Raw genomic sequence first — 144,179 nt, 5'->3', positions numbered from 1 at the left:
GCCTAGGGATGGGCAGGTAAGCTAGGTCCTGCTAATATGATAAGACAAAGTCCTTTGGAAACTTCTTGGCCAGTTTTTCCTCCTTAATAGCAGAGAGGACAATGTAAGGAAAAGTCCCCACTCTGGGCCCTTTCACTTCTGCTTGGGCTCTTCCATGTGAGTACATAATGCTTTGAACTGTGGCATTTGTTATGACCTGTGACAGGAGACATGGCCAACACATGAAAGATGGTGGAGTATAAAGAAGGAAGGTCCCGGTACTTCATGACTTCACTGGGGCAGGAACCAACCCTGGAACCCAAACCTCTCTACCCCGATGTCAGGCTTCCTCTGATGTGATAGTAACAAGCCCTTATGAACCTATTAGTCAGGCAGTCATTACTTGCAGCATATCAACTCTTAACCTTTGATCTAGCAATTTCACTCTCAAGACTGTAACTTAAGGATATGATTAAGCATTTGCTCAATGATTCATCTATGATTATAAACAGCATAGGTGGTGTTCCTCATAGGAAAAATAAGTTTAAAACAAACTTAAGTATCCATGAATAAAATGTGGGTTAATTATAATGCAATCATATGGAGCAATACTAGTTAGCTATTAAATATAATAATGTAAAGAGTATATAATACCATGAAAAGATTCTGATAATGAATAATCATGTGGGAAAAAATTAGGTCACACAACAGGATGTATACTATGGTTTCCTTTGTGTAGAATACACATACATATATACCTGGAAACACTGAGAGAGAGACAAATAAAAGATAGAAACCAAAGTCCAAATGGCAATTATCTGTGGGTGATGGGCTATGGACATTTTTTCTTAACTTATTTCCACCTATTTGTATTTTCTATTTTTTCTACAGTGAATATATGCTTCTTTTCCTGTATTTTCCATACTGCCTAGAATAGTGTTAGACCACAGTAAGTATTCAACTAATACAAAGTTAATGGAAAGGGGTTGCTAGGAGAGGTCATTCTGCCTTTTTTCCTTTTCACAAACTACTTAAACTCATCCTAAGTTTAAGTTCTCAAGAAAAAGAGTGATTGTGCCTCACACAGAGTTTTTAGGTACTCTATTTAATTTCTGGAAGCCTGGATTGTAGAACCCCACTCTTCTCTCCCCTCACCCATATCTGCCTCACACCTATTACAACCTACCCATCACTTTAGGGAAGGGCTGTATGTGGCAGAGTTGGGGAAGGAATTAGATGGGAGAGAGAGGGGTGGAGATTGAGGTGCTGTGCTCATGGGACAGAAAAAAAATTGCATAAAGATACAGTCTCCAAGCCAAGTCCAATTTAATAGCTACCAAGAGCCATGTCTTTCTTTCTCTTCCTCCTTTCCTCATTCCAACAGTGATTATTTAGCACCTACCATATATTGGGGATTAGACTAGAAACCGGGGATATTAAGATGAAAATCCACAATCCCTGCTCTTAATTATCTCACCATCTAGTAGCAGAGACATTTACAAATAAACCATAACAATTCAGGACTTTAAATGCAAGAATAAAATAGTTTACAAAGAGTAGTAAAGGCAAACAAGAGAGAATGAATGATCATTTGAGTACCATTGAATCAGAAAAGTTTCACAGAGGAGGTGATACAGGAACTGGGTCTGGAGTTTGCAGGACAGGAAAGGCATTCCATGCAAGGAATAACAAGGAGGCATGAGAGAGCCATCACACAGGGTTTGGATCGAGGAGTCATAAACAGTGGATATCTCAAATATTTGGTATCTGGAACATTTTTAACAACTCCCTCTATACACTTATTTTTAGTGATAATCATGAAATTAAATGAATAATTAAAACCAGAGTAAAAATACAAAACATGACAGTTTCCCTGTATTGAACTTTGTGTATATAATCATACAGTTATAAAAACAATCAGCAAATTTTAACAAAATCAGAACATTTGCAAAAGGAATAATTTAGGCAAATACTAAATCAGACCACTAACATTTCATTTTTATTCATTCTTTAGTTTTAAAAGAGATAATTAACAATCAAAAAAGTTTTAATTTTAAGCATATTATCAAATTCAGTAAAAGATTTCCCATGAGTTAAAATTTGCCCCTGCCAAACAAAAATATTATACATCCCAGTTGACATAATCTCACTGGTTTAAATTTCAAACACTTATTAAAAATTCCAGGTGGTCACATAGAATGGCATAGAGTTCTGCTTCTCTGCCTTTGTAATCACCAGCAATCATTGTTTATTTGAATCAACTAAAGGAATATAGGAATATATAGTGCTATAGTGGTTGGAGACAGTAACTGTGTCCAAAGTGAGCCAGAAAGATTCCAAACTATTACAAGCTTACTCTTGAAACTAAGTGCACATGGATTGAAGGCTGACTGTACACCTGGGAGTTCTCCAAATGACCTTGCGTGTGAAAAACAATATTTGCTATTAATGAACTACTCAGATGAAACTTCCATTATTAAAACTCAGCTATAACCACAGCAATTGTTTAGAAGTTATATCAGCAAAAGATTTTTCTCTGGGAGGTATATTTTCTCACTGACATTTGTTTAGCATTGCTGATACATGCTGATAATAAATAGCAGGTGCAATTTTCATTCATTTAGTATTGTTTTTTGAAGTCTCCATAGGCAACGTACCCATAATTGCTAGCACCCAGGGCCAATGGCCCCCCACTGCACCATCCTATCAATGTATCATCCTGTGAGAGATGATAACAGGTGGATAGAGGCCAAGCAAAAAGCAGCTTTGAAAGAATTTGTGTTTTGTGTCAAGAGATCAATCATCCTGACACACGGAGAAGAGGGATACTTCCACCTCACTCTATGTTCTCTATGGAGAAGTTTAGCTAATGCTTTCCAGCCATGCAGAAGTCACCAAAACCTTTCGCTACATCCCCAGGATCCAGGGTATAACAAGAGACACAAATGCAAAACAAAGTGAAACAAACCCCAACTAGTTGCACCCAGGATCCAGCCACTCCGCACTTTTCTACAACCTGGTAATTTGGCTACTTTGTCACTTTCTTTCATTGTTTGGAATTTTTTTCCCTGCCACCTTTTCTTAGATAAGGCCTTGCCTCTTCTTGCAGGGACATGTAATTCTGGGAGCGATTTCACCAACCTGACTTTACCTAGAGACTCTAACCCTTTAGAAGGACAATGCAGAGAAAGGTCACATTTCCCAGCCCTGACAAAGAGGCTCTAACTCTCGAGAAGAACAATGCAGAGAAAGGTCTGTTTCCCAGCCCTAGAGACTCCGATGATGTTAACACTGCACACTACAGTGCATGCACACAACAAAGCATTCCCATATATCTGTAGCATCTCCCTGGTGGAGGTTCCTTCGAGAATTTTTGTTAAACAAAGAGGGATTATAGAAACATGCCCTGAGTTAGGGAAAAACAAAAGGGCAGGAGCAAAACACTGGGATGCTCTGCATGATAGGAGGTAAATTACCTTTTATAGTGGCCGGTGCAGGGAGAAACATGAAAGTGGACAATTGAAAATATTGTCCATTGATAGAGTGTTTTCCTTTGCTACCCAGGGCAGTGTAAAAAGACTTCACGATATAACTAGAGAGGTTAGATGCTGTCACGTCACAGATATATGCTTACACTCATGTCACCATTTACTAGCTTTGTAGCCTTAGCCAGAGAACTTAACTTTTTGGGAATGTTAATTTCAACATCTGTTTTTAAGAAGGTGAAATTAAATGAAAAAACTTATTGCCTGGCATGCTGAAGCTGTTCAAAATATGTTAGTTTACTTTTACTAAAGTGAAGTAAGTCATATAGAATAATCCATTTCATGCATTAGATTATGAGAACTGGTTATGAACATTTTAAAAATCTCTTATTAAGGCAAGTTTTAAGCACTCATAAAAACAGAATACAGTATTCCCTCACTTATCGCAGGTATTACATTCTAGACCACCCTGCGATAGGTGAAAATCCACGAAGTAGAAACCTTATATTTATTTTAGTATTTATATATATTTCAAGGCTTTATAAACCCTTCCCACACACTTATAAACCATTCCCAGTCCTTTATTAACCTTTCCTACTCCCTTATTAACCTTTTCCACACTTTTTAAACACTACTTATGTTCGCAAACATATTCTACACTCTTAAACCTATGTAACTTTAATAACATATGTATACAGTACCACAAAATCCCGCGATATAGCAGAAAGTCCGCTATAAATAATTAAATATAATATTTTTTAATCCCACGATACAGTGAGGCCACAATAAGTGAACCACAATATAGAGAAGGACTACTGTAGTACAATGAATGCTCATGTACCCATCACTCAGTTCCAACAATTATCATCTTTTAACTAATTTTGCTTCATCTACACCCTAACCTCTTCCCTCTTCTGGATTATTTTGAAGCAAATGATCTCAGACACCATATCACTTAATGCATAAATGTTTTGATTTATCTTAAAAATAATTTTTATAAAACAATCATAATACCCTTAATATACCTTTAAAATTACCAAAAATTCATTTATATCAGCAAAAACCCAATTGGTGCTCAAATTTATAATTCTTTCATGTATGTCATAAATGCTTGGGGGTTCTTTTGTTACAATTTGTTTGATTCTATCTCTAAATGAGTTTCTCACATTGCGATCGAGGAGCTGTCTCCTAAGTCTCTCTCTAGAATCTACATCCCCATCTTCACCCACATCTTTCATTTTCACGTGAAATATTTTGTTGCACAAATTAGGTGGCTTGTCCTTTAGAGTTTCCCAAGTCTGTATTTTGCTGATACATTCCCCTATGTCTTTAACTTGTTCCTCTATTCTCTGTATGTCTTGTAAATAGGGGTGGTTGACCAGCATCTTTTAAATGCTGTTTATAAAACGATTTTCAAGGAGATTTCAGGAACAAGAAAAATTTACATTGATCAGAGAGGCAAAGACATAGTCCTGACTGGATGTACAGTGGTGATTAAATAACGTATCTTACTCTCATGGGTAAGTGTTAATAGATTTACTTACAACACAATAAATAGGAAGTTTAGAACTAAGTCAAATTGTAGGCAGCAAACTTTTTAAAAGGTGATCACACCTTCAGGACCTGTTCTTACTACCTAAGTAAATTAAAAGATTAAAATTATATTTCCTGATATTTTCTTAATTATAATGAGGTATATCACAAAGTTGTGTTATTTTCTGAAAGTCTTAGGGAGATGTGCACCAAGGATGTTGAGGAGGCTCTATTTGGAGTCAGTGGCATCCAAAACAAAATGTCATGCTATCTCCTCAGTAACTGTTCCACTGAAAAGCTATTGAAAGGGTTTCATCACCTGGCAGGCTGTGGCTCCAGTCTGTGGACACTCAGATTCCCAGTCTAGATGATGCAAGCTTCTGTCATGGACAAGGCAGTACAAGTACATAATTGTCACAGAAGGAAGAGAGGGCAGGAGAGAAAGAGGGAGAGGGTGAGGAAAGGAAGGGAAGAGGGAGGCAGGGAGAGAGACATCCTGGGTGTGTTAGTCAGGGTTCTCCAGAGAATAGAACAAATAGGATACAGATAGATTAGAGGGAGAGAAAGAATAAGAAATTGAGTCACATAATTATTGTAGTAGAGAATTGGTGTGTTAGAATACAGTCCTAAAGAAATGATGTGGGATGCAGCAAAGGGGTATGCTAAGTTGACCCCAAATACACAATGTCTAGCCCTGATTGGGTAGCCCAGTTGGTTAGAGCATCGTCCTGATAACCCAAGGTTGTGGGTTCAATAGCTGGTCAGGGCACATACAAGAATCAACCAATGAATGCATAAATAAGTGGAACAACAAATCTCCCCCCGCCCTTCCTTCTCTCTCTCTCTCAAATCAATTTTAAAAAGGCATAATATCTCCAATGTAACACAGGTATCCTTTTTTTTATAAACCTGATCAAAGCAAATGCTCTTTGTTCATAGCTTCTCTATGAGATAATTCAGGGATCCAAACCCCTTCCATCTTGTGGTTTTGCCATCCTCTGGAACCTCATTTTCATTCAAGTCAGCCAGCAGCGGGTGAAAACAGAACAGGAAGTGCACCTCTCCTACAAGCCTCAGCCAGAGGCTATTCCCTTGGCTAGACCCCACTATAATCACTTATTTCTCATTTTCTTTATTTCTAAATTTTAATCAAGAGCTTTTTGTATTGGATACATCTGTGTGATATCTTAATTAATAAAAGTTTAAATATTAAACCATGTATGGTGGAACATTGCTGTATTGTATATTTGTTCATATTTTTATTAGAATTTTTACTTCTCTAGTTATAAAGGAAACCAATCTATGCTTTGATTTTTCTCCTTCTCCTTTTCCTTCTCCACCTCCTCATTGTCCTTCTTCTTCTTTTGCATTAGTTTTCTGGCAGCTTTGTAAATGAATCAATGTACTGCCTGCACGACATATAACATTTATAACTCATAAGATTATAGTGGTCCATAAATTCTTATAGACATTAAACTTCATTTTTTAAAAAAGGCTATGACTAAATAGTTGTTGTTGTTTAAAAAAAAAAAAGAATATCTGTGCTTTACAAACCCATTCATGTGCCTGGTTTTTCAACATGTGCTGGACCAGGCATTAGTAGAACCATTCTAGTCTTTGCTCTGTTCTACATGTCACTGGGCATGTGGCAATTCCATATTAGCTTCAACTTCCTTTTTACACATAAAGAAGGATAGATGTGATATCCAAAATCTCTTCTAACAATCCAAGGTTTCTTCTGAATTCCACATATGACTTCTTCAGAAGCCAAGAAAAGAGCACTTGAAAACCAAGATTTGTTTGTTGTTTGTTTGGCTTCCTACCTGAATGGAAGACAGGTGTGGAAAAATCTCGAGTATGTTAGCTTTATATAAATAATCAACAAGCTTCTCTGTCTCTCTCTCCCACAAGGAAATAGAGAAAGCAAAGTGACAATTCAGTCATGAAACCACCTCATGAGGATCTTGTGAGCTTGATTAATCATTAACCATTTACCAGAGCAGATAGCAAAGCAAGTGACCCTCAGCCCAGCTCTTTGCACTGGAATAATGTGATCTCTCATTTCCTGGCATTTAATAATAACAAAAAGACTGACTAGCAGTGTGGCTTTCCTTATCAAGATAGAGTAAATGGTATTAGAATTCTACTTCCTCTTTGGCTTGGCCCCATTTCTCATGACCATTCCCACACAAGATCTTTGAGCAGAGCTGCTCTTTACAGCAGATTCTGTGCCCAAATGGGTCACTCACAGATCAACCAGTGCTTTTCAAAAAAATTAAAAGTAACAGAAGAGGGAACTTTCCTTAATCTATTAGTTATTGCATTAAATAAACTACCTGAAAATTCAAATTAGCATAATTTTGTTTAAATAAGAATTCTTCACTTTAAGAAATGACATGTTTCCCTAGTGCATTTAAAGCAAGTCAATTACTGCCCTCCCCCCCCCAAAAAAAACATGGTCAACACTCAATATTTCTTAAGGATGTATCTCAAATGATCAAAGGGTATACACCGACCATTACCCACAAGTAAGGGTGAAAGAAAATAATCTTTATCAAGTCCCTTAAGCATCTAAGAACCATGTTAGATGTCTTACATATGTCCTAGGAATAAATCTTCATCTTGCAATCTAGGTGTGCATGAATCATCGCATTACTTTATTTCCTTAAATCAAAGTCAACTCCAACTCACTGAGATAATGAAAAGTACAATTATGGATGCTTCTTCCTGTTCAACATTTCTCCAAGGTTATAAAAAGTCACATGGGGCAAAACAGTCATCTCCTGTTTACACTCACATGGCCCACTGAAGTTTGGCAGCCTGTGGCTTTCATGCCAAACTTGGACAGAAGGACCTGCAACAGATGATCACTTCAGGTGCAAGGGCCCAGGCTCCATGGTGCACCACACAGCCATTCCTCTCAATGGTCTTCCCACCTTTTGGATGATGCCAGAGAGAATATTAGGGTTTCCCTATTCACTGGACCCACAAATTCATGTTGCATTGCTAATCCTAAGTAATTACCCTTCTCTAAATGGCAATAACTTCTCTTTATTACTTATGGCGTAATCCCTTCAAGAAGCCAAGGCTTCTAGAACTCAAATCCAGGAAGGCATCAGGAAGGAATCCAGAACTCAGATCCAGGGAGAAATCATATTTAATAGTTAGAACTTCTGACTTCTACTTTGCATCACAAGACTGATTTGCTGATGTGTAGACTTCTGGGTGGCAGTAAATAATATTGTAAAAGAGCATGAGATGTGATGCTTAGTTTCCTTCTAGTGTCAGAGCTGTCTTGACCCCAGGAGAGTATTGGGGAATTCCCTTCTGGAAATGCCAGATTTGACATTTCAAATTAGCATGTGCTAATACACACTTCATATGTACAGAGACAGCAACACTGTACAAGACTTCACTTCTAAGACTGATCTCATGAGCTCGTCATGACTCTAGAATCTACTGCTTATTCAGTAAATACAAGCATTTATTGTACATCAATTGTGTGCCAGACACTATGTCAAATGATGGAGGAAGAAGGGTGCATAAGACCCAGTATCACCTTTGAGGATTTCAGAGTCTTGAAGACAAAAACAGATTCATCATGTGGTTTGTATGGAAGTCCCTCAAAAAAATTGGAAAAAAAAAACAAAAAAATATCACTTGATCCAGCATCCCACTTTTATGTATATATCCAAAAGAACTGAAAACAGGATCTCAAAGAGATATTTGCACACTGTTCATAGTAGCAGCATTGACAATAGCCAAAATGTAGAAGCAACCTGAATGTCCAATAAAGAATGAATGGATTTTTTAAATGTGGTATATACATACAATGCAATATTATTCAGCCTTAAAAAAGGAAATCCTGTCATATGCCATAACATGTATTCATCTTGAACACATTATGCTAAGTGAAATAAGCCAGTCACAAAAAGACAAATACTTAATATGAGATATGTGGAATAGTCCAACTCACAGGAACAGAAACTAGAGTGGTGGTTTCCAGAGCCTGGGGGTAGGCAAAAAGGGGAAATTGTTACTGTTCAGAAATACAGACTGTTAGCCATGCAAGATAAATTTCTAGGGATAGGTTATACAACAATGTGCATATAGTTTGTACTATTGTACTGTACACTTAAAATTGTTAAGAGGAAAAATTTATATGTTTTTTACCACACACACACACACACACCCATATCTTCAGGTTTTAACCTTGCCTATGAATCATGGAAGTTTTCAGAAAGGAGGTGCTATCTCTGCCAAGATTTACAGGAAGGATAGAAGTTAGCCATGGAAACAATGTTGGGGAAGGGGGTATAAGCTAAGGAAACAACCAGAACAGATAAAATCAGGCAAATGCTTGGGAAGCCAAGGCTGAGCAATTCCTGCTAAAGGAGCAGTAGTGGCATCAAAAAGAAGAGAACTTGAGGCCAATAAGTTATTATCCTATATCTGCCCCAACAGATTGGAAAAACAGTATAACCCTGCGAGAAATCAATGCTGGATAGAGACTCAAGTTCACTTCCAACAGTCCTTGACTGCACAAGACTCAACTACACCATCTCCATGGGGGCATATTAGCATCATGAGGTGACCCCATGCATGCCAGCCAATCTCTCTCAGTCCTGACATGGAAGTGCTGCCCTCTGTGGTCAGGTGACTGATACCTGCCTATGAGTTCTAGCTGGGGAGAAGGGGGCAGGGTGTGGCTGCACAAGTATAAATCCTATCTGCCTCTGAATAAAGACAAAAGCAAGAACAAAAGCTGGTTCTTTATAACAGCAACACAGCCATCAGGATAAAAGCACATACCATTCCTGAAAATTACAGGCAGAATGCATCCCTGTAGGCTATCAACCCACATGTCTCCCCTCGTGGTGTGAGCTACCCCCAGTATTAGCAAGATCATCATTTTCAGTCCTACAAAAGAGAGCACTGGGAAAAACAGAATTTAAAAGTCACATGTGTCAAGAGAATGAGAAGTCAATAGATACAATTTAGATTATTTTGTCATATTTGAAAAAACTGAAATCAGTATGCATCAGCACAGGCCACAAGGCAAATAGAGATGAATAAGACATGTCCTCAGGAGCTTAGAACACGCAAAGTAAAACATTATACAGATTACACACACACACACACACACAGTTGGTATAGCACAATAAGCTCTTCAAAGTTATCAGCATCACTCACAGCCACCAAATGCTAGCTTCTTTTTTGGCACAGACAGATTCAGGAAGCCTCAGGGAGTATTAACTTTGGGGTGCACTGCAGAGATCCATCTGGAAGAACCCCTAAGTCATTTGGGGCCATTCACCACTGGCATGTGCCTGAGCAGCTGCCTGAGATTACGAATGCCCCTGGGGATGCAGGATGCACTGAACAATGAATAATGGACTGTGGTAGGACTATAGAGGCTTCCTCTCCCCCATACCTCACCACCTCATCCATAGGGCTCCTGCATAATAATGGGATTATAGAAGAAGAAAAAAAAATAGCTGTGAGTCTTAGATCCTGTTTAGGGAGTCTCTAGGAAAATTTAAGATAACAGGGGAGACAAAAACAAGAAGATTGGAGGAAATTTTAGACTCTGACACCATAGCCACAGCAAAGAGTAAACACAGCATAACTTCCAGCCTGACAAACCTAAAACTTCGCACCAACATCTTATCTACCACAGTTCCTTTTCCTGATACATCATATCTGACTTTCAACAAACAGTTAAGGGGCATAATGAAAGACAAACATCACAATCTGAAGAAACAAAGCCCATTATCAGAACCAGAGATAGGGAAGAGATTTTGGAATTATCTGGAATTTAAAATAGCTATGATTATTATGCTAAGGGTATATTAATAACCTTCCAAAACAGAAAGAATCAGGCCCACATAGTTTCACTGATTAATTTTACCAAACGTTTAAGGAGCTATTCATATCAATTATCTGCCATCTGTCCTAGAAAAGAGAAGCAGAAGGAACACTTTCTAGCTCATTCTAACAACATTCCCCTAGTACCAAAACCAGACAAAGACATTCTGAGAAAAGAAATATATAGACCAATACTTCTCATGAACATAGATGCAAAACTCCTCAACAAAATAATAGCAAATTGACTCCAACAATGTACAAAAAGAATTTTTCACCATGACCAAGTGGAATTTATTCCAGGTATGCAAGGCTGGTTCAACATTCAAAATTCAATTCATATATCCCATTTCATCAACAGTCTATCTATATATAGCACATAATCTTACATATAAATATCTTATAATATACAGGCATACCTCACTTTATTGTGCTTCACACATATGCTTTCTGATAAATTGAAAGTTTGTGACAACTCTGCATCCAGTAAGTCTGTCGGTGCCATTTTTCCAACAGGCTCAGATGAAGCATTCTTTTTTTAGCAATAAAGTATTTTTAATTAAGGTATGTACTTTTTAGACATACTGCTATTGTACACTTAACAGACTCTAGTGTAAGCATAGCTCTTATAGGCTCTGGGAAACCAAACATTTGATGTGACTCGTTTTATTGCAATATTTGCTCTATTGGGGTGATCTGGAACTAAACCTGAAACATCTCCAAGGTATGCCTGTTTATTTTAATATTATATACATTTAATGTTATATATTTCATACTATATAACATATACATATTATAATATGTATATTTTAATATTTTATATATATTTCATATCTATTATAATAAAGATCTGTCACCACAGAGGGAAAAGACCAAATAATTCTGTCTGGTAGAGGGAAGAAAGGCAACATAGAGGAAATGACACTGAAAGTGGGTCTTGAGAGATGAGTAGAATTTCTCCAAGAAAGGGTGTTTTAGGTAGAGAGGCAGCTGAGCAAAGATACCACAGCAGGAAGGTAACTGGTAACGTGAGACTAGCGTGAGATTGGGACAGTGTGGATAAGCTCTAGAATTCTTTGTCTCCCAAATTTGTCCATTCTGTTCACCTGCAGAGCCCAGATTCCTCCAAGAAACATCCCTAAATAACCTTTCCTTCACACACCCCATCCTGCCAGGGTCAAGCACAAAGATTAGCTAATCTGTATAAACCCAACATCACCTAGCACGACACTTCCCTTGCAGAAGGGCCTTCATATATCAAGGCCAATTGACTCCAACTCCATTTATGCAATGGTAAATATCCCTGCTGTTTATTTGTCAAACAGCTGCAAATTCTACTTGCTTCTTCCTGCCCCTGCAGTCAGTTAACGGTTAGTTTCTCATTGCTGCCTCATGCTGTGCAGTGGGAGGTGCTGTGTGACTCAGGGCTTTCCTGACCTCCCCGGAGGTCACTGAAGAGAGACGCTCCCCTCAAGCCTGACACACAGACACACAGACACACAGGATGCTCTCCCCTCAAAGTGCTTAGACAGCAACCAGATTTCTGAAAAAGAAAAGAAAAAATAAAAGAAACAAGTCACTTGCTTATTCAAATGAATTTATAACAGCAAATTTCAATAGGTGTGCCACAAGAATTTTTAAAACATGCACTGCCTGACTATTTAGTCAGGAGCACTGACCTCTTTTCCTTTAAACTGTCAAATAAAAAATTTTAAAAAGTGACAAGAACAAACACAACAATATCCATCCAGTGTGAATAAATCAAAATTATACCTATTATTTTTGTCAGGTCAGCCACAGATTTTTGGTGTGCCACAGATTTTTGTAATTAATTCATGTGTGCCATGAGATGAAAAATGTTGAAAATCGCTGACTTATAGCATGATGAAGAGGGAAAAAATCACTGACTTATAGCATGATGAAGAGGGAAAAATAAAATCTACTCAGCCCATTTTTATAAGAGCAGCTACCATTTCCCAAGGATGATAGAAACCCCTGACCAGCTACATAGAAAAGAATATTTCAATCTTTCCTAATGTCTAAAATTTTCATATGAATGTTAAGATATTTAACTATTAATGTTCATAAGATAACATTATAATGTTAAGCAAGTATTGCCATTTAAAAAAGGAAGTACTTAGCTATTTTAAGTGTTTGCCTACCCGTGAACACTAAATTTAAATATGCATGACTATTGACTATATAATCATATGGCTTTATTTAAAGGATAAAGCATTTCACAATAAAAGCATTAAAAAGTTACTAGTTATTGCATTATTATGACCTTACATAGATTCATACTCTACTAATGAATAGCAGTAACAGCTGAAATTTATTATGCACTTACTGTATAACGAGATTGCTTCATGCATTTCCTCACTTAATTCCCACAACAGTCTTACAACAGCAGTGCTCTTATCACCCCGTTTTACAGTTGAGGAACGGAGATCTGCATTAGATCAGCCTGAATTTATCAAGTGATACAGTCAAGCACTGAATCCTAGTCTGTCTGAGTCTAAATCTTTGGTTTTAACTACCCCCACCATACTGTCACCTTGAAATGGGTGCTACACATCTATCCATTCACTACACAAGCATTTACTGAACATCTGTGTGCAACACCATGCTAAATACCAGAGGATTAAAATGTGATAAAATGCAGTCTGCCCTCAGCAAACCCCTTGCCCAGTAGTATCATTTTTACCTTTAAAATCACTATGCAGATAGCAGTTTTATTCATAAGAGCCAAAAACAAGAAACATCCCAAATTTTTGTCAGTGGATAAATGGCTTTTAAAAAACTGTGACACACCCATGTTATGGAACACTATTCTTTGATTTAAAAGAAGTGAATTATTAATAAACCCAACATCTTAGATGGATCTCAGAGGAATTATGCCAAGTGATAAAAGTCAACCAAAATGATACACTCCATGTAATACCATTTATGCAACATTCTTGAAATATCAAAACTATAGAGGTGAAGAAGGTTAGTGCTTGCCAGGGATTAGGGATGGGAAGGGGAGGGGATGTGCAGCTGTGAATGGGGTACCATGAAGGAGCCTTGTGGGGATGGAACTGTTCTGTATATTGATTTTGGTGGCAGTTATAAGAATCTATACATATGATAATATTGCATAGAACTATTCACACACACGTGAATGCATATAAAACAGGGACATCTGGATAAGCTCTGTGGACCTCTGTCAACACCCTGGTGGTGATACTGTATAAGAGTTATACGAGATGGTAGCATTGGGGGAAGCTAGGGAGGAGTACAAGAACTTCCCTATACTTTTTTTTCTTTGCTAATTCCTTGAATCTATAATTTGTATTTCAAAAAATTTTACATTATAACTACTACACAAGTATTCTCCTTTTTCAATACTATTTAACCCCAGTAGCTGAAACATCACTGCTGTTGCCTTGAAGCCACTGCCCTGAGAAAACAAAGATTTCCCTGGTCCTTGGCAGAATTCAAATGGAGCTTAGCATAGCTGATCGTTAAATAAAGTTAGCAGTCCAGATGCAACTGCCTTGCCAGCAGTCAAATAGCAATGTCCTATACAGAGTTGTTTTTTTGTTTTTATTTTTGGGGGGACTTTTTTTTTCTGAAGCGTTTTTTAAATTAAATAACTCCACAAGCATAAACTTTGCACTTTTACACACTTCCTAAATTATGATCTAAAACATATTTGATATAGGAGGCAGTTAGGCAGGTGTGAGTAGAGTAGGAATGATAAGCCAGGTATAGAGGGTCGCCAGGGCTGAAGGCAATGGGCAAACTGGCAAGGCAAGTATTGTAGGTGGGACCTTGCCCCCAGGGTGACCTTTCCTCCCCTAGCATATCACCAGTCATGCAGTTTAGACCCCTGTCCTTTCACATATCTGGCCATGCAATCAGACCCTCCCCTGACCTTCCTTCCCCTAGCATGTCCCTAGTAATGAGGTAGACCCCCTTAGAGGAAGAATAAGAGAACCAGAGAAGAGCCTCATAACTCCTTTGCAATTCCACTCCCTAAGCGTTAGCCCTCAGGACAATGAGGTGCTGACCCACATCAAACAACCTTAGGAACAAAGCCTCAGATCTGTTGATCACAGAGACAAAGTTGGTCAAACTAGAGATAACATCTAGGTCTCACTTGTGTTTCAGCTCCAGGCCCAGATCCTCCAACTCTCTAGAAGGCTCCCTTCATGCATCCTATTCTGTCAAATACAAGACACCAGGAATTGTAAAGCGGGTATTCAGAGGTATTCAAGCATGAAAAAAGTATCTTTTAGAATAGATGAAATCCTGTAATATTCGATCCAAATAGCTCCAACTTGAGATAATGTAACCTCTGCATTTATTTGAAGAACAGGATCCTCCCTTGTGCCATAAAGAGAATGTTTCCATTATGGTTTAATGTCTGCATTCAAAACACAAGATCTGAATAAAGGTTTCCTTTCTGTGACATAAGAAGCTGTGGGGGTGGGTTGGGGGGAGTGTGGGAGTCTTCCTGGGGAGGTGGAGTTGGGAGATGGCCATGTATGAGTGGAGACCAGCTGACTGGAAGTCCATGATTCATGGACAGCTGGCTCTTTCACAATGATAGGTAGGGATGGAGTGTCTGAGATAAAAAAAAATTCAGCTACTTCCTGCCTGTGTGGGACCCCAGGAAGGGCTCAGCTGAGTCATACAGCAGCAATGGAGGTGGCTTTTCTGGAGAAACTGAGTTGCGACTCCTTAACACACCTCCTTCGCTGAGTTACAGACCAGCTATGCAGAGAAATCTTCCACAGCAGTGACATCACTCTGGTGCCTTTGACTGAGAAGGGAGCAACTTCCAGAAACCAAGTAAGCCTGTGTGCCATGACAACAGAGGCCCAGAGAAGAGGAGGGCGTGGCCAAGACCACCAGCCCCAGGCACCTAGTCCCAAAGGCACAAACTGGGGGATTAGTGAGACCCAGGCAGGCAGCCACAGACAGAGTGGAACCAATCCAGAGTCACCTAATCACAGATCTCAAAAGGCCTCTAGACATCATCCAGTCTAAGAGTGAATAGAAATCAGGAAGATGTACACTTGACAGAAAAAAAAAAAATCTTTGCTTCTGCAAATCAACAACAGGTATTTAGCATTTTAACTAGGAATGTGGGCAACATAGCACATTAGTGGCATCTGTGTCGGCGACCAATAAAAATTGTACTTCCATCACACATTATGGTTGTTGCAGGTTATTTTGAAATATAATTCTAATTTACCCTTCATCTGTACTTGGAATTTACAGTTGTATTTAGACTTGTCACTACATCTTGTTAAGTAACCCATTACTAAAGTGCACATATGAACTATATCAGAAATGTTTTATGTTTGGTATTTTGATAACTGCATTTCAATAAATGTTCATTCCTTTGTAATCCAATGTATTTTATTTTTTACATTTAAGTGATCCTGAGAAGCAGCCCAGAGTCAGTCTTAGACCGCCTTGGTGGTCCATGGCAGGGAAGTTTAAGGATATCATATTAGTTTTCTAGGGTTACTGTGACAAAGGGCCACAGACTAGGCAGCTTAAGCAACAGAAATTTACTGTCTCACAGTTCTGGAGGCTAAAAATCCAAAATCAAAGTGTTCTGAGGCCAATCTCCTTGGCATGTAGATGGCCACCTTCTCCTTGGGTCTGTTCACACTGCCTACCTTCTGTGCATGTCTCTTTGTCCAAATTTCCCTTTTTTATAAGGACATCAGTCATATAGAATTAGAGCCCACTCTAAAAAGACATCATCTCCAAATAAGGTCACATTCTGAAACACTGGTATTAGGACTCCAACATATTTGTGAGGGAGACAGAATTCAGCTACCAACAGACAGATACTCTAGTCCAACCTCCATGTTTTCCCCATGAGGCCCCAAGCAATGGAGCGACTGACAGAACTGCTAATAGAACACAGGTTTCCTGGTGCCTCTTTCAGGATTTGAAGGGCATTGTACAAGGTAGAGTTCCACACAATCGTAGGTTAAATGGTGGCTGAAACCCCTCAGAAAGTGGGGAGCGATCTCTCCACATGCACTCACTCTCAGAAGTTGAGAGGCCCAATCAGAATGCAAAGTTTTCACCCACTGGGCAGCTAGTTCGTAGGCCCCAAAGGGAAGGAGGGAACTCTTCCAGCATCATTATTTTTACTTTCAGTTAGAAGCTGCTTCCATTCTCATCTTTAACTTCTATAGCAGCCATGATCATCTGCATCATACATGTAGGAGGGCAGGTGAGGGGGCACAGGGAATCCACTTGTGGTCACTAAGAAAACACCTGCAACCTTGGCTGCACTTACTAGTAGAAGACATTTAAACACTTCAGGAGAGCAGGAAGTATTTTCTCACCACTATTCTCTCTCTGAGAATCTCTTAAGTCCTCAGGCCTGTTACCCAAATTTGAAGTCCTGTCTCTTCCATCTGACCCTGTTATCAGGAAAGCGCACATGAAATCTGTCCACACAGCAGCTGGCATGCACAAATCTATGGAATATATCCTGATGTTGACAGACATCAGTCGAAGCAGAGAGTTGTCAGGGCCCCAGTAGACCTATTTTAATACATTGGCCATAAATCTGATGTATCCTTCAGGCTTTATAAGAAACACAGCACCCCATGCCCTAATGGATTAATCAGAATGATCCCCTCCTATAGATAGCGTGACATCAAGGGAGGGAATAGGGAAACTCCTACCTGCAAGTCCTGAATTGACATCAGGGACATTTGTCATCTCTGAGCAGCCATCATCCCCACTAGCTATTCACCAAAACACACTGGCCTTGTTACAGCCCCCATGTGGCATGAACTCAGGGCACTTTGCCCTTCTTTGTAACATACTGAGTGCATACACAATGATAGTTAAGCACATAATTACTGCTTCACATCTGTCTGCCCTGCTAGATCATAAGCAATGTGAGTGTAAGACAGTGGATAGAAGCCTCAGAATTTGGGGGATGGGACTCAGTGGAGCACAGCCACTTTCCTGAGAGATGCCTCTGCATATCTAAGGCTGGTAGCTAATGCCTTAGTTATGCAAATGGCTATGGCCAGTCCACAGCACCAAGGAGATGGGAGGGGTTTTGACCATAGAATGGTGATGAAACAGTTTATGGGGCCTGCATGAGATTCTGCAAGTGGCCAGGACCAGTCACCACACTGACTGTGTCACAGGCCATGGTCAGGGTTTAAAAATAAGGCAGCAGCCATGTGAGGAGGAAAGTCACACGGTTTGAAAGAATATAGAGGGACCCCACCAGCCCGCCAGGAAGTCTGGTGTGTAAGAAGGTGCAGCGCGATTCTGGGTTAAGAACTGGAGAACACTGCGACATGGGCGGGACCTCCCCAACCAGGCACAGATGGACGGGAGCTACTTGGAATGCTGACAGAGAGGGCACTATCTTAGGACCTGTGCCTTTCCTGGACTTCACCATGATCCAGCGTAACACAGCACATGCTTTCCTAGACTATTATACAGAAGCTGATGACATTGTATGCCAGATCCTGAAGGAGAAAGCTGACTGATAAGGAATGGGGAACTATTGGGTTTGGTTTTGGCTTATATCCTTTTTGGGGAACAAGGGAAGTGCTGGGTCTCGGGGAAAAGCAGGGCTCTGAAAAGGAGTGCTCCCAGCAACCCCCTCCCACCTCCAAGGGTGCAATATTGTAAATAAAGACCCATTTTTCTCAACACTAATTGTTGGGTCTTACACCAGGGTGCCACGTGAACGAGCCCCCCTTTGCTCGGTAACATGAGGGCAGGAGTCATTGTGTGTCTTGCTCATCACTGCATTCTCAGTGCTAAACACAGATTCCCACAGGTGGCAGACACTGGTCAATATGTCCTCCACAAATAGACAAACGCCTCTCCCACTTCCAAACCCACCTCTCTGATAACCTATTGCCTGGTTGCAACACTTCCTCCCCTCCAAGGTTGCCCAAGTTCATCTAAATTTAGCTTTAAAAATAGAAAAGCGTGCCCAAAGTGTGGGAGCAGGAAGCACATTCCACCTGTCCCCAGACCACCCCACCCCCCACTTCTTTCCCTACCCCTCCTGCCCCCGGGGCCTGTGGCTATTTGGGATAATAGTGTCCCGACTGCCTTTATTGAACGTTCACTTTCTATTAAGGGTTGTGCTGTATACTGCCTCATTCATTCCACACAATGATCTTATTTAGAGACTCATACGTTAAGGTGTTGAACATCTTGCTTGATGTCACAAAGCTACAGGGTATTTGTGGAATAAAAAAATATATGTATTTGGCCTTTGTCTCTATTCCTGGGATGGAGACCCTTGGAAATGCCTGAATAATAGGAGTGTCGTTTGTTATTCATAAGGAGCCCCTTTTGATCACACCAGAGTTTACACTAATGGTGACTCGGGTGGGGTCCCTAGAGAGCCTCAGACTGGAGATGGTCCCCAGAAACACCAGGCGATTAGAGGGTTGGAACTTTCAGCCCCACTCACTGACCTCTGAGAAGGGGAGTAGGGGGTGTTTATTGAGCTCTATGAAAACTCTTAAACAAGGAGATTTGATGAACTTCCAGATTGATAAACACCTGGAGGTGCTGGGAGGGTGGTGCACCCACAGGGGGCGTAGAAGTGCCACGCCCCTTCCCACAAGCCTTGCCCTTTGCATCTCTTCTATCTGGGTGTTCTTGAGATGTATCCTCTACAATAAACCCATAATAGCAAGTAAACTCTTTTCCTGAGTTCTGTGAGCCATTTTAGCAAATTATCAAATCTGAGGAGACAGACTCCCGAACTTTATAGCCAGTGGGTCAGAAGGACAGGTGACAACCTGAACTTGCTGCTAGTGTCTGAAGGGGAACGTCTTCTGGGACTAAGCGCTTAACCTGTGGGGCCTGCGTTAACCCCAGGTAGATAGTGTCAGAACTGAATTGAATCGTTGGACACCAGCTGGTGTCAGAGAATAGACTGATGTGGGGAAAATCCTTGCACATTTGATGTCAGAAGTGTTCTCTGGATAGAAACAGATCAGTATTAAACTCGGATTGGAGCTCAGATATGGTCGATTCAAACATTGTGCTTACTCAGTTGGTTGTGCAACCTGCCCAGAAGTGGCTTCATTACTGTCAGAGAACTTCTGGATTCACAGCCCCTCCCTGAACAGTGTTAATCCATGGTCACGCTTGAAGTCTGACTTTTGGCCTCCTTGCCTCCAGGCTCCCAGCAGACTTTCTTCAGAGTATTTCAGTGGCTTAAAGGGCTTCCCAGCTGTCATACATGCACTAGAAAATAAACTAAAAGGCAAAACATTTTTTCAGTTCTCAGCCATAATTTATCTGTGGTGTTAGAGACAATGCCAACACTTAGGAGTGCACCAGCTCCAAAAACAGCAGCCATCAGGGCTAGTCTGTCTTTTTCCTTGGCTAATTAGCAAGTGACAGAAGAGGTCTCCTCATTTCCTGAAAATACCAGTGTCCCTTCCCCTCTCTGCTAAATCTTCACTACAATGCCTGCAGTTTAAAAAAAAAAAAAAAAAAAAAAGTGAACAAATAAAGAACAGAGATTCCTTACCCACACAGCCTACTTTGGATATTTTAGGTATTGTGTTGATTGCCTCTGATGTTTCTAGGAGAATAAGTTTAAATTCTAAACATGTGTTCTCTTGGCACTTGAAACCAGGTTCCAGACGGTGGAAGTGGTTGAATACTAATTACTTGTAGCCAAGGACATCTGAAGACCATTTTTCAATTTTGTCACAGTTTAAATCATCTGTTCCTAATGCTTCTCGCCCCAACCCACTTTCAGAAAACAAGTTAATAAGTTGGAAAATTCTATAGTTAGAATGAAATTAACAAGAATTCTTTCCTTCATTTATATATTTATTTGGCAAATACTTATTGGGCACTTACTATCCCCAGACAGGGGACTAGATGCTGAGATGTGAGTGATGAGCAAAAACCAGCATGGTTCCTACCCCCAGGTGCATAAGTCTAGTGAGAGAGCAGGCAGGAAGCAAATAATTACACCAACAAATGTAAACTACAATTGGGAGTCCTGTGGAAGAGAGGCATGTGGTTCAATGAGTGCATCTCACAGGTATTTGAGCTAATCACAAGGTTGGGAAGAATCCCCTGAGAATGTGACTTACTGGGCTAGGAAGGAAGAAGACACTTCTAGCCAGAAGCCATAGTAAGTACAAAGGTCTTGCAAGGGAAGGAAGCTACAGAAAGTCAATATGACTGAAGGAGCGTGGTGTAAGGTGAAGCCAGGGAGGTGGGTAAGGTCCAGGCCACCCAGTTCATGGTGAGCTGTGTGATTGCAGCGTTTGTCCTTAAGCCCCAAAACAATAGGAAACCACTGAAGGGCTGTAATCATTGGGATGACATGATTAAAAACACTGTTCTAGTTTTATGGTAGAGTAATAAATAATTTCAGCCATATTGTACTTTTCATATGAAATGGGGAAAAGAATGACTTATTATCTCCTCTAGAGATGACAATATTGACACATAAAGAAGGAAAGCAGCTTGCCCAAGTCATAGCACACTTAGGCTAAAACACGGGACTCTTGTCTCATGTTCCCATGTCTCTCAGCATCCATTTTCAAAAAAATAGATTAAAAATTTGTCAGTAGTCACTTTAGTTGCCCCTTCTCGCTTATGCATCTGACATGCTGACTTCTGAAGTTGTCTGGGTATAAATGGCTCAGCCAGGAGCCAGAAATACAAACCACCTAATGTCTCCCCCTAGGAATGGCTAATTTTACTACCTCCTCTCTCTACAAAGGCTATGTTCCCTGCACTTTCAGCATGACATCATCACCATGGATAAAACAAACACTGAGTCTTGAAAAGAAAAAGAAAATGTTGTGCGTTACTTTCTAAAACAAGTCTAAATCATCCTAGACCATTGAGTCTGTAATTCAGCCTCAATTTATTTAAAGAAAGTTATTTATGCTCTCTCAGTACCTTCATCTATAAAATGGAATAATAAGACTTCCACTCCTAATAATAGAAAACAGGTTATTCCAAACAAAGGTCCTCATCTGAACAATTAGTTCAGCTGAAAAATAAAAATAAAAATCTACTTGGAGCTAAAAAATATAGTGAAGAAATGCCATCCAGGAACAATAAAAGGCACAGGGAGATGAGCCTGTGCGTGTTGAGAACTGCTTTCCTCCTGGAGGTGTTTGCTCATTTGAGAGGGGTTGGCCCAGAAGCTGAGCAATGATTCTGACAGCCTCACCTGGTGAGGGGGTTGTGGATTGGAGCCCAGGAAAAGACATGAGTGCGACATGGTGAATGTCCCTCACTTTGGATTGGAACCTCACAGGACTACACAATAAAAGTAAGGGTAACCCTATGGAACTGCTGCTCAAATTAAAATGAGCTCAACAACTGAAATTGAATTGAAGGAATCACAGATTGTTAGTGCCCTCAAACACCCAGCAGGGAAAAATGTAAATCTTTTCTTTAAAAAAGATAGCATCTATGACTTATCTCTACAAATAGTTTTATAAGAATAAGGTCCATACTTCTGGCCAAGATGGAAGCCTAGACAGACACACTGGGTCTCCCTCCACAACTAAGAAGGAATATAACTACCTCAAAACCAGAGACAACCAGAAATTCCAGAAAACTGAGCTGCATGGAAGTCCAACAAACAAAGATTTAAAAAAGAAATACTCATCCAGACAAGTAGGAGGGGTGGAGCCGGGACAGAGAGGACACAGTGTGGTGGTGGCAGCAGTGGCAGTAGCAGTGGCAGACTGGTGGAAGCACAGTTACACATTTTTAAAAGTCGGAAGGGACACCTGGGGAGCACTCCCAGGTCCTGACCAGACCACGCAGATCATGATCCCAGTGCCTGGGAAAATCAAGGCTCATTGTTTCTGACTGTGCAGACCAGTGGGGGTTTGGGCAGAGGAGGAAACTGCTGGTCTCTCAGCAGAGTCTGCTTTGTTTAAAAGGCCCCCTCGGTCCTAGAATGTCTGCAGAGCCACCCACTCTAGGAACAACAGCCAAGGCAACAGCTAGAGGGGTGCCACTCCCATACGGAAGTGGGAGAAGGGCCTGGAAAAGGAGTGAGTGCTAAGCAAGTGGCATTGTGCCCTCTCAGACCCCTCCCCCACATACAGCGCCACAACATGGTGAAACAGGTCCCCTGTATTGACGAATTCCTAAGGTTCTACCCCTTAAAACCTAATAGGAGTAATAGCTCTACCTAAGACTCAGAGGCAAACAAACACAGGAGCCTGTCAAGATGAGGAGACAGAAGTATGGCCCAAAAGGGGGAATGAATCAAGGCTCCAGTGGGAGAACTAAGTGATGAGGAGATAGCCAACCTAACAAATGCAGAATTCAAAACACTGGTGATAAAGATGCTCACAGGATTGACAGATACACTTAAGTATGGCAGACGCATAAGGGAAGGAGTGAAGGCTATGCTAAGTGAAACGAAGGAAAATCCACATGAAACCAGTGGTGAAGGGAAGGAAACTAGGGTTCAAATCAATGATTTGGAACATAAGGAAGAAAAAAAACAGTCAACCAGTACAGAACGAGGAAACAAGAATTAAAAAATATGAGGAGAGGCTTAGGAACCTCTGGGACAACTTTAAACGTGCCAACATCCGAAACACAGGGGTGCCAAAAGGAGAAAAGGAAGAGCAAGAAATTGAGAGCTTATGTGAAAAAATAAAGGGAAAGTTCCCAAATTTGGCAAAGGAAATAAACATAACAAGTCCAAGAAGCACAGAGAGTCCCAAACAAGATAGACCCAAGGAGGACCACACCAAAACACATCATAATTAAAATGTCAAAGGTTCAAGATAAAGAGAGAATCTTAAAAGCAGCAAGAGAAAAGAAGAGAGTTACCTACAAAGGGGTACCTATAAGAATATCAGCTGATTTCTCAAAAGAAACTTTGCAGGCAAGAAGGGGCTGGCAAGAAGTATTCAATGTGATGAAAAGCCAGGATCTACAACCAAGATTACTCTATCCAGCAAAGCTATCATTTAGAATGGAAGGGCAGATGAAATGCTTTCCAGACAAGGTAAAGCTAAAAAAGTTCATCATCACAAGCTATTATTATATGAAATGTTAAAGGGACTTATTTAAAACAAAGAAGATCAAAACTATGAACACCTAAATGACAACAAACTCACAACTATCAACAACTGAATCTAAAAAATAAAAACAAAATCCAACTAAGCAAACCAGAATAGGAACAGAAACATAGGTATAGGAATCATTTGGAGGGTTATTAGCTGGGAGGAGGGAAGGGGGAGAAATGGGGAAATGGTGCAAGAATTAAGAAGCATACTTGGTTGGTACAAAATAGACAGGGGGAAGTTATAGGTAAGTGTGAAGCCAAAGAACGTATATGCATGATCCATGGACATGAACTAAGTGTGGTTGCGATTTTTGGGGGAGGCTGGGTACTGCGCAGAAGGAAGCAAAGGGGAAAAAAATTGGGACTACTGTAACAACATAATCAGTAAAATATACTTAAAAAAAAAAAAAAAAGAATAAGGTCCTGCACACAACCAAAACTAACAAGGCACATGAGGAGACAAAACAACATAATTGAAAATCTGCAGAAACAATAAACAATAGAAATAGACTCAGGGGTACCAGTTAACAAACACAAACTATTAAATGCTTACTATGTCCAAGAAAATAAAAAAAGAAGACTAAAAATATCAGTGGAGAAATGGAAATTATATCTTCAAAAAAGAATGAGTGGGAATTTTAGAACTGAAATTACAATAACCAAAATTAAGAATTCAATGAATAGGTCTAAGAGAATATTAGAAAACTAAAAATAGAGGGAAAAATAAAGCATAAAAAAATGGAAAACAAACCAAGCAAGAAATATATAGAGTATACATCAAGAATGTCTAGCATATATGCATATGAAGGAGAGAGGAGGGAATGGGGGAAATGCAATATTTAAGGAAATAATGACTGATGAATTTCCCAAAACGAAGAACATAAAATATCAAATTTAAAAAACCTTAAGAACTCCAGGATGATAAACAAACAAAAAGAAACTCACTGAAAGTTAAAGACAAAGGGAACATCTTGAACATAGCAACAACAACAACAAAAAGCATATAATTTTAAGAGACCTAAAATAAAATGACAACTGACACTTCAACAGGGGACAATAGAATGATATCTTTAAAGTGCTATGAGAATCCCATTTATAATAGCAACAAGAAAAATTAAGTACCTAGGACTAAATTTAACCAAGGATGTAAAAGACCTGTACTCAGAAAACTACAGAACACTGAAGAAAGAAATTGAGGCAGATCCAAATAAATGGAAGAATATACCATGTTCATGGATTGGAAGAATTAACATAATTAAAATGTCCATACTATCCAGAGCAATCCATAGATTCAATGCAATTCCTACTAAAATACTAATGGCATATTTCACAGATCTAGAACAAATATTCCAAAAATTTATATGGAACCAAAAAAGACCTTGAATAGCCTCAGCAATCCTGAGAAAGAAGAACAAAATTGGAGGGATCATAATACCTGATATTAAATTATGCTACAAGGCCACTATAATCAAGACAGTCTGGTACTGGCATAAGAACAGACACATAGATCAATGGAACAGAATATAGAGCCCAGAAATTAACCCATCCCTCTACGGTCAATTAATATTTGACAAAGAGGGCAGAAGCATAAAATGGAGTAAAAACAGTCTCTTCAATTAATGGTGTTGGAAGAAGTGGACTGGTACATGTAAAAAAATGAAACTAGACCACTGACTTCTACCATACACCAAAATAAATTCAAATGGATAAAGGACTTAAATATGTCATGATACCATAAAAGTCCTAGCAGAAAATATAGGCAGAAAATTTTCAGACATCCCACATAGCAATATTTTTGCCAATATATCTCCTAGGGCAAGGGAAATAAAAGAAAAAATAAACAAATGGGACCACATCAAATTTAAAAGTTTCTTCATGGCTAAAGAAACCATTATCAAAATGAAAAGGGAACTGACTACATGGGAGAATATATTTGCCAATGAAACATCAGACAAAGGTTTAATCTCCAAAACATAAAGAACTCATATGACTCAACACCACAAAGACAAACAACCAAATTAAAAAATGGGCAAAAGACCTGAATAGACACTTCTCCAAGGAAGACATACAGAGGGCCCACAGACATATGAAAAATGCTCAACATCACTAGCCATCAGAGACATGTAAATTAAAGCCACAATGAGATATCACCACACACCTGTTAGAATGGCCATCATCAATAAATCAACAAATAAGTGCTGGCGAGGATGTGGAGAAAAGGGAACCCTATTGCTCTTTTGGTGGGAATGCAGACTGGTGCAGCCACTATGGAAAACAGTTTGGAATTTCCTCAAAAAATTAAAAATGGAACTGCCTTTTGAACCAGCAATTCCATTGCTAGGATTATATCCAAAAAATCCTAAAACACCATTTCAAAAGAACCTATGCACCCCTATGTTCATAACAGCACTATTTACCATAGCCAAATGCTGGAAACAGCCTAAGTGCCATCTGTAGATGAGTGGATCAAAAAACTGTGATACATTTACACAATGGAGTACTATGTAGCAAACGAAAGAAGGAATGTCTACCATTTGCAACAACATGGATGGAACTAGAGAGAATTATGCTTAGTGAAATAAGCCAGGCAGTGAAAGACAAATATCATATGAGACTAATGGACAACACAAACAAACAAACAAGTAAAATTGAACCCAAGGGCATAAGCCTATGATCTCATTACCTGAGTGATTGTCTAATACTACAAGAATGCCAATCTGTTAAACCAAGCATGGCATTGTCCAGGGACAGCCAACTGACCTGGAATCTGCAAGATCCTTCCTCATGTGGGAAGACCATCCTCCCCCCTACACCCCCACTCTTATTAGTGATTTCTGCACCCAAGGGTAGGTAGGACGATGACCATGTCCAGCTTGAAGCGGCTAGAGGAGCACAAGACCTTCACCCATTGTCCTTTATAAGATTATAAAGGGTCTTAAGTCTGAGAGGGGGGAATTACTATTTTTTATTTTTATAAAAAATTAATTAATTAAAAAATAATAATATAGGAAAGGGTGAAGCCAAGGAACTTATATGCACAACCCATGGACATGAACTGAGGTGGGTGGGATTGCTGGGGGAAGGAGGGTACTGGGCGGAGGGGAGCAAAGGGGAAAAAAGTTAGAACTATTGTAACAACATAATCATTAAAATATATTTAAAAAAATTAAAAATGGAACTGCCTTATGACCCAGTGATTATACTGCTGGGATATACCCTAAGAATCCTGAAACACCAATTCAAAAGAACTTATGCACCCCTATGTTTATAGCAGCAGTATTTACAATAGCCAAGTGCTGGAAACAGCATAAGTGCCCATCAGTGGGTCAAAAAACTGTGGTATGTTTACACAATGGAATACTACACAGCAGAAAGAAAGAAGGATGTCCTACCTTTTGTGACAGAAGAAATGGAATTGGAGAGTATTATGATAACTGAGATAAGCCAGTCAGCAAAAGACAAATACCAAATGACCTCACTTATAACTGGAATCTAATGAACAAAATAAACTAATGAAAAAAATAGAACCAGAGACATGGAAACATGAAACAGACTTATAGCTGTAGGAAGGGAAGAGGGAAGGGGAAGAATGGAGGAAGAAAGGGGAAGGGATTAGTCAAAAAGCACATATGAATGACCCATGGACATGGACAACAATGAGGGAACTGACTGTGGGAGAGAGGGGTATGCAGGGTGGAGGGGGCAAAAAGGGAAAAATTGGGACAACTGTAATAGAATAAACAATAGAAATAAAAACTTTAAAAAATTAAAGTGCTATGAGAGAAAATCCTACAGACATTAAAAATATAATAAGAAGATATTGTGAACAAGTCTATGAAAATTTGGATGTATGGTCAAATTCCAGAAAAATAAAATTTATCAAACCTAGCATGATAAAGCAGAAAATATGAAAAGTGAATTAAATCCATAACTTAAAACCTGTCCCCTTCCCCCAGGAAAAGCTCCTGGTACAGAAAACTCACTGGGAATTCTACCAAACACTCAGAGAAGAAATAATGCTACTCTTACGCAAACTTTTTCCAAGAAGAGAAAAAAGCAATCATGTCTGAAGAGAGTCTAAGATCCAAAACTTCTGAAGAATATTACAAAAATGGGAACTTTCAGACCCATTTTATTCCTGAGCACAGAGACACACACACACATAAAAGACTAAGTAAAATAAGCATAAACCAAACTTAACAATACATGAAGAATTTAGTACATCTCAGCCAAGTTAGGCCCATTCCAGGTATGCCAAGTTGGCGTAACATTCAAAACACAATCAGTCAGAATCACACATCTTGACAGATGCAGAAAAGGCATTTGATAAAATTAAGCATATATTCATTAATTTTTAAAAAAACTTATAGAAGATTAGAAATAAAAGGTAATTTGTTTTTCTTTTTTAAATCTACAAAAATCATAATGTTATTGGTGGACAGTTTTTCTTTCAAAATCAGGAATGAGACAAGGATACCCACCATCACCACTTCTATTCAATATTATTGAAGACCTAACAACAATAAAATGAGAGATGGATAAAAGATAAGAACTGAAAACAAAGAAATAAAACTGTCATAGTTTTTTGACACAAAATCAATTTAAGTAAAAAGAAAAAAATACTACAAATAATCTGTTAGAGCTAGTTCAATGAAGTTAACAAGATCCCAAGATAGGAGGATAATCCTTTTTTCTATTTTTATTTTATTTTTATTTTTTATTTTTAATATGCTTTATTGATTATGCTGTTACAGCTGCCCTAATTTTGTTTCCCTTTGTTCCCCTCCACCCAGTGACCCCCCCGTCTCCAGTTGTCTCCCACTTAGTCCATGCCCATTGGTTGTGCATATAGTTCTTCTCAACATCTTCCTATCTACTCCACTCCCTCCTACTATGATTCTTAAATCCTGTACCATCTCCCTCCCTTTCCCCCCTTCCCCCTCCCTGTTGACCTCCCTCCATAATGTTCCCCATACCTATAATTCTTTTCACACTCTCATTGCCTACTTAGTTTGCCTTTGTTTCAGTTCCCTAGATTCTGTTGTTGGTTGTTGGAATACAGTTTTCATTTTAATGTTCATAGTTCTGATCCTCTTTCTCCTAAACAAGTCCCTTTAACATCTCATATAACAGTGGTTTGGATCTGATGAACTTCTTCAGTTTTACTTTGTCCTAGAAGCACTTTCTCTGCCCTTCTATTCTAAATGACAGCTTCGCTGGATAGAGTAATTCTGGTTGTAGGTTTTTTGTTTTCATTACTTTGAATGTTTCTTGCCAGTCCCTTCTTGCCTGCAAAGTTTTTTTTGAGAAATCAGCTGATAGTCTTATTGGGACCCCTTTGTACATAATTCTCTTCTCTCTTGCTGTTTTTAAAATTCTCTCTTGATCCTTAATTTTTGACATTTTGATTATAATGTGTCTTGGTGTGATTCTCCCTGGATCCAGTTTTTTTTTTTTAACTCTGTGCTTCCTGAACCCGTAAGTCTATTTTCTTCCCCAAGTTACAGAAATTCTGCTTCATTATCTTTTCACATAATTTTTTAATTTCTAGTTGTTCTTCTTCACCTTCTGGCAATCCTATGATTCGGATGTTGGCCTGCTTATAGCTGTCTGATAGGTTTCTGAGCCTCTCCTCATTTTCCTCACTTTTCATTTCCTCTTTCTGCAGTGGTTGACTGTTCCTTCCATGTGTTCCGATTTGTTGATTTGATCTCTGGTTTTCTTTCCCTCACCACTAGTTTCGTATGTGTTTTCATTCATTTCAGTATGAGTAGCTTTCATTCCTTTCCTGTCTTATTCCAAATCTTATGTTAATTCTGTAAGCCACCGTATGACTATAGCTCTGAACTGTGCCTCAGAAAGATTTCCTATCTGCTGAGCCGTTAGATTAGATATTTGCTATCTGGTCAGCTGTATCACCGAGATCTCTATCATGATCTGTGGCATCCTGACAGTTTTGTGTTTACCTTTGCTTCCTGGCCGGGGCTGTCACACCTCCTATGCTATAGGGGGCAGAGCCCTGTGCACTCGTCACAACCGGGCGGCCCTTCTCAACATGCTGTGGCATTTTCTGTAGGGGTGGGGGTCCAAGATGGGTTCCTGCCATTCACTCTCCGCTGAGAGACCAAGAGCCTCCTTCTCTGTCCCCACACCTTCTGGGCCTCACAGTCCAAGGCAATGGGAGCCTGCCTTCCCTGGCATTGGAATCGCAAGCTAACGGGTCTGGTCTGCAGCCAGGAGTGCTCCCCAGGAGCTTCTTGCTTCCCCTTAAATGCAGATGTCTGTGTTTACCGCTGACCCGCCGCCATTGCTGCTGCTGCCACTGCCAACACAGATTGACCTCCCCACCCTGGCTTTGCCCCTCCTACCCATCCAGACGAGCACCACTTCTTTATAACTTAATACATTGGACTTCCATTTACTTTCTGGAACTTCTGGTTATTTCTGGTTTTGCGGTAGTTGTACTCCTTCTTAGTTGAGGAGGGAGACAGAGTGTGTCAGTCTAGGCCTCCATCTTGGCCGGAAGTCTCCCAGATAATTTTTTAAAGCAATTATTATTTCTACATAACAGCAAAAATAATTAAAAATTAAAAATATTTAGTGATACTTTTAACCTCTTTGTGCTTGACCTCTGTGAATGCATTATCCAGCCAAAGAAATATTTCTTTTTTTTTTTCAGATTTAATGTGTTTTATTGATTAAATTATTACATTTGTGCCAATTTCCCTTCCCTCTGCTCCCCTCCACCCGGTGGCCCCCCTCCCTCCAGTTGTCCCCCCCTTTTAGATTATGTCCATTAGTTGTGCATACAGTTCCTCCCAACCTCTCTCCGTCTATTCCATTCCCTCCTACCTTGATCCCCAATTCCTATATCATCTCCCTCCCTTTCCCCATTCCCCCTCCCTGTTGACCTCCCCCCAATATCCTTCCCATACCCACAGTTCCTCTTCCACTCTCGTTGCCTATTTAGTTTGCCTTTGTTTCATCTCCCTAGCTTCTGTTTTTTTTTAAACCAGTCCCTTTAACATCTCATATAACAGTGGTTTGGATCTAATGAACTCTTTCAGTTTTATTTTGTCCTGGAAACACTTTCTCTGTCCTTCTATTCTGAATGACAATTTCGCTGGATAGAGTATTCGTGGTTGTAGGTTTTGGATTTTCATTACTTTGAATATTTCTTGCCAGTCTCTTCTTGCCTGTAGGGTTTCCCTTGAGAAGTCAGCTGATAGTCTAATTGGGACCCCTTTGTACATAATTCTTTTCTTCTCTCTTGCTGCTTTTAAGATTCTCTCTTTATCTTTAATTTTTGACATTTTGATTATAATGTGTCTTGGAGTGGTTCTCCCTGGGTCCAGTCTCTTGGGAACTCTCCTTGCTTCCTGGACCTGCACGTCTATTCCCTTCCCCAAGTCTGGGAAGTTCTCCTTTATTATATTTTCACTCAATTTTTCAAGTTCTAGTTCATCTTCCTCATTCTCTGGCAAACCAATGATTCTTATGTTGGGCCTTTTATAGCTGTCCCAGAGGTTTCTGATCCTTTCATTGTTGCTTCCCATTTCCTCTCGCTGCATTGGTTGACTGCTTGTTCCTTCTCCATATTCCAGTTTGTTGAAATGAACTCTGGATTTTATTTCCTTTCCTTCTGTCTCGTATGCGGTTTTGTTCCTTTCGTTATGAAAGTTTTTCGCTTCTTTCATATCTTTTTCCTGCTCTTTTGTGAATTCTGTAAGCCACCTGATAACAATGGCCCAGAACTGAGCCTCTGACAGGTTTCTTATCTGTTCATCTGTCAGGTTCTCTATCTGCTGCCTGGTGAGTTGTGTTACCGGGATTTCTATAGTTGCCTGCCTCATTTTGACAGATGCGTTTTGTTTTCTTGGGCCGGCTGTAGGGGGCAGCGCCTGTGTACGCGTCACAAATTAGCGACCGGCGCCTGCCTGTCCGTGACCTATTTCGCAGCCCTGTGGTGCTTTCTTTGGGGGCGGGGGTCCAAGATGGATTCACACAGTTATTCAGCTAGGAGACCGGGATCCGTCCTCCCGCCCCCCTGGGCCTCACTGTTCAAGGCAATGCGGCGGCCACTCTCCCCAGCGCCGGAGTCGCGCACCGCCAGGGGCTTGGCCGCCGGGATTCCTCGCCGGGGTCGGGCACCGCCAGGGGCTTGCGCAGCCGGGATTCCTCGCCGCCCGCCGCTCCGGGTGCGACCGCAAACAGCACTGCCCTCTTTAACTCTTACCTGCCCAAATGGCACCGCTGATTTATAACTTCATATGTTGGACTTCCGTGTAGTTTTATTTTCTGGAATTTCTAGTTATCCTTTGTTTTGAAGTAGTTGTATTCCTCTATAGTTGTAGAGGGAGACCTAGCGTGTCCGTCTAAGCCTCCATCTTGGCCGGAAGTCCCAAAGAAATATTTCTGATTAAAATCTTTTGTTGTGGAAGAAAAGATAATTTTTACAATGGCATAAAAAATACACACACAGGAAATTTTTTAGTCTGAGGAATAACAGCAGCCACTAGAATTTGAACCTCTCCATACACTCTCCAAAAAGTCTAAATCACCAAGGAGTGAAAATAAACCAGATATGCCTTCAGCATTTCCAGGATGCAGAAGAACTTCAAATTATGCAGAGAACTATTCACCTAATCACAACAAATCTACCCCTGGACCTCTGCTGTGGTTTCAAAACCTTGGGAGTAAAGAGTAGAAGAGGGAAGTCTTAAGGAAATACTTGAAAAACAGGAGACCTGTGAACTATGCAGTCCACAGGGAGGGCCTTGTGCTCAGAAGGACATTGCACTTGGTTTAACACCCTGTTGACACCATCTTGAAATTCACAATAATTTTATCTTTAAACTAATGTTTTGGAAGTGAACTCTGATGCCATGATACACAGAAATTCAGTGAGGCTCAAAAAGAGTGCAAAGAAAATGTGTTATGTCTGCAACTGGGTAGATGAGAACATGCTCTAACCAAGAACTTGCTGTGATGAAAGGCAGAAGGCAATGGCATTCTAAGAAACACTAACAACCACATTATCACAACCTTTCTTACCCAACCTCTACTAGCCAACCACATATGCTGAAAATGATGACACAGAAGCAAGGGAACAGGTAGGTCAAATCAGAGTTTCTGTTCCTTTTGGTCTTTCCTTATTCATCAGCAAGAGAGTGTTGGTAAAATATGAGCACATCAAGAAGTGAAATTAAAACAGTTGAGTCCGTTTTATATAATGATTGCATTATTTTGGTATGAACAAAATGCATATGCATATACAAGCTAGGAAAAACTAATTGAGTGACCTGGGTGATTCTGTTTATGAGTTAAATGCTCTTATATTTGCATTTTAAATTGGCATTCCACAATATAAAAAGGATTGGTAGAATTCACACTAATGATTTAAACTTTTTTCTTTATTTAGAATGATATAAAATACCAAATTTAAAAACACCATAAGTCAAGAGACTATAGAAGAAAAAACTTTATGTTTTAGTACCTTTAATGACATTTTTTTTGCTTTGTGAACAAAAGCTTTTGTATTTTCATTTTGCACATGGCCCCCAAATAAGGTAATGGCTTGAGTAAATGATATAAAGCTCTGAGTAAAGCTCTGGGTCAATATTGCCAGTGAGCATTATCATTATGCAAAAAGATATGGAATGAGGAACGCAGAGCCCACTTCACGTATGTAAGACCTAAGCAGTCACATAAGGCCCCATGCTTAGAAGGGCCCCTTGCTTGTTTTAGTGCTCTCTGTTGCTGTCTTGAAATTCTGGGTACATTTTGAATAAGCAATCCTACATTTCATTTTGCACTGGACTCTGCAAATTATGTAGATAGTACTGGGAGAGATGGCAAGATAGAATCTTATGGGTTCAACTGGAATTGAGGATAGCAGTATAAACTTATATTTCAAATAATATGATTGTATATATACATATATATTATAGATATTGTATACACACACGCACGTGCATGCATATTTATCCCAGCCCTGGCCACCGAAAGAGCCCAGAAGCAATCACATCCCAGGAACAATGAATACATCTCCATCCAGATCCAGGAACAAGGCCAAATTGGAGACATGGCTGATTCCAGGACTGAGAACAGGATGGCACAGATGAGCACAGACTACCTCACTGGACCACAAAGTAAGGAAATACTCAAAACAAAAGAGGAATGTATGTCAAAGAATATAGCTTGAATATATTCCCACTACCCAAATCTGGGACAACTTAATCATCAAAAAGGATAATAATAATAATAACAAGTGCCCTGACAAGCATGGCTCAGTTGGTTGGGAGTCATCTTGAAAAATAAAATGTCACCAGTTTGATTCCTGGTCAGGGCACATGTCTGGATTGTGGGTTGGGTCCTGGTCAAGTTTGGTCCCTGGTCAGGGCATGTATGAGAGGCAACTGATCAATGTTTCTCTCTCACATCAATGTTTCTCTCCCTTTCTTTCTCCCTCCTTTCCCCTCTCTCTAAAAATAAATAAAATCTTTTTAAAAATAAGGATGGTAATGGATTATAATCCATTATAATAGGAATCTGTGAATCCATAAAATAATAAAGAGAAAACAAACAAATAAATAAATGAGGGAGAAATGAGGGCTCTTCTTGATGGTAGAATGCTGAACAATAAATGTGGAAGAAGTGGTGGAACTAAAAAATCATCCTTTTTAATCATTATAATAAATATTGGCTTGGATGCTAAAATTAAGGGGAAAGTTTGATGAGGAGCACGGTATTTTCAAGGCCTCATTGTTTTCCTACAGATTGCTTATTAGCTTCCAGAGGGGAAATAGTATGTATACAGAGGAAAGACTAAACAATACTTTGGGCAGGTGATCAAAATCATTACCAGTGAGAAGCAGGTAGGTATTGTAGGGGTACCAGATATTCCCTGTAAAAAGTTGCAGAGGTCTGCTAAATATGTAAATATGTAGGAGCTTCAGATGTTCTCTGTAAAAAGTAGCAAAGGCCTGCTAAAAAGCCTTAGAAGAAAGAAATGTTACAGCCACTTGGTGATTTACAAACTAAAAGACCCCAGCTTAGCCCCTATCTCCTTCCATTTGCTTGTAACTTGTTTATAACTCTTGTAAAGTTATGTCTTACAGAATGTCTAGCCTTTTTGCAAAATTAATTGGTTTACAAAGAATTCGAAATGACTAAGAGGCTGCAGCTGCAGATAACCTTATAGCCTTTCAAATTTCTGTTCCTGTTACTGCCAAGACATTCCTGCAGCCCTGCCCAGCCCCTGGGGCTGCTTCCTGCCAAAGGAGAAACAAAGAAGCACAGCCCCCTATATAAACCCGGCCCTAAACCCATTCTTGGTTGGAGCTTCGTTAGAGACCTGCTCAGGGTCTCTGCCCAACTGCCAGCAATTATTAAAATCCTTTGCTTGCCTTATACATTGCTTCAGAGTGTTCAGTCTCGACTTTGTAGCTGCAACAGTATCATGTGCCTTTAGATGCAATACCCTGAGAGAGACATGTTACTTATGTAATATTCCAGCCACGGATGCAAAACCTGAATCTAATCATGAGGAAATATAAGACAAATCCAAGTTGAAAAACATTCAGTAAAATAACTGGCCTGTAGTCTTCAAAATTGTAAGCATCACAAAAGACAAAGAAAGCCAAGGAACTGTGCCAAATTAAAGAAGACTAATACAAAATGACAACTAAATACAATATGTGTTCCTGAACTAGATCCTATACTGGAAGGATGTTAGTAGGACAACTGAAGAAATTGGAAGATGGACTAAATTAGATAAAAGTATTATGTCAAGACTAAGTTTTCTGAATTTGATAACTATATTGTGGTTATGTAAGAAACTCTCCTTGTTCTTAGAAATACACATGGAAATATTAGGGGTAATTTACTCTCAAATGACTTAGAAAATAAACAATAATACATATCTGTTAAGAGAATGAGAACAAAAGAGACAGAATGACAATACAAATGTGGCAAAATATTTTTCAGATGCTGAACCTGGTTATGGGAAATAAGGGATTTTTCTGTACTATCTTTGAACTTTTCTATGAATTTAAAATTACTTCAGAATTAAAGGTTAAATTAAATACTTAAGAATAAATGTGATGAAATATGACACTCTAACAGAAGAGTGCCATATATTAAGAAAAAATAAATAAAACCTATATAAGTGAAGAAAAAAACCATATTCATGGATTCAGTATTATAAATATGTCAATTCTTCCCAAAGTTATCTATAGAGTCAATGCAATCTAAATAGAAACCCAAGCAAAATATTTATGGCAACTAATAGGTGTATTCCAGGACCAAGTAGAAATGCAATGGACCAAGACTAGCCAAGACAATCCTCAATAAGAACAAAGTGCAATGATTTGCTTTATCAGATATCAAACTTTACATTAAAGCTACATTAACTAAGGTGATATTGGTGCAAGTTTAGAAAAATAAAGCAATAGACTATAATAGAGAATCTAGAAACCGACTCTCTAGATTTGTGACAAAACACTACTAGAGAACAATAGTAAAAAGTCAATTTTCCAAAAAGTTGCACTGAGTTAATAAATGTGCATGTTGTGGCGGGGATCGGGGTGAGGGTGGGGGGATGATACCAGACCCCTTACTCTTACCATTTACAAAACCCAACTTCAAGTAAATTATAGACAAATGTAGAAGGTAAGTAATAAAACTTCTAGAAGATAACTGTGCTGGTTGTTAAGCTCTTGTCTGTCAGCTCTCAATCCACCCTTCTGTTACCTGCTTTGTGATTCAGAGGCTGGAGCTCTACATTTCTCCTTTGCTAGTTGGCTTCCCACTGGATTCTGCAGCAGGGGCAGAGAGGGGGAGACAGAGAGATTAGAGGATTAAGAAGAAACTTCTTCCTCCCTGCTTTCCACGTTGTTTTGTGAACATCTCTCCAGCTACAGCCCGTACCATCCCCCATCCCTGCCCCCAGTGTGTGTTTCCAGCCTCCACCTTCTTTCAGCACTCCTGGAAACAATTTCACCAACCCTACCAGTGAGCTGTCAGCTGCAGCTGAAGCTCCTAGGTTCAAACAACACCAACCACTTCCCTTTGTTCCCTAACCTTTGAGCAGTACCTATTTTCTAAAGCTATTACTCTCCAGCCTAAGAGTCCATTTTTGTCTTTCTTCCTCTGATTCCTGTGTAACCATTTCTCCTTAATAACTTTTCTGTTGAAATACATAGTGTGATTTCTGTTCCCCTAACTTGAAAATTACTGATACAACAACACGCAAGAATATTCTTATGAACTCAGGTTTGGGAAAGGTTTTCTAAGCAGGACACAAAAAGTGCTAACCATTAAGAAAAAGTGGGTAAGTTAGATTACAATGAAAATAACAAAAGATAACTCTTAAAGGATGAAATGTCAAATGACAGAATAGGAAGAGATATTTGCTATTCGTCTAACCGAAAAAGGGGGGGGGGCTTGTATTGAGACAGAAAGAACTAGTATAAATCAAGGCAGAAAACCCAATGGATAAATGTAAACCTTAAATATAGAAAAATTTTATGTCAGTTATGCCACAATAAAGCTAAAGAAATGAGCAAAGACCTCAAAATGTACTTTACAACACATGGTATCCAAATGTCTAATAAATATGTGAAATGGCATTCAACTTTATTTGTCATAAAAAGGAATGCAAATTAAAATCAAGATGAACTATCACTACACACTATTATAATAGCTGAAATTTAAAAGACTGATAATGCCAAATGTTGAGAGAGATGAATTCTAGAAAAACTCCTGCACACTGTGGGTGGGACTATGAATTAATACAACCAGTTTGGAAAACTGTTTAGCATTAGCTACCAAAATTGAGTGCATGCCTACTTGCCAGCAATTTCACTTCAATTTACATGTCCAACTGGAATGCATACTCCTTTTCATGGAAAGACAGTGCAGGACTGGTGGTAGCAGCATTTTTTTCATAACAGCCCAAAACTGGGAAGACACCGATGTCCAAAAACAGTAGAACGGAAAGTAAATTGTGGTATATTCATATAGTACAATACTACACAGAAAAAAGAATCAATTACAACTAATGCAGAAAATAAGTATGAATCTTAAGGATTTAATCTTGAGATTTTTAAAAGTCACCAAAGAAAGCATACAATATAATGTATGTAAATTGTTTTTTTAAAAAAAGAACAGGCAGGGGGACTTCTGGTCAAGATGGCAGCATAAGCAGACATAGCTCACCGCTTTGCACAACCACATCAAAATTACAACTAAAATATAAAACAACCATAACTCAGAATTGTCAGAAACCAAGTTGAATGGAAGTCTGACAACTATGGAATTAAAGAAACCACATCCATCCAGATTGGAAGGAAGAGCGCAGACATGGAATAGGCTGGTCCCTCACCCACATGTGGTAGATAAAAATGGGAGGGATATCTTGGGAGTGAGGAATCCAGGCCCCACACCAGGCTCCCCAGCCCAGGGTTCCAGTGCCAGGAAGATAAATTCTCACAACTTCTGGCTACAAAAAGCAGTGGGAATTGAGTTGGTGGAAGAAAATGCTGGAGCCCTAAACAGTTTCTCTTAAAGAAGCCACACATAGACTCATCTACTCAGACTCATTTCCTCTGAGCTCCAGCACCAGGGTAGCAGCTTAAAAGGCACCAGTTGTACACAGGGAGAAACAAGTGTCTGGCATCAAGGCCAGCAGAAGCCATTGTCTCTTTTCTAAACCCTCCTTCCACAGAGCCAGCAAGGTGGGCCATATCTGATACTCCATCAAACTGGCTAACACTGTTTGACCTGCTTTGAATATCCCCAGAGACTCCACCCCACCCAATTTATGGGCCCACTCAAGCTGCTTTTCCATATGAATGGCTAGTCTTGGCTCATGCTTCACAACTTCATAAATCTTATCAAACAAGCACCAGCTGGCTTTAGTGAGCCCAAGGTCCCACACTAGAAGCAGCCAGCCTAGATTCACAGCTTGGCTTTGCCTGGGAGTCTCCAAGCCCAGTACAAGTAGCAGCCATCTCATGTTGCTTTATAGCTCAGGCAGGGTGGCCCAGGGAAAAACACAGGTGGGGGCTGACCTTAGCCTGCACCACCGAAGAAACTCCAGGGCCAGTGCACCCAGTGGACACCTACAGACCACGTTGGAGCACCACCACCGTGATCCTCCACAGAGGATGGAAATTGATGGTCACTGGTCACAGCCAATCCTTGCAGCTGACTGGCCTGGGTAAATTCCTTCCATTGATCTACCAACAGCAAGCAAGGCTCAACTACAAGAGGGAGGTATACTCAGCCCACACGAAGGGTGCATCTCAAGTACCCAGCTTGGGTGGCAGGGGAAGCTGTGCCACTGGACTCTACAGGGCACCTACTATATTAGGCCACACTACCAAGATATAGAATCAAAGCAGCTCTACCTAATACATAGAAACAAACACAGGGAGGATGCCAAAACAAGGAGACAAAGAAACATGACCCAAATAGAATAACAGATCAAAATTCCAGAAAAAGTGCTAAACAAAATGGAGATAAGCAATCTATCAGATGCAGAGTTCAAAACACTGTTTATAAGGATGCTCAGGGAACTTAGTGAGGACCTTAGCAGCATAAAAAAGATACAGTCATAAATGAAGTATGCACTAATAGAAATAAAGGACTATTTACAGGGAAACAACAAGAGAATGGATGAAGCCAAGAATCAAACCAATGATTTGGAACATAAGGAATCAAAAAACACCCAATCAGAACAACAAGAAGAAAAAGAATCCAAAAAGATGAGGGTTGTAAGCAGCTTCTGGGACAACTTCAAGGGGTCCAACATTCACATCTTAGGAGTGCCAGAAGGAGAAGAGGAAGAACAAGAAATAGGAACTCTATTTGAAAAAATAGTGAAAGAAAACTTTCCTAATTTGGTGAAGGAAATAGACATACAAGTTTAGGAAACACAGAGAGTCACAAACAAGATGGATGCAAGGAGACCCACTCCAAGATACATCATACTTAAAATGCCAAAGATTAAAGATAAAGAGAGAATCTTAAAAGCGGCAGGAGAAAAGAAGTTATTTACCTACAAGGGAGTTCCCATAAGACTGTCAACTGATTTCTCAAAAGAAACTTGGCAGGCAAGAAGGGACTGGCAAGAAATATTCAAAGTCATGAAAACCAGGGACCTATAGCCAAGATTTATCTACTCAGCAAAGCTATCATTTAGAATCAAAGTGTAGATAAAGAGCTTCCCAGATAAGAAAAAACTAAAGGAGTTCATCATCACCAAACTATTATTATATGAAATGTTAAAGGGACTTACTTAAAAAAAGATCAAAACTATGAATAATAAAATGGCAATAAGTCCATACCTGTCAATAATTGAATCTAAAAAACAAACTAAGCAAACAAGAAGAACAGAGACAACCATGGGTACAGAGAATATTTGATGGTTGCCAGATGGAAGGGAAAATGGGTGAATAGGTGAGGGGATTAAGAAGTACAAATAGGTAGTTAGAGAATAGCCATGGGGATGTATATTCAGTATAGGAGATGGAGTAGTCAAAAAACTTACACACATGACCCATGGACATGAACAATGGTGGAGGGATTGCCTGAGGGAGTGAGGGGTCCTGGGTGGAGGGGGGCATAGAGGGAAAAAGTCAGGACAACTGCAATAACATAATAATCAATAAATATAATGTAAACAAAGAATAAAAATAAATATTTTTAAAAATAGGACTGGGCCTTCTGGCCAAGATGGAGGCTTAGACAGACATGCTGCATCTCCCTCCACAACTAAGAAGGAATACAACTACCTCAAAACTAGAGACAACCAGAAGTTCCAGAAAAATCAAGCTGCATGGAAGTCCACTCAACAAAGATATAAAGAAGAAATACTCATCCAGACAGGTAGGAGGGGGCATAGCCAGGGTGGAGAGGAATGGTGTGGTGGTGGCAGCAGTGGTGGCAACAGCAGGCTGCCGGAAAGCGCAGTCACAGATTTTAAAAAGTCAGGAAGAACACCTGGGGAGCACTTTCACCACCAGACCAGACCACGCAGCACATGGTCCCAGCGCCAGGGAAAATAAAGCCTCAGTGCTTCTGACTGTGAAAACCAGTGGGGGTTGGGGCGGAGGAAGAAACTGCTGGTCTCTCAAAAGTGTCTGCTTGTTGAAAGAGCCCCCCCACAGTCCTAGACCATTCGCAGACCCACCCACTCTGGGAACAACAGCTAGAGCAACAACTAGAGAGGCGCCAGTCCCATACGAAGTGGGATTAGTGCCTGGAAAAGGGGCAAGTGCTAAGCAAGTGGCCTTGTTCCCTCTCAGACCCCTCCCCCACATATAGCGCCATAACGTAGTGAAACAGGTCGCCCTCTACTGACGAGAAAACCTAAGGCTCTGTCCCTTACAATGTAACAGGTACCACAGTTCTACCTAAGACTCAGAGGCAAACAAACACAGGAGCCTGTCAAGATGAGGAGACAGAGAAGTATGGCAGAAATGGGGGAACGGATCAAGGTTCCCATGGGAGAACTAAGCGACAAAAAGATAACCAACCTGCCAGACAGAGTTCAAAAAACTGGTAATAAAGATGCTCACAGGCTTGACAGATATACCTAAGTATGGCAAATGCATAAAGGAAGAAGTGAAGTCTATGCTAAATGAAACGAAGGAAAATCCACACAAAACCAATGGTGAAGGGAAGAAAACCGGGGTTCAAATCAGTTATTTGGAACTTAAGGAGGAAAACAACAGTCAACTAGTACAGAATGAGGAAACAAGAATTTAAAAAAATATGAGGAGAGGCTTAGGAACCTCTGGGACAACTTTAAACATGCCCACATCCAAACCATAGGGGTGCCAGAAGGAGAAGAGGAAGAGCAAGAAATTGAAAACTGGCCCTGGCTGCTGTAGCTCAGTGGATTGAGCGTCGGCCTGCGAGCCAAGTGTCGCTGGTTCGATTCCCAGTCAGGGCACATGACTAGGTTGCACATCAGGTCCCCAGTTGGGGGGCACGAGTGAGAGGCAACCACACAGTGATGTTTCTTATCTCCCTTTCTTTCTCCTTTCCCCTCTCTTTACAAATAAATAAATAAACAAGCAAACAAACAAATAAAAAAGTTTAAAAAGAAAAAAAAAGAAATTGAAAACTTATGTGAAAAAATAATGAAGGAAAACTCTTCATATTTGGCGAAAGAAATAGACATACAAGTCCGGGAAGCACAGAGAGTCCCAAACAAGCTAGATCCAAAAAGGACCACACCAAGACACATCATAATTAAAATGCCAAAGGTTCAAGATAAAGAGCGTATCTTAAAAGCAGCAAGAGAAAAGCAGAGTTACCTACAAAGGAGTGCCTATAAGACTATCAGCTGATTTCTCAAAAGAAACTTTGCAGGCAAGAAGGGGCTGGCAAGAAGTATTCAAGATGATGAAAAGCAAGGACTTACAATCAATATTACTCTATCCAGCAAAGCTATCATTTAGAATGGAAGGACAGATGAAATGCTTTCCAGACAAGGTAAAGCTAAAAAAGTTCATCATCACAAGCTATTATTATATGAAATGTCAAAGGCACTTACTTAAGAAAAAGAAGACCAAAATGATGAACATTAAAATGACAACAAACTCACAACTATCAACAACTGAATCTAAAACATAAAAACAAAATCCAATTAAGCAAACCAGAATAGGGACAGAATCATAGGTATGGGGATCATTTGGAGGTTTATTAGCTGGGAAAGGGAAGTGGGGAGAAATGGGGAAATGGTGCAGGAATTAATAAGCATAATTGTTTGGTACAAAATAGACAGGGGGAAGTTAAGAATAATATAGGAAAGTGTGAAGCCAAAGAACATATATGCATGACCCATGGACATGAACTAAGAGCGGTGGGATTGCTGGAGGGAAGAGGGGTACTGGGCAGAGGGGAGCAAAGGGAAAAAACTCCGTCGGCAGCCGTCCGTCTGGAGAGACGATGGTGTAGCTTCTTAAGAGTCTATCTGCACCGCCGAGAATGGCTGTGCAGTCCAACTCAGGAGTGACACGGTATCTGTCTCCTCCCCTGTTAAATCGACATCTTGCGATGACGCTGGAGTGTCCTCTCCAGTGAAGCTGAAGCTACAGAGCCTGGGCAGGGTGATATGGAGGGTCTGCTGTTGCCCATGCAGCAGACCCCCCCTCTCTTCGCAGCTGAAGGGTCCAAGGGAAAGACGGAGTCAATACAGCTTGGCTTCAGGTGCGCCGCAGGAGTTGCCGGTGTTGACTACAACGTCAAACCGCCTTAGGGACTCCGGCTCCGGATTTTCTGTTGGGGTTTACTCCCTTAGCCTTTCCCCTGAAGAGGTATGCCGCAAGGCAGCGGAGGTTTTTTGGAGTCAGAGTTTTCCTTCTCTGATGTGCCCTGACTGGAAGATCGAACCAGCGACACTTAGCTCGCAGGCCGACGCTCAATCCACTGAGCCAAACCAGCCAGGGGGTATTTATTTTAGTATTTATATATATTTTAAGGCTTTATAAACCCTTCCCACACACTTATAAACCATTCCCAGTCCCTTAGTAACCTTTCCCATTCCCTTATTAACCTTTTCCACACTTTTATAAACACTACTTATGTTCTTAAACATATTCTACACTCTTAAACCTACATAAACTTAACAACATACGTATACAGTACTGCAAAATCCCGCAATATAGCGAAAAGTCTGCGAAAAGAGTTAAATATTATATTTTTAAAAATCCCGCAATATAGTGAGGTTGCAATAAGTGAACCGCTATATAGAGAGGGACTACTTTATATCAGGATGGTGGTTACTTCTAGGAAGTAAAGAAAGGGTGGCAATTAAAAGGGGACATATCCCTGACTAGTGTGACTTCATTGGTTGGGCATTGTCCCCAAAATTGAAAGGTCATAGATTTGATTCTGGTTGTGGCACATGCCCAGGTTGTGGGCCTGGTTCCCAGATGGGGTGTGTTCAAGTGGCAACCAATCGATGTTTCTCTCACACATCAATGTTTCTCTCCTTCTCTTTATTGCTTCTTTACCCACTCACTATAAATAAATAAATAAATAAAAATTTTAAGAAGACTTATAGGGACTGGCAATGTTCTGTTTTTTTAAATCTCATTATATCATGCTTTTTGATAAATTTCAGAACCATACTTTATTTTTGTGCAATTTTTTATGTATGTTGTATATCTCAATAAAAAATTAAAATGTAGATAATACTACACATTTTTTAGGATTATTTTAAGGTTTAAGTGAAATGGGGTGTATAGATGGCTTTGCAACTATATAATATTATAAGCACTCAATACATGGTAGTTATTATTATCTGATATATTCTACTGAGAGATGAAAATAACTCTAAACCCTGGGCTAGGAGAAAACAAAGACAAGAAACAAGAAGTAATCAGAGGGCCTACTGTGATTTCTAACATACACTACAGTCTGAAGGTGACTTTTAAGTGTGTTTTCTACAGATAGATGCCAGAAGACGAGGAATTGTGCCTGCCACAATCCCTGGCTCATGAGAGTCTCTCAATAATAATGAGAAATATGGATGAATAGATGGATGGATGAATGGATGGAGGGATGGATGGATGAATGGAGGGATGGATGGATAAATTGGAACAAAAGTTAGTCTGATGCAAATCTTGCACCTCCAAGAGTGTAGACAGTCTCCATCCAGCTCCCTTTGCTGAGAGGTTAATGCAACCCCATATACAATAAGGTTTTAGGCTTTGTGATAGCAGGGAAGACCGTTTTTGCAGAACTTTCTGTTTATAGGCCAAGGGAAGGGATTGTATCAACCTGGATCTATAGTATCTACCAAAGTTGGTAATTTATTTTGCCTACAAATTAAGTGTTCTGCCAGGGCTACCAATAGGCTGAAGGCAGAGTATGAGAGTCATTTCTCCGCCCAGACAGTCTCCCACTGAGGGTGGAGGCTAAATTAATGCATATCCAATGGACAGGGATTCAAGCATGACCAGGAGGCACTCAACTAAAAACATGTTTTCCTAAGACAGACTAAAATGACAAGCAGGCACTGGAATGGAAACCACTGAAGCCACAGTTTTCAGTCCAGTATTGAACGTAATTGTAGATTTCCAACTTCTATTCACTTCAGGGAAACATCACATACTCACCAAGTAGCTACTGTGCTCCTTTCACTGAGTATGGCCTGTCTGGTTCTCAGACCTGCAGACCAAAGAGCCCATCAACTACAAAGGCACATGCTCTAGTCACAGGGTGGAGGCCTCGTACATTGTGTTTTTGTTTTATTCCTATTATAAAGTATAATATGCTTGCTCCTAAACTCGGCATGCCTCTATCTACCCCTTCACATCTCTTCCCCACCCTCAATTCTCCCTGTGGTAATACAATTAACAGTTAGGTCTGTTTCCTTTCAGACTTTTTTCTTTACACGCACATATTTCTTTTTACTTAAAAAAAATGATATCAAAGTATATATGTATAGTATAACAAGCAATATAGTTGCTCTTTGTCCTAGTTCCTGGCACAGAGCTCCTAAAACCCTTGGAAATTCATCTTTTTGATTCATAAGGAGCCCCTTTTTTATCATTCCTGAGTTTATACTAATGAGGTAACGCAGGCCGGGCAGCTAGAGAGCCTCGGGATGGGGATGATCATCCGAAGACCAAGTGATTAGAGGGTTGGAACTTAGAGCTCCATCTACAGGCCTGGGGGGTTGGGAAGGGGGTTGAAATTAAACTCTATAAAAATTCTGGGACAATAGTGAGCTTCTAGGTTGGTGAAAATGTGGAGGTGCTGAGAGAGCGGTGCACCCAGAGAGGGCATGGAAGCTCTGCACCCCTTCCCATACACTGGGCCCTATGCATGTCCTCCATTGGCTGTTCCTGGGCTGTATCCTTTACAATAAACCTGTAAATGTAAGTAAAATGTCTTTCTGAGCTCTGTGAGCCATTCTAGCAACTTATCAAACCTGAAGAAAGGGTCTTGGAAACCCTCGATTTGTAGCTATTCTGACGGAGTACAAGTGGCAACCTGGAACTTTTGACTGGCATCTGAAGTAGGGACAGTATGAACCCTTTAACTTCTGAGATCTGACACTAAGTCCAGGTAGAACTGAGCTGAACCACTGGTGACCAAGCTGGTGTTATAGAATTGGTTGGTGTTGGGACATACCCCCGACAATATTATTTGGTAAATTGCTTTTTTTTAGTTCAATATCTATCATTAACAACCTCCAAAGGAAGGATTTGCCCTCTACAGCATTCTTTATGACAGTTGCATGACAAAGCAGACACTGACCAGAACGCCTCCAGTCCCTTTACCATTCCAGTTTGTGTCAATCCCTGGCTATGTATGCTTTTCTTTAGCTATCTGCACCAGCACGTCTCTTCTGAGGCTTGATGTTGGGCTCCTGGAGTCACGGGTCTGAAAGCACTGAGGACTAGGAGGACCTGCAGGGTTATGAAAGCCCATCTCCTGGCCCCCAGTTGGTACAATTTATACTCCAGACTTTCCCAAAGAGACCAGGCGGTTACTGGAACTTCATCTGAAAATCACTCCCTGGTTTGATTTCTTTCTCTTCATCACCCCTGCCTCCCCCGCCTCATTTACTGGGTTCTCCTGGGAACACTTCCATAATAAATGACATGCAGACTATTCCTCACTGCATGTGTGTATGGGGAAGATGACTTATGACACACAATGTTCCATGGTATGTAATGTGCCATAACCTACCTAACCAGCCTCCTATTAATGAATTTTTATGTTATTTCTGACTTTTCCTATCTCAGACCATGCTGGACACATATGTACACACGAGTTCTACAACAGTCACCCCACACAGCTATTCTCATGAGTTGCTTTGGTGGTCAAGTCAGTTGTTCTGCCCCTGCCATTATAGTTTAAAAATAAGAACATAAACATGACTGCAAGAATCCCACCACCTTTATTAGTGACCATGAAGATAAATGACTGGGCATGCTTGTTTATTTTTCCTGGAGTTAAGTTAGGATCAAAAAGCTCAGCCCACACGACTTCCGAACTGCCCGCTCTCAGATTCCTAAGTAATCAATGGTTATTATCACACACCCTACCCAGAGGCTGGGTCCAGCAGACATATTTTCAGATCAATGACTCAGAATGAGTCTTCTGTCTAAGAAATTATAGGGTCTTACCCCTCAGTGCCTAACCTCTTCTCAACACCTGGATGGCCCCAAATAAAAAAGGTGAAATCTTGATGATAGAGAAACTTCATTTATTGGGAAGTTTTCTAGGAACTTCTGAAATGAAAGGGCTCCAACTGGGTTCAATATTTCTTTCAGAAATGAGCAGCTAGGACATATGGAAATCTATTTGGAACCTTTTTGTTTAGGAAACCTCTAAAAATAAGCTAAGCTGTTTTACACTCTGGGAATCACCAGAGAAGAGACCACGTAACTCTCTTTGCACAGAACCTAACACAGCAGTAATTTAGTTTCTTTGTTTTTCCCTCCTCAAGGATGAATTTGATTTGTTAATGTTTGACAGACACCCCCCTCCTCATCTCTGACTACAAATTTCCACTCCCTGAATAGTTCCAAATGAAACTTCAGGATCACAAATCTCTATCACATTAACTATGCCTGGTAGGAGCCCCACCTCATTCTTGAAGCTTTCCAGGGCAATTAATAAAGTCAGTTCACTTACAACACACACCCATGATGTGAGAAAAACGAGGTGTGGTGGTTGCAGTCTCCAAGTTGCATGACAGCTCATCTGAGAAATGGAACACGAGACTGCATCGCAGCTGCAATTGCACTATCACAACCCTGGGACCAGGTGTGTACAGACACAGCCTTCTCCTCCCTGTGCTATCAAACCTTATCTCTTTTGTCAAAATGAGTGACAAATTTAAAACAGGTTGACTCAGCCCTGCCTGCTGTGGCTCCACAGATTGAGCACCAGTCTGCGCACCAAAGGGTCGTCAGTTCGATTCCCAGTCAGGACACAGGCCTGGGTTATGGGCCAGGTCCCCCCTGTTAGAGGCATGAGAGAGGCAACCACACAATAGTGTTTCTTTCCCTCTCTTTCTCCCTCCCTTCTCCTCTTTCTGAAAATGAATAAATAAAACCTAAAAAAAAAAAAAAAAAAAAAGAACAGGTTGACTCATCTGCACCTCTCACAGTTTTTTACTGTCCCATTTCTTACTGTACTAAAAAAAAAAACAACAACTTCAGTTCATGTCCTCTGGTTTGAGGAATACTGGATCAAACCATCCAGGAAGAGAATGAAATCTGCAGGAAAGCATCTCACTTCAGAAACCGAGAACAAAAGACACAGCAAATTCCACAGGCCTGAAAATCTTAAGAGATAAAAGAGAACCCAGAGATCAGACTACAGTGGGGCAACAATTCTTCAGAGTTTAAGTGGCAAACCAGCTCATTAAGTGGCAAGCCAGAGACAGCAGCCTGCTTAACTAAGTCCTGGCCTGGGGCTCTTTCCGCTAAAATACAGTGCTAATGTTATTAGGAACACAAAGAACACAGAACACAAGGGAAGGTAAATGTCAAGGCCTCCCAGATCACCTGCCAACACTTTCTTCTTATTATTATTGTTGCCATTATTATTTTATTATTATGGAATGCTATTGTCACATTTTTCACACACGTGAAGCCAAGGGAAGCAGCAGCACTACTTTTCCATCAGCATGAGCATTGTGCCTACCCAAGCCACCCCTCTGGGCCTAGAACTTGGAGCACTGCCAGCCAAAGTGATGTCATTCAGAACACCGGCTTCATCTCGTAAAATTTACACAGCCAACTGGCTCACGGCAAAGCCTGACCATCAAGCGCCTTTGTTTGCTTGACCCAGCGGAGTTCTGCATACTAGACAAAACTAAATTTTTAAAAAATGACTATTTCTTTCAAGTTTATATAGTGTGATAAGGGAGACACCTGTTGAAATAATCTTATCTTGCATTTTTCCATTAAAACTGATTACTTTTTTAAAAAGATGGTTAAATTTTATTTCATTTACATGGAGATTAGAAATAGAAGCCATAATGCTATAAATAGGGCCCAAGAGGACAAACAGAAAAAACGCCTGGTTAATGGAAAATACCGTTTTACTTGGTCTGGCACAAAACTACACAAGTACAGACACAAAAACTTATCTTTTATACAACTGACACTGATCTGAGAAAGTATGTGTGTTTGTCTCAGGTTAATGTGGTTTCTTTTTGCCAAGTATCATTAGGAGCTGCTCTCGAGAGAACCAGAGAAGTGAAGAGCAGTACAAGTCCTCTCTGGGCTCCAGGATGCTGCAGATGAGTGCCAGCTCTGCGTTTGGATATTGGCCACCTCTCCAGGTATACACGTACTGCCCTGCCAGTCAGGGGGTTGGACTGGGTACCCAGCGTCCCTTCTAGGGATTCCACTCTTTTACTCCTAAGTAGAAAGAAGTGCATTTATATTGATTTCCTTGAGTGGATAAAAGGGGATAAAGAAGAAAAACTAACCATCTGAAAGTACACGAATGAAAGACGCTATTCCTTTCCCAAGTGAAATGTACCCTTTCTCCTGTCTTGGTGGAGCACCAGCTGCCCTCTGCTTGACCCCCACCCTCAAGTCCAGGCTGCGGCATCACCTTCTCTTCCCCTTCCTATGCCAACGACTAAGGTTGAAGAATGTTGGGACCAAGGATAGGGGAGCTCATTCTGAGCTAACAATTCACATCACAGAACGTACCTTACCCACCTGGCTGTTGGATGATGACACTGTCACTCTTGTTAGAGCAAATGCAGCTTCATTAGGGGACGACATCCTGCCCCTCCCCAGACATTGACCTCCCCTGGGAGGCAGTTCAACTCGGAGCAATTGCCCAACTAAATTTTTTGATACCACTTTAGATTTCTAGAAGAGAGGGTGATTTTTTTTTTACCTTTCAGTAGGCAGCCAAGCTTTAATAGAAGATGCATAGAAAGAAAACTAAAACTCAAGATGTTTTTAAAGGAGCAGTTAAGACTTTATTATTTTAATTATATATGTAATAGATGTAAATGTTTTTATTATAAAAGATCTAAATGTAGAAGTTCACAGACTAAAACATAAAGGTCCTGTTTTATCATTCCCACCCACTTCACCTACAAAACTAACCTCTATTAAGAGTCCTAGTCTTTTATTCTGTGAATTGGCATATAAGATATATAAATGGCATATGTACATATAAACAGGAACATACCGTACTATACAATATAGCCACGTGCTGCATAATGATGTCTGGCTCAATGGCAGACCACATATTTGAAGGTGGTCCCATGAGATTATAACAGAGCTAAAAAATTGCTGTCACCTAGAGACATCATAACATGGTAGCTGGTGTAAATTGTAGCACACAGCATTACTGTTTTTTGCTCTTCTCGGTCTATCAATAATAGTCATGCTATCAGCTAGAAATGCCTGGGATTCTCACCTGGTCCCCAGCAAGCTCCGACAAACCTCTCCCTTTTCTAAACCAAGGTTATAGCTGGACCCACCCTTGTATTTCTTATTACAGTTGCAAGATGCCCTTCAGCAATAACCATTAGGGAACTTTGAAGAAAAAAGGTTTATTACAATACTTACAGGCCCTGGGGCATATAAGAAAGGCCAAGAAGTACATAGCCAGGTCATGCATAGGGAGGGAGTGCCCATAGACCTGGGGTTCTGCTTTTTTGGGGTGGAGCCTTAGGATTTCAGGGGCTCATTCTTTATTGGTGAATTTAAAACATAAGAGCAGAAATTTAAAGCATCTAACATAAAGCTGTCCATGCAGTCGGTATTCAATTAATGTTGTTGAACTAACTGATTAAACACACTCCCATGAGAATTAGTCTTTAGGAATTCACATCAATAACAAAATGCAAATTTAAAACTACAAATTTAATGCTTCAAATAAAGGAGAGAGAATGATGTTTCCAAGCCAGCCACACCTTGTATTTTTACATTGGCCCAGGAAAGTGAAAGTGAATACTACATTTTCAGGGAAATCACATGAGTAAAAATGAAAGAAAAAGTAAATTTTCCCATCTCAAAACAATTGTTCCCGCAGGGTTTCTTTTCTTTCTGGAAACTCACTGACTTTTCCCTAATCAAGTTGGACCAGCAAAACAGCAATGACAATGGCTTCCTGGCCACCTGGTAATGACGATTACCTGCGTAACTGAGGGCAAATTGTTTAACTTCTCCAAGTATTTAACCTCTGAGCTGGAGTTTGCTCACATATATTGTTAAAAGATAAACATATTAAACACTCTAAGACTTTAGAGTAAAAATTGATTCAAATTGGTCAGCAGCAGCCAATCTAGCAGATAGAAAGGGGCTGTACAAAATGAAAGACTTTATAGGCAGAAGGAAGTGTGAATAATGAAGCTATACTAGGCAAAAGAGCAGTTGGTTTTTGCAAAGTCACTTTTCTTTAGGGGATGGCAGAGGTCTGCCAGGCAGATGACCCAAGTAGTGCTGATCAGGCGATTCTTGATTGACAAGTTTAAGGTTCTATTTCTGGGAGAGCCCACACTATGATTAAGTCTTGATTTGGTGATGTGGGACTAAACATAAGTGACTCCATTTTGGGACTGTTGATAGTTTTGAACAATATAAATGAGAAAAGATGTAACTACCTCATAAAGTTGTGGGGAAGATTCAATGCAGTGTTCTAAGAGTAAGCATCTAGCCCAAAGTAGACATTCAAAAATTACTTATATTTTCTGGGAACATTTCTTCATATGTTTCCTGGTAAGAAGATCAAGTTAAGTTTTTGTCTCTAGTCCAGAACCCCTCTAACACCTTTGACCCCTAAAGAGGTACTAGGTTTCCCTTCAAAACTAGAAAGGGTTGCCCTGGCTGGTGTGGTTTAGTGGGTTGAGCACAAGGCCGAACACCAAAAGGTCACCGGTACAAATGTCAGTCAGGGCCCTTGCATGGGTTGCAGGTCAGGTCCCCAGGTAGGGGTTGTGCCAGAGACAACTGAATGATGTTTCTCTCCTTCTCATTCTCCCTCCCTTTACTTCACTCTAAAAAAATAAGTTTCTTTTTAATCTTAAAAAGAAACAAACTAGAAAGGGTTCAGTTAGAAGGGGTCTGGAAGATAAAACATCACAGCAGTGAAATGGGAACAGAGATCTGGACTGGCCAGGGAATAGATGGATTTTTCTCTTAATGAAGGGAGAGCTGAACTTTTGAACCAACGGGATGTTTTCCTTTGTTTTGCCTTCCCCTGGATTAGCCAAAAGCAATGGGCGGATGGATGTCACTGCCTACTTCCTCCCAATTGTTTTTACAGACCTACTTTTTGAGAGGGCTAATTGTTGGAATCTTCTTCTTTCTTCCCCACAAGAAGAGAGCTTTGTTCAGCAATTAAATCAGGCTATCTAAGATGCAAAGCCTTTCCATTTTAAACAAGATCTGGCCCCCCCAAATACAAGAAATATTGCTTCTTTTTTATTTAACTGACAATGTTTCCTCCTTCCGAGACTGAACTGGAGTTTTCCATCTGACAGAAATACTGACCCAAACATGATGCAAAGCAGAACATGAAGACAATTATATAACTTGCAGTGAATAAATACAACCAAAGATTGCCTTTGGTTTATCTACATAATGGCCCCAGCCCTCTCTCTTCCTTTGTTTGGCACTTACTGCATTTAAGATTCTTTAAAAAACAGTAACCCCACCAGCCTCTGGGTGACATGTGCTAGTTATTTGCATCTCTGGAGGTTTCTTTGGCATTCAGCTTTGCAAAACTGATATATTTTCCTCTGATGTTCTAGAGAGCCCCTGAGAACTTCTCATTGTCACTGCTGAAAGTGGTTGCCTGCTCTGAGATTAAAGGATTGTGTTCTGTGATTTAATCCACATGTAAACTACTTCAGTCCTATCTTTGGGAAACACTGCCCATGTTTCCTGGTGCAAGTCACTTGGCAAAGTCACTCTCTGAACAGGAGACTCTAAGGAGAGTGGCTCTAGCAGGTTAGACAGCCAGCACCAAAAACCCTGGAGGATATTGGGGCTGTGGGAAGAAGCAGAGGATCCTGTGCATTCTTTGAAACTGGGGAAGAGAGGAGTAAGCTTTCAGGAGTGGAAGGAAGTGTCTTTTTAGCAGTTAGTAGTAGTGGTTGCATCTGGAAGCTTAGAGCTTTTTCCTTAATGGACCCAGAGCTTCAACATATCCTGTGGCCCTGTTTTCTCTCTCTCTTTCCAGGGAAGTGACTCTCACTGAAAACTAAAAAACAACAACAACAAACTAGATTAGGAATCAAGTCAGTTTAATCCCAGCTGCTATTATGCCTGAAATCCCGACTCTGTGAGCTTCAGTTTCCTCACCTGTAAAGTGGTAGAATTGAACTAGAAGACCTGAAAGATTGCAAATTTAGCAACCTAGGCTTCTAAAACTAAAAAGCACATATTATTGTTAGTGTAGGTAGCTAGATAATAATGAAGGAAGGGCACAAAAGGAATTAGGAATTATTAAGCATAACAACTAGGGACCATAAACTTGCTTTTCTAGGAATTTGCAGCATTCATAGGCACCCCAGGAGATGGCATCATTGCCCTACCAAAGGAATTAACACCCCTCAGCCCCCCTGTGTAGAGAGGAAGGACCACTTTTTAATCTCCCTGGGGTACATCTGGTGCATTCACCCAGACTATAGGGGAAAGGAATAAATAAATAATAAAGAGGACATTTTTCTGCTGGGCATATGCCAGTAGAAGCTAAAATAGCACAGGGGAAGGTGCTTCTTCGAGACACACACAGTAGAAGCCAAGATGGCAACCATAGAGGCCTGTCAGTCTAGCCTGGAAAAAAGATTGGATTGAATAAGGGACCTGAACCCTGAAAAATCTAAGAAATGGATTAGTTTGGGGGACAATCCAACACCAGTACACAAAAGCTTAGGAAGCTGATTGGTTAGTTTGAAGAAGCACCTGGTCCTTCCCCAACACGAGATAATATAATCAGCCTAACAAACAGTTCTCTCTCTCTTTCTCTCTCTGTCTCTGTCTGTCTCTTGGTAACACATACATGCCCCATCTGCTTGCACGTTCTCTGTCCAAGCAGCCATGTATGTCCAGCAGCTGTGCAGACTCCAACCATGGGCCTGGGCACAGCCGGCCAGAGTGCACCTGGGAAGGTAAACTATGCTAGCCAGATGGCAACAAAGACTGGACTGGACTGAATCAGTGGCACAGAACTTTTTGACCTTGGCCTTTGTCCTGGGCATGATAAAGACAAGACTGGACTTTTTCTATAGTGGGACTGAGGGAGATGAGACACTGGGGCTGAATCTCGGAAAGTTCTTTGTGTTTGTTTCAGCTTTTTCTTAAGTGTATTTTATTGATTATGCTATTACAGTTGTCCCAATTTTTTCCCCTTTGCCCCCTTCTGCCCAGTACCCCATTCCCTCTAGCAATCCTCCCACCCTCTTAGTTCATATCCATGGGTTGTATATATAAATTCTTTGGCTTCTGCATTTCCTATACTGCTCTTAACATCCACCTACCTATTTTGTACCCACCAATTATACTTCTTAATCCCTGTACCTTTTCGCCCATTCTCCCTCTTCTCCCACCCCACTGATAACCCTCCAAATGATCTCCATACCTGTGATTCTGTTTCTGTTTGCTTAGTTTGTTTTTGTTTTTGAGATTCATTTGTTGATAGTTGTGAGTTTGTTGTCATTATACTGTTCATAGTTTTGATTTTCTTTGTCTTAAATAAGTCCCTTTAACATTTCATATAATAATGGCTTGGTGATGATGAACTTCTTTAGCTTTATCTTGTCTGGGAAGCACTTTCTCTGCCCTTCCATTCTAAATAATAGCTTTGCTGAATAGAGTAATGTTAGCTGTAGGTCTTTGCTTTTCACCACTTTGAATACTTCTTGACTGCAAAGTTTCCTTTGAGAAATCACCTGACAGTCTTATGGGAATTCCTTTGAAGGTAACCCTCTGCTTTTCTCTTGCTGCTTTTAAGATTGTTTCTCTATCTTTAACCTTTGGCATTTTGATTATGATGTGTCTTGGTGTGGTCCTCTTTGTGTTTAACTTGTCGTTCTATGCTTCGTGGACTTGTATGTCTTTTTCCTTCACCAAATTATGGAAGTTTTCTTTCATTATTTTTTCACATAAGTGTTCAATTTATTGCTTTTTCTCTTTTCCTTCTGGCACCTCTATGATTCGGATGTTGGCACTTATGGAGATGTCCCAGAGTCTTCTTATTTTCTCCTTGTTTTTTTGAATTCTTTGTTTCTTCATTCTATTCTGGTTTAATGTTTTTCTTCCTTATGTTCCAAATTATTGGTTTGAACCCTGGCTTCCTTCCCTTCACTGTTGTTTTCCTGTGGATTTTTTTTTTCATTTAATGTAGCCTTTATTTCTTCCCTTATGCTTTTGCTGTACTCAATGAGTTCTCTGAGCATCCTGATCACCAGTGTTTTGAACTCTGCATCTCCACATTGGCTATCTCCATTTCATTTAGTTTTTTTTCTGGGATTTTGTTCTGTTCTTTCATTTTGGCCATATTTCTTTTTCTCCTCAATGTGGCAGCCTCCCTGCATTTGTTTCTGTGTATTAGGCAGAGCTGCTTTGACTCCCTGAGTTAGTACATCTGTTAAGTTATATGCAGTGAAGCCTTAGGTACTTGTCAGAGCAGGGCAACCCGTTTCATGGCTTTGTGGCTCTGTGGGGGGGTGGCGTTGGAGAGGGGACAATATCACTGCTTGGTTGCTGGAGGCTTGCTTGGCACTCTCTCCATTTTCATTCACTTCACCCCCTTTCCATATGCAACTGGCACCCTTCTAGCTGTTGCCCTGGTGGTGGTTTCCAGATTGGGTGGGTTTGCGTACATTCTAGGACCAGGTAGGCCCTTTAAGTGGACTCTCCTGAGAGACTGGCAGTTTCTTCCACTGCCCAAACCTCCACTGGCTTTTATAGCCAGAAGTTATGAGGCTTTATTTTCCTGGTGCTGGCACCCTGGGCTGTGTGGTCTGGCCTGGGGCTGGAATCACTGGCTCCCAAGGTGTCCCTCCTGATTTTTATCCACCACATATGAATGTGGAACCACCTGTTCTGCCTGCTGCTGCCATCACCACTACCTCGCCGCCACTGCACCACTGCCACATGGCATCCATCCTCTCCACCCTGGATCCCCGGCTCTGCCCCTCCTATCTGTCTGGACGAATATGGCTTCTTTAAATTCTTGGTTGTCAGACTTCCATACAGGTTGATTTTCTGGCAGCTCTGGGTGTTTTTTGTTCTGAGATTAGTTGTGATCCTTCTTATGGTTGTGCAAGAAGGCAAAGCATGTCCACCTATGCCTCCATTTTGTCTGTGCTCCAGCTTTTTCAATATGACTTACTACATCCTCCCATAGGTGGGTCTCCAAAATTTTTTCCTTGTGACCCCATGAAACAGCCCCATTTCCACCAGCAGCATTATGATGCATTTACACTTCTCTTTGATAGAAATTAATGTTTTTCTCATTACTTATAGAATTCCTCCTAGCATTTATTGCAATCTTGGAGCATAATAGGAACTCTACAAATTCTGAATGAATGAATGAATGAATAAATGAATGAATGAACAAACAAATAGAAGAAGCTGACTTAACCCAGCTCATCTCACTTCCACACAGCACCTTTTTGGTGTGGTGAGAGCCCCAATTTGTTTTTGTCCTTAATTGCCCTTATTAGCTTCTCGATCCACCCTAATCTTTTGTGAGCTGTGGATATAAAAGAAAAAAAATTCCTTGCCCAGATATAATCTGCTTGCCACAAAACAGATTTATTTTTGTGGAAGGAAGCCCAGATGCTTGACTGGGCTAAGGTGTGATTTAGGATCCAACTGACCCAGAATACCTGCTGAGTATAGCTTTTCCTGGGCACTGTGCCCACACTCTCTGGCCTGGTCAGGATTGGAATATTGTTAGTGTCTTTCTAAAACAGAGTGAGCAACACAAGCTCTCCAGAAGTTCCCTTCCACTTTGACCAAACTCATCTTCCTGTGGTTGGTGGTGGTTCAGCTACCTTGGAGGATTGAAAGCTTGAACTTCACTAAATGGGCTTCACCTCTCCCTGTGTATGGTATCTTCTTATGCTCCAAGTGATTTGGTGTCATGCTCTTTATTTGCCATCTGAGGCCCAGAAAGGCCCAAACAGCTGAGTCAAGGCCACACTGCCACCTTCATGGGCTGAGGAAACAAAGAGCTAACACATTTAACTCAAATGCCCTGAAGTTATAAAATGAGGGGTCACAATTTGTCTCACACATTCTTCCCACTCAAGCTGAGAAGGTGCAAAGTGAATTAGAAAAAGAACAGGCCCCAGGAGGAAACCATCCCAGCTCCCAGAAGAAACAGCTGCCTTTAGTTGATGGCTCAGATGTGCAAATGAGCTCAGCCAGCATGAGGGCGCCCAAAGGCCAGCTTTTCCTGAGTGGCCAGTCCTTGCTCCCTTTCAAAGGGAAGAGAGGGTTTCTCTGAAGCTGTCACAGGGAGTTTACCTCCCCTTCCTATTCTTCTCTCTATTCTTATTCCTCACTAATTTCATCCACTGATGCAGTTTGGGATTTAAAAACAAAGTAAAGTCTTGGGTTGAGTTTCCTAAAATTATGGAGCTGGACAAAAGATGCTAAATTCATTGTCCTAAGACCAGCAGCTGCTCATTTCCAGTCACTATAATGTGGTATTTTAAGTGACCTCTCTCCTTTTCTTCAACGAGACTCTCTGAAGCTCTTGCTTTCTCCACATGGCTACCTTGGCCATCTTGGAACTTTAAGAACCTGAGCATCCATACTGAATCTATTAGATTGCTTACTATGAAAGGATGTTCCAACTCTTAAACCATTTTCTATCTCTAATATTTAGAATAATGACCTGCACATAACAGGCATTCAACAGAATCTTTTCAGAGGGAATAACCCCTCTAGGCTGACAGTAACTGAATCTACTGTTTTAATAATAATGTTTTCAGGGCATTGCAGTGAGAGTACTTTATCTTGCAGACTCCACCCAAACACCTGAGAGAAATCTTCCATAATTATGTTTTCACTCTTTTTACTTTTATCAGAAACACTAAATAGAGTTCTGTTTTTCTAATCCTTGTTAGACTACTGATTTAAAGTGAGAGAAGGAAAGAAAAGGCCAACTCTGTAGACACCTTTTGAGTTTGGTTTTATAATAAGAACTGTCTCAGTAATTAAACCAGCTTTTCTCAGTCTATTGATTTAAAGATCAATCTCACACAGAAGTGCCCAGAATAATATTTGACACTGAGGACCAATCAAGGTAACAAAAAATTCACCGTCACTTAGGGACTAAGGGAAGACAGTCTGAAAGGCTGACACCAAAATTGAGTCTTAAAAGTTTAGTGGGACTTGGTTGAATTTAGAGGGAAAGACCAGTGATCCAGTCAGAGAGAGGAAAATGCAGAGAGTTTCAAGAATAGAGAATACAGCTCACTCAAAAACCACAGAGGTTCAGATGGTAGGGACTGGGGTGGAAAAGCCTGAAGGTCATGAAAGAGCGATTGGAAGGTAAACAGAAGGGTCCCTGGCTTAGTGGCTTTGCCTGCCAGGCTAATGTCTTGTCTTTGTGTGTGTGTATGTCTGTGTGTGTGAAATGAATGACCATTGAAAGGACTTATGCATAGGGCCAATCAGATTTCCACTCTTTTAAAAAAGGCTTTAAGTGTGTGTTCCCCAGAACTTTTCTTCCCTTTCAGGCACACATCTTCTAAACTCTAAGGTACCCCCCAAAACTTGCATCCAGAGGAGCAATGAGCGGTGACAGCTTGTCCTGGGATAACTCCCTAAACCTGTCTCCAAGAACCTCTTTTCTCTGACTTTCAGTGAGCTAAAGCAGACCTACTTAGGCTCTCTCCTGTTGCTTCTTCTATGCTAAGCTCTTCCTTGTTTTGCTGTCCCCAGCTTTAATAGACATACTCTCAAAATAAAAAAATTAATAAAAGGCATTAAGTTATAAAAACAATACCTTTAGACAATGTCTCAAAAATCAATTAAGCTACTTCTGGCCAAGATGGAGGCCTAGACACACATGCTGTGTCTTCCTCCACAATTAAGAAGGCATTCAACTACCTCAAAACTAGAGACAATGAGAGGTTCCAGAAAAATCAAGCTGCATGGAAGTCCAACAAACAAAGATATAAAGAAGAAATACTCATCCAGACAGGTAGGAGGGGTGGAGCTGGGACAGAGAGGATGCGGTGTGGTGGTGGCAGCAGCAGCAGGCTGGTGGAAAGCGCAGTCACATGTTTTAAAAAGTAGAGAGGGACACCTAGGGAGCCCTCCCAGCACCACACCAGACTACACAGCTCACAATTCCAGCGCTGGGGAAAATCAAGCCTCATTGCTTCTGACTGTGCAAACCAGTGGGGGTTAAGGTGAAGGAAGAAACTGCTGGTCTCTCAGCAGAGTCTGCTTGTTTAAAGGGCCCCCGCGGTCCTAGAATGTCTGCAGACCCACCCACTCTGGGAACGACGGTCAGGGCAACAGCTAGAGAGGTGCCAGTCCCATATGGAAGTGGGAGAAGTGCCTGGAAAAGGGACGAGTGCTGAGCAAGTGGCATTAATCCACCTCAGACCCCTCCCCCACATACAGTGCCACAACGTGGTAAAATAGGTCACCCGTACTGATGAATACATAAGGCTCCGCCCCTTACAACATAACAGGTACCACGGCTCCACCTAAGACGCAGAGGCAAACAAACACAGGAGCCTGTCAAGATGAGGAAACAGAAAAGTATGGCCCAAAAGAGGGAATGAATCAATATTCCAGTGGGAGAACTAAGCGATGATGTTAGCCAATCTAGTAGACACAGAGTTCAAAATACTGGTGATAAAGATGTTCACAGGCTTGACAGATACGCTTAAGTATGGCAGACGCATAAGGGAAGAAGTGAAGGCTATGCTAATGAAATGAAGGAAAATCCATCCAATACCAATAGTGAAGGGAAGGAAACTGGGGTTCAAATCAATGATTTGGAACATAAGAAGGAAAAAAACAGTCAACAAGTGCAGAATGAGGAAACAAGAACTGGAAAAAATGAGGAGAGGCTTAGGAACCTCTGGGACAACGTTAAACATGCCAATATTCTAATTATAGGGGTGCCAGAAGGAGAAGAGGAAGAGCAAGAAATTGAAAACTTATGTGAAAAAATAATGAAGGAAAACTTCCCAAATTTGGCAAAGGAAATAGACATACAAGTCCAGGAAGCATTGAGAGTCCCAAACAAGCTACACCCAAAGAGGACCACACCAAGACATATCATAATTAAAACGCCAAAGATTCAAGATAAAGAGAGAATCTTAAAAGTAGCAAGAGAAAAACAGAGAGTTAACTACAAAAGGGTGCCTGTAAGACTATCAGCTGATTTCTCAAAAGAAGCTTTGCAGGCAAGAAAGGACTGGCAAGAAGTATTCAAAGTGGTGAAAAGCAAGGACCTACAACCTAGATTACTCTAGCAAATGATAGCAAAGCTATTATTTACAATGGAAGGGCAGAGAAAGTGCTTCCCAGACAAGGAGTTCATCATCACCAAGCCATTATTATATGAAATGTTAAAGGGACTTATTTAAGACAAAGAAGATCAAATCTATGAACACTAAAATGACAACAAACTCACAACTATCAACAACTGAATCTAAAAAATAAAAACAAAATCCAACTAAGCAAACCAGAATAGGGACAGAATCATAGCTTTGGGGATCATGTGGAGGGTTATCAGCTGGGAGGGGGAAGAGGGAGAAATGGGGAAATGGTGCAGGAATTAAGAAGCATAATTGGTTGGTACAAAATAGACAGGGGAAGTTAAGAATAATATAGGAAAGGATGAAGCCAAAGAACTTATATGCATGACCCATGGACATGAACTAAGGGGGGTGGGATTGCTGGAAGGAAGGGGGGTACTGGGTGGAGGGGAGCAAAGGAAATAAAAAATTGGGACTACTGTAACAATATAATCAATAAAATATACTTTAAAAAAATCAATTAAGTGACCTTATCACTCTAAGGAAAACAACCAACAGTATTTGTTGGCAATTTCAAGTTTCCACTTAAAAATTAGAATTGTAGGCCCTGGCTGCATAGCTCAGTTGATTAGAGCAGCATCCCAAACTCCAAGGTTGTGGGTCAATCCCCAGTGAAGGCACATAAAGGAGTCAACCAATGAATGCATAAAGAAGTAGAATGCATAAATAAATGGAATGCATAAATAGTGGATGTTTCTCTCTGTTTCTAAAAGTCAATCAATAAAAAAAATTTTTAAACCAATTTTAAAAATTAGAATTGTAGAAAACTTGTAGCTACCATTATAAGATTGATAGTTTTCCAATACTTTAAGAATTTTTTTATGAGATCAGATTGATAGTAAGCAATATGATTTTTAAATATTGTGTTATAAAATGTGTCAGTATTTGGAAGATCTTCACAAATCAGTGAATTAATAGTCTCCAAATGACCTATGTTGTAAGTTACAAAATGATGTCTTAGTGAAAAGTCAGTTCAAAGACAAGATTGACCAAATGTATTTTAATGTAACAAAGTACAAATATTTTATTGATATGGTTTCAGATTTTACACCACAACTAATCTTTAAGAAACTATAATTCGTCCAGTTTGGGTAGAGAATCAAAGAAAAGTATTCGGAATTATCTAAAAAAGATATTAACATACCTTCTCTTTTCAACTACATACCTATAAGGTTGGTGCAAAAATAATGTCCGATTTCGAGGTCTATTTTAAAAATGAAAAAGCCCATGGTTATGAAAATATTTACTCATTAACATAACCTCCTTTGCTTTCTAGTACCTCATCCCATCTGTCAACTAGCTTATAAATGCCACGCTTGTAAAATTCTTTAGGTTTTGAAGCTAAATATGAATCCAACTCATTTTCAACCTCCTCTTGGTGTCAACCTAAGACCATCAAGATGGTTCTGTAGTCCGCTAAACAAGTGATAATCAGAAGGAGGAAGGTCAAGAGAATATGGAGGATGAAGCAATATTTCTCAACCAAGCTCTTTCAAGAAATTTTTGGTGACTCGAGCTCTGTGAAGATGAGCATTATCATGATGGAAGATGACACCCTTTCTATTGACTAAGGAGGGTTGCTTTAGGTTCAAGCTGCTTTCAGATGACAAAGTTGTTCACAGTAAAGATTAGCAGTAATTGTTTGATTGTTGTCTAACAGTTCGTAATGGACAATTCCTTCCATATCCCACCATACACTCAACATGATCTCCTTTGAATGAAGTCCTCCTCTTGGTTGTTGAACTCTTCTTCCTCCTCAACTGATCCACAATCGGTGGCGTTTAACGTTATGGTAAAGGATCCACTTCTTAGCACCTGTAACAAGCCTACCTAGAAATGGTGCCTGAAGGTGTCATGAAAGCAATGATTCACAACTAGCAACAAGCTGTTGCAGATTCTCTGGAGACAGTTTGTGTGGGATCCATTTTCCAACTACTGAAACCTCTCTGATCCTTTTCAATTGGCATAGCACAGTTGTATGGGCTATATTAAATTGTTCTGCAAGTTCCCTAGGGGTCATGGTGGGGTTTTCTGTGACAACAGCTTCCAACACTTCAGAATCAAGTTTTTTTGGACGAGCCTCTTTTGGCTCATTTTTCAAACTGAAATCCCCTCTTCAGAAATGGGAAAACCACGTCCTACAACTTCTTTCAGTCACTGCACCATCCCCCAAAGCGCTCTGAATAGACTTTGCTGCTGTACTTGCATTGGCACCTTTACGAAACTCATAGAATAAAACATTTCTAATGTGGTCTTTAGATGGGACAGACATGGATGCAAATATGGCGGATGATTATGAACAAAACTTCGATAATCTAAAAAAATAAGGTATAAATTAGTCATTGTGACATCAAAAAATTATAAGAGGTGGCATAAATTTAATACATACTATCTAAAACTTTCTTTTAAAAAAGTCGGACATTACTTTTGCATCAACCTGATATATGAGACCGAATTTCTTTCATATACTTCAACCCAAGCAATATATCACAGTAGGTTGAAGATAAAATCAGGTACAAGAATCTGCCACTGGAGAGACTTATACAAGGTATGAATGCTATTCTTCTAACTAAATATTTTTAATTTTGAAAAGTATAATTATTTTGCATAAAACATGTTTATAACACAGAATGAGTTTATTTAAAAACAAACTGTTAAATAATTTGTCGTTTTTGCAGTTTCCATTTCAAATACACTAAATATGGAATAGATCAATATAGCACACATAAGCAAGTGCTGTTTAGAGTCCTTAATAGTTTTTAAGAGAATAAGAGTCTTATATACAAATATCAAGTCATCATTTTGTACATCTGAAACTAATATAATGTTATGTGTCGATTATACCTCAATTTAAAAAAAAGAATCTAAATTGTCAGATTTGTATTTGACTTGGGGGGAAAAGAAGTATAAAAGAGTTGTGAAGTCAAAAATTTGGGAGCTGCTGCACTAACTTATACTGCTTCAATTGTTCTAAATTCAAAACATTACACCCTTTAACAGAAAGATAGAGGAGAAAAGAAATTCCTAGGGTTATAGTGGCTGGGTGTGAGAAACGCTCACAATAAAAACCGGGACACAGGACTTGAGCAGTAAAGCAAGGCCTTTATTCACGAGTCTGCAGAGCCGGGCGCACCCTCATAGCCAGGAGAATGTGCGCCCCAAGTAGACAGAGGAACCTGGTTTTAAGTCTTAGCTTCCCCACCCTAACGCAACTAGTTTCCCCTCCCCTCTCCTCCTTCCCCATTTCTTCATGACTGGATACTCCGGAGGTACAATCTAACGCGTTCATCTAAATGCCCCTATTGTGATTTGTGAATATGCTAATGTTATCCACTCCCTTCTCAGAGATCCTTTAATTACATTTGCCCTTAAGACCCTTCAATTACATTTGCCTTTTGTTACCAATGACTTTGCTACTGGTTTGGGAGTCACTATGACCTTGTTTCTAACATGGGTTAATCATTAAAGGAGCTTCTCTTTGTTGGTGGCCTGAAGATGTTTCCATCCTGGGGGATAAGGGCTTTGGGGTGGGTGAAGTGGTTGCCTTCTGTTTGCAAAGCAGGGAAACTATTTATTGTGCCTATAAGCAAACTTCCCAAACTGTTTTAGAAAGGGTGAGTGTAGATGCTGAGGATCTAGAAACCTATTCCTCTAAAAGTATCTATTCAGGTGTACCTGTTACCTAGCAAAGGGGGGCCCCTTCCTGTGACCCGTTGGTGTATAACCCAACAGTTAGTGTTGAGAAAAACAGGTCTTTATTTACAATATTCCAACGTGGGAGGGGTCGTGAGCACTCCTGCTTAGAGTCCTGTTTTCCCCCCAAGGCCCAACACTTTCCTTGCTCCCCAAAAGGCTATAAACCAAAACCAATAGTTCCCCATCCCTTATCTGTCAGCTCTCTCCTTCAGGGTCTGGGGTATGTTGTCATCAGTCTCTGTATAACATCCAACATAGGTCATTTGGAAAATATTAGTTCACTGAGTTACGAAGAGCTTCCAAATATTGACACGGCATGTGCCGTGTTGCACTGTATCACGGTGAAGTCAGGAAAGACTCAAGTCCTACCTAAGAGAGTCCTCTCTGCATCTCCCAAGTTCCAAGAGTCCAGAGAGAGTCCAGGTCTTGTAAGGGGGCAAGGAAACTGGTGACTCCCAAACCAATAGAAAATAATTAGCAGCAAAAGACAAATGTAATCAAAGGGTCTCTGAGCCAGAGTTAACAGTATTAGCATATTTACAAGTCAGGAAGGGGGCATTCTGCAGCTCAGCACAAATGCCTCTGAGGTTCATCACCGAACCCTGGGAAATGGGACAATGTAGCTTGACAGCCCAGCAAACAAGATAGGGAAATTTCAAAGGAGAGCTGGAGACAGACCTATAACCAGATCGCCCTCAATTAATTTAGTTAATCACGTTAGATTGTAACTCCAGAGTATCCAGCATAGAAGAACAGAGAAGTTACTCACGTTAGGTTAAAAACAGCCAGCTCCATTTTTGTCAGGCACGCATGCCACTGGCTGGCTGTATGCCCGACTCTGAAGACTCGTGAATTAACGCCTCGCTTTGCTGCTGAAGTCCTGTATCCCGGTGTATTATTGTGAGCATTTCTCACAGTCTGCAAGGTAAAGTCCTTGGTGGCTTCGGAGTCAGCTGGAGCTGGTGCGATCAAAGCAGCAGCATGTCTGCTGTTTTACTAGCCCAGGTCGCATGGCCAAATCCTGACTACAAACTGCAGAGCTACTTCTTCCTTCTCACTGTGAACCAGCTTCAGTACAAACTGCATAGCTGCTACATCATGGCTCTCTCTCTTACACACCAGACCTCGTGGTGAGCTGGTGGGGTCCCTCTGCAGTCCTTCAAACCCGTGGCCCAGTGTGCCAAATGGCTACCACCTTTCATTTAAATCCTAACCGGGGCCTGTGATGCAGTGGGGACAGCGACCTGTCATGACCATCTACAGGAATCTTGTGCAGGCCCCGTGAGCCTCTCGTGCAGGGTCTCTGCCGCCACTCTATGGTCAAAGTTCCTCCCATTTCCCTGATGCCAGGCAGCAGCCACAACTATCTACATAACTAAGAAACCAACTACCAGCCATAGACATGCAAAGTACCTTAAAAGCTACATTATCTTCTTCCCCCATCCTCCAAACCGTGGGCTGTGGGGACTTTGTGGACCCTGATCTGTAACATTCCCATGGGAAGGTTTTTTATGTACTCTAAGAAAAGCGTATCTGAGAGCTTGCTGCTCTCCAGGCCCTACTTGGGAACAGTAGGAAGGGGGAAAGCACAGGACCCTGGAGACTGGACATTTGGTAAAGAAAAGCTGTTACTCATTTGGACTCAGAGACCTCTCCCTATAGCCTCAGGAACACAAACACCTATGAACAATGTGACTCAGTCCCATTCCTGTGGTTGAGGATCCATCCAGCAGGGCCCTGTGCACCTGTGTGGCTCTCTGGCTGTGTGATTAACAGTCTGACAGGCCTGGGGCTTTTCCCCAGGGATGGTTGGGAAAAATTAAGCAGGATTCTTAAGTTCTCCTAGTCTCCACACCTGCAAAGTAGGGATAACAAGACCTACTTTGCATTTAAAGCATCTGGCATACGTTATTAGTTTAGCAACAACTATTTGGGTGCTTATTCTGTGCCAGGAACTGACAAGGGATCTTCATTTATAAGATCTAGCCCCCCACAAAAAGCCTGAAAAGTAATTATGGTATTTTTTTAAAAATAAGTTATTTATTTATTTGTTTGTTTATTTTTAGAGAGAGGGGAAAGGAGAAAGAGAGGGAGAGAAACATCACTGTGTGGTTGCCTCTCACTCGCGCCCCCAACTGGGGGCCTGACATGCAACCTAGTCATGTGTCCTGACTGGGAATTGAACCAGCAACACATGGCTTGCAGGCCGACACTCAATCCATTGAGCCACAGCAGCCAGGTTATTTTTTTACTTTTAAAGAGTATTTTTGTCTACATTCAACACATCCGAAATTGAATTTTGTCTTGTATTCAATGTGCATATCGTTTGCCCTGTTTTGGTCAAAAGCTAATAAACTGATGGTGCATCTTATAATAAAAAATACAGTTTGGAGGCCCTGGCCAAGTAGCTCAGTTGGTTAGAGTGTCATCCCAATATGCCAAGATTGTGGATTCCATCCCGTCAGGGCACATACAAGAATCAACCAATGAATGCATAACTAAATGGAACAACAAATTGATTTCTCTCTCTCTCAAAAACAAATAAGTAAAATACAGTATGAAATTTCACCATTTTATGAATGGAGAACAATTAAAAAATATCAAGTAACGTGTCTAGTTCACACACTTGGAATGAGGTAGGACAGAAAGGTGAACCACGGACTGTCCACCTCCACAGCCTGGGGTTGACTCACTAATTCCTCACAACAGCTGGCGTCTCCCCTCTCTCCAGCCCCTGGATTCCACTACGCAGCCGGGACTTACGGAGCAGAACGCAGTCACACCCAGACCTTGAGCGCCTCTTCCTTCTGCTCCCTTGCCCACCAAATGTGTGTCGGAATATCCCACTGAGACACCTTTTGCTCAGTTAATCCAATGTATCTGAGACAGGGTTCCTCTGACACCTGCGGCTTAAGTTTAGACCTCAAAGAACCGGAAATGGACAGCTTGCACTGTGCATTTGCGCGCAACGCAATATTACAAAGATCTTTCCTGTGCGGGAAACACTTCTCCACTGTGCCCACCCTCATCCCCACCACCGCCACGTTTCTTTCTAACAGTCCACGAGCGAGCCCGCTCCTAACCTTCCTTTTGTTCTACAAGTGGATTCTTACGTGGCTAATGACCCCTGTGTGTGCGTAAGAGATGAGGCTTCTGCCACTGACACCCAACTATTAAATATGCCCAGACGTCTCTCAGAGAGTGAGCAAAGGGTCCTCTGTAGTCCTAAGTGGCCAAAGTACCATGTTTCGAGTATCATCTTAAAAGTATGTCAGAACCTGTGTGAAATCAGTGTCTTTATAGATTACCTAGGCCATCAACACATTGACTGTGAAGACCTGCTCACACTCAGAGAAAAACTAAAGCCAAAGCCACTCACATTGTATGGAAGAATGTGAGCTCAAAACTAAGTTTATAAAACCACCTTTAGAACTCAACTCCACCAGACTTCAGTTGATTTGTCTTCATTCCTTAAAGCATTGAAAGTTTGTGCTAAGGATGAAATAAAAGCCTTTGTTCAGGTATCTAGAAGAATGTTTTTCTTACTGCTTTGGATGTGTTTCCAATGTATATTTTAGGATAATGGTGGGGAGGGGTGTCAGATTTGCTGCAAATATTTCGAAGTATATTTTTTTCCTTTTGTTTACGATGCTTTCGATTACCTTGAACTTAAAATATTTACATTGCGGAATCTCAGTATTTCCTCTGTAGTTTATTTTATTGCTTTTAAGCTTGGTCTCTGTCCATCAGAAAATTATATATCAATAATATTTTCTCCTTTTTAATTAACAGTTTGGTTTAAACAAACACACACACACATAGGTCAAGATGGATGGTGCAATACTATGATCTCATTAGCTTTTTCTTCCCAAATAGTTCATCGATTCTTGTGGTGGTACTGTTTTTTAAATAATTCCAAGTTAAAATATTCTTGCCTGAGCTGGTGTTGCTCAATGGGTTGAGCACTGGCCTGCAAACCAAAAAGTTGCTGGTTCAATTCCCAGTCGGGGCACACGTCTGGCTTGCAGGCCAGATCCCCAGTTGGGGACACGTGAGAGGCAACTGACCGGTTTCTTTCACACAGTGATGTTTCTCCTTCTTTTGCCCTCCTTTTCCTTCTCTCTAAAAAAACAAAATTAAAAACATATTTAACTGTGCTAGTGAGAAAAGTGGAGGGTGAGTCCAGGGCAAAGACGAGAATCAATTGGCTGGACGCTCCTACCAGCCACTCTGGCCTGCAGGGAGGGAGCACATGGAGTAAGGAACACAGGCACAGCCTAGCGCCACTGCTTGTGTAAGAACTGCTGCTGTTTGAAGCGGCTGGGGAGAAAGGGTATGGAATGAAGGGAATAAAAATTGATGGGCATACTATATACTGTAATGGTGGATACATACCAGTATGTATTTGTCAAAACCCCTAGAACTATACAAAGAGTGAACCCTAGTGAAAACTATGGATTCTAATGAACAATCATGTATCAATATTGGCTCATCAATTGTTAACAAATGCACCACACTAATGAAGTACGTTAATAATAGGGGAAACTTAGTACAGGGACAAGAGGAGGGCATATGAGAACTCAATACTATCATACCTGCTATTTCCTGTAAACCTAAAACTGCTATAAAAAATAAAGTCTATTAATTTTTTTTAAAGTTGGCACATGGTATTGTTTCCCAAATGCTGGCACTAGGTGATTGTTATCTGCACGTCCTGTTTAAAGGAAGGGGGTGGAGAGGTAGATCAAGAGCAGAAGAGTGAAATTTGGTGCACTGACCCCAAGTGTCAAAGATTCTTCTTCCCCCAAAAAAGGACCAGAGGTGAATTTCGATGTATTTCAACCAGGTATTTTATTGTGCTGGCAACTGCAAAATATACAAATTTCTGAAAGGCAGCCCCTGTTTGAAAGCTGGCACAGCTTCATCTCAGGTAATTTATTCAGACAAATATACAGAATGCAGAGAAGTCGTAGGTCACACATAAAAGGCCCCAAACCAACCGATGAACAAAAGACCCAATCTAAAAAGCTTCCTGTTTTCAGGCTTCCTTATACACATTAAATAAATAAATAGCACATTTGCTATCAAAATAATAAAAAAATAAATTTCAAGTATTACAAACAAAATCGTCATTGGTGTGGTTCAAACAGTTTTTCTTCTCCCCGCAAATGAAGAGTTTCGTCCACGGTCTCACGACAGAAAAAGGAGAGGGGTACACCCATCCCAAAACAAATACGTAAAGTTTAAAAAAATTGGTCCCAGATATTTTTCAGGGGGCAGAGGGTGAGAGGCAATAAAGGGGCAGTCACTCCATGACTGCAGCTCCATCCAATGCCCCCTCAGGGCAGATCATCAGCTTTCGCCTTAGCAGCATCCTGCTCTCTCCAAGGTCACCCTCCCTATCCATATTTATGTCTGTCTCCCAGCCCAGGCCCTTACAAACCAAGTTCTGGGGTAGGCAAAGCTCCGTTCACATCTGTAACTGGCCTCAGGCTGTCAGAGGCGGGGGGCAAGCACCTTCACACAGCCCCACTCATACGGTCCATAGGAGTCCAAAACCAGTTAGTGCTCACACCCAGAGGAGTCCAGACGGTGGGAGACAATTAAGTCATTCTCAAGAGCAGAACAGGAGACCCCTCTAAAAATATGACCAACCTACAAACACACACTTGAGTCAACTAGACTCAAGATAGCGGGAAAGAGGGAAAATAACCCAAGTCTTCAGTCGCACAGAATGCCCATACAGACATCCTCTCAGGCAGGCTGCCAAATATGGGGCACAGAGGTTGAATGATTTGGTGTGAAAACCTCAAACTTGATTGTATGGTATCTGAAACGTGTCCCATTTCCCCCGTAATCCCAAACAGAGAAATGTACATTCTCTAGGAGCTCCTCTCAAACAAAACAAAAACAAAAATAGCTCCAGCCATCTAAGCCTGCCTAACCCTACTCTCAGCTATTTCGTAGGCCAAGAGGGGGTGAGGATGTCAGGCTCAAAAGCAGAGGGCAGGAAAGGAAAGAGACCTTTGGCACCAGCTTTTAGAAAGATTCTTAAAGGGTCATTTGCACAAATGCTGAGTCTCCAAATCATTTCTTCTGGGCCTCAGGATACTCCCTTCCTCCCCCAGTACTTGGAGGCAACAAGGAAAACCAGCAGGGAAAAACTACAGGTATGTAGAATCACATGGCCCCAAATCCCTGCTTTGAACAAACAGGATGTTCCCCAAGGGACTAAACACCATGCCGGGCATACAGCAGATACCCCATGACAACATGTGGGATTGAGCTGAATCCTGCCAGGACACCACCAACAGCCTCTTGGAGGAAGTGGCCTAGAGTGAGGCCTGGGTTGGGCCACTGTCCCCACCTGGGAAATATGGGAGGTGATAAACATCCTGAAGGAAGGAGGCTGGTTCCTTGTTCTCCATGCTGTCTCCCAGGGTCTGTCTGGTGACGAGCTGAGCGCTTGCTCCCCAGTCGGCTTACTGGGATTCCTCTGAGTTCCCCATCTCATGGGCATGGCCCAGCCCCTCACATCCTTTCAGCTCCCAAGTTCACAAGACCCAAACGTCTTAAGTTCCTGAAGAGAAGGTGTGACTTTCGGGTCACATGTTCTGCCAGAGAAAAGTGCAAAAGCAAGCGGCCCCAGGGAAGCCACCTCTCATGGGATTGAGAGTAGAGGGACCATATAGCTCCCCCAGCAGGTGAAGCCCTGGTGTTATTTCCTCTTGCCAACACAGCCAGATGGTCCGTCAACATCTTCAGAGGCCAAGCACAGCCCTGGGAAGACGTGTGGACATGCAGAGGGCCACTACTTAGCTAGCCAGCAAGTCCGGCTCAGGGACTTCTGTCTGCACCTCCAGACTGGCTCTCCCAGCCGGCCCCATCCCAGCACATATCCTTTCTTCACACATCAACGTCCCAGGCCAAGATGCACAAACAAGCCGTGTGAAAGTTTTCAACATCCCTGAACCTTCAGCAACTGGGATCTAGGCCCCTTTAATTTTAGAATTCTGGGACCACTGTCACCCCCCCAGCTGGGAACACTCCGGGCCAAGATCACAAAAATGAAACAAAACAAAGCAGCGCAGAGGCATCCAACGTCCACTTCTCAGGGCCTTCTCTCACCTCCGCTGCTCATTGTCCTCACCAAGCCTCGTGGAGAGTCAGGGAGACCACACATCCCTGGACAGCGGGGAGAACCCGAGGTGGGGGTGGCCGCAGCTGGATGCAGAAGCATGGACTCTGCACACACATGGGAAAGGCATGCTGGGGTCTCAGCCGCCCCAATGCTGTAGGGGGGCACAAGTTCACTCTGACCAGCAGACCCCTCTTCTATGCCACCCCACCCTATTCCAGGAGAAGTCCTTGGGATCGTTGACCTCAGGTGGATGAAAGAGCCCTACCTAAGCTGCAGGAAAGGAAATGGAATGGAACCGATGGGTCTGCCTCAGTGTGTCCCGGAGGAGTCGACGCTGCTCTGGGAGCCATTCATATTCTGTTTTCAGGAGAAAAGAGGGTGGGGAAGGGGCATTATTATTACTGTTGCCTAGGTTTCTAAAGCAAAAGATTAAAGCCATGCAATTGAGATTTCACTGTCCCTCTCCTCAGACAAAAACCACAACCCGAAAGAGCTTCATTAACCAAACTGTTAGCAGGTACCCAGGGAGGCCCCAGGAACAGGGGGAGGTTAAGGCCAGAGTTGCACAGGAGAAGGGCCTCGTGGCAGAGGCCTGACATCTGCCTGCACGAGGCAGGAAGGAGGGTGAGGACAGCAGGCGGCTCCGAAGGTCAGAGCTGTTCTGGGGAGCAGTGGGGTCAGCACCTAAGAGACCCTCAGCTCACAGCCCTTGAGAGTTCCAGGGATGCCCCTGCCCCAGCCTGGGGAAGCCTTGTTGGCCACATCAGGCAGAAGATGCTCCGGGACCCTCTAAAGGAGTACAAGGACTCTCCTCCCAACTTGGTTCATGCAGGGACCCACACCTTGCCCCTTGGGATCCAGATTCTAGAAACATGGGCCCAGCAGCTGGAACACAGGTGCCGTTGAGTTGGCTGGACGTGGTGGGGGAGGACCCAGGCAAGGGAGTCAGGCTGAGTCGGCATTGTCACTAAAGCTCTCTTCCAGTTCTAACAAAAGCAATCCTAGCCAGAGCCTCACCCACTTAAAAAAATGTCTTTCAATCAGCTGGGGACAGATGATGGCTGCCACCACATAGCAGCGGTCTCTTTACCAAACCTCTTTAATTTTCCCACAAAAAAGGGAAACATTTTTTTGGAAGTGCTTTCTGCCATCCTAAGTGTCTATAGTAAGACTGTCTTTAAGGGGTTGGGGGAGAGAGTGGAACCCAGACAGATACACAAATATCACCTCAGCCCACTCCCCTCCCATGCAGAGCCATGGGCCCTGGTGCAGAAATCCCTACAGAAGAGGATCCCAGGCTGGTGGCACTGAAGCCCAGATCTAAGCCTGCTTTCAGCCAGACTCAGCAGCCCCTGCGACCCAACTCTCCAACCACAAGTACATCAGACAGCCTCTGCGCGTGGCGGTGTGGGGTGGGGCGGTGGCATAGTCTGCTGGGGAGGGCCCTGTCATCTTGCAAAACCAGAGAGGACCCAGCCAACTTGTGGGATCAGAGTGAGGTGCTGCCATGTCCCTCTGCCCAGCTGGCTCCAACCCACCCTCATACATGTCAAGCCGAAGGCTCCGAGCACCCACAAAGGATGACAATGAGACAATGACACTAGGCGTTGCAGGCACAGGCTATGTCAAACCATTCACTCATGGTGTCCTTGGCTCAGAACACATGGAGGGAAAGGAGGAAGCAAGAGAGGGGATCTCAAGACAATGGTGCTGCTCTTAAAAATTACAAGTTCTGTGGCACGGGGTGTATGAGTCACATACTTTACAATGGGCAGTCTTCACACAGACCAAGACGCCCTGCCGGGCAGAGATGCCATGACTCAGAGAGATGCAGGGGATACAGAGAGGGGCATGCACCGAGCCATTTACCTTTCCAAGGTTAATAAGGAGAAAACTTTGAGAAAATGTGACAGACAGTTCGTCTTTCAAGCATAGTGGGGGCAAAGGAAGAAACATGTTGGAAAAGAAAAACAAAACAAACATCTTTAGTAGTATTTTGTTTTTAGTGTGCATTTGAAATTTCAAAATCAAGGATGCACAGTGAATGGTTGGCCCGAGCACTGACAGAGCCCCAGGAAGGGACCGCAGGGCACCACATCTGGCTAGGCTGTCATGCCCGCTTTACTGGGAGACCACTCACTGGCATCCTCAAGCCACAATCCTTAAGATCCCAGGGGCTCCCCCACTTCCCATTCTCTTGGTGCTCCTGCTCCTCATGAGAGGAAATCCCACTGGGCTGTGCAGAAGGGACAGGAGGGCAGCAATGTGCAGAATAGAGTGCAAAGCAGAGAACTCAGGACGTACCCACCAAAGCACAGGGCACCATCTCTCCCATGAGAACAGCTATCAGCCACTGGGCACTGACCACATGCCAGAGAGTCCATAAGCACTACGTTATCAAAACACCTCGCAACATTCCTATCGCCATTTTACAGATGAGGAAGTTGGAGTCCTAGAATTACACTACCTTGCCCAGAGTTCCAAAGATAGAGGGTAGTAGAGCCAAGATCCAAACCCGACTCATTGTGACTTTAATAATACTTTTTAGGACCTGCAGCCCCAGACATGGGCTCATTCTCCCAGGCTGGGCTGGACATTGAGGCCCCAGAGAATGGCTCCCTCCCAGCAGGAAGATTTCTTTCCTGGCAACACCTGGCCCTGCATCAAAAGGACGGGAGATGCACGGATACAGGGGACTGTTACCCCTAAAGACTCAGTCTTATGGACACGCCCACATTAAGTAAACACACCTCAGCCATGAGAAGCTGCTGCACCAGAGAGGCTGCAAGAGCTAAAAGGAAATCAAGCAACTCTGTGAAGCCCCACAGGCTGCAAAGGGTCATTGCCCAGGACAGGGGCAGATAAACAGTAGTATCTTGGCTTTTTCCAAAATCTAGCCCAGAGAAAGCAGCCAACCTTCAGGACTGGGAGACCTGGTTAAGTCATGGTTCTCCCACTGACTGGTAGGAAAAGCACAGTGAGTGACTTAACTTCAGCCCTCATCTGGTAAATGGGGACAGTGTCTGCCTTGCAAATGGTCCTGGGTTATTTTAAGGTTCAAAGCCATGAGACACGTGCAACCACGTTTTGCATGAGCTGTAGAGCATGACAAAATATATTTCACTACAGGTGGTGTCACCTAATCTACACTTGATGTTGAATAACTGTTTTCCCAGAACAAGCCAAGCTTTGAAGCTTACCAGTCTTAACTCTCAAGCCCTTTCCTCATCTGCATGAATTAGTCACAGTGCCCTAGTCAGCAAAAGGGAACAAGGGTAGGCGTGATTTGTGTGGTTGAGGAGGGTGGTATTTCGTGGTGGCTGTTTCTAAGACTAACATAAAGGCCTGTTTCTTCTGTGGTTGGAACCACCGGAGCAACAGAAACACTGGCTGAAGCCTAACCAGAACTCTCTGCATCAGGCTCTGGCTACAGGAAAGGGGAAACCAAGAGGGTCCGATTCAGAAGCTGCTCCCAATCCTGAGCATGGCTATTAAGGCTAAGCAGGTCCCCATACAGAACAACTCGATCCAGCTATGGTTTCCAAACAGACCTCTCCGGAGTGGAGGGCGGGGCTCCCTTCTAAGACAAGACAGAGAGGAGAGTCTGCAGGGTCTATTTGTTTTGCAGATTAGGCTCTGGGTAAACTTTCCTCTCAAAATGAAAGGGCTCTCCTAGGAAGACAAAGAACTTAAAAGACAATGGTAGCAGGCAAAAGACCTAGCCCACCACCAAAACCTGAGGCTAAGAGAAACAAGTGAGATTTAGAACTAACAGTAACTCAGCACCCTTCGAAGGAGTGAGGAGGAGCCAGCTGTGGCAGTGGCAGCATCGGGACGCACAGAAAGCAGCGGGGCCGTAATTATTTCTCATGTCCTTGGCTAACAATTCATGAATTCCCTTCTGCCTCCTCCCATGCCCATCTTCCTCTCTCAGATTCCACAACTGTCATTATCCTCAACATGTTAACAGGCAGGAGGCCAAACTGGCAAGCAAGGAGAAAGAGGTGCTAGCAGCAAAAGTATTCAGAGAAAAATACTTACAAACAGGTTTTCCCTAGCAAAGGCTGCAGAGAGAAAAGGTGGAGAGAGAGAGGTCAGTAGAGGGACAGGGTACAAGGTCTGAATCATGTGAAATCAGGACATCCTCTGCTGGGACCCTCCCAGCCTAGCCCAGCTTCCAGACTCGCTGAGGATTCAGCTCAGCAACCCAAAGGACTGTCCTGTCAAAGTTGTGGGGAGGCCCAGCTATGCACCCTCTGTGACCCAGGACAGTGAAGCCCCGCACCCCACTGAATCCAGCCCAGGCCAGTCCCCCCAGCTGTTGTTGACAGAGCTCTCTAAACCTCCAACTATGACCCCAGAGTTTATGCCAAAACAACGTCATAGACTTCAGTTCTCAGTTTTCATTTTAAAAATCTCTAATTTTAGATCTGAAAGGAGTATTAATTACACATCTCCAAGCCCTACCCCTTTATTTTAAAAGATAAGGAGACTGAAGGCTTGAGAGAAATGTAACCTGACAATAAAATCCTACAGTTAGTGCGAGAGGCAGACACCACTGTGCTCGATGCTCCGCACTTATTCCCTCATTTGATCTGCTTTGCCAGTGTGTGCTACTCTCGCATTCCACAGACGAGAAAACTGAGGCCTGAAGAGGTTCAGTGACCTGCCCAAGGCTGCACAGCACTCACCCCCACATCACATTTTCAGACACCATGGGATTTAAATGAGCTTCAGGCAAAATGCGGGAAGAGTTGGAGCTCATAAAGAAATCCAATTCAAAATTTAGCTGTGAGTTATTTGTAAGAAACCAGGCCAGGTGGATGGAGGTTGGGGGATACCCCTGGTGGAACCCAAACTGGCTCCTCCTCACTCCCTCTCGGGGTCCTGGGTTACTGTTAGTTTGAAATCTCACTTGTCTCAGAGATTCTTAGCTGTCTTTGAAGAGAAAAATGTTTTTCTAAAAACAAATCTTAATGCCCAATAGCCAAGATCTTTCAGCCTTTAAACTTCGTAGCGAATAAAGTAAAACTTAGTTGGTTTTTAGTTTTTTTACTACCTGTTAAAGTAACTACACTATGTGAGAAAGTGGCTCTTTCCAGATCGTCCAGCTCTATGAGGCAGGCGGCCTGGGTTCTCGCCAGGCCATGCAGGCTCTGGGTGAGGACACTCTCCACGGGCCTCCTTCGACTACAGCTTTTCTGCAATGGGGAGCCATGGCAAGAAAGGAAGGACGAATACTCAGCCATGGACCTGGGACAGAAAGACATCCTCGGGCCACACAGAGGCCAACAGCCCAGAACTGCACGGAGACTGACTTCCAAACCAGGGGCTGCCTTCAACTACTCTTTAGAAAAACCTATTGACGAGTGTGAATGGGACACAGACGCAGTTTGCCATTTGTTCTGCTCTGCCCGGTTCTGCGCAGTGAACATCGCCGCTTCAGAGAGCAAGTGTGCACGTTCACAGCCACGGTCAGGAAGGACCTGACTATGGCCTTCTAGGATGTCACAAACTACCGAGGCCATCCCCATGCTCTCTCCCGCCACCACCCACCCTGACAGGAGACACACGGCAAGGAAGAAAAAGGGGGGTAACGCACTTGTCCGGGCAGCTGTGCGGGCACCTCCGGGGGCAGGCAGTTGGGCAGGGCAGCGGAGGCAGAGGCCACATGCTCCTCAAAGCTGTTGATGCGAGGCTTTTTGGTGGGCTCGGGGCTGGCTAGTGGGGTGACACTATTGCGTCTCATGAGTGGGTTAGGTCCCTTCTTTGCGTCCTAAGCAAGACAAAGACAAAAGAGAGAAGGCGACAGTTATGTGGAGAAGAAAGATAAATAAGCCAAAAAAAAAAAAAAAAAAAAATCAAAACCAAATAAAACACCTTTCTCTGCTCCTGGATTTTACTGACAAGACAAGAGCGACCAAAGTGAATGGCCCTGGGACCACAGGGTTGCCTCTTTGTCTTGCATCTCCCAGTCGGCAAGATAAAGGGATGGTCTCCACGCAAGGCCCTTTTCCGGATCATTCCAAGACACCCACCCTGATGAACACAACATTCACAAGGCAGGTGAAGGAAGAACAGCAGGACCAGTTCTGCACGGTAAGTCATTCATTTACAGCAGACACCAAGGTGGGAGAAAAGAACCTTGATGCCATCCTCCAAGGAAGGAAGCGGAGGGGAGAGAGGCCTGGGTGTGAGGCTCGGGGAGCCACCAAGGGGACAGGAGAGCAGGAGGGCAGGGGGAGAAGGTGTCAGTTCTGGACTCCTGTGTGCTGACCATGAGCCAGGGTCTGCAGAGCAGACCTGGAACAGCTCCTGCATCTCATAATTATATCCTGGCTCAGGGCCGGAAAGGCAGGTTTCAAAGCCAGCCAGGAGACTGAAGACACAGACGACCTGAGGGAGGCAGAAATGGCCAGCCAGGGCCAAACACCAGTCTTCTGACCAAGTGCCAATGCAATGGGAACAATCCCATGGCCTGTTACTGTAGCTCGTGACCCAGGAGCCTGAGTTGGGCATCTGCTCCACCAAGAACCTGCCCGGTTTTGCACAACAGTGCTCAGGGACCATCAGAGCCCAGTTCAGCTAAACTCTACTGCAGGGGGTCAGACTGGGAGAATGTTCCTCACAGAGCTAGAGGAAATGCAGCCTCTGCCAACCACACACGTTCAGAAGGGGGTGTCACAGAGCCAAGGGACACCCCACCATCCTCTTGCATTTCCGTCAACCAGCCAGGCACCTGCCAGTGGAAGCCAGGATTTTTAATGCCAAAATCTTCTGGCCAAGCTCCCTAGGAACAGGAAAGTCCCCCGCACAAATGGGAATGTCATACTCGGTACACATGGAAGTGTCAGTCTGATGCTGGCAAAGCACTGTATTTCGACAGTTGGTACCAAGTAAATTTCCACTTTCTTCCACAACATCCGCCTGGGAGGAAATCGGCTGCGCAGAAACCGGCCCTGCCCTTGGAGAGTCCACCAGGCTGACCACCAAATCTCAGACCTCCCAGGGGAAATCAGATGCCACCAGGCACTGGACTCTCCTGAAAAACTTCCATCTACCATCTCTATGCCTCTCATTTCCCCAGTTTCCCTTCCTTTTGCACTTTTACCATTTCTTGGTAATTCTGTACTTAAGCGTAAGCACATAGAGATGACTGAGTGGATTTGCTGATCCTGTTGTAACCGGTAACTCTGGAACTGGAAAGTAGTTTTAGTGGCCCCAAAGGAAAAGGCAACAATGTTTGTGCTGTGGTCACATTTAAGAGCAGAGTGTGTCTCTCTCTTTAATACTTACTTCTCAGGTCAAGTAGAAATGGGGGAAGAAAGCAAGGAAAGAGAGAAAAGAAGACACCAAGAAGCCATAAAAAAGACAGGGCAGGAGCACACAGATGCTAAGAAAAGAGAGGGGAGAAAGTCACCCAGGCCCTCCGAGTTCCAAAAAACTCCCTCAGTGGGAACCCATGGAAGACAAACGTTGCCTGCTTTACAGGCAACACAATACTGGGGGCTTCCCAAGAGTTCACACACATTGGTCCCGCCACTCAGGGACCTCAGGATGGAGGACGGAGTGGGGCTGAAGGGCGGGAAGCAGGAAACTTCCACTCACCTCTGACCTCTCCCGGTGTGTATTCACTGACTCCACATTCAGGTAGATGGATTCTACACGGCAGCCTGGGCAGGGGAGAGAGAGCAGCTTCTGGTTAAAGGAGACAGACAGCATACAGCCCCACAGTCACCAGGAGCCACTGCCCCAGGGAGCAGGTCTTGCATGGCATGGGCTGTGTCACTATACTCACCATAAGCAACTGGAGTCAGTTTCAGGACAGTGTGAAGGGGGCATTTCAGGTAAGGCATCTCCTCTGAAAAAAAGAGAAACGGCCCCGTGATTCAATATGAGACTTGAGAATGGACATTCCCAGGTCCTCACTGAGAGCTCCACCAGGTCGGAACTCGGGACCTGGCCAGATAGGGGTGTCTCCCCACCTCCTACCCCTCACATGCAGGCCCTTACTCAGGCAGATGGTCCTAGAAAAAACACCTAGCCCAAAAAACAAAATCAAAACAAACCCTAAACCTGCTCTCACAGAATGAGTTACAGTCAAAAAAGAAAGTCATTCCCCAAACAACTTAGGTGTGTCAAGATTCAGCTGAACCTCATGCAGACTCAAGACATAAATTTTCAGTTAAGAGTTTTCTGAGCAGTTGTTCCATAGAGGTGGGCTGAAGAGAAGAGCTGCTCCTCCCACCCAGCCCGAAGCCCCTGAGGAGTGAGTGGATGAGGACTCTCAAGAGGCCCGCTGTGCCTCATCCTGTGCTGTGAAGTTTCACAGGTGCTGGCAAGGAAGGGCTGGGCCTAAGGGCTCTCGGCAGCACCACAGATGACTTCTGTCGTTGGGTAAGGAAGGGTGAGGTCCAAAGCTACCTCAAACTCAGGCTGGTTTTCCCCCTCTCCTTTGAGAAACCACAATCAGCTCCCAATCACCCCTGCCCCCCAAGCAAGTTTTGGGGGAGGGTGGCACCTGCACTTTTATCCAGGAAGTAGGCCAAAAGGCAACGCATGACAGCTTGGTGGCAGATGACCAGCACGTTCTCCTGCCGCTCCAGCTCCATGATCACGGGCTCCAGGCGCTGCACCAGGTCCTGGTAGGACTGCAAGACAGAGGGACGAGCACTGTGTTGTGGCAGCCCAGACACCCCTCATTATAAACTAGAGAACACACAACCAATCAAACGATCAGTCAAGACCTAGGAGTGTTTTAGGGCCACAACCCTTGTGGGCACTGGGGACGCCACCTCGACCGGCTCCTCAGACAGGGAAGTCGTTGTGTGTTGATAAGGATGTGGAGAAGTAATCCTGAGAGGACATCATCTGCATCCTCCTTCTCTCACTACTCCTTCCCTTTCCCAACTCTCTATGCAAGGGAGTGAGGAAAGGAAGTCAGGACAGGCAGCAATGTGATGAACCTCAAAAACATTAAACTAAGTGACGAGCCAGACACAGAAGTCCACATATTGTACAGTTCCATGTATATAAAATGTCCAAAATAGGAGACTCCACAGAAAGTAGATTCGTGGTTGCCAGGTGCGGGAGAATTGGGACTGATAGCTAAAAGGTTGGGGTTTCTTTCTGGATTGATGGAATGTTCTAAAATTAGTGGTAATGTTTGAACGGTATTGTGAATATACTAAAAAACACTGGATTATACACTTTAAAATGGTTAAAACAATGAACTTATATTATATAATAAAACTTATTGACATAAAACTGTCAATAAAAATAAACTGAAAAAGAAGGGGTAAGCCTATGACTCTTAACACCATCAAAACTCCCATTGACAACATTCTCTCTGCTGGCCCCCTTCCTTCCCTTACTAATCAGGTCCCAGGGAACAGAGGCCAGGGTGATACAAAAGGACATCACCTTGGGCTATAGGGGAACTGAAATGTGACAAGCCACAGACAGAAAGGCTTTCTACTGTCACCATGCTGAGGCCCGCAGTGAACCCCAGAGTACCAGCTGCATTCCAGACTCTGTCTAGAGCTCTAAGCAGCTGCTTACTCAGCCAAAGAGAGTTATAAAACAGCCTTTGGGGAATGCCCTCCATCAGTGTCCATTCAGTCAGCACAAGTGGCTTGAGATGACGTGTCTGTCATCTCTTATGTAGTCAAGGGGAAAACCCTCACAGTGGGTGAATAATCACCCATGATTGCTGTTTTTTTCCCACACTGTTCTGTATGTTATTAGAGAAACACATCCCTCACTGGTGCCACTAGGAAATACAACTGTACTTCTCTTGGAGCTGTTCACAAGGTTCAGTTTGGGAAGGCCCGATTCGAAAGTGAAAGTGCCGGGAACAAGCATCAGAACCAGTGCAGGGCTCACTGTGCGTAATCTGTTACCAGTACCTGTCCACCTGGGTGCACAGTAGCCTTCTCCTGACACCCCGGCCTCTGAACAACCGTCGTGTGCTCCCCCCCAGCTCCGGGCACACAGCAGCCACACCTGACCATCCTTTGCTGAATGGGCAACTGACCCTAGATGGAAGGGAGAGCAGTGCCAGCACACGTACCTCCCCAGTGGGGTAGCGGTAGTAGTACTTGTCCTGCTCACGCAGAGTGTACTCCTCGGGGTAGGTGTCCTTGATCTCTTCGTAGGTCATCTCCTCACAGACACCCTTGAGAAAACACCAGAGGTCACTGGAGGGAACATTCCCCAAGGGCCCGCTCAACTTGGTTAACACAGCACACGTGGTCTGAAAGGGCTCTCAGGACTTCCTGTAGATATGGCTGGAAGAGGCTTCTTTGCCCTCTTGTTCCTGCCCACCATGGCCACAGCCAGACCCAGAACTCACAGCATCGATTTCATTGAGAGCCTTCCACTGTTCGTAGGGAAGCTGAAGGGCTTCTGCTGTCTGGATGGTACTCTTCAGCTGGCTGGTCCACACCTTGAGGTCCTTCAGGTTCTGCTCCTCCACAAATTTGCTCAGGGCATTGGCAAACTGAGAGGGCATGGGACAAGAGGGACGACACTGGACTCCAGGCTCCTGGGCCTGCTGGAGAAGCAGGGCAGAGCTCCTTCCCACTCCACACTGGGAATGGTCACTCTTGTCATTAAAATGGTGAGGAGGAGACAGAACAACTGAGAAGCTACCCCCAAAACTCCTTCTCACAGCCCTGGAGACACTCCCTTCCCATCCACATAAATACAAGCACACCCACAGGGACACATACAGATACACACACAGGGACAAGAACACACACACACACACACACACACACACACACACACACACACATAGAGACACATACACATACACACACAGGGATAGAGACACATAGAAACATACACATGCATACAGGGATACACAGACACAGACATATACACAGAGACACATAGACACACACACAGGGACAGGAACACAAATGTAGACAGATGCACACAGAGACATATACAGAAACACACATACACACACACATACAGAGATGCACATATATACATATATACATAGGGACATACACACACCCCATCCTTAGTCCCCTGCTTTTCTCCCTGCTCCCCTCCTACCTTCCTGCCCCTGCTGGACAGGCCTGAGTCCCCTCCAATCTTCCCCTGGAGGTTGTGCTCACTCTCGCCATGCCGACACAGGTAGATGGTGCGGGGCTGCACGTGGATATTCATCAGGTAGTACACGATGCGGCTCTGAATGTGGTCCTGAACTCTGTTCACCAAGAACTGCCGGCCCACGTCTATCACCTTGATCAGGGACAGGTCCCTGTAGAGAAAAGTGACCAGATGATCAGAACTCCCTTCTCCCATCAGCACAGCACTGCCAGCCTGGGTCAGATGACCCCACTGGCGCCAACGGCAGAGATCAGTCCCCAAAGAACCACAGTGTCTGGTGTACACTGCTTGAGGGCACAGACTGACTATTTGATGTGAGAGTCAGTGTAAGTATGAGTGTGTGGTCGAGAAGCTGGCTAGCCTCTCTGAAGAGGGGGAGAGAAAAGCAAGAAAATGGAAGAAAATAAAGGTAATACCAAAGGGACCACAGTAAGACGGGGCTCAAATATTCATGGTCCACACTTCTACATAGTGTCTGAAATAGTTACAATGAATGTGTAATCAAGGATTTTTTTTTTTAAGATATATATTTTTTATCTTCATCCAAGGACATACATGCTTATTGATTTTAGAGAGGGAGAGAAACATTGATGTGAGAGAGATGTCAGTTACCTCTCACATGTGCCCCAACCAAAGACCAAACTCGCAACCTAGGCATGTGCCCTGATCAGGAATGAAACCTGGAACCTTTCAGTTTACAGTATGACATTCCCACCGAGCCACACCAGCCAAGGCTAAAAGATATTTTAGAGGAGTTTCTGAAAGTATCTACGAGCAACTGCATTGTGGGAACTTGAAGAAAACATTAAAAGCCCTTAAGTAAGTGACTCGGAGATGATCACCCCTTAGGAATTACCTGTCACATCTATCGGGGTCAAGGGGCTGATAGCTGGCTTCATAGCAAGTAATTCTCTTCATGAAGTCGTCCATCGCCTCTGCCGAGTTGCAGTCTCTGTAATCTGGGCTGGAGATTTTCACTTCCTGTAACACCACAAAGAGTCAGCTGATGAATCACGCTGGAGGATTTCTGCTTAGCTGAAGCAGGATTTGGGGCTGGCAAATGGGAGAGCACAGACAGACTCAGAATAATAATGATCCGACCCACTGTTTAAGAGAAAAAGAAATATGCTGGTGCTGAGTCACAACCCAATGATTACCCGGGGAGAGCATTTCGGTAGACAAAGGATCGCTGTCTAGATGAACAGAGACAGGAGACCCACAAGACATCTAATGAACACCTCTGAATGGGCCAGGATTTGGGATCAATCCAGTGGCCATGTCACCCTGACATCCCAGCCCTCAATCCAAATGACTTCCTTGTAAGCATCTGCAGTGTTTCCCACACCAAGAGCAGAGCTCCACTAGGGAGCTCTGGCGATGGCCCTGGCCCTGTGTGTCAGGTAGGATTCTTCCTCCACTACTCATAGTAGGGGCACAACACATGGTAACTGGTCCCTGATTAAGGCTTTCGACGTGGATCCCTTCCAAGGTTTGCTCTACGGGAGGGAGAGCCTGCCCTCTTCTCTGAATGAACAACAATAGGTCTGAGCAACCTGGCAGGTTTTAGGGAAACTCTGAATTTTTTAATATATGTGTTCTTTTCCTACTCAACAGCTACCACAGCCATGGAAGAGAGGCAGCTACTCTTTAAAAATCCAAGTTCAATGGGGAGTTGGTGATTCATGGTACAGAGCTTCATTCTGGGAAGAAAAAGTTCTAGAGCTTGATAGTGGTGGTGGTTGCACCGTCATGGGACTGTGCTGAAGGCCAATGGAACTGAACACTTACAAGCAAATCTTTTCTCCCTAGCACAGCCACCCACGTAAAGAGCACAGCAGAAAGGCCGAAGCTGCAAAGTCGCTTTGAGGGTTAGTCAGACAAAGAGGCTTCTGAACACAGAGGGTCAGGGCAAGTGACTCCTGGCCAAGTACATAGTGACTGCTCACTGGGGAACAAGTGACTTTGCGGCTGCTCTGCCCTTTACCACCACGTGGAACTAGTAGAACCAAAACCAAAGAAAAACAGCAAAACCCTTTGTTTAAATTACAATAACTTGTTTCCTCGGTCTTTGAGCCTCTTCCGCTGAACCAATCTGGACTGATTTTCCAGTTTGAATAGCCTTTCCTGAAATAGGAACTCATTTCTTAGAAATGCTTGCAAATATTCCCATTGCCTTGGAGAAAAGGCCCAACACCAGAAGCTAATGAGCTCTCAGTACCCTTTTAAAGATGCACACTTAACATGTAGCAATACCGCAGCATTTCCTGTAGAAATAGACCTGCTTCTCTTTATAGCTATATCTTATTCTGATGTATTTAAGTGGGGTAGAAAAGTACCTGCAGCATGAGAAGGTGACTTATGGTAAAGTCTTCCCAGTAACTTTCTATTTGTGATATGCTGCTATTAAGTGATACAATTTAAGAATTAATCAAATTATCCTGCCAATTACCCTGAAACCATTCTAGCAACCTCCCCTTGGCACAGGGAGGCAAGGAGGGTCTGTTGTAGCCAGCAGGAAGATTCTTACCTGCTAGGGACCTTAATAGTAAAAGGGCCTGCTGCCTCCTTTCCCCTCTGGAGGGATGAGCTGCCCCTTGCCCAAGCAACCCATCAAAACTGTGCCACCCACAGAAACTGTTCCCAAACCCTGCCTTACCTCTCATGTCCCACAAAGACTGCTTTCTGCTGACTGTCTGAAAGGATGCTGGATCAAGCCAGGCCAGGCCACAAAACGTGCTTCTCAATTAAATACCACTCTGCACTTCTGACCTCCCCCAGATCCCACTTCTCAGATAAAAATCAACCACCAGAGTAGAGAGCCAGCTTATTCTCAGAGTCTAGTTACTTCCTCTGGGCCAGACCTGGTTTCTGGCCCCCTGCCCTTCCCAGACTGCGCTATGAGAGCAAGGGGCCTGCGTTGTCTCACCATAATATTAGAGGCCACAACGGTAGGGTCATCGCACACCGACTCGATGAAAAACACCTGGGAAGAAGAGAGACAGCAGCGTTAGGAGGCAGTAAGTATGGTAACACAGAGGGCCAACTTTGGTATCACTGTGATGTTATGACCACATGTGAGGAGGAATGACACCACTCACAAATCCTCAAAACATAAAAAAGAACCACTTGCTCAAGCTCAAGTCCTTCCACAACAGAGATGCCTCCCCTCCCCAGTGACAGCAACCCTAAGAGCCAGCACCAGGAAGGCCCTGTCCATACACAGCAAAACCAGGGCAGCAGGAGCTGAAGGCCCCAGTATAAATCAGCTTCCTGAGGGTTTTCCTTTCTCCTGAGCATTCGAGGGCAAGACAAGAAGTTCGGCTCACCTTGAAATCATTTTCTTTGGCAAAGTGAAGGATCATGTGTCTCCTCTCTCTAGTAGTATTGGTGGCATCAAAAACCTGATAGGGAAAAAGAAGGATGGTGACGAGAACCCACGTTGGAGTTTAACAGTATTTACCAAATCACCAAGTAGGGCAGGCCTGTCACTTCTAGGTAGAAGCTGAAAAATGTGGCTCCCGGAGAAACTGTGCCCCGCCCACGGCCCTCCCTCCACGCCCTCTCCCACCACCTCCAGCTTTCACAGAGGGAGGGGGAGGGGTGGGAAGAGTCCTTAAAGCAAGCGAACAATGGTGACATGCAAGGGAAGGGACACTGGCTCCATGGCTGTAGCTGCCCCAGATCCAGTCTGCCTTGGAGTATGGTGCTGAATGCACACAAAGGAGGGGTGAGTGGAGCACCCCAGCTGGCTGTGCCCCAAAGTGCACCCCGATGACCACCTTCTTGGGTTCCTGTGCTGCCCTAGCTACCTGCTTCCCTCAGCTCTGAGGACAGGGGCACTTGTCCCTAATTTGAGGTGCTCCACAATGGCTCTCGGCCCTGCTCAGGCCAGTGTCTACACGGCACTCTCTCTAGTCACCATCCCACTACAGGACTGGACATAGAGCCAGCATATTCCTTGGACTTACTGAAATTTGGCCTCCTTCCTTCGTCAGGTAACTTTTGACATCTCTCAAGGCAGCGAGGGCACACTGCCTGCAACACACAGAAAGAGAGCACACATCAGAGCCTGCCCATCAGGGCCGAGGGACTGGAGATTCTCCGCTAAACTGCTCAGGCTGATCAGGGCTGCAAGGCCCAGGCCGGCAGGCCCAGAAGCCCATCAAAGCCTGCACAGAGGGCTATAGTTACCATGAAATCCCCATGGGAGCTTACAAGAAAACTTTACCATAGATCCTCACTAAACTGGTCTGGGGTAGGCCTGGCATCAGGATCTTTCCAAGCTCCCAGATCAATCTAAAGTGTAGCCAGGGTTGAAAATCATTGCCCTTAGGTTTCACGATCACCTTGGGCTTAGAAAAGAAATCCTTTTCAGTGTAAACAGCTGATTTTCCACGAAAACAATTTTGTTCATTCTTAATAATGAAACATTGTTGTTGACCTGTGTTGCATCAGCTGGACTGGACCATCTGGAGCAGATAAAAACAGCAAACCTCAGAGGCCAGGAAACTCCTCTTAATACCCATGGAGGTGGGGCCAGACCTGACAGCTACCTACGGAGAGCCACCCTACAGGCCAGCTTCCTCTCTCTCTTACAGAGCCTGGCTTTCCAAAGCGAAGCAAACTGAAACCCAAGGCCTGCTGCATCCCCTCAAGCCTTACTTTCGGACTCTCATGGCCTCCTCATTGTCAGGGCGGAAGAAGTTGTAGGAGCTGTACTGCTTCACAGCTTCCCGGCGGTATTCCCCAACGTTGAACACTGTGGACAGAAGAGAGATGACCCTGAGCTGACCCCCAGGTGTGGGAGCACTCTCCAAAGAAAGAAACCAAGCCAATACACACATGCACACCAACTTGAATAAGATTCAGCAAGTGGACCTCCTGGTCCAGTGCTTTCATTGACCTAGAAGACAGCCCAGCTTCCCTTAGGCCAAACATGGCTCAGAGCTGCCTGTGTTTCAGCAGGTCGTCTCCTATGGCCCAGTGCCCAGTCTGGCCCCATGGGGTCAGGGACTGGAGGCTGAGACTGAGAACAGGTGGCAGTCAAAAAGCTAGTGAAAACAGGGGCGTGGCTCCTGTCGATGGGGTCTAGGAGCACTGCTAGGCTCTAACCAGCCATTCTCCTGCTGATCCAGGCAGCCAGTGCCCGCAGGAAGCACTGAATCTTTCCCAGGCACCTACTATACAAGGCACTGCACTGGGCCCAGTGGGGGACAGCAAATGTAAAAATAAGTCCCTGTTCTTAAGACATTTTCCGTATAGTTGGGAAGACCAGGCAAAGACTCATCAAAATAACGTCAACTGATATGGAATACTTTATGACAGTCAGTGGAGGAATGTCACAACTAGATGCCTTGGGAATTGAAAGGGAAAAGGTCAGCATAGATAGCAGTGGCTAGAGAAGACTTTTTGAAGGAGGCCAGGGCTGAGCTATGTAGGATTCAGGGCAGTGGAAATAACAGAGCAGCCAGTGAGAAAAGATCCCAACACAAAGCAAGGGTGTGTAAACAATGTGGTAGGTGACACAAAAAGAGTCTCCCCTACCCTACTACAGGGACAGACCAGGCCAAGAGTGGCCCAGCATGATGAGTCCCAGTGGCCGGTGATAGGGAGGGAGGTTGGTGAGCAGGACAGCAGCACACAATGTGACTGTCAGTCTTGGGACACGGCCTCACCTTTTGTGGGGACGCCAATCCAGTTGAGGTAGCGCGTCAGCTTCTTGGAGATGTAGGTCTTACCCCGGGCTGGGAGGCCCACCATGACGATCACTGTCGGGGAGTTGGTCAGCTTTGGCCCACAGGCTGGAAGAGCAACAACGAAAGGTGCCATGGATGAAACAGGACTGGGGACGGACAAAGCCCTACGCCTCACAACAAACTTAAAAATTCCACAGAAATTCCTATTTTGGTCCCACCGGAAAGCTCTGGGCATTATACAATCCAGTGGGACTAGCAGCCCCTGGTGGCCAAAAAACCTTTAGTCACACCTTGCAGCACCATCTTGCTTTCAGGTGATGAATGACAGAGACCTTAATTCCTGGCTGGATCCTGTAGGGCCCTTAAAGCCAGATGGGAAACCAGTTACTAACCTGAGAGTAGAAGGTATTCTGGGCATGTAAGGAATGGGCACCCCCCACCCCCAAACCAAGTAGGATGAGGTTCACAGTAGGAGAAGCATTTCCAAATGCAATATGTAAATTGAGGTGGCAGGTAAGAGTGGGACATGGGGGAGGGGCCTCCACAGCCAAAATACAGAGTGGAGCCAATTATCTATTTCCCAACCTCCACACAGAAGGTCTGGATGATCTTTCTAAAAAAAATTTTTTTTAAAAGCGGACAACTTTAAAAAGTCAGAGTTCATCAAATGAAAGTTGGTCAGGTACATGGAATGCTGTCCCCACTGCCACAAAGGGTGACAGATAAATTCCTCTGTCTCCGAGACTCTCTTGCCCTTTTCTGCCAAGTTCTGACTGATGCGGAAGAAACGGAAGATCATGAAGTCCCAGATGCTCTAGGCCACTAAGCCCCACTGAGGCAGAGCCCCGGGGAAACCCCGAAGGTCTTGCCCTATGAATCTCTTTCTGACTTGGCTGCTTAACTGCTACTGTCCATGTTCCTCAAAATCTCAATAAGACAAAACACCAGGGAGAGAGCTTTTCACTGACTTAAGAAAGCAGCCCAAAGAGCCCTGTTCTGGGCATTTAATGCACTGTATTTCCTTGACAGACATCTTGCCCCCAAGACTCAGGCATCTCCAGCATCCTGGTGATGATGAATGCACATGAGCCAGGAGCTGCCCGCAGGGAGCAAGAGGCTGGCCATCTGCCCACTCCCAGCCCAGCAGCGCTGCCCGGCACTCACTGGCTGCCACAGTCAGCCCAGTTCACCTCACAGAGGAGCCATGCAGTTGCTTCCAAGGCAGCAGCCACAAGGGTGCAGGCAAAGCTATTCAAGTTACACCCCAAATCTAGGCATTAGATAGAGGCTCTGTCTCTCTTTAATAGGTGGATGCCGGATCGGGGAAGAGGGAAAGCTACCAGGCCACTGACAGGCACAGGCTTGAAGGAAGACTCCTCCTCCTAAGTTGGATGTGTCCCCATATATAGTCCCATTCTTGGCCTGGTGACCAAACTGAGGTCAGGTGTCCAAATGCCTGCCATGCTGCTGTAGGATCTGCCCCAGCACCTGTGGGCTAGGGGCAAGGAGGACGCAAGCACAACATACAGGAGCTGTTTCTTTCATGGTTTTAGGCCATCAGTGACCATGCAGAGTGAGGAGGAGGAGGACGAGGAAAAGGGCCATCAAGAGGCCAGGACACATTCAAGAGCCACAAAAGCTGTCAGCTAGGATTCTTCGGATTCCAACGGCCAGGAACAAACAAGTGCCTAGAAAACAAAGGCATTCCCCTGCCCAGTGTGAGCACATGAGTGGAGCAAAGATGTGCCAGTGGGCTTTCTTGAGTCCCAGCCGGCAAGTGGAGAAAGATGATGGGATCCCTGAAAACCAATGGGGACATAAGATACACACTACTGCATGCATTGTGGCAGCTGTAGGTGACCCAGGAAAAAAGTGTTCTAACTTGGGCTCCAAAACAATACTTATCTACTAGTTCTTCCCCCAAGCCATTAGTTTTTCCTTGGTCTTACCTTATGTCCCCACCAAGTACTGCTCCCGACAGCATCCAAATATGCACAGAGACATGGCGACACACACACACACACACACACACACACACACACACTATCTCTGAGCTGTGTACATGCATGGAACACTTGTTGGATTCAGACCAAGGAAGTGGAGACAGAGATTGATTTATCAAATCAGGAATTAGTTCTATTATCCACTAACCATAAGCAAAAATCTCCAAATCTCCTCTGGCAGGAGATGCTTTGGCAGAAAAAAAACCCACAAAGACACAGCAGGGTAAATATCTTAAGCTAAAAAATCAAGTTGAATCGCAAATCCAAATAAACCATCAGTCCCTTATCTGGCAAAGCAGAAATCATTCCTTCTACTCCTTGGGCTTCTTGCACTAAGATTCAAAGGAGCCGCAAGGGGGCTGCCAATGCGGCTGCAGTGGTCCTGGGCCCAGGTGCTCCTGGGGCTCAAACAGAGCAGGGAAACCACAAAACCTTTTGACATAGAGTCTTAGTCTCCTTCATCCCTCCCCTCTCTTTTTTAAAGTCACAGCATATCTCAAACACCTTTGTGATCCTATAATCACCTGCCTCATCCTCAGTTCCTTGCAGACCCTCAGTTTCTTCTCTGCAAATCTCTCTCTTTTTTTTAACCCATGGGAAAGAGAGCCTCTTCTCACCCTCACCTCTAGTACCAAACTCCCTGGAGCTCAGCCTTTTCTTCTTCTTCCTCAAAGCACAGGGACTAGGGAATACAAGTATGGAATTTTAACACAGGATTTTTCCAAGGAGTACTTGTGTGTTTCATCTTATACAAATATTTAATATTCTAATTTCTTTTTGATAAAAAACTTTTTATACATAGATGTATCTAGACATCAACTTAGATGTCAACATAAATGTGTATTGCGGATATATAGATGTTCACTATGTTAAAGGAGCAAAGAAGCAAATGTTTTAAAGACCATTGGAACAACAGACTATAAACACCTTGATCAAAGTTGGGGGGTTGGTGCTCAGGCTAAAAGTGTCATCGATGGTTAAGGCCATCACTTGAGTAAGAGTTCACAGAAAGTCACCAAGTTCTGGGAGTTCACCCTCAACTCTCTAATGTCATTACATTCACTCAAGGACACACGTGCTGGGTACCTTGTGAGCAAAAGCACATGTGGACACCCTCCCTGTGCTGAGATGCATCTAGTGTGGGGTGGGGGACAGATGATATACAAACAAACAAAAGCATAAGGGCATTTCGGAGCATAATAAATTCCATGAGGGCAGAGCAGACATCCCTTTAGACAGTGCAAGCAATGGGATGAGCAGTGGCCATGGGGGTGAGTTTGCATTGGGTAGCCAGGGTCAGCGTCCTCAAATAGCACCTGAGCTGAGACCTGATTGTCCACAGCCAGCCACACCATTTTCTTAGTATGTCATGCACACTGGTTTCATGGGCTAGTTCCCTGCACGTAAAGGGATACAGGAAGCAAATGATAACCAGGAGGCTGGTTGGTGAGTGCAGGGAGCAGCGCCTATGGTGACCTGAGCAGCCAATCCTGAAAGCGGTTAGCCAGAAGAGGGGCTGCAATTCCAATCCCAGCCCTACAACTCAGGTTAGGCTGCTGACCTCTCTGACAACATGTGATGCACTGACACAAGCAGGCACTCAATAGCTGTACTGACACCCACAACTTGTGCTCAGAAAATAAACCCTTGGAAGACACATTGCTGTTGCTCCCACCCCTCCTACAAGCTTTCTTCTACCCAAACACTCTCCAAAATACTAACCTCAAAAAGATGCTGAGTCATTTGTGTTCTTTCTACAAGAGGGAAAGTTATTGCTTCAATGATAAGTCCCAGGGGAACAAATGGAAGAGGATATTTAATAAGACACAGATGCAGATGGGGTCAGACCCCAGCACTGCCTAATAAAATTCTGATTACTGCATTCTACAGTAACCAATGAAACCTACTCCCACCTGGCAAGGGCACACCAAACTCTGTACAAAAAGACCTGCTGTGACCCTGCAGTTATACCATCACCTAAGAAGGGCCCCCTGGGTAACTGGCTGTATGCACTTGGCCCTGGGAGAATGAAATGCAGGCTCAGAAAGTGGTAGTGAACATTTAGCTATAGTCTACTGGACATAAACCCTCTCCTGGGATCACATCAGCCCCAAGAGTCAGCTTAGTTGATGTTAAGAACCAACATCTAAGTGAACTTGCCCAAGGGACGTATGCCTGAGGCTTTGAGGGGTAGGGGGAACCCAGCTAAGCCAACCATCTTTCAAAAGTTCTTCTGTACTATTTGGTGAATAACATACTTATTTATTATTTTGCATGCACTTTTTAATGCTTGCAGAACTAATCTTCATCCAACGAATGGCTTTTCCAACCCCACATGGTCTTTGCCAGCAACAGTGAGGGACAGGGCTTTTTAGTGAATCATTTGATGTCCTTGAGAGACAACACAATAGCATAGTAGCTTAGAGGGCAGGGCCTGGAGTCAAATAGACAGAGTTCAGTTCAGTTCCCTTGGCTTCCTTGGACCTTGGGCAAGTGACTTCACCTTTCATTGGAAGGATGTTTCATAACATTTCTTGGGAGGATTAGCTACAACATAATACATGTGAAATGCTTTCTACATCAGCCTATGTCAGTATCAGCCTTTATGGCTTTCCGAACTCCAGATGAGGAAACTAAGGCTCACAAGTGAGGAGAGGGCCCACTGCACAAGTACTAAGGGACAGGATGGGGCTCACCTAAGTCTCTCCTACCTGAAATCCTTTAGGTGCTCTTTCTCCACCGATGGCTGAACCTACGCAACTCTTAAAAATAGGATGTGAGCCCTGGCTGCTGTGGCTCAGTGGATTGAGCATCGGCCTGCGAGCTGAGTGTCGCTGGTTCGATCCCCAGTCAGGGCACATTACTAGGTTGCATGTCAGGTCCCCAGTTGGGGGTGCGTGAGAGGCAACCACACAGTGATGTTTCTCTCCCTCTCTTTCTCCTTTCCCCTCTCTCTAATAAAATAAAATAAAGAAACAAATAAATTATAAAAAATAATTTAAAAAAAAAAAAAAAAGGATGCCCAGGCCTTCCCTGACGCAATTCTAATTTGGTTTGGAGCACCCAAGTGGATTACCCCCCCCCCCAAAAATGTCCCCACAATGATTCTAATGTGCAGCCAGAGCAGAGAATCAACTATGGATAGGTAGGGATTTCTCTTAAACAATCCCCCCTACATCTTCCTTAAGTTAGAATACCATCCGTGGTTTTTAGTCCCTACTGAGATGAAAACCCTTCTATCAGTAGACAGTATGTGACCTACTTTACAGATGAGAACACTGAGGTTCTGAGTAGGTAAGCATGCAGAGGCTCTCCACTTTTACTGATGATAAACAGGATAGGCAGCCCTTACCAGTCACTAATTGATATCCTTGTTGATGAAGCTGAGTCACCCATTCAGTAAGTTTCCCTGAGTTATGGTTTGCATTTGAAGGAAGCTGCAGGTTTTGTAGGCAGCATTCAGTACCACGATGTGGGTATACTAACAGGACATCCAATGGATGTGCTTCAGAAGCAGAAACATCAACAAACTAATCCATCTAAGGCTTTCTGTTGTTTTGTTTTTTGCATAGTAATAGTAATGTTCCCCATACTCTCAGAGGAATCGGTTGTAGACCTGTAATCAGGACACTACTTAGAAATATGGTAACAGGTTTAGGAGGAAGAAAATCCATCCAATGTTCCAAATGACATTAAAGAGGGGGTGGGGTGAATGGGAAAGATGCCAAAAAGAAATACTGTTTTCTCTATTCCAATGAGAGATAAATATGGCTATATAAACCAAGAAAGTCACCACTACTTGAAGTAAAGGCATATAATAACTATTTGGGCTGCAGATATTTTTACAAGAAAGAATGCATCTGAGACTTTACCTCAGAACCACACTCAGAATTCCAGAAGTAGGTAGGGGAAGGGAATTATTCCATTAGCTTTAGCATCCCCCTAGCCTCAAGCTCTGAAGTTCTGACAGGGATTTTTAGGTAAACTTCTCATCTGCGTGTGAGATGTGCAGACTGACAGAGTCTAATGGATGGGTCTCCGACGCCTGGAGGAAAACAGCGTCACTGCACACTTCTGTCTCTCAGAATCACACGACTCAGCAAATGCAGCCAAGCTCTGCAGCCTCTGCTCGGAACCTCAGGGTTATTTCTCCCAAATCTCAGCCCACCACCATGAACCTCAGGAGACTACTAAATATGTGTGTGTACACATACATACAAATGCATGCATTTACATATATATATAACCAACCTATATTCGTATAACCAATTACAGTTTACAAAGTACTCCATAAATATGTTTTATTCCAAGTCACAAAGAGCTAGATTGTTTCTACATCTTGCCATGGCCAAATCTCCCTCAGAATTTGAGGCACTGTATTCCTCGCCACCAACAGGTTTTATAGAAATACAAGCACTCTGTGGTCAGCCCAGTTTATAAGCTCTTTAAAGAGTGTATCTAAAAGAAACTGACCTGCCAAGCCCCAGGCTATCTTGCAAAGAAACCTAGTTCTCCTTAAGGCTTCTGTGGCCCCCAGAACCCTCAGGTCCAGCAGAGGCCAGGAGCTGGTGGAGGAGTAGCCCCAGTGTCAGGAGTGCCTTGCCAGCTCTCCATCACCAGCATGACCAAGGAGCCCCACAACGCCAGCTCTCTCCACTTACTGGGGCAGATGGGGGTGGAGATTGTGATTCAGACCTGGACAAAGCCCAAGATGGTGAGCTGTGTGAGCTGTCACTGTGGCTTTGATGACCATCTCCTGCAAAACGGGACAGCAGAGAAAGCCAACAGGCCACCTCCTGCTCAACTGCCACTGATGCCTGGAAGCCACCCCTAGGGTTTGCACCTGGGATCCCATGTTTGCCTCTGAAGCAATCTAACCTGGCCTGGGGCAAAACAACCACTACAGGGTTCTACTCTATCCACCGGATGGGCTCCTGGGCAGGTTGCTTGGAGAAGCGGTGTTACCATCAAACCATTGGAACCACCCTTTTAAGAAGTGATTCTCTCCATAGTTCCGGGCAGAAACAAACATAAACAAACATAAACCTTTCCAAAGCATTTGTGGCCAACGACAGACGGGGTAGATGGGTGAACTGTCAGCAAATTCCAGGTAAAGTGGAGTGTGTGTGCATGCACGAGTGAAATGCTGCCAGGTTCCAGGGCAGGCTCGCTTGTGGCCCCCAGCACAGGAGCTGGAGGTGGGAGCAGAAAGAGAGGAGACAGAAATATAGAGAAAAAGAGAGAAGATAGATATGAAGAGAAGTAGAGAGATTAGAAATAATAGGAAAGAGGAGAGATACAGAAGATGGAAATATAGAGAGAAGGCGTAAATAAAGAGAGACAGGAAGAGGAGACAAATATATAAAGGGGTTAAGAAAGGCGAAGGAAATGGAGGTAAAGAGACAGGGGCCGAGAGAGGCGGGGAGGTAGAGATGAGTGATCCAAGGAGACAATGAGCGTATGAATGGCCGCGTCCCTTGGCTGGACTCAGCCCAGCGGGCACCCGGGATGATGGCCGAGGCTGGGGAACAAGCAGGCACCCCTTCCCAAGCGTCCCGAAGCAAAGGCTCTCTGCAGTGCTCTGCGCTTCCCACCCCGGGCGCTGCGCAGCACAGCGGTACAGCCGGCCGGGCCACTGCGCAACCGGCCAGGGGAGGCGCACCGCCCAAGCAAGAGCTCACTGCATACCCTCCCCGCCCGGCCGCCAACCCCGCCCCGCACGCTGGGGAGGAGTGGAAGGCTCCTGGCCCTAGCCAGCGGAGACAGCCCTGGAAGGAGGCGCGCTGCTCCGCACTAGCACGCGAGAGGAGTCGGCACAAAAGCATCCAGCCAGCACAAAGGCTTTGTTCTCCATGCGGCGCGCCGCTCCCATGCAGCCCGGCCCCTGCGTACATCTGCACTCACATCTGGGCAACGAGGGACGGTGGTCGACTGGGATCCAGATCTTCTGCACCCGGCTCTGAGTCAGCTCCAGGGGCATCTTCACAGCCTGGACTCTGCGGCCCTCCCCTTGCGAAGAATGCAGTCTTGGGGGAGAGAGCAGCGTATCGTCCCAGCGAAACAAAGGGAAAGAGGAGTTGTGCGCTGGAGCGCGGCCCGGGCGCTTTCCCTAGCACGGCTTTTTGGAAACTTGCTTTGTGCTAAATGACGAACACTCGCCAGGGTCTGGACGTGAGGCTCCAGGAGCGCTTCGAAGGGAGCGGGGGTCTGGGGCTGCACCCACAGCTTCCTCAAGGCCGGGCTCGTCCACTTAGGAAATCCCCGGTTGCTCGGAGAGCAGTGACAGTCCCACGGTCCCGTGTGCCAGCTCAAGTCTTCCACGTTCTTCTCCTGTTAGCCTCCTCTTCGGGTCTGCTAGGATGCCCAGAGCTCCGCCTGGGCTTTTAAGAGCCCGGCCGGCAGCGATGCACACGTCAGCCTCCGGGCGGGGACGCATTCTTTGGGTTACAGCCCCCCTCCTCTTCACGTGGGGAGGTGGCGGAGAAGGGAGGTGAACAAGCAAGGAGGCGGCCTGCTGGTGCCCCCTGCAGGCCAGCGTCAGTAGTGTGTCCTCCTGCAGATGACACCCTAAACCTGGCCTTGGCTGAAGGTCCTACACTTCATGAGCCTCCTCCTTCCATCCCCTAGACACGACGGGCACAGCTTCCCAGACTGATCACCTCAATGGTGCTGTGAGGAAAGGAGCGGAGCCAAATCATCTGGGTTAAAATGCATCCTACTGATGGCCTCTCTGGGAGTAGGACCCCAATACTCTGCATTGTCACAATCTGCGTTAGGCACAGTTAAGTTGAAGACTGATGGAGGATGCTGAGAGCGGCACAGCTCACTGGTTCACTCCTTGCCAGAGCTGCTCCCTGATAATACTTGTCTCACCCACCATGACCCCTACCACCGGTTAGGAGGCGCCTCCCCTGGTCCTTCATCCTCACCTCCTCCACTCCTGAATCCCGTTGAAACCTTGACTTATCCTGAACAATGCTCTCCCAACACCCAGTCCCAAGATCTGAAACCAGAGCAGCGCATGAGGAGGGGGCGGGAAGCCCAGGAGGCAGGACCCAAATGGACCCAGGTATCTCCCAGGAAATATTTTCAGCATGCTTTTATTTCTGATAGAAGAGTAAATAAAAATAGATCCTATTGTGACCTGCAGATGATTACTTGATTATAAGCCCCAGAATGACTGTTGGAAGGCAGCAGCACCTTGATTAGACCCCTAAAATTCGTGACATGTGTCCAGCACAGCCATACTGCATCCTCTTCCTTGCCAGTTTGGGGTGTTTATTATGTCCTTTTTGCCTCCCTGGTCCTCGCAGTTTTGCACCAATCTGCGACATGCGACAGTCGTGTAGTCAGGCCAGTGGCTGCCTGTGAAGATCTGGTGTACTTTTAGTGGGGACTGCCACCGGCACTATGGCATTACATGAATGTGCGCGATGCATCAGCACAGAAGGGCTGCTCTGCTTTGCGTAGGTGTACACCTCCCGCTCGGTTTGGGCTGTTATTGCAAGGAAGTAGGCGGCGCTCTCTGAAACACACACTGCAACGGAATAGTCTGAGCAGAGGCTGCCACACGTCGCTCACGTCCCGCATGGCTCTGCTGGGACTGTGCCCACTCCCTTGCTGCCGGCACAGCTGCGGCGGGCACAGCTGCTCCTGCCCCGCCCAGCTCGGGCCTCGGCTGTTCGCAGTACTCCAGCCAGCCCAGAGGCCAGGAGCTCCGAGCGACGCCCACCGGGCGGGGGGCAGGGGCCCTCCCCTTCCCTGTCCCCCCCCCTCCCCCTCCTACCCCTGCTTCGAGCCCAGCCCTCCCCTGCGTCCCTGCTCTCTCCAACAGTTTTGCTGTTAGGTTTCAGCACTAGGCAACTGTTGAGAAACCCGAGTGCATTTCACTGAACTTGTTTTTTCTGCGATGGGAGCAAATGCCAGAGATGACAGTCTATAACACCCCAGGAAGAGTCCGACTCCACTCTTGAAATAAGAGTGCGCTGATCCAGAGATAAGCATTCACAAGCGAGCGCCCACAACTCAGGGAGAAGTTGCTACCCGGGGTTTCGCTGGAGTGAGGAAGGGGTGCCGGCTGTGTGTGTGAGAGCGGCTGCTCACCCCACCCCCAAGATGCCTGCACACTTGCCTCCCCGGGATAAGCCAGTGTACCTGCATGCCTGCCCCTTTCCCACTGGATATTTTTACATACTTATACAAACAGGGCAAGGGGAGGCGGCGGCATTCTTACGCCCTCTAAGTATGCAAATAACTGGTGGGTTTCAGCTTAGAGGGTGAGAAGACCAAAAGCTTGGAGGCACATCTTTAATCTCCTGACATAATAATGTGTCTGCCCAAGGTCCAGCTCTGAGGGCACAAGGCAGTAGACGTTAAGTCTGAGATCCCTGCTTAAGCACTCGCACTCGCCACGTAGACCCTGCACTTTACCTGCCTGTGTGTCAGTAACGCCTTAGGCTGCCATTGCTGCCCAGCAAAGACTGGGCTCTTCCTCATCACTTCCTGCACCTGATAGGGAGCAGACCAACGGAAGTTCACTTAATCCCCGTCCAGCCTCTGCTATCTAAGTGCAAACAAACTGGGAATGCGTGGAGGGAGGAGGAGGGGCAAGGATGAATTCACACTTTAAAATAAACAAGGCGGCTAGAGTTGGTGCCAGGCTTTCAGCCTCTAAGTAAATTAGGGTAGCAACCTACCGAAGATAAAATTACTTCACTGCAAAACCGTTTATAAACAGCCCAACTCTTCCCCTAGCTCTGCTAATAGCTCCACCTTCACCCAACTGTCTAGGGCTTTTCATCAACTTTCTGGTCTCCAGGCTGGTGATCAGCAACTCACTCCTTAAGAAAAGGCTGCGGAGAGTACAAAATATTCTCTAATACAAAGATATTTTTAAAACCAGGACAGCTCCAAGTACTAGGGGAGAGTCTACTATACATGGCCACTGTTAAGGCTAGATAACCCAGTCAAGTTTTAAGTGAGTAAAGGAAAGTTTAGAGATTAGAGGGATTAAGGAACTAGGTCAAACGCCAAGAAACACAGCCAATTAGGAACTTTTCCCCCCTACTTGACACAAACAAGCTTCCCCAGGGGTTGCTGAGTGGAGTCCCGAAGGGGGTGACCACACTGATTCAGCCCATCTCACCCAGAACGGTTGAGCTGTTTGGCAGGAATGCACAAGGAAGGAGCTTCTTGTGCAGTCAGTTGTGCCTGGCTGAGGTGCTTATAGAGGAGAATTCTCCCCCTCACCCAAAGGACATGCTTATTTATTTAGAGAGGGGGGAGGGAGAGAGAGTGGGAGAGAAACATCAATCAGTACACTTCCCAAGCTAGGCATGTGCCTTGACCAGGAATTGAACCCTCAGCCTTTCAGTGTACGGGATGATGCTCCAACAAACTGAGCCAGACCAGCCAGGGCATAGAGGAGAATTCTTTAGCTAGCTCTAGAGGCAGAGAACGGATGGTGGAAGTAGTGTTTCTCCACCTCTCTGCCCAGTTCCCTCTGCTGACCAATCCATGACCCTTACCCTTGTTCCCTGATGCTGCCATGAAAACAGCAAAAAGCAGCCCCATTTTCATGATTCGGTGCCAGCTAGCCAGGTTGAAACAGTTAAACCATGCTAGTACCCACCTCCTCCCCAGTGAGAGAATCAGAGAAAGAACAAGATGTGGCAGGCTGTGAGCAAACAGTGCTGCTAATTAGACACAAAGTGCCATCACGTACTCCCATGAACCATCCTATGTATAAGACAGTGCAGTGAGACACCAAATAAAAGACCAAAATAAACCTTCACCTCACCACCCATCCAAAGACAGGGGAGAGGGCAGCTTAAAAAAAAAAAAAAAGTTTGTCCTTCACATATGAATGGGAACACAGACCCAGATACCCACATTGGCAGATGGAAAACCCAGTTCAAAACCCGCACAGTAAGGTTTATAGCAGCTTTATTCATAATCACCAAAATGTGAACACAGCCAAGATGCCCTTTAGCAGCAGGTGAATGGGTAAATGAATTGTGGTCCATTCAGACAAGGAACTATTATTCAGCACTATAAAGGAATGAGCCATCAAGTCATGAAAAGACATGAGGAAATTTAAACGCACATTACTAAGTAAAAGAAGTCAACCTGAAAAGGTTCTATAATGTATGATTCCAACTCTAAGACATTCTGGAAAGGGGGAAACTATGGAGATAGTAAAAATATCAGTGGTTGCCAGGGATTAGGAAAGAGGGATGATTAAGGGGAGCACTGAGGATTTTTAGGGCAGTGAAAATGTTCTGTATGACACTATAATGGTGGATACATGTCGTTATACATTTGTCCATGAGACTATAATGGTGGATACTTGTCATTATACATTTATCCACACCCATAGAGTGTACAATGCCAAGAGGGACCCTAATGTAAACTATGCACTTTGGATGATAATGATGTTTGTAACAGTATAGGTTCATCCTTTAAAAAAAAATGCATCCTTAAAAAAATGATATTGATAGCGGAGGAGATTGTGCATGTGTGCGAGCAGGGGGTATATGGGAACTCTAGCCTTTCCTCTCAATTTTGCTGTGAACCTAAAACTGCTCTAAAAAATAAAATTTATTTTTAAAAATCATTTATTTTTCTTCAAATATCATATACACTTTTCTCCAATTAAGTAGACTTACATGCTGTATCATAGGGGTGTGAGGACAATTTCTTTGTGGCCACAGCCTGGCTTTGGGTGAATCGACACAAACTATGCAACTGAAGTCCCACTGAACCATCCAGCAAGTTTCATTTTCCTCTGCCCAGTCCATGCGGCTCCACTTCCTGCAGGCCTCTCCTTTCCTCAGGGCACACCTCCGAGCTTGGGAGCATGACCTTTAAACTGCCTGTTGGTGTTCCATACCCAGCATCACTCCTGGCTACTGCTTTCAGAGTATTTACAATCTCCTCACCCAATATCAAGACATATATAATTTGTGTTTAAAAGTATTATCTTATTACTTAAAAATATTTCTGCTTTTTAAAAAGCAGATATTTTGTAATCTACTTAACAGTACTATACCAATGTTAATTTCCTGGTTTTGATATATTTTTAAAAGATTTTATTGATTTACTTTTTAGAGAGAGGGGAAGGAAATAAGAGGAGGAGAGAAACATCAAAGTGCAAGAGGTACATCTGGGGAACCCAGGCTGCAACCCAGACATGTGTTCTGACTGGGATACGAACCCATGATGTTTTGGTTTGTAGGCCAGCACTCAATCCACTGAGCCACACCAGCCAGGGCTGGTTCTGATATTTTACACCAGTCATGCAAGATGTCACCTTTAGAGGAAGCTAGGTGACGGGTTCATGGGACTCTATGTTCTATTTTGTAACTTCTTGTATTTCAAAATAAAAAGTTTAAAAAAATTAAAATCCGTGACAGCTCAGTTTGCTCAAATCCTGGGGGATGGGGAATGCATAGATTTATAGGCACTGAGGGTGAAGGGAACTGGCAGAAAGGTAGTCAAGATTTGCATGAGCTCTTTAACACTTTTGCTTCTTGCAAATGACACATATACAAACAGAATTTGCGCAAATCCTGCACTTGAGAAAAAACTGAATCAAATTCAAGCAATGTTTTAATATGTGGGAATGATTCTATTTCTGGGTTTTGAATAGATCTTGGAAGAATATCAGTGGGTTTGTAATCTTGGTCACCAATTTGCATACTTAAAACAAATTGAAGAAGAGAAAATCATGCAGACTTCAATAGAGGATTCCGAGAGGTCAAGGCTGAGCCTTTTTCTCTGATGGGAAAGGAAGCACAAAGATAAATAACTATTTGAGGTCTCTGTCCATCTTCTGGTACCTAGCATTTATTAGATGCTCACAAGCAGTAGCTGTGTGTCAGATACTGATACACTGGAGATTCCAAGCTACACTGGAATCTCAATCATCTTGGGTCCAGCCAGGGAAGAGACGTAGGTGATCAAATAGCTGTCATTATGATGTTTTGTGCTCAGCCTCATGTTGAGTGTTACAAAGAAATAGCTAGCAGGCCCAAGAGCTTGTAATTTAAGACCAGAGTGGGGAAATGTACACATGTTCGAATAAAACTAGGGAACTAAGATAGAGGTGTTAGGGGAGGCAAAAATATACCAAATGCAGGCTATGGATAAATCCATATGTCTGCCCAAAAGTGGGGCCAGTTCAATTGAGAATTTCATATTCATCTCATTGTTCTTCATTTTATCTCTCTTGAGTTCAAGAGAACACGTGGAACTAAAGGTTAAGGCCTCTCATTTCTTTCTACATTCAACACGTATTCACTGAGAGCCAGCTGTACCAGGGCTCTAAGTCAAGTAAGATGTGGTCCTTGTCAGAATTATGTATTCGCTTTTGAATTTCATAGTGTCCCTTCCTATTTTTCTCTCTTTCTCCTCTTTGTCTCTGTCTCACATACACACTCGTACCTTTTTCTTTAGAGTTAATGAAGCTGAGACACAGAAATATTTACTTATTTGCCCATGATTACATAGTGAATAAGCCAGGGAATAAAAGTCAAGATCTTTCAACTAGCCTAGTATTCCTTCAAGTTTCTCCCAGTTAAGTTACTTTCCTACTAGAATGTTCAGTGCCCCTCTCAAACAGTAATGCCAACAACAAAATTTTGTACCCAAGTTGTTTTGATGACAATCTAAATTACTTAGTATTTGGTTATAATGTGGGAATAAGAATAATCTTAAAAAACTATTACACAAATTAATAATGAAAAACTTTCAAATGACCTTACAATGAAAAGTTCTATTTAACATATGAAAACAAAGAGCTAGCCTCTCAAAGATTCACAGACCTTTACATTTTAGCAGTCATACCTGGAGAGTCTTCTGCCTTATGATGTAAGGCATGGTCACATGGTCACTACTCAAGTAGAACCAGTTTAAAAAGAACTAACAGTTTTGTGAGATGAGATGAAACTGAATCAACCTAAAAAAAAAAAAAAAAAGTGGAGCGGGCCTTGAGTTTTTTGTGTAAGATGTCCTAATTTATCAGTAAAGGAAAAGAAGAAAAAGAAGACATATTCCTATATCTCCACCATTCAAATTATTAGATAAATCTCAAATCAACATTGCTAGTAATACATTTTTACAGGATAGTAGTCTTCCCCAAGTTTTCAATAGAATGTCTTCATGAGCTCTGGGGCAGCACAGTCCTATAAGGAGTTAGTCATAGCTGAATATTTTCCAGTAGGAAGAGGAAATGGGTGAAACTAGTATCACTGAGAAGTAGAATGGATGATCTGCAGGGCAGGGAGGGACCTTTTTCATATTCATTGATGTATCCACCTGGAGTTCAGGTTTGACCCACTATACTAGAGTGGGTTTGCCCAACTATAAAACAGGGATAATACCTACATATAAAATAGTTTTCATGTGAGAAGCACATAGCAGAGTACCTGGCATGTAGTAGGCTCAACATTGATAGCCAGGAGTTCTGTGCAAACCAAGACTTCAGATTTCTATAGAATTCATATCTCTCCCCAAACTCTAAACCAGGCGGTAGCATCTAAGCTAGTAAATGGAGGGTTTCCCTGATTTCCCCTACTCTCCCACTCCATCCAACTCTGTGAAATCAATCACATATTTGGGAGGTTCCATTCCTTCCTATATTAGTCACGGTTCTCCAGAGAAACATATGTATACGTATGTACGTATAAGAGGAGACTTATTGGCAGCACTCTCCATTCTGGAAGCACGCCCACACCTTTCTTCCCTCTCAGGAACGCACCTCCTTAAATTCTAAGGGTCCCCATGAGACTTGCAACCAGGGGAACAATGGGGCAGCAGCAGCTCATCCAGGACTAACCCCATGAACCTGTCTCCAAGGCCCCCTTTTCTCTGACTTTTCAGTGTGTTAACAGCAGCCCGCTTTGGCTCACCTCTGTCACTGGGACTTACTTCTCACCGATCCAAAGCAGCCCGCCTAGGCTCTCTCCTATCCTAAGCCCTTCCTTGTTTCACTGTCTCCGGCTTTAATAAATGTACTCTCAAAATATTTAAAAAAAAAAAAAAATTTAAGAGGAGACATTATAAAAATTGGCTCGTGCAGTTATGGGAGTTCAAGAAGTCCCTGGAGAGCCAGGAAAGCCAGCGGTGTAGTTCAGTCTGAGTCCGAAGGCCTGAGAAGTCGGTATGAGTCCTGATCTGAGTCTGAGACCCAGGAACTCTTATGTCCAAAGACAGGAGGAGATGGATGTCTCAGCTGAAGCAGAGAAAGCGAACTCACTCTCTGCCTGTTTGTTCTATTCAGACTCTCCACAGCTAGGATGATGACTACCACCTTAGACTTCAGAACCATCTGCTTTCCTTAGTCCACCAAATCAAATGCTAATCTCTTCCAGAAATATCCTCACAGACACACCCAGAAATAATGTTTTACCAGCTATCCACGCATCACTTGGTCCAGTCAGATGGACACATAAGATTAACCAACACGTTTTCCACTAGCCATTCTCCCCATCTTCCTTGGCAGCAGTACTTCAGTTTTAGCTGCCCAGCTAAATGATATTTTTCAGACTTGCAGGGTAGACATGGCTGAGTGGCTAAGGTGGGCCTAGAGAAAAAGGTTCATTCCATTACTAGACAGTGTTAGTAGCCAAACAGACATTTCTTACACTGAGCCAAATGTATCTTCCTGCAACTTCCCCTGCTAGTTCTCATTCTGCTGTGGGTACATAGTAAGCCAGTGCCCTCTTCCAGCCCTCCAACACTTGTGAGCAGCTAGCATGTTCCCATTAAAACATGCAAACTTCAGGCTAAGAGGCCCACTCCTGGACTTTAAAACAGGGTAAGCACAGTTTTCACATGGCACAGAACAAAGCCAACCAAATGGGTGAATTTGCTTCATGATGTTTCTAGGGAGAGGTAATGTTGAGTGGCACCATTAGGCCTATGGCAAATAACGAAATGAGCTAGGAACTCAAAATTACTATGACAAAAAGCAACTCTAGTGAACCTAGGGATAATCTAGGTTTAGATCCTCAACTACTGAGAACCAGACTTGTCTGAGCTCCAGAGCTTATCCAGTGGTTGCGGGGGGCAATGGATGAGACAGTACGGTGTGAGGAAGGGACTGTGGGCAGCGAGCTAGGAGCTTGGACCCTACCACTGGCCCTGCCTATACCAGGTCAGAACTTCCCTCTCTCGATCCCACTTCCTTCATCTGCTGATGAGCCATCTAGATGTTCTCTAAGCATTGGTTCCACTTCTCCAGTGGTTCTAATTGGTCTCAATGAAATGTCATCATAAACTTGGCAGTAATTAGTAAGCTATAAGCAACTTAAAACAGGGACAGCTGTTCATCTTTGACTCACCAGAGCCTACTATAGTGCCAGGCACATAGGAGGTATTCAATATATGCTTGTTTGATGAAGAATGATTATATTTGCAATGACTCTGTGGTTCACATCGTGTGCTAGAAGTAGCTTCCACTACTGCTCCAGGAACCACGGGGCTTGAAGGTGGACAGATAGCCACTCACTGTTGCGATCAATTGGTTCATCTGTGAAATGAGGATAATAGCTGCCCTGCCTACCTCAAGAGGTGGTTGAGGATGAAATTAGATATGAATAAAAAAGCACTCTTGGAAACACTGTGAAATACTCAACAAATATATGAAGATTAGCATTTTGAAATTGTCCAGGTCCTCCCCGAGGTGGGTGATTGAGATATCTGCACAGACGTTCTCTCACCTTGACTGCTCTGTGATCCAGTCTCCATCCCTTGGTTTCCTCAACAAATCGACTGCTTCCCCACAAACACACACAAAGGGTAGGGGAAGAGCAGAGGACAGCTGAGGTCCCCCACCCAGGACTTCCTGAGAACAGAAACTGACAATCAAAAAAAAAAAAAAGTAAGGAAGGACACTGAAAACGAAACCGACAACGAAACCGCTTTCTGCTGAGTATGGAAAGCGCCGCACGGTGCTTCGCATGGGGAGCACGGGGTTGAGAAAGTGGGGAATAAGCACTGTGTTGCAAGGCCTGCTTACACGGTGTGCTACATACAAGTCTATGGAGTGGTGCAACTCTGGGATTGACACATCAGAATTGGCATTCTTTCCTTTCTCTGTTCCCCCTCAGACTTCTTTCTTCTCCCAGCGGAAAACATTCTAAAAATAGAACCCAATCAAGGAAAAATATTTGTTTTAAGGCAGGTTTTAGAAAACATTGCTGATTAGATGTTGGAAAACCTACCACAGCGGGTTTGTATAAATGCATAGTGTTCAAATTAGAGTGGAGCAGCCTGTAATCGCCTCTGTCAAAACCACACTGCAGTACTGTGTTCATTCCTGAGTGATATCTTTTAAAGGAACATTAACAAGTTCATATTCCTCCAGTGAAAGAAATTCTGGATGTTCAAGCCATCTGGAAGCCATGCTGTGTGAGAAATAGCTAAAGAACTAGATTTGTGATAGAGAAAAAGATTATGAGATAAAATGATAACCACTTACAAATACAAGAGGAGCTGGCTTGCATTGTGTTGCTCCCATGAGCAGAAAGCAACTTGCTTACTGGAAGACACAGAGAGGGAGCCTCAACTGGACCACAACAAACAGCAAAATAGCAACTGCCTGCCCCCTTATAGTCCCCAGCAGCAGCTACATGTCCTGTGGTCAAAAACTTTGTAGATAGTTCACATGAGAGCTGGCAATCAAACAATTGGCCTCTGGCTAGCCCTGCAGATGAGGGATCCTATGATTCTATGGGGGCCTCAGCCCCAGCCCAACTCACCAACTTGATGACTTTGAGCAGGACACTTCTCTGCACATCAAGTCTGGAACAATCTCATGGCCTCAATGGTCCTTTTCTGTTGTAAAGTCTTTAAGTCTAGGACTGCAATATTAAGTGAATCTGGGTATAAAGATGCTGATCTAGTATTTAGTCATACATTTAATCAACCTGGGTAGTCAAGGGCCTTGAGGCCATGGATTGGGTGAGACATTCCTTTGACAAGCCCCTTGGAGTGCAACCTACCAGCATCGCAATATGAATGGTGCTACAGCTTCTTTCCATCCACATCTTATGGTAGTTGGAGATTATTATGGCCCCTCTCAAGCAAATCAAAGACTCTAGCTTAAAACTCCAGACTAGAAGTTTGACATCTACCTCAGTATTCCCTATCTAGTGACCACGGAAACCTCAGGGAGTTACAAAAGTGTGTGATATCAGGGTCCACATTCCAAGTAGAAACAGTTTTGTTCCAATATTTAATTTTTCAATCAATAAAAACAATCTTTAAATATTTTTCCTATGGCAGTCTTAGAGGTATGCCAGTCTGATTTCCCTTTATGAAAAACTCGCTTATTAGCTGCAAGGAGTGTGGTTAAATGAGTCTCCAGCTACGGCACCTCGGGATCTGAGGCAGCATCTGAACTGAGGCCACGCTCTTCCTGGCTGCTCCCAGGCAGTGACTGAGCTCAGGAGTGCAGCAGAGCCTGGCCATTTCTGTCTACAACGGGAGCTTTGCACTGAGCCCCCCGACCAGGGCCAGCTGAGATTTGTCAGAGCAACTGTGAAGTCTGAAGCTCACCCTCTGCTCCCACTTCCTTCCCCCTCACCTTCCGCAGGTATCAGACCAGCAACGCGCCCCCTTTCTTTTTCACAAGCATTACCCCAATACATCTGTTGCACTTCCAACCCTATCTTAATGTCTGCTTGCCAGAGAACCCAACCAGTACATTATCTATTAAAATAAAACAGCTTAAGAGCATCTGAATGCGTATCAAGTGTGCAGAACTTAAGAAGCACGGTGAGTGTACTCCTGACATTTGGCTGGCTTACCACTCAGATGAGCTATCATAGGCCACTGTGATGGGTTTGGCCATTGTACAGATTCAGATGGATTTAATTTCAGTTATTTAGTATTTAATTTATACCCATAATTGATCATTGTTTAAAGATGGGAAGCATAGGAAACACTGATGTTGAAATACAAACCATAACCAAATGATAAAAACATGTCAAAAAAGACCCACGAACCTACCTTAAAGGGTTCCATTGGCCAAGGCTGGTGCATTCTGAGCAACAAAATGAATAATAATAGTAATAAGTTGCAATCTTGAGAAAAATTAGAATCCCCAAATCTATTCAACTATAAATAAAATGAATGAATGAATGAATGAATGAGTGCAAGAGATGAGCTAGCTTTTCCTTACAGGAGAATGCTAACAAATAAATGGAGAAGAAATGATGGAATTTCTAAGTCACCATAGTAATAATTATTTCAGACAGAAACATCAAGTGGGTGAAAGTTTGACAAGAAACAGGATATATGCAGTCTCAGAATACCCCCCCAAACAGTTATTAATTACAAAGAAAAAAATAGAAACTTTACAGTAGAGAAAGCTGGCTGACATCACCCTATGCAAGGGATCAAAGCTAACACCGTCAGGAATGGGACAGAGATATCATGTGTCTCCCAATATGATGCACTGAAGACACTTTACTACTTTTCAGAGACTCCTGCCAAAAATGCAGAACCTGAATCTAATCATAAAGAAGCAACAAAAAGCCCAAACCAGGGATATTCTAAGAAAGATATGGCCTGGTTCCCAAGGAAATGATTTGTACACCCATCCATATTATAACAGCATTATTCCCAGTGCCAAGAGGTAGAAGCAACCCAAAGCATCCACAGATGAATGGATAAACAAACCAAATGCAGTCTCTACATACAATGAAATATTATTCAGCCTTTAAAAGGAATAAAATCCTGTTATATGGGTCCCTGAGTCCATCGTGCTAAATAAAATAAGGCAATCACAAAAAAAGACAGATACTGTTATTACTCCACTTATATGAGGTACCTAGGGTAGGTGGGGGGATAGATAGATGACAGATAGGTAGATAGATGGATAGATAATAAATAGGCAGAAGAGTGAGGGAAAGATTGAAAGAGAGAAAATACCATGTTTTTCACACTATGACCATAAGACACACCTAGGTTTAGGGGAGGAAAACAAGAAAAAAAATATTCTGAACCAAATGGTGTACTAAAATATTTCATAAAATGTAACAGAATAATATTTCAGCCATGTAAAGTGAACAGCAGTCAACAATGGTATTAAGAACCATCATCACTGTCATTAACAAATGAGGAGAGACTTTAAGGTTCAAGTACTCTTCTAGTTTTCTGGGAACCCGAAGAACTCATCAACACTTAGTGTCAGAATTTATGAAGCTCAGTTGCTCACAATCACTGATATCACTTTCTTCACTATCTTCAATATCGACCAGACGCCCTGAAATTCAGCAGTAAAATGGGACATTTAAGCATCCCCAGGGGTTTCACGTGGGCCCACTGCTTTCTCTTCTAACAGCTGTTACCACAGTTGACAGGTCAGGTAATACACATCACAGTCTGTGGTACCATATTTGCTCCATAAAACGCACAGACATTTGCCCCCACTTTTTTGGGGAAAAAAAGTGCATCTTATGGAGTGAAAAATATGGTAATAAAGCAAATAGGGTAAAATGTTAACATTTGCAAAATCTGGGTGAAGGCTATCTTGGAACGCTTTGCAGTATTTTTGCAACTTTCCTAAGTCTGAAATTATTTCAAAATGAAAACTTAGTACTAACTTCAGCCATGCACATACAAAAAAAAAAAAAAAAAAAAAAATCAAACCAAAGCATTTTAGGTTCATGAGGCACATAAAATGGTAAAAATTCTGTCCATTCACCTCAAAAGGATCTTCCTCAGATTTGGAAATTGCATGCATCTGATCAAAGTTCTTATACAACAAATCAATGACGTCTCTAAAATTTCAAACCCTAATGTTGAAAGATAAAGCATAATGACAATTTTCAACAAATGCCTTTCAAGAGATATAGTCTTTTATTATAAAAAAGAGTGAGAAAAGATATTAGGCTTCACACTCAGACAAGATCAATGTTTATACTTCAATCTCCAACCCTAAAATGTACAATACTATTCTTGAATTTATTTTCCTTCCATAACTAAGTTAAATAGCATGTGTTAATTGTATAATATAAAAAGCTGAAGGTTTATTTCTGTTTACATGGAGACGCTGTTCACTGTGCCCCTGCAGCCACCCCCACGTTTTCTCCTGGCTGATTGAGCCTTGATTTGGCAGATGGGGGAGGCAGAAATCCCATTTCAAGGTAAGTTGCCTCCCATCCCATCCACAATGATGAGTTGTGATTGGGCTCATCTACCCACCCACCCCCAACGCCCTTGCAGGTGAGTTCTCTGGATGTAATCATGTGACGAGTTCTTTACAGTAAGCAATAAGTAACATCCTTTTGGTTTAAGCTACTATTGGTCAGGTATTCTGTTACCTAGATCCAAAAGCAATTCCTAACTAGTAATATAACATGAATGTCATCAAAATCTACTAATACAAACCAGGTCCTCTGCTAAACTTTTACATATATTTTCTCAACAACTCCATCAGGTAATACTGTCACCATTTATCAAATGAGAAATCCATGTTGAGAGGTAAAAATCTTTTACCAGGTCACACAACAGGGATTCTAATCCAGATGTGTCAGATTGCAAAATTGAAGTTAATCATGCTATTAACTATTGTACCCCATTGGCCTCCTGAAATCTTTTTTAAGGAATATATATATATATTCAGTTAAAGGGGAAAAGAAAAGAGGAAGATCAGCAGGTCTGAGGTAGAGAAGGTCTGCTAGGGAACCTTGGGAAGGAGGGGCTAATGGGGATACCCTATGTCACCTAGGGGAAGAGGCTCTCAGGGAGTCCCCAACCTCATATTTCTGAAGTTTAACTTCCCAGCCAGTGAGCCTGAGGTCAGCAGGCTTCTCTTTTCCTTCTCACCTACTTGCTGGTCCTGAAACCTTTGTTGAGTGGAAGACAGACGCTGTCATTTCTCAATGTGACCTCCAGTGCAAATTTGGGTTAAGTAACACTTTAACAAAAATAATAGAATACAGTAAATATGTAACTAGCCAATTAACAAGTGTAAACAAGGGTGTTGTCTGAGTCCTTTCTTTTCTTGGGAGGCAGGGGTGAGGTGGCAGTTGTACCAGAGAACTCAGGAGCCCCTCATTGGAAGTTGGAGAAAAAAGAAGAAATTCCTGGTACTCAGCATCTTAGCTTTGGTCAGCCAGAGACCAACCAAGGTTGTACCTAGATAGGGGTAATTCTTTCACTTTCTGACATATGTTCAAATGTACTGACATATTACATCATACTAAAAGGAGCCTTATTCCAAAGGATTCCATAAGTGAGAGGTCCCTTGTGTTGCCTCAGAGATGACGTACATTTGTTGAAAGAACACATGGGCCAGTTCAGCCCTTTCTATATGAACTAAATGGAACCGCTTGGCCCCTGTCATATCTGACCTCTGGGAGTACAATTTGGAGAGTTTTGCCCAAAATGATGACTCAAAATTGGTTATCACACATATATTATGTAGTAAACAGAGGCCACAGGCTCCCAACAGTGTGTGCCCAGAACTTGGGCCCAGGTTACACACACTGACCACTGGACCTAAGGCATCGGCGTAAAGTGGGTGAGTAAAGCCACCCTGCAGAAACAGCCCATCCTGGAACGCTTGGTGAATGAGTTATAGGTTAACCCAGCAGTTGTTTCTATGAACAATGAGGGATGAAATGAGGAAGTATGGAAAGAATTGGAAGGCCTTCTGGGCAGATAAGAGACTCACCAGGAAGCCCTCTGGGACATGGTCTGTTCACCTAAGTATTTCTTCCACTAGAGTCATCATGTAAAGCGAAAACCTGGCCTCCTGGCTATTTAAAATCAGGTGTTTTACATTTTGGGTTTCAATAAATTGAGATCCCAGGATGATACACTAGGTAATCTAGAGGGGAAAAAAAAGAGTGAACATGCAAATCTGAGTATTTAACCTAAACTATAATGTAGATTAACTGGTTTTCAAAATCAGTGTCACAAAGAATCATCAGAGAACTTTTAGAAAATACAATTGACCCTTGAACAATGTGGGGTTAGGGCCGCCTACTCCCACACAGTCAGAAATTCATGTGTAACTTTTGACTCCTCAAAAACTTAACTACTAATACTGTAGAGCCTATTGTCAACCAGAAGCCTTACTAATAACATAGACAGTAGATTAACACATATATTGTCTGTTACAGAATGTGTATTGTATACTGTAGCCTTACAATAAAGTAAGCTAGGGAGAAGAAAACATTATTAAGAGAATCATATGGAAGAGAAAATAATTTGTTTACTGAAGAAAACTCCACCTATAAGTGGATCCATGAAGTTCAAACCCATGTTGTTCATGGGCTACCTATACCCAATGTGTAAACCCCATGCTAGAGCAATTAAATGAGAACTGCTGGGTGAGGCTTAGGCTTTGCAACTTAAAAAAAGAACTTCTCAATTTCCAGTTGATTGTCCCCACACCTAACCACAGGGCCAGCCCCTTGCTAAGCTTCGGAATGGGCCTGCAGGAATAGGAAGACGTATATGGCACCTGACTAACAAATATTTTATATCTTGTTGAGGAAACAAGAGATATAGGCCTGGGAAACTGTTAGTAAACCAAATCATTGTGGAATTTGGAAGTGTTTTGGAGTGATCGTTGAACAAAAAATCAAGAGTCTAGAATCAGTGAGCCCCTTGGAATTGGTGTTTCTGCTGCATCTGCAGTCTTTTCTCCAGATGGCTATAACAAGCCATTTAGGAGTCTTGAAACTTTTTTTGTTTTGTTTTGTTTTGTTTTTGAGAATGAAGAACTGGGTTGACCTTCTGAAGAGAGGCTGGATAAATTTTTAGGATAATAAACTGCTAGGTAGTTTCCAGAGAACATTCCATCCACCTGCTATCATAGGATGGAAAAGTCCCATGAAACTTCATTTATCCCACCCAGTCCCTTCACCTATCAGAGACTGGAAGTCCCCAGATGAGAGCAGCAGGTGGGACATGAAAGAACTAAGCCACCTGTGTGCATACATGTGCGCATTCTCAGCTCTGGTGCTCCAGACCCTGCAGGGCTCAGCCATGTCCACCTGAGCTTGAGATCAACAGGGCGGAGCCATGGCAACAGATTGCCACCCTGGCTGACTCTGCTGTGGAGCAAGTGGGGACCTCAGGGCATTGATAAAAAATTGCACTGTCTGGCAGAAACTCAGCCCTCTGCCCTCCTGACCCTGGCCCCAGCGCCTGGACTGGTTAACAAACTTCACCCACATTTGGGCATCATCCAGCTGAGACACTGAGGGTATGAGGCGGTCTCACCTTCCTTCTCCACTGGCTCTCACTGACCTCAGAACCAAGGCTCCATACCTCAGCCTGGTGTGGCAGAGCCTGCAGGGGGCCCAAAACCTGTGGGTGCGGAGCAGGGACCTGCTACATTTCCATTTGTAGCCCCCCAGACGGAAGCTTGCAGCTCTGCCAGTCCCATTGCACTTTAGAGTGAAACACAGAACCTGGCATGGAGAGCTGGCTCATGGAGACCCTGGGGAAAGGGTCAGGCCCACAGTTCAGGGGGCTCCACTTTTGCCAGAAGTGGCATTAAGATTCAAGGTGCTCCACCTGTGTGCTTCCCATCTGCTGCTTTTCCTTCCCACTCCCCTTTTCTTGTCCATGATGCACAGACTACTCTGATGCTTGCCTTAGCCCATCTCACCATCTCACATATCTGATGCGACACTGGCAGAGTTTCCAGAGCCTTCTGCATTGTGGAAGGAAAAGAGGTTCTATGGAAAGGAACCTCACAGAGTGATCTGATCAGAAATTCCTAACTGGGCAGGTCATGGTGGGTAGTCATGTTCCAGGCATATAATATCTTTTATAAAGGGTTTATCTTTGTAATCTAAATAAGTCGTCGGCAGCCGTCCGTCTCGAGAGACGATGGTGTAGCTTCTTAAGAGTCTATCTGCATCGCCGAGAATGGCTGTGCAGTCCAACTCGGGAGTGACATGGTATCTGTCTCCTCCCGTGTTGAATCGACATCTTGCGATGACGCTGAAGCTACAGAGCCTGGGCAGGGTAATATGGAGGGTCTGCTGTTGCCCATGCAGCAGACCCCCCCTCTCTTCGCAGCTGAAGGGTCCAAGGGAAAGACGGAGTCGATACAGCTTGGGTTCAGGTGCGCCGCAGGAGTTGCCGGTGTTGACTACAACGTCAAACCGCCTTCGGGACTCCGGCTCCGGATTTTCTGTCGGGGTTTACTCCCTTAGCCTTTCCCCTGAAGAGGTATGCCGCAAGGCAGCGGAGGTTTTTTGGAGTCAGAGTTTTCCTTCTCTGAATCTAAATAAGTATACCTTAGAAATAACCACCCTCAGGAAAGCACATAATCTTGTTAACTGTCCTGTAACCCAGTCCCTGACTTGCTTATTCTCATCTCCATGTAGTCTTTGCTCCTTAATTTCAAATGCATAAAAGGAGCTGAAAAACTGTTCTTCTCTAGAGCATTTGAGACCCTGCTCCCCATCATATGATGTCAGCTTGGCTTCAAATAAATTCTTATAAAAATTCCCTATCAAAAAAGAGAGAGAGACAGAGACAGAGAAAGAAGGGGAAAAAAATTCCCTACAAGTTTAGATGTTTCTTACATTGACATAGACATGGTCTTAACTGCCTGATAAATGATCAGAAAGCTTTGAGCAAAATGTAAGGGATTTGGATAAATAGTCCCAAACTAGCACAGCGCCAGGTAAGTTCAAGCTTTTGCCTGCTTCCTCTTCATCTGTTGCCCACCCACCCCCACCCCCAGGAACCGAAATGCCTGGGTTCAAATCCAGTTTTACCACTTACCATCTGTGTGGCCTTGGACCAAAAACTTAACCTCTCTGTGCATTACTTTCTTCACCAGCGAAATGTAAGATAATAGAGCCCCAAAATGTCTCTCTTTCTCCACCAAGGTGGTGTGTGCAGTTGACTCTTTTTCACCATGTCTTCTCATAAGACTTTCAAGCTCCAGAGGTTCCTGGCCAAGGAACAAAAGCAGAATTGGCCCATTCCCCAGTCGATTTGGACGGGACTGGTGATAAAATCAGGTACAACTCCAAGAGGAGACAGTGGAGAAGAACCAAGGTGGGTCTATAGGGAATGGCACATGAGATGGCACACTTAGGCTGTATCCAGGTTGCTTTCATCTTACCATATCACTGAAAAGGTCACTACTATCTAGACAGCTTAGTGTGTTTCATTGGGAAATTATTGGAAAAATGCTTTTATGTTAATGTTTCTGCACTAGTAGGTTGGATTGGTAATAAATATGTGAGACCTTTAAAAAATAGAGCCCAAGGGGCCGGCCTTCGAGTGAAAGCGACACAAGATGGCAGCCACCACGGGCTTGGACAATTTATGAAAACCGAATATACAGCCTTAAAATACAATGTAGACCTAAATACCCAGAAGCACCCCCCCTTTGTAAGATTTGTAACAAAAATTAATATGAATGGAGTTAATGGTTCTAATGGAGTGGTGGACCCAAGAGCCATATCAGTGCTAGCAAAATGGCAGAATTCATATAGTATCAAAGTTGTCCTGCAGGAGCTTCGGCGCCTAATGATGTGTAAAGAAAATATGAAACTCCCTCAGCCACCTAAAGGACAGTGTTACAGCAATTAATCAAAAAAAAACAAAAAACAAAACCAACAACCACAGGCCTACCCTTTCCCCCATTCAATTAAAGCAGTCTTCATTTTCCACAGTAGCAAATTTTCTAGATACGTCTTGTAGACCTCAAAGTACTGGAAAGGAAGCTCGCATTCAAAGGCAATTTATCTTAAGATACTGTAAATGATACTAATTTTGTCCATTTGAAATATATAAGTTGGGCTATAACAAAAAAATAAAATAAAAAATAGAGCCCAAGAAGTACTAGCCATTTTTACTCTTGCCCGATAAATTCATAATAGCTACCTCTTACTGAATGTACCAGGCATTGCATTAGGTACTTTGAACAGATTATCTCTAGTCTTTATAACTACCCTACCAGATAGGTACTATTGCTATTCTAGAGATAAGCAAACAATCTCAGGGAGATGAAATAATTTGCCCTAGGACACTGAGTGTGGAGGTGATGGAGGCCTGTTATAGAGGTTATCCAAGGTAGGGAGGAGGAAACTGGGACTAGAAACCACTTCCCAACGCATTTCAAAGGTGGTGACAGGCAGTAACCCCCTAGGAGAATGTGCCATAAACATCTGTTCAGTGGATGAATGAAGGGAGGAATTAATGATGGCTGTAGAAGTCTGTGTACCCACAGGTTCACAGACAGGCCTAAAGCAATCGCAGCAGAGAAAGACGGGGACCTGACTAAACATGGCTCTTCCCCACAGGCTGGGTATCACTGATTTTGGATTTCTTAAATTCCCCATATGACTGAGGCTGAAACCAAATCATTCTGCAGCCTTAGGAGCTTCAATAGGTATGTTGGCCCTTCCCATAACTGGTCTTTACATCAGCACCCAACACATATAAAATTTTTACTACCACATGAGCATTCCTGTTATTCAACATCTTGGCAATACTTGGCCTTTTTCTTTTTAGGCATTCTGGCTAAAATACATATATAGTAGTATTTGATTGTGGTTTTAATTTGGATTTCCTAGATGATGAAGGAAGTAGAGAAGCTTTTCATTGCTTATTGGCCATTCAGATATTTTCTTTAATGAACGCCATAAGATGTACAACTGTGTTTTCATGTGAAGCTATTTTTGGTTTGACTGGGTTTTGTTTTTTCTTTCTCCACAGTGACTTTTCTGGATCTCTACATACAGGAACAAAACCACCTCTTGGATAAAGGTTCTGGAGCCAGGCTGCCTTGGTTAAGTTCCAGTTCGAGCAGCGACCACCTGTCATTCTGAGCTAGTCCACCCTTCTCCATACCCCAGCTATGCCATCTGTAAAACGGGGATGAGGATAACAGAACCTTATTCCACAAGCTCAAATGAGTGACCGTGGGCACACATCTAGAACAATGCTTGGCACATTGTATGTGCTCAGTATGTTGGGATTTTTACTGTTATACCTAGCGTTCTGTACCTGGAAGCACCCAAAACTGCCCAGAAAGAGGGGAAGACACAGAGCAAGACTGAGATGAAATCGCACAATTTGTTGTTAATTCAACACCACTTACACAGCAACCTCATATTTCTCCTGATTAAAAAGAGAAATATCCCTTGTGCATGGGAATCAAAGAAGGGTGAAGGTGCTGTTTGAGTAGAGTAGCTGGGGCCAATTCATCTCAGTTGGAAAGAAAAAAAATGAGAAGCTGTCTATGAGGCACACATGGACCCCACACTCACTTACAGAAGGGGAACACTGAGCCACCCAGCCAAGGAGACCCCCATGTAATTGAGCATTTTCCTCTGGCCTTGTGAGAAGCTCACCACCAAAGGAGACATGAAATGAGGAGGAAGTACCTCATTACAGGCTCACTCCTGCCAGCTACATCTCTGCAGTCCAGTGTCAACCAGCGTGGCTTCTCAGAGACAAAAATCCACCTGACTGCTAGGCCTCAGGTCTCGGCTGCCTTGGCCAGGGGACTGTGGGCAGCTGCAGGCAGCAGGCCCAGGAGGTCAGCCCAGGCTGTGGAAGCCCTCACTCTGCAGAACTTGAGCTGTGTACCAGGGTGTTTTGACTGACCACTGTGTGACATGGCCACACCAGGTGCTGGGGGCATGGTGACTTTCCTAAGAACCCCTACACTGCACTGAAAAAATAGGTTGTCTGGCCAGATAGGAAGAGCGAAGGGAGATATTGATTTCTTCTGGTAAACAGGCCTGCGTCAGTGAAATAATGCAAACAGCTGGTCTGTGCTAGGAGACCACAATGAGTCACACAGATCCAAGTCCCTTGTTTTACAGATAAGGAAGCTAAGTCTCAGAGAGGTCAGCAGAGAATGTATGGGCTTTGGAGCAAGATCCACTGTCAATTACTGATTCCTCCTTTTACTGTAACTTGCTACTTCAAGCGCCCCCAATTCCCATAGCTAATTTAGTCACCAACTCCTAAATGTTCCTCATATAAATAATCTATGCATTTCCCATTCCTCCTGTCTCCACTCAGATTTTAACCCTAAAAACCTAACCTAGACCATAGGTCATCGATTCCCATCTCCTTCCCTCTAGCCTCTTCTATTCTGAATCATCATGCACAGCACTGACAGAGTTATTTTCTAAAACAATACAGTAGTCCCTCTCTATATTGCGGTTCACTTGTTGCAGCCTCACTGTATCGCAGGATTTTTAAAAATATTATATTTAATTATTTATCACAGATTTTTTGCTAAATCGTGGGATTTTGCGGTACCATATACGTATGTTGTTAAATTTATGTAGATTTAAGAGTGTAGAATTTGTTTAAGGACACAAGTAGTGTTTATAAAAGTGTGGAAAAGGTTAATAAGGAAGTGGGAAAGGTTAATAAAGGACTGGGAATGGTTTATAAGTGTGTGGGAAGGGTTTATAAAGCCTTAATATATATATAAATACTAAAATAAATGTAAGGTTCCTACTTCATGGATTTTCACCTATCGTGTGTGTGGGGGGGTCAGTTCTAGAACATAATACCCATAATAAGTGAGGGAATACTGTACTTTGCTTCTGTTCTCCCCCTGCTCAGAAACTATCACTGGCTCCCTACTTCCTCTAAGACTACTTTCAATCTCCTCAGTCTTCATTGAAGGTCCTCTACAGTGGGCTCTCAAGCAACCTTTCTCCCTTATTGCCTGTCCACTCTGACCATTTGATCTGCTTTGTACCCCCAAACTCTCCTACCCATCTCTGCTGTTCTACAGAGCGCTCTACCAGAGACCCCTCTTTTCTCCTTTTTGTTTAATCCCTATCTGTCCTCCATGTCTGTTAGCATCTTTCCCTTGTTGTAGACATAATCTTTTATTTCCCATACTACATCAAAGACTGGCGTCTCGTCTGCACCTTTTCATGTTGTGAGTGTGTTGCCACCCACACTCTAAGCTTCTTCAGAGCATGAATATTCTACTCTGTATCCAATGCAGTGCACAGCGCAATTCCTATGAAAAGCAGGTACTAAAAACATATGTTGACTAACATGCAAGAGAAACCAACAATATGGACAGCCTTCCTCACAAGCTCTCCCCCTGTGAAGTGTGTGCTCAGTGCTCAGAACATGAAGATTACAGAACATCACTTCCACCATTTATGGGCTGCTGGTGGACACGGTTGAACACAAGCAATGACCGTGATGATAAAGTGCATAAGGCCCTGGTGGATGTACTGAAAACAACGCCCCAATTCTGTCAAAAGAAGTTGGGGAAGGCTTCTTAAAGGATGTGGTATGAGGTGAGTTCTGAAGTGACCAAGTGGGGTGAGAGTGAGGGATGTGGAGCACAGGGGTTGAGAGAGAAGAGGACACCCCAGGTCGGAGGAAGTGGGTGGGCAAAGGCATGAGGGTGGTAGCAGAGGCCATATGTAAGGAGAGCACCGGGAAGACCTGAATAACTACAGTGGGTGATGGCTAATGGGTGGGGCTTAATGAAACTGAAAGGGTTGTGGAGATTTAGAGGATTATTATAGAGGGGCCCTCTTTCTGGGAGAGACAGGGTAGATGTGTTCCAGCATTTCAGGTAGAGGTAGAAGACCTAGTTCTGTTCAGTTCTGTTCCTTCTTCCCCAAGTTGTCTGGCCTTGGGCAAGCTTGTAAATTGCTCTGGTCCTCTGTGCCCCTCTCTAAGATGGAAACAGGCATCTCTCACTTTCCAAAAGTTTGCCTTACGTCACTTCATTTTTATGGAAGCTTTACCTTAGTGTAGTAATGGCTTCTTTCATAAAAGCAAAAATCCTCTTCAGATTTCTTTCAGTTAACAAAAACAGGTCCTGATACTCTGCACTTTGGGCTATTTCAGCTTAAAAATTTCACAGGAAGGCTCTACCTCCGGGTGGGGGGTAGGGGGAAACCTGTATTTTTATCCTGTTACCTGTCTGGGTGACTTTGAAAGAATCCACCTGTGCCTGAGGCAAACCGCTCCTGCAGAAGAGACCCATCACCCTGCCAGGTGTCCCTGATTCTCAGAACCCTGGGTCTTCAGCTCCAACTTAAGGCATTCAAAACCAATGCCTCTCGTGGCTCCCAACAAGAAAGAAACCCGTTCCCATTGATCACTGGGTCTCCTCAGGGATCAGAGAACTTAATGGCTGAACTGTAAGGTCACTGAGCAAGAACACATCAACAGGGCATTGGGAAGTTTACCTGGAGGATGACCTTCCACTTGGATGGTATAGACACGGCAGTGGATGTTCACCTTTCCTGTGCCCAGAGCCAACCCCGTCTGCTATGGGATATCTGAACCTGGCCCGGCCATTGCATTTTAGGCTTGAGATAAAGGGTTAGAAATTCAATTTTCAAAGAGATTTTTCTCAAGCTGGGTCAGGGCTGCTCACCACACCCCAAGACCACCATAAGAATTACATTGAGGTAGTATGCCTTCCATAAGTATATTGTACATTATTTAGCTCTTCATTCTTTTGTACTTTGATCAGCTCTTCATCATCCTGAGGTGTCATCATGAGGCCAGTGAGCTTCTCAGGCCAGAAAGGGATTAGAGGGGAAAGGTTGGAGGCCCTCAATGACGAGATGTGGGCGTGAGAGGGGGGATTCCTAAGCTGATGGCTCACCAGCAGTTCCTTTCTCAAACACACTCCAAACCTGAAGACTTGAGCTCCACCACATCCACACCCGGGTCACTGATTCTCAGGCCGACTGCTAAGGAAATCTTTAGAGCAAGCAGGCCAAACCCAAATCCAGGCTCTGGCGCAGAACAGACTAGAAGAACAACCTTTGCTGGCCCCCATCTTTGTCCCCTGAGGGGCATGAGAGACAGGGAGTTTGTGGTTCTTGTGCTTGAACAGGGATTATAATCATATTAAGCATAAATGGTCTAAAAACTAACTGAAAGACATAATCACAATAGATAAAAAGAAAAAACAAGCTTAACTATAAGAAATTCACTTTAAATATGAAGACACGGATAGTTAAAAGTAAAAGGATGGGGGAAACAGCCCATGCAAATACACATCCACAGAGAGGGGAGTAGCTATAATAACAGCAAAGTAAATTTCAGAACAAAGACTATTAGCAGCATTCAAGAGGGACATGTCATAGTGATTGAATGGGCCAAACCAGCAAGAAGATACAACAACTGATGAGGGTAAGTGATTAGGATTATCTTTATTGGGTTTCAAATGTATTGACTGCCATCATTTCTGTTTTGGCAATAGTAAGGAGAAATTCCTGATGTCTGCACACTGACTCCCCCACTGGTACTGCCCTCCCCCCTTTATTTTGTTAGTCTTATTTACCCTTCAGCTCTCAGCCTAGACACCTCTGCCTGTTAACCTTCTCTGCTGCTCATTCTGTGGACCCAGGGGCCCTCCCATAGGCACTGACCTAACCCCATCATAATACTCAACAAAGTCTGGTGAACGCATCTTTGCTTCTCCATCTCTCTCCTTAAGGCCAAGGACAGTGTTGTTCATTTCTGAATTCAGAACACTTAGTACTGGACACATTGTAGATATTTACTTAATGAATGAATGAGAATTGAAATCCTCAAAAGTTCAAGCCTCTTAACTTTCACTGGCTCCCAGAATAAAAGCAGTTTTTATTCAAATAAAAGCAGCACTGAGCATGCAGTCAGAAGAATTTGCCCAGCTCTACTATTTACAAGACCTGAGATCTTCGATAAGTCACTTAACCATACTGGAGCCCTGTTTCCTCACTTGCTAAGTGATAAAAAGAATACTGGCCTCACAGGACTGAGGCAAGAAAGGTAAGTAAAACACCAAGTCCACCTAGCTCAGACGGCCATAGGGAACACCCCCAGCTCTACTGAGCCCATCTACTCACCCCCTCCTTTTCCCACTTAAAGGTGTCAGCTTTTTGGCTTTTTGCTGGCTGTACCTCCTACCTTGCCTTCTTGTAAAGTGGGCCACCAGAGCCATGTGGACCAAGAAGCAAATTGCCATTACAGTAACAATGACACACCTCTTATGGAATAGATGCCTGCAACTCCTCATGATTCACCACATGGGGACTTCCTCACAGTGCCGGGTAAGGCCTGGGTGCTCCACTTAGGAGACGCCAGAGCACCTGCTCCTACCTCCCTGCTGGCTTCCGGGTTTCCCTCTCTGACTAAGACACCAGAAGGAATACTGCACCACAAAAGGGAACAACACCATCTTGCTGCTTCTGAGTCAGCCTTCCACTGTGGAATGCTGGGCTACAGTCCAGACCTACTGAATAAAAATGTACATTCTAACAACACCCCCAGTGAGTCACCAGCAGTCGAATGTGAGAAGCACTGGTTGTCTGGCTGCTCTGCTGTCGTTTTCTGAGCAGTGACATCCAACTTTTTTTACCACAAACAACTAACTCCCAATCACATGTTCCTTCGGTTGTAACTTATGCACATGTACTACTGCACCGATATGTTATGTACAATAGTCCCTCTCTATATCACGGTTCACTTATCACAGCCTCACTGTATCGCGGGATTTTAAATAATATTATATTTAATTATTTATCGCGGATTTTTCGCAATATTGCAGGATTTTGCGGTACTGTACACATATGTTGTTAAAGTTACATAGGTTTAAGAGTGTAGAATATGTTTAAGAACATAGGTAGTGTTTATAAAAGTGTGGAAAAGGTTAATAAGGGAGTGGGAAAGGTTAATAAGGGACTGGGGATGGTTTATAAGTGTGTGGGGAGGGTTTATAAAGTCTTAAAATATATATAAACACTAAAATAAATGTAAGGTTCCTACTTCGCAGATTTTCACCTATCGTGGGGTGGGGGGGTCTAGAACGTAATACCTGCGAAAAGTGAGGGAATACTGTACATTATAAAACTTAGGCAAAAATTAGAAGGTAAAAAGAATGTGCTAAAAATAAATAGAGAGCAAAGTTGTAATATTTTCTTCCTGCACCCAAAGTAATCCTTTGGGGACCAAGGAAGCACATGAGGTAAGCCCTGCCTTGCCCAACTGCTGGGAAAGTTCTGGGGTCGCGGAACTGGTAATTTTCTGTGAATTTTCAGAAACTTCTCACTCCTCTGTACTCCACCCATTCTGTCCCAAGATCATCTCCTTACACTCCTCCGTGGGTCCCCGTGCTTGAAAGCAAGTCCACCCATCTCCTCGTTAAAGAACCAGAGGGTCAGCCCCAATCGCACATCTGCCCAACCCCTCACTTCAAAATAACCCCAAACAGAAGTCCAGGGAATTCAACACAAAAAGATTCGCAAAATGTAACTAATTTAAGGTTTCTGCAAAGAGGAAATAGGAGAAGTCTTTCCAGAGAGCAAGCCATACATACTACCAACAAATATCTTAATATCAGTATCTAGACCTAGAATCTAAACCTTGGGTCTCTGACCCTCATGGCCAATTCTGTACACGGTGTTCAGTGACTGGGATTTTGCGCCAGAGCACATTTAGAGAGCGTTAGGTTTTGTTTTTTTTAGGGTTTTTAGATTCTGCACACTTGTAGGCCTCTCTCTAGACCTCAGCAACAACCCCCTTTCTCCCTGTTCCTCACTCACCTCCCCCTCCACCAGTCAGCATAGCGCCCAAGGCGACCTCGGGGCCATATGCCCAAGATTAACATCAAAAATACCAAGGGAAGGTGGGGTCTGCTCTGTTTCTACTACTGGTGACTCCTGTCTTCTACCCCCTCCCAACAACTCCAATGACTGTGGCCCAGGTGTGAGCCATCATCATTCCTCTTTTTATTAAAATTAAGATTCAGCTCTGCTTTGTAGCCACCAGAAACCCCATACAATTCCATAGGTAAGAGTGTAAGAATGGAGAACCTCTTGGTGGCGCACTGACCACCAAGCAGCTGCATCTTGGCAAGGAAGTATGAGAGGGGGACTATGTTAGAGAACATTGGGGAGGGGAGGAGGGAGATGTGTTCAGCTAAGGACCACTCTCGGAAGTGCTGTCTGGGGTGGGTGGCTCACTGCAGGCTGCCTGGTTTGGGGCAGGGAAGGCTTAGGAGACCAGACAGCACTTGGGGCAGCTGCTCGGCTACCACTCATCCTTGAGCCCATTTAAGCTCACACAGAAGCATGTGGTGGCAACAAGTGCAGAACTGTCATCACTGGACTGAGGTCTCCTTCAAGACAGAAATGAACAGCCACCACCTATGGAGCACCAAGCATGTGCCAGGCCATGTTTGGAGTGCTTTAAGTACAATCCTCACAACCACAGATGAGGAAACTGAGGCACAGGGAGATTAAGGAACTTCTCAAAAGTCGTGCAGCTACTAAGGGCTAGAGCTGGTGTCTGAACCCAGAAAGCCTGACTGCAGAACCGACACAAAACACCCCACCTCTTTTGCTTGCATTCCCAGACTCCAGTTTTAAAGCCTGGGAGAAAGGGGAGTTTGAGCTTATTAAATGAATCAGGGTGGGTGACCAAGGCCTTGGTTCAGTATACGGGAACAAAGCAGAAATCTCATGACTAGTCTTCCAAAACACTCATTACCTCCACCTCCACAGCTGCCCTACAGGAGCTGTTCAAGGAAGAGAATGTTGGGGTAGGGAGGATGAAGGCTAGGAACAAAAAAACAATGTGCCCCTACTCTAACCCTAAGTTTCTTATGCCCTAAAGCCCATCACTAGGGTAGGGTTCTCCTGTGTTAAAGATTTTTGAGGTTCAGTTAAAATTCAAACTGAGCTACTATCACTTAAAGGTGATATTAATGAGGGATCTGAGGAATTTTCAGAAGGGCACAGGAAAGTACCTGAGACCTAGAAACTAAAGCAGGAAGAAAGGGACTAGAAGGAAGCAGACAAAGAGAAACAAGTGACCTTTTCTAAGTCTTGCTTAGGACTGGGTAGGGCTGACAAAGCTCCAATGACTTCATACCCTGGAGCAGAGGAGAGAATTAAGACCTAGGAGGTTAGGGATGAACAACCAGGTAACTTACTAAAATGAAGGAAGGTGGACCTTCAGAGACAGATAGCTTCTAGAGCTCCAGAAATTATGTCCAGGCAAATTCCAGTTGTGTTTTTGGTAAGAAATTGTAACCAGGTTTGCTAGAGGTGCAAGAAAAACCAGATACTGCCTCTTTAGACCCATTCCATACCCCTGCCTTCTGCTCAGGGATGCTAAAATGGGTTTTATCTGACAACTCAATACACATAGCAGAGACAAAAAAAGACTCCTAAAGTGCTCTTGTCTTTTCAGAAAGAAGGTATTAATTCATAAAAGGAGTCCGGGACCTCTGATCTTTATGCATCTTCCCTACAGACTTCAAGTCTGAAGTATCAGATATTGAGGGTCACAAAGAGAATCTGACCAGTCCAGGTGCTTCCCTCCTGACTTTTCAGAGCACAGTCGCTGGTGTTGCTAACATGCACTTGGGTCAGTTATGCAATCCTCCAGTCCTTGCTTGTGCTGTGTTGGTCCCACTTCTAGCCTGGTCTAGGTAGATGGGGTGGACAAGGGGACAGAGTGTCAGATTTGAAAAAAGAAAGGGCTGGGAGGCAGCAAGAAAAAAATGGATGACAGCAGGATACTGTGATCACATTTCTTAATGTCAAAGTTATTGTTTTAACAAGTGAGACAGTACTTACAGGGACAATGGGTCAGAAATATTCCCTGCTGGAAAGTCTGACTTGCCACTAAGATAGGACACCTCTTCCTATTTATTTATTTTTAGAGAGAGGGGAAGGGAGGGAGAAAGAGAGTGAGAGAAACATGTACGTGTGAGAGGTACATCGATTGGTTGCCTCTTGCATGCCCCCAACTGGGGACCTAACCTGCAACCCAGACATGTGCCCTGACCAGGAATCGAACCAGCGACTTTTCAGTTCACAGGCTGACACTCAATCCACACCAGCTAGGGCTTCATTGGAGGTAGTGACACAGCTAAAACAGGGCAGAACAAATCCTTTAGTCCAATGCGAGAAACCCTTCCACACAATCATTATTCTCAAAGTAACCCATTCCATTAAAACAGGTGCAACGTGAAAAGGCAAGGACTTTGGATTCTGGCAATTTTCTTACTGATATATGTAAATACCTAGCTGTACCTAGTTCCTGGATAGAACTCCATAAACGTTCATTCCTACCTCCTCTCTGTAATTGACCTGAAATTCACCTCTGGTATCTTTGTTGTCCCTCAGGCAGGCAGCAACATGACCAGTCTAATCTCTTGTTAACAAGTCTTTAAAATATTTGCATAAAAGCTCAGGTGTTCTCAGGGTCTCTCTAGTCTGGGCCAAATACCCCCACTCCTCAAGGTTTCCCGACCCTTCACTAGGTGAGTCACTCTCCGCAAGTTAAGTCCAGACCCTTTTAAGGCAGTCTGATGTAGTCAGGGTTCCAATTCATTCTGGGCCCTGGGAGTGAGTCTGAGAGTATGGGCCCCAAACCAGGCGCCGGAAGAGCTACATCCAGGAGGTGGCTTCGGTTTCAGGGCACCACTGTGGTCCTCGACTCACAGCAGCCGCGCGGGCTGTTGACAGTTACACAGAACATCACGTACACTTTCGGCGGATTTGGTACGTGTTTCTGCCAAGCAGGAAAAAGCAGCGTGGCGCACTCACACTGTTTGCTCCCTGAAGATAAAAACACTGCACGCCCTTATGCAATGTCCCACGAGCATAACTTTTATTTAACGCCTCTCTGTATCTCTTTCCTCTTCATCAGTCCGCCAGCCCCAGCCCCACCCAACCCTGGATTCTGCTAATCACCTGCCGACCTATTTCCTCTGGCGATTTACAAAGCACGGCCGCTCCCAGGGCTTCTCGGAGAACGGGGCTGGGAGAAACCTTGGCCAGGAAAACGAAAAGTTTACAGGAATGGGAAGCACACCCGCACGCAGCCTCTACCAGGGTCCAGAGAGAGCCGGGTGCACGCCACACCCACGTGCGGAACCCGGCGGCGCAGGCAGGAAGGGGCAGCAACACGTGAACTCCGCGTGCAGCGCCGCGAGGCGGGGTGGGGTGTGCTCTGATCGGCTGGCACACTGCGCCTGCAGCCAATCCACGTGCCCGTCCACTGCCTGGCCCTGCCCCGCTGGGGCCGGCCCTTTCCCTTCCTGCCCCTCGCGGCTGTGTCCCGAGTCCCTAACTGACCTTTCCGGGTCGGCCGGCCGATCTCTGCTGGTTTGCACGCCCGGGGTTAACAGGCGTGAGGGAGAGATGGGTCGGCTGGCCCAGTGCCTTCCCCCACCCTCACCCCCTACTCTCCCCAAGCCCCCATCCCCGGCCGCGAGGTGGCTCCTGCCCCACGCTCCCCTCCTGACAGGCGACCTCTGGTACCCGGACCTGCCTGAAGGTTGGCGGGGGCCGCGTTGAAGCAGGGCATCCGAAAGCAGGGCGTGAATAGCTGGGCTGGCCCACCCCACCCCACCCCACCCAGCCTAGAGAGAGGCCCGCAGAGTCCTTCCCTCTGCCTCTCTCCCTCATCTCTGGGTCCTTGATCATCTCTGTCCCCACAACCTCTGGTTCCCAGGAGGTACATGGAAGGATACGAGAATATGCCATCCCCAAATATGCCTCTTTGACATAAGGATTATTTTAGGATTTTTATTCTTGAGGAACTGTAGACAACAGGAGAAGCTCTGAAAACAGAAGCTACCGTTTCGCAAGGGAAATTGACATTAGAAAGGGAGCCTGTACCAGGAAAAAGCTATTACCAATGACCGGAGATCACTGCAATCGAGAGACTTCTGTACGGCAGGGCAAGCTTTGTTTACCATACATTTCCTCTTCTTACCTTCCTATGAATTTTCTTTTGAAGCCCCAGGACCCTGTCCCTTTCTTTAGCTCAGGATGGTGGTACCATAGCCTCAATTACCTGACAGCCTTTTGAGTCTCTTATTTTCGTGGGGCTCCTGAATGTATGTATATACATAATTAAAATTGTTTTTTTTTCCTCCTGTTAAATTTTTTTTATTGAAGGTGGGGTGTCTCAGTCAACCTAGAAGGACAGAAGAAAAATTATTTTTCCTGTCCTACAATATATAGGATGTATACTTGGTGTTATACAACATACAACACCAAAGTGTTCATATCCAATCTATATGGGGGGACTTTTTACTTTAACATTTATATTTGTTATTTATTTATTTATTTATTTTGTCTCCTCCCCTCAGCGCCGCCGCCCTCCTCGCCCCTATATTTGTTATTTAAAAAGTAATATATATTAATTGTGAAATGACTGGACTATATGGAAAGAGCATAGAATATTCCAGACTGTCTGGTCTGTAAAGACTTTTTTTAAGTCCCAAGAGATTTGATAGTAGCCCTCAGTGCTGAATTTAGGGTGTCCTCAATGTCATTGCTCATGGAGAATTAGGTATTAATCTTGAAGATTTTATCTTCCTAATTAATAATACCAGGAGTAAAGGAGATTCAAGATTTAAAAAAAAATCCCTGGAAAAATATAAAAAGCAAATGGAAGATACAACTATGGAATAGGGGAGGAAGGGGCGAACTTTCTGGTATTGGACTAGAATAAGAGAGAGCACTAAGAATTTATGAGTTTTAAAAAGTCTGTTTCCTAGCTCTGCCCATTGAAAAGACCCTAGTAACCCAGGCAGCAAGAAGCACACCAGAACCCAGATCTTGGTTTCTATCATTCTTCACTAAAGGTCATCAGGGCTCCTTGGGGAAGTGCCTGACCCCAAGGCTGAGCCTTCATCATCTGGTTGTGGCAGACTGTAAGGAAGAGTTCAAAAACCAATGATGATGTGTCAAAAGGACATGGCAGCCAGCTGGAAATCAGCCAAATTTGGGACAATTCAAGCATCAAAATGAATAATGTCAGCAATGGACACACACAATAATTTATAAAATCCCTGAATCCATACAAATACTCTCGCTAAAAGGGGAGGTTAGGAAGGAAAGTCTCTCTTTTTAAAGATTTTATTTATTTAGTTTTAGAGAAAGAGGAAGGGAGGGAGAAAGAGAGGGAGAGAAAAATCAATATGCAAGAGATACTTGAATTGGTTGCCTCTCGCCTGCCCCCAACTGGGAAGCCAGCCCACAACCCAGGCATGTGCCCTGAATGAGAATCAAACCAGCAACCTTTCAGTTAGCAGGTACTCAATCCACTGAAACACACCAGCCATGGCGGAAAAGCCTCTTCTTTACAAAAGAATGCCAAGTAATGAATGTTGAAAGAATGACAGAATAAGTGAGTGGCCATTTTTTAGCCACCATAACAATGTTTCAGTCAAGAATCAAAATTACGTGCTAAAACCAGTGAGTAAAGGATTATTGGGAACAGGACATTTTATTCACATGAGCGTGATTCCCAAAAGGTCCACCAAAGAGAAGTTTTTATTACAAAGACGGAAAAGTTACCTTTACAAATGACACAAACAAATGACCAGTTATTTATATCACGATTAAAAGGACAAACTGACCCTCGTACAGTGATTTTCAACTGGTGTGCCAGGGCACACTGCTATGCCATAAGACTTCTTATAATATGCAGTACCTCACAATTTAGGGCACTGACCTCTTTTCCCTTAGATTGTCAAATTAAAAAAATGACAACAGCCAACACAACAATAGCTGTCCATGTAAAATGAATAAAAATTATGCCTATTTTTGTCAGATTGGCAAAAAAAAAATTTTTTTTTTTGGTGTGTGAAGAATTTTAGTAGTTTACGTGTGCCATGAGGTGAAAAAGATTAAAAAACACTGCCTTAGTCTGTTGATATGACGGCAGTAGGAAGGACACACATCATCTATGCTATTTGTCCTGCCAAAAATGTTTGACCTGAATCTAATAAGGTAACAATCAGGCAATTCCAAATGAGGAGCTTTCTTGGAGGGGGGCTGGATCTTCAAAAATATCAACATTATTAAAATAAGATTAAGACTAGCCCTGGCTGGGTAGCTCAGGTTGTTAAGAGCGTCTTCCTGATAAGCCAAGATTTCAGTTTTGATCCCTGGTCAGGTCACATACAAAAATCAACCAATAAATGTATAAGTGGAATAACAACACTGTGTGTGTGTGTGTGTGTGTGTGTGTGTGTGTGTGTGTCTTTCTCTGCTACACCAACATCGCGGGTTCCATCCCTGTGTGTGTATGTGTGTGTGTGTGTGTGTCTTTCTCTCTCTCTCCTGCTACACCAACATTGCGGGTTCCATCCCTGTGTGTGTGTGTGTGTGTGTGTGTGTCTCTCTCTCTTTCTCTCTCTCTCCTGCTACACCAACATTGCAGGTTCCATCCCCGTGTGTGTGTGTGTGTGTGTGTGTGTGTGTGTGTGTGTCTCTTTCTCTCTCTCTCCTGCTACACCAACATTGCGGGTTCCATCCCCGTGTGTGTGTGTGTGTGTGTGTCTCTTTCTCTCTCTCTCCTGCTACACCAACATTGCGGGTTCCATCCCCGTGTGTGTGTGTGTGTGTGTGTGTGTGTGTCTCTCTCTTTCTCTCTCTCTCCTGCTACACCAACATTGCGGGTTCCATCCCCGGTCAGGGCACATACAAGGAGCAACCAATGAATGCATAAATGAGTGGAACAACAGATCCACTTCTTTTTCTCTTTCTCAACTCAATAAATAAAAATTTTTAAAAAGAGACTAAATAAGGCTGGGAGATACAACACCTAAATGTGTGATACTTGATTGGATCCTAGATACAAAAAGGAAAAAAAAAATCTTTAAAAAGACATTGTTGAGATAATAGAAGAAATTTGATGGACTTGTAACTAGATAACAGTCTTATTATATTCATGTTAAATTTCCAACTAAGATGAGAATTGTATTGTGATCATGTAAAAGAATGATCTTGTTCTTGGAAGAAACATGTTGATATATTTAGGGATAAAGTGTCATGATGTCTGCAACTAATTCTCAAATAATTCAATATCTACAAAACCAGGTGAGAAAATAATCTGGTAAAATGCCAACAACTAACTAACTAAATAAATGCAACAACTGGTGAATCTAGGCTATATAGATTGTCCCCTATGCCATTCTTGCAACTTTTCTGAGGGCTTGACATTGGTGATTGTGGGGGTGGGGAGTGGGGTATAAGGAGACTAAATGTAATGGAAAAAAATACAATAAAAAAAGAAAGTATCAGAAAGATTTTAAAAGGAGAGAGAAACAGAAATGGAATACCCCTAGGCAACAGTCCCTCATTGCCTTTACACAAAAAATGACTTTCCTAGCATACAATTAATGCCCAGTGGATCAGAAGTCTATAAAAATTCTTTGTTTTTTAAAATTTTTATTGAATTTATTGTGGTAACATTGGTTAATAAAATTATATAGGTTTCAGGTGTACAATTCTAGAATACATCATCTGTATATTGCATTACGTGTTCACCAGCCCAAGAAGACTATAATTCTGAGTCATCAAGCATACATAAGTCGAAGTTGGTATGTTTTGTAGATACACAAATAAAATACATCTGAAATTCAAGGGACAAGTCTGAATATTTATAAAAGAAATACCATTTCATTATCTATTTATTCCTTAAAACCATATTGTTTAGTTTTAGGTGAATTAATTTTATAAAAAGTATTTTAACTGTATCTAATATTTTTGCAATGTTTTAAAATAGTCATTAGCAATATTGAACGTAGCTGTCTATCAGAGTGAAACTCCTTCAGAACTGTTGTATAACATTCCATTATTGATTATACCAAGAACTAATTCATTCTTCTCCTGTCTATGTGCATTTGGTTGTTTAAAAGTGGTCCTATTAGTGTGCTGCTGTGAACATCACCTGAGCATGAGTTTCTCTCAGTGACAAACCTTGGAATGACATAGGGTATGTGAATTTCAACTTTACAAGGTAATTCCAAACTCTTTCCAAGGCATTTGTGCCAATTTACACGCCCACCACCATGTACCAGAGACCCTTCTGATCCACAGTCTCTCCAACACTTAAAGCTGTCAAGCTTTCTCACGTCTACCAAACAAACAGGGCTAAAACTGTGTCTGCCACTGTAGTCTCCATCTCCATTTTCCTGGTTACTCACTGAACAGGTTAAATTTCTTTATTTCCTTATGTTACACACTACCTGCTTTTAAAAAGGCTTTACTAGTCATTCAGTTATTTTTAACAGAAGCCAGCGAGAGGAACACAGCCACAGAGAGAAAAGGATTATCTTCTTGCTCAGTATAGTTGGTTCTTCTGTAGAATGGACTATGATTTTACTATCATCCTATATATTACTTATTGGTATGCATCTCAAAATAAATTTTTTCAAGTTTTGTAAGGTTAAGAAATGAATTTCCTATTAAGCAGTAGTAACAACATGACCTTTTGCTTCATTCAAATAGCTTTTGAATGAAGCAGAAGCTTTTATATAATTCAGGATTTGCACAAAACATAATTTTAGCTTTAAGTGGATTCCATTTTTTGTTCTCCATTTTTATCTGGGAAATGATGTAACAACAGCAAACATGATTCATGGTAAAGTGGATGCTAACTGACTAATTTTTATTATAAAGGGCTGACATTCAAGTTGCAGATTTTTTCACACAGAAACCAGGCAATTTGCAGATTCAGATTCCTTTGTTGTTATTAAGAGGCAGTACGATGATGATAAAATAACTCTTGTTTTGATATCCTAATACATTCGTTGACAGAACTGCTTTGAAACATATCATCCATAGTTTCAAGTCTGTAGCCCAGGGCCATAAAATTAAATTGGATTCTTTGTGTTATTCAAACATGAATGAGGTTTTAAAATCCATTTCTCTAAAATGAGGTCATCTAGCTTTCATCAAGCCCATGGCTCAGGACTTGGTTGGAGGTAGATAGGGTGACTGACCATCCTGGTTTGCCCGTGACTGAAGAGGTTGCTGGGTCACCTGATTTCCCATGCTAAAACGGGGAAATTCCAGGCAAACCAGATTGAGCTGGTTGCCCTATTTGGAGGCTAACTTGGTCAGCTGGTGGCTGGTCTGAGTTTGTTCAGAAAGCCTTCCTGGAGCAGGTTTTTCCCTGTCCCCCACAATCGACCTTTTCACAGTTTAAGGAAACTGAGGAACAGAAAGAAATTTCACTGCTAATTAGGTACTACTGACATAGAAACATTGGCATCGTGGAAAAACTACCAAATGTTTGGAAAATACCCGTGCTCAGTATGCATATGTAAACCACATCAAAACTTTACAAATCCCCTAGGTGTGATAATAATAATCATCAATCCTGATTTTGAAAGCCAGTTTCTACCTAAAAGAAGGGTCTGTCAGGCCACTGGCAAAGAGCATAATGGATCTTTCTAGAAGGCTGTTTGCTGAGTTCCAATCCTTTTGACCCATGGACAGAAACTGAACCTCAGGAAAATCTGTTTCTAGTCTTGTAGTTACTCAGCACAGCCACAGAGCTGCACTGAACTCACAGTAACCTCCACCTCTGCTGTGGGTATAGCTGTGAAAAACAGTCAGTGCTCTCAGTAGCATCTCTACAAGTCACCTAGAATGCAATGAGGACTGATCCACAACTCACTCTTCTTCTCGCCCCACATCCAATCCATCGACAAATCGTGCCTTCTCTGCCTCCTAAATATATTCAGAATCCAATCACTTACAATCACCTGCCTGCCCTCCACCACCCTGACCTAAGCCAGAATCACTGTTCCTCAATAGACCTGGTCTCCCTGCTTGGCCCTCATCACCCTACAAGCTATTCTCAGGAAAGCAGCCACCTACTGTGTGTGTGTGTGTGTGCATGTGTGTGTGTGTGTGTGAGATATTAATTCCAAACCTCTGCTAAAACCCGCTGAGGGCTTCCTGTCCCACTCTGAGTAACAGGCCAAGGCCTTGCAGTGGCCTTGATCTCCATGACCCACCCCCTGCCTTTCTGAACTTGCCCAACACTCACACAGCTCCAGCCTCAGTGGCCTCCAGTACTGAACACAAGGAGCCCCCCCCCCACCCCATCTCTGCGCCTACACTGCTCCCTGCTGGAGCTCTCGCCTAAGGTGTCACATGGGGGGAAAAGAAAAGAAAAAATAAAGAAAAAAGATGTTACACAGCCCACTCCTCACTCTCTTCTGTGGGTCACTTCTCAGTAACCACCCTGTTTCAAAGGCCCCTGCCTCAGCCCTGGCTGGGTAGCTCAGTTTGTTAGAGCACTGTCCTGATACGGCAAGGTTGTGGGGTTGATCCCTGGTCAGGGCACATATAAGAGTCAAAGAATGAGTGCATAAGTAAGTGGAACAACAAATCGATGTTTCTCTCTTACTTTTCCTTTCTCTCTTTCTCTCTCTTCAAATCGTTTTTTTAAATGTCCCTGCCTTCACTTCCACTCTATTTCTTCTTCCTTGCTTGACTTTTCTTCACAGCACTTGTACCCCTCAGGCACATCTGTTCTTTCTCATTTATCTGTTTCTTGCCCATCTGCCCTCATTAGAATATAAGCTCCAAGAAGACAGGAGTTTCTGTCTGCTTTGTTTGAGGCTGCACCCTCAGCATGTCACCCACATCTGGTCTACTAGGCATTGAACAACTGCCACATGATTCAAGGACTCATGGAAGCGACTAAAGTAACATCACAGGCCAGGGCAGGTACCAGTAGGCAGATGGAGCCAACTTCCAAATGTATTTCTTGCCTTTTCTACCAAATTTCCTCAGTTACCAAGTCTATAACCCTCCTTTTCTTAGTGTTCTCATAATATTTATTTTATGAATGCCCCCAGAAAAATGTGGCCCTTGCTGGTTGTTGCAGGGCCCCCATCTTTCATCCTGATTCACTGCTTCCTTCCATAGCTGCCTGGCTCAGGGAACCCCCACAGAAAGGTTGTCCACCTCCAGTGCCTGACTGCAGAAGTCTAAAGCAGGACTACCCACATCTTGTTGGAGATTCTAACTCACACCTGAAACCTTAGCTGCAAGGGAGTCTGGGAAATATAGCTGACAGCTTCCTGGCATCTGCAATAGGAGCTGTTGCACTAGAATAGCATTTTCAAGATTGTGGCTTAGTCCCCATTAGTGGCCTGGAAATCAATTTATTGGAATCAGACCAGAATTTAAGTGAATGTGAGTTCATTAGTGAAGCAGTGAGACAGAAAATGAGTTACTCCACAGACACAGCAGCTCAGAATTTTTTCTAATGAAATGGAATAGACTAAAAATGTTAGGATATACCTTATACTCTAAGGATAAGTACTATTTCTTAAATATTTCTGTCCAGTCCTCAATCCAGAACTATTAAGTCTGACTTTCTGGTACATCAGAATTTTTAAAAAACTCTCCAGTTAACTCAAATGTGTGGCCAGGCATAAAAGCCACGGATATCTGGTTTTGTTCTTTTGTTCTTGGAGAATCGGTAGTTCTGTACCCATTATTCCAGGCCAGCATCTGGCCCCACTAAGATTCAGGTGACCATGGTGCTGATGGGCAGGCTTTCCCTAGAGTCTATCTGCATCAAAATTCATCTTTCTCATAGCCAGGATCTTCTCTTTCCCTCCTCCTGCTTCAAAGCCCACACTTCCTTTGGGGCACCTCTCAAAGCCCCTGCTCACCATCCACTGACTGATGAAACCTTGCTCTGCCTTGTGACTGGACTGGCCTACATCCTCAAGCTTCCTGACTTCAGCAGCCGTAGGGAGGACTTCCTGAATATGATTGCTGGAATTCATTACATCAAGCAGATAAGCAAAACACCAAAGAAACTCAGGCCTAAGAAAAAACATAGTTATTTCCTCAAAGATCTAGCACACCTCTGCACCCTGCACATCAAGGGAGGAAAGCAAGGGCAAGGTCCACACCTCCATAACACCTGCTTGTTTTTAATCTAGCCGATGACACAGTGAGGAGGAAGCCTCTCTTTCTGACAAACTAACAGCTAACACTGGGCAGGGGAAGTACACTTGCTGAACTGTCAAACCAGATGCTTTCCGGAGCAACATTCGAAAGGACTGCTTGTGAATGAAGCAGGACAGCCACAAACTCGTTTGTTCCTCAAACTTCCCCCGAGGCCAGGCACCACTTGCTCAAGTCCCTGGACACAAGATGCCGCCAGGAGCCATAGGTGCTGTTTGGAGCCAACAAGAAGTGGGGCCACTCCTCCCCTCTTACTGTTGTCCCCGCCACTGGCCTAATCACCATGAGGAAACAGTAAAACTATTCCTCTGCAAGTCATGAAATGATGAGCAATTTTTGTGCTTTTTCATAGTGTTTTGCATTTTCCAAGTTGCTTACAATTGAACACATAGGGCTCCTGATTTGTGAAATAAGTTAATTAAATCTCTTCCCCTGACCTTCTGTGAAAGTGTATTACAGTCACTCTTTCTTGAGGTTCTTCCTGGGAGGACCTGCTACTAATGATTACTTTAGTCTCTGGGAAGGATAGCAGAGTTCTTAGCCCTGGAGCTAGGTAAAGGAAATGCAGACCTGATTATGACAGCCTAACATCAGAGACAGACTTCCAGACTGGCTTAATAGGAAAGAGGTATCATGTGAATCCACAGAAGGTAGACTCCAACACCAACTTCCTTTTGGCACAAATTTCAGTCCTGAAATCGAAGCTGCAGGAGCAGAGACCAGAGAAGGTAGGACCCTGACTTCTCCATTTGCTACTTGCCTGAAACTTAGCCTCTCGCCTGGAGATGCTGGGAGAGAGCAGGCCAGGGTTCCAGGACAAAGCACAGAGGGAATCCCTTCTTCCTAAGTTGGCCTGCTGCCACCTTAGCCTAGAAGCTTGGGACACTTCCCTGTGTGTTGCCACAAGCATCCAAGCAACTGGGAAGCATAGATCTCTGAGTCAGAGTTGGATGGAATCTCAGTTCAACCTTTTCTTTTACAGATGGCTGAGGCCAAGTGCCCTGAAGCAGCTTACTTGAGATCACCCAACCAATTATTGACACAGATGGACCTGTCACTACCTAGACTCTGAGCTCCCAGGCTAGTGTTTTCTACACATTTCATTCCTAACTAGAGGTGTGTCCTGCCACACCTCACAGGCTTCATCCAGCTTTCCGTATCACCACTTCTACTGCCTGTGAGTATCTGCCAGGGCTGCTCTCAGAACTGTCCTGGCAAAGGATTAATAAATACTTAAGAAACTAACTGATCTGTAAACAAGGCCACATTCCTGCAGAATGAGTGAGTTGTCTCACATGTAGTCACCTGGAAGCCACCATATTGGGGGATCAGCTGAAGTTATAGAAGACCTGGACTCTTACATTATATCAGACCACAACTCCTACAGAACAGCAGGCAGGGGTGAGGGCTGGGGGCACGCCTTCCTTCCTCTGCCCCACTGCCTCTGCACCTGCCCCCCCCCCCGACAAATGCCGTTTTGTGACCCTCTTTGACCCCCTTATTCATTTTATCCAGCTTTCATCATAAATACAACAATTGGGAAGGATGGGAAGACCAGCCTTCTTTACACTCCCAAGGTGCGGTTTCCTATACCTCCTGGGGATTGGCTACAGTTATGGAGGAAAGAGAAAGGCCAGGTGCTGGGACAAAGATGAAGACCCAGACCCTACGCTCAGGAAGGTCTCAATGGCCTGTGAAGTTAAGAGGAGAGACTCAAATTCACTTCAGGGGATATAAGAATGTGATAGATGCTTGGGCACTTCAAAGATCTACTGGTATTTTTAGCTCTCACCTGTGTGAGCCCCTGGATCTGAATTAACCAATATGCAGACTATATCTTATGCTCACAGGACCTGTTGATATTGTTAATGTTGTTCAGAACTTTATAGTTCCCAAAAGTACCAACACGGTGACCAAAGTAAAAATAAGAAATGTATCCACCTTGCTTACATTTATGGCTTGCTATTGTCTTTATTTTAAATTTATATGTGGGGAGAGGACCATAATCTTTCAGTGATTATGGTTTCTGATTATCTTAATTTGACTCTGCAACTACCTATTCCAGAGGAAATTGGAATTTTTGACAAATCAACAAAGCACAAGTATTTATGAAGCACATGGCCCTATGATATACAGACCCTCCCCGAGGCAGCTGACAAGCATCTAGGAAGCATGTTTGAAGACAAGCTTGAAACTCTGGTTATGGGACAGGACATACCTGCAAAAGTCCCATCTCCATAGAATAGATAGAAAAGGGGGCAGAGAAGACTTGTACTTGAGCCAGGAGGGCCATAAAGAATGATGAGACGCATGCACATGTATATGAGCACCGGCACATGCACATGCATGTGTGAATGTAGCATTTGGGAGGGTGCAGCTGGGTCCAAGAAAAGGAGAGGATGTCAGAGGGAAGCAACAGGTTACAAAAGCACAGGGTAGCCTTAGGTTAGCCACTATTGGATGCTGAGGAACACACCTGACCACAGCAGAGAATGCACTTTAAGGATTAACAGGAAAACGTTAGAAGGGCATAGCTCAATGATGAAAGGCCTGCAAAGACACTGTCAGCTGAGAATTCACAAGATAAAACACAGAGGGGAAACCTGGAGATAGAAGGTCGCAATCAGACACTGAGCCAAAGCCAGTGTCCTTCAGTCCCCTTCCTTGGGGAACATGCCACAGTAGTGTCAGGGCAGAGCTCTGAAAAGGCCCGGGAGACCTGTTCTCATCCAGTAAGCTGGTGGGTCCCAAGGGAGGAGAGAGTGCCCCAGAACATAGCCTGCCCAGAGCAGAGGATGGTGCCCTGCATAGCATACATGCTCAGGAAAGGAAGGAAAGGGTGAAGGACCAGCCCAGGTCCTCCCAGACAGTGTCTTTTCAGGATCTGCTCTTTGCACTCCCACTGGAGAGAGAATAGAAAGAGAGGTCTTGGTTTATGGTCCAAAAATGCTGATCTATCTGTGATTGAGTTCCTGTTGCAAGAAGCTGACCTGCAGGAACTTCAAAGGTGTTGCTTCCCCTATGATGGCATAACTTGTTTTTCCCTACGTTCTCTGGGAAACCCTGGAACCTTGTGACCAGCAAGGGGATCATCAGCCCACTGTGCAGCTGTGGTATGACACTTGGCTGTCCTATTGTCACCTCCACAACTCCCAATAGGAGCTATGCACTCAGCAGCTGACAGCAGCGTCCCGAGTCACCTCAGGAGAGGCGGACGCCAGCTGTTTTCATGTACAAGCCCATCTGGGTCTGTCTGCATACATCTCTCAAAGATTCAGATGAGTCTAGCATCTAACTCTGTCTCTCTACTTGATGCTAATGTGAAAGAAGTTGTTGGCTCATAATGAGAGATATCATATTATACGGTTTCTGCCTAATGTATATCATATCATATCATATCATATCACATCACATCATATCCTGTCCTGTCCTATCATGAGGTCTGTGCTAGAAAGGCAGAATACAGACATCAAAGTCCCAGCTCCGTTTAGCACCCAGTTTGATGAGGGAATTGACAAGGTACACAACCTTTCTAACCCTTCCTTTCTTTACCTTTACAATGGAAATAATGACATCAGGCACCTCAGACAGTAGTTGTGAGGAGAAATGAACACATATATGGCACTTAGCACAGCATCAAGGACTTGGAAGGTGCTCAGTAAGTATTAGTTTGGTATCTATTGTTATTTACTATTAGAACCTCAACCCATTAGTCTCCTGTCCTTTCCGAAGGTAGGATATGCAAGAATACTTGGGGCACAACTCTCTAAGGACATTTTTATAGGTTTCTCAACCTGAAAGAGACATCAAGAATTTAGTCAAGACGCTAGTCTCTGAGCAGAGTCACACCTAAATCACCTGGAAAAAAAAAATCACCAGTTATTCTGTTTTTAAAGAAGTATGTCAGCATCCTTCAGAGCGAGGGTCTAGCTTTAATCACCCCGTTCATGACCTTCCTCCCAGAATCTCATTTACTCCTGCCCCCTCCTGTTCTCACAAATTTCCTTCATGTTTCACATAGGGACATTTCCTTCTCCTTACTCAGACCAATCTGAAAACCTACCTCTTCTAGCACCTTGGCCAAGGATCCAACTTTGTTCCCCTAGTAAAGCCACCCATCGCCGTGGAAGTGGCCAAGGAAAGACATGATCACGAACACAGCACTTACATTTCATTCTCACCTGCCAGCTGGGAAGGTCACTGCTAGCTGCTGCCCTGGCCAATCTCAGCCACCACCAGTCATTCCATTCACGCTACACAGCTTCTGCCTGACATTATCACAGCACTGTGGACCATACTGAAGAGGCAGAAAGGTCTAACTGCAGGGAAGGAATTGCCAAGTCTGTCTTATTAACCCAGCACTTCATGTGTGCCCGGTTCATAGAAAGCCATTCAATCTAAAGAATGAACAAAGGAATGAATGAATGAATGAATGAATGAGCTGCTCCCAACGTCTTACTTGTCAAGACACAGAAATGCAGCATGGGAAGAGAACTGCAGTTAATTAAACTTCTAGAACAGTGGTTCTCAACCTTCCTAACGCCGCGACCCTTTAATACAGGTTCCTCATGTTGTGGTGACCCCCAACCATAACTAAAGCATAGTGATTAATCACAAAAACAATATGTAATTATATATGTGTTTTCCAATGGTTTTAGGCAACCCCTGTAGGTTGCGACCTATGGGTTGAGAACCGCTGTTCTAGAAGATTAGCTAGAAGGAAATCCTCCACCTGGCTTCTCTCGGCTTGGGGAGAAACAGTAAAATATTTTCATTTCATCCCCAACTGGGGACCTGGTCCACAACCCAGGCATGTGCCCTGACTGGGATTCAAATCGGCAACTCTTCTGTTCACAGGCTGGCACTCAATCCACTGAGCTACACCAGACAGGGCGCATTTCCTACTTTTTAAATTGCTTTTTTTGAATAGTTAATATATTCATATCGTTCAAAATTCAAAAAATATATAATTTTCAACACCGGGAAGTCATTTAACCTCCTGGAGCCTCCGTTTCTTTGTTGGCAAAATAGGGCTTGAATGGGGACTGCTGCGCAGGGATGGTGAGATTGTGTGCAGAAAAGCAAACACTTGAGCAAAGTGAGATCTGCGGGGCCTAGGGAGGGGGAGTCTGCAATCACCATCATGTGACAGTCGCAGGAATACGGTGCTGCGCTCACCCTCACAGGCAGACCTTCCTATATCCAGGTAGATCCAGGTGATGTCTCATCCTGATATTGGACAAACCCTGTTTCCCTGTACTTTCCATTTGTGCTTGCTTCTAAATAGGGAAGTTCTGCCTTAGACTCGAAGTCCTCCAGAGTCTCCACCCTGGCTTATACCAAAGTTTCCACCAGAAAACCCAGCAACTGTATCTCACACCCTGGGAGAGTCAGAAATCAGCATCCACAGAATGAAGAGACAGTATTTTCCTCTTCATGAAGCAAAGTTCTATTCAGATTAAAAAAAAAAAAAAGTTTAATATGGTGGGCAATGTGTAAGTATTTTGTCCTGAGCGATATAATAATCTACTAAAATATGCTGCTATAAAGTGAAATCTTCATATTTAAAAATCATGTAATAGCTCGGTTGTTTGATCCTTGCTGCATAAGGGTTTCCCGAGTGCTGTGACAAGTAAACAGCCATCTTGGCCTTTTAGGAGTTTGCCACAGATACCTCAAGGACACAGTGGTCAGGGGAAGTGAGCGACTCAGTGGAGAAATGACCATCCATACTGCAATTAAATCAGGTCAGGTGAGGACTCTGTGAGAACCTCCTGAGAGAAGGTGACCATGCTATATATGGAATAATGGAGACATTGAGGACAACAACCATGGGACTTAAACATCATCAGCTGACTGAGGACCTAAGAGAGCTCAACATCCGTTCTTAGCTGTTTCCTTCCTTCTCACCAACCCCAACAGGACAGGGATTGCCAGCCACCCCCGTCATAATCTGGAGCTTGTAATCGCACCTTAGCAACCTCTGTTTAAGAGACAAAGGCCACTACGGTGTCACAGCAACTGTAGCATTAACTGGACAATCTGAATTATGAGAGAAGTGAAGAGAGGGCAAGAAAGGTGGGGTGGAGCAGGAAGAAAGCTCACAGCATGGTCCCAGGTCGCAGGTACCCCAGAGTTGAGGCTTTCTCTCAGTTCTCCATCTCAGTTGTACCCAGGTGAGAGTGGGGAAGCCTTAGGTCTTAAGTAACAATAAGTCACCAGAGCCCAAGCCTAGCTCAACACAAAGAGAAAAAAACAGAGGAGTCAGATAGTTCTGACTGCAAAGTAACTTTGAGTCTCCCTCCCTACCCCAGGCTCCCAGCTGAGGGGGCACTCGGGTCCCAGCCCAGCTCTACAGTGCCTTGGGAGCAGCAGGGCCTCCATCGCCCTGCCCATAAAGTGGGGCCACATACAACGGCGACCCTTTTCCAGGCAGGAACCGCAGGAGCATCTGAGACTCCCTGGCAGACCTTGCACACACCCCCACCATCCCTTGCAGAAGAGAAAATGAAATGCCTAAATTCCAGGAGGCATCATCATCTGGTCCTGCAGGCTGGCCAAGTTGGGGGCAACACGCAAGATGCCCAGCACATGGAGGAAGATGTTGGCAGGGGGAACCTTCCTAGTCCAGGACGGTCTAACCTCGCTAAGTGTTTCTTTTATATGCACCGTCTCACCAGTTCCCCACACAGCTGCCCCTATTTAAGCGCCCATTTTGCAAATGAAGAAACTGAGGCTCCAGGTGGTTAAATGAACGAATCGAAGGTGGGAAAGGAAGGAAACAGGACTCATTCAGCTTTGCCATCCGCACCAGCCATGTCGCAGCCCCGCAGGTCCCCTCGTAGGCTCAGACTGCGATCCGCGCGGAGCCGGGATCCAGCGCTGTAAGGATCCCGCCACTGCAGAACCCCCTGATCGCCCGCCCGGAGAACCCTGTTTCACCGGCATCTCGAAACTTGAACGGAGAGCCATTAACCGGGGGGGGGGCGCTCGAAGTGCCGAGACTCTCGCCCAGCGCTCTGCGCACCGGCTGCGGCACGTGGCGTCGGCCAGCGAGTGGTCTGGAAGGTGGCGCTGGCCGGGAGGGGCGATGCGATGCCGGAGCCTGGAACGCGGGGCCGGCGAGGGGTAGTTAGGGGCACAGAGGAGCAGTGCTGGCTGCGAGAAGACAACGCGGCGCCCGGTCTCGGCACCGCCCGCAGCCCAGGGCGCGGGTTCCGCACCTGGCCCGCACAGGTCTCTTGGCCCCGCACCGAGCTCTCTCGGGTGGAGACCCCGCCTACCTTTGCTGAAGGACATCGCGGAGGAGCGCTCTCCGCAGGGCTGGCCCAGGACCCTAAGGCAAGGTGACGTCCAAGTGCCAGCCCCTCGACTCGGGAGCACCGGTAGTCGCCGGGTGCAGGATGAGGGGGAAAATGACATATTTGGGCAAAGCCCGGGCGCGTCACCCGCGCAGGAGGAAGCCAGAGAGGCAGCAGCGCCGCGGCGGGGCGGGCCCGGCCCTAGCGGAAACCGCTTAACCCCTGCGCTCCCCGTCAGGCCGCGCCACCAGCAGCCCGCCCAGCATCCCCAGCATCCCCCGGAGCTGCGACCCGCTGCTCCTGATGCCAATGAACCGGAAGCCAAGCTCATCCTGATCAGGAGGAAAATAAGTCACTGGTCAACTCCTTCGGGCTTTTCAGGGACATCACCCCTGGAAGGATTTGGGGAACTTTACTCCATTTTTATTTTTAGGTCCTCAAGAGCATAGGACAGGCACAGGGGACCACCCAAATGGCTGGTTAGCTTAAATTGAAATTACATCAGGGCTGGAGGGAGTCACCCCCAAAAGTATTCAAAATCCTTCCTACTCCCTCTTCTGTGGGCCTTTATTTTTCTCCCTAGCACTCATCACCTCTGTCAAAATTTTTCTTTTTCTTTTTTGTTCACTGTTCTTTCTCTGGAATTTTGAGCATTACCTCACACACAGGGCAATAAATATGTTAATAATAATAAATATAGGACTCAAGGAACTCTAACCTAGAGAAATAGGGGAGGAAGATTATCCCTCACATTCCTACTTATTTTGCTTCTGTAAATCCCGGTGCCTGAGAAAATGCTTTATTTGGTGAGCTCAAATATTGCAAAGCCAGGTCACCCTTCCAGTCAGGTAAGTGTTAATTACTGTGAAAAGGGCTGCTTTATATTGTAATTTAAAGAACTGATGTTCTGTGTAGTGAAAAACCATTCAAGTGAGCTGAAAAGTCAGAGCTAGTGGGCTTTTTT

At 43.6% G+C, this 144,179-nt stretch overlaps 1 protein-coding gene and 2 pseudogenes across 8 annotated transcripts; 2 read left to right on the top strand and 1 right to left on the bottom strand.

The window, feature by feature from the left end:
• Nucleotides 1–69,027: 69,027 nt before the first annotated feature.
• On the bottom strand, nt 69,028–143,335 carry PFKFB3 (6-phosphofructo-2-kinase/fructose-2,6-biphosphatase 3). 8 transcript variants are annotated; one of them, XM_090266477.1, is made up of 16 exons: nt 143,198–143,335; nt 88,136–88,261; nt 87,123–87,219; nt 86,429–86,495; nt 85,787–85,861; nt 85,387–85,443; nt 83,317–83,441; nt 82,404–82,611; nt 81,691–81,837; nt 81,409–81,513; nt 79,858–79,987; nt 79,135–79,197; nt 78,945–79,009; nt 76,939–77,112; nt 75,378–75,400; nt 69,028–71,693 (listed from the first exon to the last, which is right to left on the bottom strand). In XM_090266477.1, the coding sequence occupies exons 1-16, from the start codon at nt 143,211–143,213 to the stop codon at nt 71,687–71,689; spliced, it is 1,485 nt and encodes a 494-aa protein (XP_090122603.1). In that variant the 5' UTR covers nt 143,214–143,335; the 3' UTR covers nt 69,028–71,686. The 8 variants fall into 8 exon arrangements, with proteins under 8 accessions (XP_090122603.1, XP_090122601.1, XP_090122602.1 ...); XM_090266475.1 differs by lacking the exon at nt 75,378–75,400 and having other exon boundaries at nt 69,028–71,440; nt 71,602–71,693; XM_090266476.1 differs by lacking the exon at nt 75,378–75,400 and having other exon boundaries at nt 69,028–71,380; nt 71,602–71,693.
• Nucleotides 115,064–115,218, top strand: LOC150019532 (large ribosomal subunit protein eL39 pseudogene; annotated as a pseudogene).
• LOC150019531 (ubiquitin-conjugating enzyme E2 variant 1 pseudogene) lies at nt 115,234–115,746 on the top strand (annotated as a pseudogene).
• Nucleotides 143,336–144,179: the final 844 nt, after the last annotated feature.

The sequence above is a fragment of the Furipterus horrens genome, unplaced genomic scaffold, assembly GCF_987537825.1.
Source record: "Furipterus horrens unplaced genomic scaffold, mFurHor1.1.pri manual_scaffold_2, whole genome shotgun sequence".
NCBI classification, from domain to species: domain Eukaryota; kingdom Metazoa; phylum Chordata; class Mammalia; order Chiroptera; family Furipteridae; genus Furipterus; species Furipterus horrens.
Note: the sequence above shows the minus strand (reverse complement) of the source record. Positions and strands in the feature narration are given on the sequence as shown.

Bases quoted from the DNA above. Each gene is read 5' to 3' on its own strand.
- PFKFB3 (XM_090266478.1), bottom strand. From the start codon at position 96,139: ATGCCCCTGGAGCTGACTCAGAGCCGGGTGCAGAAGATCTGGATCCCA. The intron at 86,496-87,122 runs GTAAGGCTTGAG...TGTGTGTTGCAG, and splicing joins GAGGCCATGAGAGTCCGAAA to GCAGTGTGCCCTCGCTGCCT. The intron at 85,862-86,428 runs GTAAGTCCAAGG...TTTCCCTATCAG, and splicing joins AGGAAGGAGGCCAAATTTCA to GTTTTTGATGCCACCAATAC.